The sequence below is a fragment of the Larus michahellis genome, chromosome 21 (genome assembly GCF_964199755.1).
Source record: "Larus michahellis chromosome 21, bLarMic1.1, whole genome shotgun sequence".
NCBI classification, from domain to species: Eukaryota; Metazoa; Chordata; class Aves; order Charadriiformes; family Laridae; genus Larus; species Larus michahellis.
In genome coordinates this window covers 5,413,218-5,549,689 of record NC_133916.1, presented here as the reverse complement: position 1 = coordinate 5,549,689, position 136,472 = coordinate 5,413,218, and the positions used below count along the sequence as shown (strand labels likewise).

The following is a 136,472-nucleotide window of genomic DNA, read 5'->3' as shown; positions in this document are numbered from 1 at the left end:
CTGCCACCAAACCCACTGCTGTCATCCAAAGGGCCGGATCATAGAATGGCCTGGGCTGGAAGGGACCTTTCAGGTCATCGAGTCCAACCATTAACCAAACTCTGACAAAAACCATCACTGAACCCTATCTCTAAGCACTGTGTCTACCCGTCTTTTAAATTCCTCCAGGGATGGTGCCTCAACCACTTCCCTGGGCAGCCTGTTCCGATGCTTAATAGCCCTTCCAGCGTACAAATTTTGCAAAATGCTTGCAAAGCTGAAGCTGCATCTGCAGCTCACACCAGGAGAGTCTGGTCCCCTGGGTCACAGTCAGAACAGACCTGGGGCAGCATCTTCTTCAGCATGCAGAGCTGAAGGACACGTGCTCTCCAGACATGCTCTCCATGTCCGAGACCTCCACCCCACCAATTCCCACCACAGCAGGGATCGTCAGAGCACAGTAACGACCAACGCATTGCCAAACAAAGCCAGCATCCCGGTGTTACAGCTCCATCAACGCTACAAGGATCTTCTGCCCACAGCCATTTAATTAGGAGAAGCAGGCGGCATATTTAGAGCACAGCTTTCTGCTTCGTTTGCAGGAACCGCAGCACAGGGAGGAGGCAGACCATTAGAGCTATGTTTCCTAGGAGATTTTCACACACCAAGATGGGGGGGGAAGAAAAAGACCCACATTTCATGCAAGCTGGAGGCAGCAATTCCACTGGCACCACTGATCCATTATGTCGAGCTAAACTACTAGTGAAACACCAGTAACGTGCTTTAATTGGGTTTATTTTGTCCTATTCTCCACGTACGCAAAAAGGCAGCAAGAAAAGGAAAGAAGTTGCTCAAACAGCTTAAGAGAAGCCACACGACTAATAGTAGTACTTCTGGTGGCCAAGACTGGCCTCTGTGAACTTGTCTTTCAGCATCTTAAAGTCCCTTAGCTTGACAGTCCAAGAGCGTTTGGGGTAACAATGTCAGGGCAGGTAAGAAGTACCCCGTGTTTTAATCGAACGACACAAGCTGACCTCAGCGCTGGTCCCTCGCTGCGAAGCGGTCCCACCGACGCAGCTGCACAATCCCAGCCGCATTTCCCTGGATTTGGGCACAACCTGGGCCTGGCTATCAAATAGGCGAGAACAACCTTTAATCATGAAGCCTTGAACTTTGCTTTAGCAGGGAGAGTACAGATCGCTGCAGACATTTTCCCTATGATTCATCATTTTCTAATATATTGTCCTGAAGCAGCTGCTCCTCTCCTTTCATAATCCTGATTGATGCCTCTCCTACCTGGGAGGCAATGGGTTCTGAATAACTGCAGCATCTCCAGCAGGCAAGGAGGGAACAGTAGACAAAGCAGATCTGAGGTCACGGAAAGGTTCTTGTTCGCTTCCCGCCCACCGAGTATTGAGATTTTCAATTAAATGTATCTTAAATCCTGTGCTCTCCTTGGTCTGCACCGAAGGGGAGGGAGGAGGGCGAAGGCAGCAGCTCCCTTCCCGCTCCGGAGCGTGGGGAGCCTCCATCATCCCCGGGACACTACTGCAGCCCCAACGTCAGCTGCAGCCGCTGGAGGGGGATGTGGGCTGAAGCGGCTGTAGATCACAGACTCGCAAAATAGTGGGGTTGGCAGGGCCCTCTGGAGATCATCCCCTCCAGCCCCCTGCCAGAGCAGGGTCACCCAGAGCAGGTGGCACAGGAACGCGTCCAGGCGGGGTTGGGATGTCTCCAGAGACGGAGACTCCCCCACCTCTCTGGGCAGCCTGTGCCAGGGCTCTGCCACCCTCACAGCAAAGAAGTTCCTCCTCGTGTTGAGATGGAACTTCCCATGGTCAAGTTTGTGCCCGTTACGCCTTGTCCTGTCCCTGGGCACCACTGAGAAGAGCCTGGCCCCATCCTCCTGACACCCCCCCTTGAAGTATTTACCAGCGTTGATAAGATCCCCCCCCAGTCATCTTTTTTCCAGACTGAAGAGACCCAAATCCCTCAGCCTTTCTTCATTAGAGAGGTGTTCTAGTCTCCTCATCACCTTCATAGCCCTTTGCTGTCCCCTCTCCAGCAGATGCCGATGCCCGAAGCAGCCCAAGCACCCCCGTGGCCATAAGCTGCCTGGGGAGCCAGCTCTGCCAGCCCCACACGGGACCGGAGCGTGGGAGTCACCCATGCAACCACTGCGCGGGTCCTAGCAAGGTGCTTATTGTAAATAACACAAAACACTTCATCTCTAGAGGCTGTAGGGCCTGAAAACCCCACGTGCAGATCAAACCTCCACTGCAGACAGCAAAATACAGCACCTAAAGCAAGTGCCGCGGTGTGACCGCTGCCGTGGTGGGACTCCTGACCCGCGCAGCCGTGGCCCGGCTTGTCTGTCTGTCCGCTCCGGAGCCAACAGACATAGATATTTTCCCTACAGCAGCCTGTCAGAAGACGACAAGAAAAAGCCATTTGTTTCCAGCCTTGAAATGTAATTTTGCGTTTGTTTTTTTTTTTATTGTTATTGATTTTAAGGCTGTAAATGCTCTGGCTGTGTCTGGTTTTTAAACGCTAATGATTATAACAGCAAAAGGAGATGAGGGAGCGGGGAAGGAAATGGAAGCATTTCACAGCTACTAAAGGCTTTAGACATCCCTGGCTATACAAGGAAACCAACAGGGAGAACGTAAGGATGATAAACAAGTAATTTGCCATCTCGACGATGCCTGTAGCTTCAATTTTTCCCTCTGGCAGTCGCCTCTATTTATGCAGACTGTTTCCACACACGTGGGTCAAATGAAAAGACGCAGCAAAACAACACAGAAAAAGTAAACTGTAACAGAGTTATCAGCTGCGGTAACACCCCAGGATTGGATTTATTTCATCCCGCAGAAGTCCCCTGGTGCTCTTCCCCAGCCTGCAAAGGCGCTTCAGGCTCACCTTGCAGACCGTGCCAGGGAGGGAGCCTGGTCCGACCCCCCCGGTGCAGGCTGGCTCGTCCCCGCGGGGCTTGGGGGGCCCAGGTGCTTCTGGGCACAGTTTGGGGACACTCGGAGGGTGGGGGTTGGGGAGGTCAGGGCTGTCCCCTGGGTCACCGGGAGCCATGTGGAGGACGAAGGGAGCGATGCTCCGAGGCAAACTGGGCTGAGACGCAGCCACAGCACCCCCAGGGACGGCAGCTCGGCCCCCCCCTCCCAGTCCCTCTTCAAGGCAATGTTTTTAAGCACTGACACTTTAAAATTTAGCTCTTTAATGCAACGCTGTCAGCTTTTGTTATTCCGCTTGCCAATTTTTACGGCTTCGTGTGGATTTTCCATTAAAATCAAAACTGCTTGTTCTGCCTGGCAGTGGCCCGACGAGGCAGCGCTTTGGGGCATTTGCCATGTGTTCAGCATATTTATTTATGCACCCCGACAAGCTCTCTAATATTAAGCAGGATCAGAGGTTTTAATTAAATGGAAAAAAACCAAACCTGAATGAGGGAAAGAGGGGGAGGAAGAGGGGAGACTGACTGACACATCTGGCTTATAATTACCTTAAAATTACAGAAGCTCCTGCCTTCGTTTCCCAGAGCCGTACGACAGGTGATTACACCCCAGTTTTCTCCCTATGGAGCGCAATAGGAGTCACAGTGCAAGTGTTGAGCCAGGTGCCCATTTAGAGATAGTTTAGTATTTTGGGGCATTCCACGTGGTTTCAGGACAGACCAGGGCTGTGCTAAATCCCTCAGCACTCGCAGGAACGGCTGCGATCGCATCCTCCACTCGATGACCAGGCTGTGGGGAAACGCGTTTCCCTGCTCAGACAGACACCACCAGGTCACTGTTCTGAGAACTCTTCACAAACGGTGCAAGCAGCTAAAAAAACCCCAAATTATATCCAGTTTTCTGCTTCCAAACTCCTCAAGTCTCAAAGAAACGAAGGACAGCCCGACATGGCGTTAGGTCAGTGGCACGAGCGAGCTCGGCTTTTAAAGTTCTTGAAGTCTTTAAGAACTGGAAAGTCTCAGCAGTTTACACTTTTGGGAGGTGGAAGTCACTGCTGGCTTAATTTTGACAGAGAGTTGGCGTTAAAAGTAGCATTAGACACCGGGAACTCCCAGCCCTCATCCCTGCCCTCAGCCTTTCCAAGGAGATGATCCCAAGCCGCTCTGAAGCGGTTGCAACACCATTAATTTTACAGCAGCTGAACCAGCGGGACGTGACCAGGACTCGCTTCTTCCTGACCTGGACCACAAGAGCCACTTCAGTGATTAAACGCTAAAGACAGGCCGAGGATGCCTTGTGCTGTCAGCAATAGAAGTTTAACACCATCACACGCCACAAATAAAATATTGGTGCTGCAAAGTGAGCCAAAGCAGCATATAAACCCCAAGCCAACAAATTGCATTTATTTATGTAAGCAGTAAGCTACCCACAAAGCAAAGTAACCAGCTAACGTGCCAAGCGATTTAGCAATCGCAAAACCTCTACCTCTGCGCTCTCCAGTACGAGAGCACGGGATGCTGGTGAGAGAAACAGCATTTTGTGTGCGATGCTCTACGGTGTATTGGTGCTACCAGCTGCCAGAAATCATCGCTAATACAGCATCACCGCAACAAACCGCATGTTAAGAGCTTAGAAATCCAGTTATACGTCCCACACCTCAGTATTGCACCCAGAGGGAAGGAAAGAAACAGGGACCGTGTGATAGCAACGTTTCAGGGCTCAGGTCACACTGCGGCACCAATAAGCAGCTGGCAGAGCCCTAAGGGTGACCCTGTGTGCGCACCCTCCCTGTGCCGGGCACACGAACCACCCGAGCGCAGAAAGATCAGAGAGTCACAGAATGGTTTGGGTTGGAAGGGGCCTTAAAGGCCACCCAGTGCCACCCCCTGCCCTGGGCAGGGACACCTCCCACCAGCCCCATTGCTCCAAGGTTGGAGCAGGTTGCTCCAGGTTGCTCCAAGCCCCGTCCAACCTGGCCTTGAACCCCTCCAGGGATGGGGCAGCCACAGCTTCTCTGGGCAACCTGGGCCAGGGGCTCACCGCCCTCACAGCCAAGAATTTCTTCCTGAGATTTCATTCTATCTCCCCTCTTTCAGTGTAAAACCCTTCCCCCTCGCCCCATGGCTCCCCTCCCTGATCCCGAGTCCCTCCCCAGCTTTCCTGGAGCCCCTTTAGGGACTGGCAGGGGCTGGAAGGTCTCCCCGGAGCCTTCTCTTCTCCAGGCTGAACCCCCCCAGCTCTCTCAGCCTGTCCCACAGCAGAGGGGCTCCAGCCCTCCCAGCATCTCCAGGGCCCTCCAGATGCGTTACCAGAAACCAGCAGCACTTTCCTCATCCTGCAACACCCCCAGACGCTGCTCCCCGGGGCCAGGCTTGGGGGAAACAGCCTGAACAGCTGCAGCTGGGTGGGGCTGGGTGGGGCTGGGATAGGGTGGGTGGGGCGGGGCATGGCAGGGTGGGGCTGGTCCAGGAAGGGCTGGTCCAGGAAGGGCGGGGCCGGGCTGGATGGGGCTGGGATGGGTTGGGTGGGGCAAGGCAGGGCTGGTCTGGGATGGATGGGGCTGGGCTGGGATGGGTGGGGCTGGGATGGGTGGGGCCGGGATGGGTAGGACAGGGCTGGGTGGGGCGGGGCGGGGCTGGGCCGCCCAGGCACAGCTGGGCACAGCTGGACCATTCCCTCTCAGGGGCTCCCAGAGCACCAACCAAACCCGCAGCATCCTCGGCGAGCAATTCCCCAGTTGCCGAGTGGGAGAGCCCAGCCCTGGCCGTGCGGAAGCCCGTACAGCCTGGCAGCACTAGCCATGTGTCAAAATGCCCGGAAAACCAGCAAAAGAAGAGGGGTTTATTTTTTAATCCGTCTGCTTGAAAAATTTCTTCGCCGTGATAATCTCTCTCTCTCCAAAGAAAACGAATTTCTATGTTGCAAGGATCATTTTTTCTTTCGGGAATTAACTTCACTTTCCTCTAAGCGCCTTTGCAGAAGTATTCTCCCCGCAACTGAACTTAGGTAAACGTGGAGTAAAAGCTCTAACTCTGAGGGAATTGCTCCCAAATCAAACTGGTGCCAGCGAAAGCCGAGTCTGTCCTCAAAACCCTTTAAATGTTTCTTTCTCTCTGCAGACTCTGCCCTTCCATCTCTGCCTTCATCTTAGCTTTTCATCGCTTTGTAGGGTTTTTTTTGCACTGCCCTCTATTAATCTTCCAGAAAATCAGCTGTCTGATCACAAACATAGAAAATTACACTATTCACTGAAACACCTTCCTATCTCTAACACCGGCACCTCGGCCAGGCTCTTCCCTGGGATGGGTACTTTATATCCACGGGGTCGCTTATAAGGATGAATGTCTTTTAATTAGATACAAACTGTGCTCGTTTATGGTTATTAGAGGTGAGCTGCAAATCTTTATTCAGCAAATAACAGCCTTCTTGCAGGCAAGGTAATTGTAATATCACAGCCAGCGAGCCCGAGCAGGCTCTGGGAGCGGCAAAGCCCGCGCCAAGCAGACAAGTGCTGGGAAGAAGCCGTGTCGGTGCCTTTCTGTTGTTTGCTGCTGTCGTCTTTCCCCAGTAGAGAAAGGAAAAAACCACTGGAAATAGATGGGTGGCTTTATTTCTTATTGACAGAATTCAATAGCCGGTAGGGGAAAAACAAAGCCTTCACGTTGCAAAACAAAAGCGAAATTGTGTATATACACACAAACACACCTGTATTTGTATACGTATGCGAAGAAAATATTTTGCAATCGCACATCATGTGGGAAAACACATCGAAGGCTCAGAAAAGAGTGGGAAGGGAAGATCAGGAGAAGAGGCAGCGAGGAGGTGCCCGAGCTCCCGGCCCCGTGCTCGGCCCCGGCTCTGCCGAGGCAGGGGGGACGCGGGAGCGTTTCAGCTGTAGCCTCATCTGTGTTTTCAGCCCCTTTGACTGCGGGTACTTCTGTTGCCCGTCACCGTCCCTCTGGCTCACACCTTTGCATAAAGCCTGCAGCCTCTGGGGCCTCTCCAGCTCGCTTCTCCCCACCAGCTTTTCCTTTCCCATGCGTTTTTTCCAGGCTCTGCCGCAGATGGGAGATGGGGCAAATATTGACGAGCAGAGGCAGGCGAACAGGATCCCGCTCCCTGCCTTTGGGGTGGATTTCTGTCGGGTGGAGTAAAACGACAGCATTTAGCTGGGGACTAAGGAGGCAGAGTCAGGCTTTTGCCATGTCTCGGGCACAAACTCTGTCCCCCACACAGGAGGAAAGGGACAGCAGATCAAAACAGGCAGCCCCAGGATGTGGTGCCAGTGAATGATGTTTCCACTGACTTTGCTGTGGGGCTGAGACCCAGCTGCACAAAGCCGAGGGATGTCTGACTCCTGCTGCTCTGGGGGACCCGCACCCCCTCATCCCCCCGTGCCCAGGCTCTCGGGACAGAGGTTTCTCCTGCTGGGCCAGGAGAAGCCAAAGGCAGAGGTCTGGGGGGGTCTGATGAGCAGGGACAGAGCAGATGGGGGGCAGAGCATCCCTGCTGCAGAAGAGGGGTTGCAGGGAACAAGGGTGGAAGTGCAGGAGGATTCCCAGCCTTTGGCTCTTGCCCAGAAATCGCATTTGGTAAAAGCCCCCAGCAAAGCCCAGGGATCACAGCTCCCGAGAGAGCGGCAGGAGGGGAGCTGGGTCCCCGCTGCCGTGTCCAGCAGCGCTCGGCACAGCGGCAGAGCCGGCACGGTGGAGCCTGGAGGCTGGGGCCAGCCAGGGAGGGGAGCTGCCAGGCTATAAATCCCAGACCCGGGCAGGCGGCGTGCACACACACAGCGACCGAGAGCCACCGCCGGCAGACAGCTGCCCCGCTTCCCGCGGAGACGCGGACGCTCGGACACCACTCACCTGACTTCGACTGTTCTTGGAATGAAATGGCCAAAGCGATGCAGCCTCTGTAGCGTTTTCTGTTGCTTTTGCTGCACTGGAAAAAAGCAACAAAGAGGATTCCCCTTCCTCCTTCAATTTACCAGCGCAGGGGGCAGAGGGGACGCACAAGATGAGCACTGCAGGGAGAAACAGGGATTTGGGAATGTTTAGTGCAGACGAGAGAAAGATCAAGGACTGAACCAGGGGCTCTTTTGCATGGAGCTGCCCAGCCAGAGAGGGGAGTTGCAGCCGCTCAGCACAGGCTTAGAGTGATGTTGAGGAGCACAAGGGTGGGGAGGTGACAACCTGCAGCGGTGGTGGGGACTGCAGGATGTCCAGATCCCCCGGCCGGGGGCAGAGGAGCTGGTGCAGCGGTGCTCAGGGGCAGCACTGACCCACAGAGCTCAAGCCTGGGGAGGCAGGGAAGAGTTTAACAAGGCATCAGAGAGGAGCGTTGCAGCTGCCTGTGCTCCTGCAGAACTTCCCGCAGGGATGGAGCCAGGCTGGGACTGGAACAGCACTCATCGCAGCCAGCCTGGGCACGGCCAGGGGCTGCTGAGCCCCAAGCCCCTGGCAGGGGACCCCAAGCTGGCCCTCTTGCACAGCCGGGACGAGGCACTGGCCAAGGCGGAGATCGGGGTGCTGGCCACCATCCTGGCTGTAGCGACCATAGGCAACGTGGGGGTGCTGCTGGCGATGTACCGCCTGAGGAAGAAGATGAGCCGGATGCATCTCTTCATCTTGCACCTGGGGCTGACCGACCTGGGCGTTGCGCTCTTCCAGGTGCTGCCGCAGATGATCTGGGAGGTGACGTACCGCTTCTTGGGGCCAGACCCGCTCTGCAGGGCAGTCAAGTACCTGCAGGTGCTGAGCATGTTCGCCTCCACCTACATGCTCATCGTGATGACGCTGGACCGCTACATGGCCGTGTGCCACCCGCTGCGCACCCTGCAGCAGCCCAGCCGCCAGGCCTACGTGATGATCGGGGCTACGTGGCTGCTCAGCTGCCTGCTCAGCCTGCCCCAGGTCTTCATCTTCTCCCTGCGGGAGGTGCGCCAGGGCTCGGGGGTGCTGGACTGCTGGGCAGACTTCAGGTACCCGTGGGGAGCCCGAGCCTACATCACCTGGACCACACTGTGCATCTTCATCCTGCCCGTCGGCATCCTCACCGTCTGCTACAGCCTCATCTGCCACGAGATCTGCAAGAACCTCAAGGGCAAGACCCAGAGCGGTGCCACCAGCATGGGGGGACCCACAGCGGCTGTCCCTGCTGCTCCCTGCTCCTCCGAGAAGAGCGGGCAATGCCCCAGCGGGCAGCCCTCGCGGGTGAGCAGCGTGCGGACCATCTCCCGTGCCAAGATCCGCACGGTGAAGATGACCTTTGTCATCGTGGTGGCCTACGTTGCCTGCTGGGCACCCTTTTTCAGCGTGCAGATGTGGTCGGTGTGGGACGAGGATGCTCCTGATGATGGTGAGTAGTGGTGGGGATGCCGGGCTGCAGCCGAGAGCAGGCACACAGCATGCCCATTGCATTTTTAACAAGAGCTGTCTGTTATTTTGTCATTTTAAAAATCATGGGCGAGGCTACAGATTTGCTCCCCAGTAATATTTATAGAAAACAGTTTGCAGAGTCAAATCATTGCTTTCACCAGAAGTGCCACTGAAAAGCAATGGCTTCACATCACCTGTAGGGATGTGTAAAGATGTCATGGGAATATCTTTGCCATGTGTGTCTTTTGCCTCACATGGGAATTTGCTTCAGGAGCTCCTGTGTTTGGTATGTGAGTGCAGGGAGGGTCTTCACTGCGCCAGCTGCTCCCATCCTCTGCCGGGACGGCCTCTCCGTGCTGCTGGAGCCGCTCCTTCGCACGGAGCATCGAGTGGCCCTAAGGCTTTTGCTGAGCCAGCTGCCGAGGTTTCAGAAGTGGATTTCTGATTTCATAGAATGACTTTTTCTGGAAATTTTCTGTAGCTCTCCTAGCCTGCTCGTGGGTAGAAGGAACTTTATCTGAGATTGAAAGGCCTCTGGGAGAAGCTTTGACCAGCAAACAGGGTGAAGGTAGGTCCAAAAGCTGCTGGGTCTCACCTCCCAGCACTGTCCCTGAGATGTGCCCCGGCACATCCCCATCACAGCACATCACCCACCTGCAAAACAGCAGTCTCCTGCTGCAGTCTCCTACCCAAATAAATGCCAGTCAGATGGGATGGGAATGGGACACAGGATGCACGCCTGAGCCAAAAAGAGCCCCCGAGGTCCTACCCATTGCGCAGTGGGACCCTGCCCAGCCTGATGGATGTTCAGCTCTCTCCCTTGCCTTCCCAGAGTCCACCAACGTGGCTTTCACCATCACCATGCTGCTGGCCAGCCTCAGCAGCTGCTGCAACCCCTGGATTTACATGTTCTTCAGCGGGCACCTGCTGCAGGACGCGGCTCGCTGCCTGTCCTGCTGGGGCGGCCCCCGGCCCGGGCTGCGGAGACAGGCCTCCACCGGGAGCCTCTGCAGCAGGAAAACCACCATCCTGAGCCACAGCCACCACACCGGCCCCGCCGGCCTCCCCCTGCACGGGGGCTTCTGCCCACCCTGCGAGGAGGTGGTGACCGAGTCGGGCACGCTCTAGGCTGTGGCACATCCCTCCACTGGGACAACTGCCACCAGATGTGACACCACGAACGTTGTCACTGCAGAGGTGCGCCTCTCCCCACCCGGCAGCATCTCATTTTGCAGAAAGCTGGGTGCCCAACCCAGAAAGCATCGCCGTCCATCTTGCCCTTGTGTGCCCGCTGCTGTGCACGCTGCATCTGCGGTGAGCATCGGGGCAGACAGACAGAGCCCCATCAGCATCCACCCCCCCTCGGAGGTTAGGAAGCCTCTCACCACCTGGCTGCTCTCCCTCTTCCAGGAACACCTCACAGCCCAGCTATCCGCCAGGGATGCTGCACCAGGGTGTCTTCCCGGAGGGACTCGAGCTCTGGGTGTTCAGCAGAAGCCAGCAAAGCAGGCCGAGCACAGCAGGAGGCAACGGGGCTACATCTGCTCCAGAGCTGCCTGCGAGCAAGATCCTCACCTCCCATCCTCAGGGCTTTGCTGGCAGAGCAGACAAGGCAGACACAGCTTTCCCGTGCCCCAGGGCACAGCACAGGCTCCCCCCTTCTCTCCCCGCCATTGCCCTCCGCAGACAGGCAGCTCTGGGGCCGGACCCCTGCCCACCTCCCCGGGGACAGGGACGGGGCTGGAGCAAAAGCCACAGGGCAGAAATGTCCCCTCCTGTCGTGCACAGCCGTCCTGCAACCGCACAGCGGCATCGCGCCACGCTGGTGAGAGCATCTGAGATGCAGCACTGGCACCACCACCCAGCTGCTCGCAGTAGCCCTGGCCCAGCTCCAGCTTGCCCGGGCAGACCGTGCCTCCCTCCATGCCCCGTCACTCTCCATCAGGTTTCCTCGCAGCCCCCCCGCCGCTGCTCAACAGCTGCTGCATCCCATTAAAGAGCTGCTCTCAAATTGCTGCTGCTTTTGTCTTATTTAGCAGAGATCAGAGCGCTGAAGCCACCCAGGGCTCGGGGATGGCTTCGGGGAGCTTGGGAGCACAGAAGAGTGGCCGGCAGCAAACCACGGCCCTGCAGCCCCATCCTGGCCCCTGCCCCTCTCCCTGCGTGTCGTGGGTCTCCCAGAAGCTGTTTTGTTTAAGACGAAAGCAGGAGGGAGACAGGCGAGAGCATCCCTTTGCTCTGGGAGTCGAGCTCAAAAGCTGCTGATGGGGGGTGTACGAGTGCCCAGCGAGCACCGAAGGTACCCAATTCCCCGCAAGCAAGGTGCATTATTCCCTCTATTATCACAGGCTAAAATCTGTAAAAATAAGACATTAAGAGTAAAGTTTTTTGAAATCTTAAGTTATTTTCACTTTTTAATCATCAAGCATTTAAATCAGTATTTCCAGAAACGCCCACGAGCTGGTTTTGGCCTCATCTCCAAAAACACACCTCTCCTGGCCTTTAGCAATGTTTCCCGGAGATTGTTTGGGGTTTTGCACATTTTCCTTCACGTGCCCTTCAAGTTGGGCCAGATCTGCACAACAAGGTCGTAAAACCAGGAGTGCCTGACCCCCCCGCCCCCCCCCCCCCCCCCCCGGGATCGATACGGAATCAATCGTCTCACAACCTTTCATTAAAGCACATCACTGCTGAGCCCATCGGAGACGCGCTTGGGGCGGCTCCATCCCTGATGGAGGGAGGCTGTGCTGGGAAGCAGCAGCTCCGTCCCCCCCCGACGGAGCTCCCAGCTATTGCGCAGCTCCCCTTCCCCGGCACTTTGAAAGTTTATTTCTTGTAATAACAAAGTGCAGAGCGATGGGAAGGACCCGGCTCCGTTTGCAGCAGCGATTTGCTGCAGATGGCGAGCCCCCGCCGCCGGGCACTGGCTCTCCTGGACCTCAGGAGCATGAAGGTGACCTGGCAGATGTAATCACCGACAGGCAGGGGACGCAGCACCTCGGAGAAAATAACAGCCTTCGAGCACATCCCATTCACAATCCCAAGCTTATCTCCACAAGCTGGAGAGCCCCCAGTTGCGTTTTATTAGAGAAAATGTCAGTGCTGTACTTTGAGTCCCCTGGAAATTAAACCAATACTTAAGGAAAAATGTGCAACCTGGTGCCAGATCAGAGGGGGGGCAGCGGCGTGTGCCCCAGCCCAGGGCACTGACCCCCCCCCCCCCCCATCCCCTGCAGCTCTGCTGGGGAGATCCCAACCCCTGCACCCACGGCATTCGGTGCAGGGACAAAGCAGGAAAAGCAAAAGGTGGGAGACGGAATACCATCCCTCCCCGCGAGACACAGAGGGATTTGACTTGCCTACACTCACATGGAGACCTGTGGTCCAGTCCCGTGTCCCCCACAGCCCAGAGGCACCAGCAGCCAGCCCAGGTCCTCCAGCTGAGGAGGGGGGATATAAATCCCCTGGGAAGCCCCCGGCCCTTTGCCAGCTGGGCTGATGCCTACGGCTTTCAGCTGGGGAGGAAGCTCCCTGTCAGGGCCCCCTCCTTCCCCAGCCCTGGCATCCCCCCGATGCCACATCAAGCCGCCCACGTGGCCACCCCAGCCCCAGCGACAGCTCTGAGGGCGACGGGGACATGGAAAGATTTTGAGCATCAAAGGAAAAGGGGTGCAGGGGAGGGCAATGAACCAGGGCTTGTCAGGCAGTGAGGGCAAAGCTGGTGGAGAAACTGTATTTAAAAGTATTTTATGACGGCGATCAGCAAAGAAAGCATCATTCAGAGGAGATGCCAGCCACTTTGGGCGGATATTTGGAAGACCACTGCATTTCCCTCCTTGAGCTACATCCCATTTTGAAGGGCAGGGCGAGATGTTTCACTTGCTTTCATGAAATGAGGAAAAGGGCCACCACACAGAACCAGAGGGCACGTTTCAGCCTGGGCAGGAGGAATGCTTCCCTGCGCCATCCCACGCTCAGCAGCCTTCGGGGAACAGTGATGCATTTAAGTAAAATACCAAGGAAATTGTATTGGCGGGCTCGAGTGTTACAAGGAATAAAAGCCAGCGGGCGTCAGGCAGTGCCAGGCGCCGACCGAGGCGAGGGGAAGGGGAAGCCCCTGTCCCACAGCTGCCGGGGGCTCCGGGCATCTCCCTGTACCGGTGGTGGTCTGAGCCCAAACCCCGCCAGCAGCATCCCAGGAGTCACAGCTTCACCTCGGTGTACTCGATGGACTTGGATGCCACGGGGCTGGAGCAGGGCCAGAAATCCGCTTTCCTCTTCTTCGGGTCCACATTGACGTAGTCCACCCCGGTCTTCATGTTCTCGTAGTCTCCGGCGGAGGCTGGCCCACGGCCTTTCCCCGGGAAGACCAGCGACGTGTAATTGAGGTTTTCTTGTGAGCAAGGGCCCTGGAGAAGCAGACACGAACCCCAGGTCAAGCACCAGCATCCACCCGGGGTGGCTTTGCCCTTGAACCCACCATTCAAGGTGCCCGGGTTGTGCCCAGGGATGTCCCTGACCCCACGGGGACATTTCCCTCTAAATGAGGAATGCTGCGTATGGCAGGTGACAACCACCACCCCAGCTCATTGAACCGCACTGAAGTACCTCACTGCTGGTATTTCGATGCGGTTTCATGCATTTGCCCCACCCCGTTGCTGCTCTGTGGGTCTCGAGCTGGGCAGGAGCCGTGGGGACACGGCGCTGGCACCGGCACTGCCGGCGCTGCGGCTGGGGTTGGTTTTGGCAAAGGCTCTGCCTGCGGCCGTACCTGCGGGTTGGACGGGCTGCTGTCCGAGTCCTCCGAGGTCTCCGAAGACGTGTCACTGCTCCCTTAAAAAGAGGAAATGTTACCACTGCCATGGCTACTTGGGGGAGTTAAAGGAAAAAAAAATAATAGAAAGATCAGGGAGAAAAAGTGAAACAGCACTCGAGAGTGAAAATCGGAAATCCAAAAGGCACCAGTGCGATCCCTCCCCTCGTCACCCGCCTGCCCGCGGGGAGCGGGGCAGGGAAAGCCCAAGGGGAGCAGGAGGATGCTGGAATTGCCCGTTGCCTTCGCCCGGCTGCTCGCTGCCTCTTCCTCCCCGAGACCGGGGGGTGAGGCTCTTCACAGCGGGTTAAGGCGGCAGGTATGGCACACACGCAGTACCGCACCTTTGTATTCGTGTGCCAGGACAAACCCCCGTTGCCGAAGGATCCCCCCTTACCCGCGTAGGTCGGTCTCTGCGCCCCTTCCCCTGCCGCCGGGGAGGTGGGCAGCTGCTGGGGCTGTGCCGGGGGGCTGCTGCCGGCCCGCTCGCCGCAGGAATGGCTGGCTGCAACCGAGAGGACAGTTAGAGCCTTGCTCCAGCCCCAGACACCGGCTGTGTCCCACCCACCCCATATGGACACCCCCCTGCCGCCGGCTCCCCAAGCCCCAGCAGCGCCCCACAGCAAAGCCAGTTCAGCACCGCAATAATTATTATTATGTTTTGGAGCAAGCAAATATCCATCAATTCAATTACGGAGATGATTAAGCGCGTGCCCTGCTCTCCCACAGCGAAAGACTCCAGTGTTAAATCACGCCACCGGGGCCTCTTCCCGCGCAAGTTCGGAATGAGTTTGACCCGCGGGGCCAAGCAGAGCTGGGTTATGTACAAACGTGGGCAGCAGTTTTGGGTAAAAGATTTTCCTGCTGGTAACTGTAGCTTCATCTGAATTAATATTTTGCAAATGGATTCGGATGGGATTTTTCCACCGCTCTACTAACCAGAGCAATAAAAGAAAATGGTTTTGAAGCCACAATAGGCTGTGTAACCCTGGCCGATGCTGCCCACACCACACACAGCGGCTCTCGGGGCACCGTCCCCCGGCACAGCGCAGCGATGCTGGTGTCAGTCCCTGCCCCGACACGTCCCCGTCCCCGTCCCAGTCCCACCCGGTCCCCAGCCCGCCTGGGGGTCTGGCAGGTCCCTGGGGCGCCCCGACCCCCGCCCCCGTGGGCTCCACAGCAGCGCCAGTCGCTCCCCGAGAGCCAGCCCCAGATGAAGGACTTGGTTGTGCTTTACAAAACCCAAAGCTTTGGGCAAATGACTTTCGTTCTCTGAACTGGACGCTTGCGAGCGAGATGAGGAACATGAGACAGTAAAATACCTATTTTCCTGCTGAGCATGATGTATAGTGTCAGCAAGAGGAGAGCGTACAGGATCAAGGTGACAGCCGAGATGACAACAAGCACCCACCTGAACAGGAGAAAAATATATTGTCAAAGTTGAAAGAAAAGACCAAATTATTTTAAATCTTTCAGACACTGTTTGGCCGCCACTGCTTCAAAGTCTGGCTGGTTTGCTGGTACAGTCTTTGGTTTTGCTTTTTGTCTTTAAGGCGACATGTCCCGAAATCTGGGGCTTCGTTTTCAAGAATGACTAGTGCTCCTTTCCTTGCACTTCGCTTTTGGGTGCCCGTCTCAGGCAGGGTTTTCGAAAGCCTCATCGCCGGCGGGGGGTTGCGCAGCGCTTGCTGGAAGGGAGAAGTTACAAATATGGCTCCTGCCAAAATCACAAGCCGTTTCTGTGGCTCGCGCCTGCGTGTCTGCCAGGCACGGCCATCCAGTGACCACGCGCTCTTGTCCCCCAGCGCAGCACAAAGCAGGCGCGGTGTCACCAGCGACGGGGGCTGCAGCATCCCCCAAGCGAGGAGCCGCATCTCCCAAGCGAGGAGCAGCATCCCCGGCCAAGCAAGGAGCGAGAAGCTGAGCAGAAAGATGGCCGGAGCAGGGTTATCCTTCCACCTTAGAGCGTTCCCCCCGCTGCAGGGGGGCCACAAAGGGCTACCGGCAGTTCTTTAGCCCGGGACGCTGTACTCACCACTCGCAAGTGCTCATCCTCCCTGCCAGGCGTCTCGGTGGCCGGTGTGACGCCCAGCGAAGCACGGGAGGTCTCGGCCGGCGGGGGGGACACAGAGAGAGGCAGCCAGCCCTGGTAGCAATCAACCAAAATGGTCCCATTGAGCTGCACGCTGATCCGCGTCAACTAGAGACGGGGCTCGCCGCTTGCGAGCAGTGGTCTGACATCGCAGGCGTAAAATGAAGGCAGCCAGCCCTCCCCACCTCGCGCACGCACCCCTCACCCAGCCCCAGACCCTCCCCGCCATTATCACTGGGCTTCATGGTTTTATTCACTGCCGTCTCCGTCATATCTGACACTTGACTGGGCTCCACCGCGGCGCTGATAGTTACAAGAACTGAAATTTATTCTTCTTGCTTTAATCCGCTCTTGGGTTTCTTTTTTCTTTTTTTTTTAAATCCACCAAAAATATTTGATAACTACAATCCGGAAAAAAAAAGACTCGTAGATGAAAGTCACCAAAAGGTGGCCACGGGTTTGGCGTTGGGCTCTTGCTTCGGTCAAGATCCAGCCAGAAAGGTCAGCGGCCCTTCAACACCTCTACATTCAAAATGCCTCGGATTTAATTTTAGGTGAGCGCTTAAATCCTGTTGAAGTTAAGGGGACTTAAGGCACATAATTAAAAAACACATACGCCTGAACCGGACCCCTCGGCTTGGGACTTTTGGCCATAATATTCAAGAGATTTATAATAAAGGACATCAATCAGGGGCATTAATTTTGTGATTCGTCACTTACGGAAAAGCACTTTAAATTTTCATTTGATGCCTATATACTTACTGTTTATAAATGGCTAACACAGGGAGCTTATCTTCAACTAAAGCTTCAATACAGTGATTAAAGGAGCCATAATAATAATAACATGATTGATAGACTGATAGATAGATCGGTAGTTAGAGCAAAGGCATTATCCATCCTATGGATCAGATGCTATAATTTCCCCTATGACACGGTTCTAAGCGTAATTCATCAAAAGCTTTTCCAATAGCCTCGCCAATCTCCTGCGAAATTCCACTTACCCAAACAGTTTGGCAACTGCCAAGCTAAAAGTCCATTTCTTGCCGGAATTTTTCCCCTCCCTTATTGAATTGATCTGTCCTCAAATATCCTTCTCAAATGGCTGTGATTCTTAAATGGCTCATTTCCTATGGTGGGGCAGGAGGTGCTGCTGCAGCAGATAACAATCTGAAAAATGAGCTGTTTCAAAAGGAAATTGCAAAATAAGACCCAAATCCAAACATCAGTAGCAGGCAGCTTCTTTGCTGAGATGGGGTATGGCGAGATTGAAGAGTTGATACGCATATGTGTATTGAAATGTCTATTTTGAAGATAACAGCTAGTAAGACGCTGGCAGCACACGTACTTTTTTGGTGTATTAAGTAACCTGCTGTGAGCCTCCCCCCTCCAGCCCCCAGGGTATTAACCCTTTCTCAAGCCAGATGCCCCATTGAGATCAAGGCTTGTAGAAAGCTCCTACTTGGCTGGTTAGCGAATTCAAGTTGTCTACGCTCAACCTAAAGGTAAGCAAAATCACGGGAATTGATTTAATTATTTGGTAATTTTAGTCCCCTTTGCGTCAGGCCTGGCCGCCCCAGGTAAAGCTCAGGCTGACAGCGTCGCACGCCCGCGGGCATCCCTCGGATGGAGACACCAAACCCAGCTCTCGTCCCGACATACGACCCCTCTGCTTTCCCAGGCGTCGCGTGCGACGGCCGGTGGAGACCGATATCCAACGGGATTTTACCTGGGGGACCAGAGCGTTCCGTACCTTCCCTTTCCCGTAGGACCTGGGCAGCTGGGGCCGTGGAAAGAGCAGGAATTAAGGGCGTTTTGGCAGCGTTTTTGGGTTCCAGCAGTGCCGTGCAGAAGCCTCACCGGGTCGGTGCCGGATGCGGTCTCACTCTACCCCCATGGCGATGGCAGGAACGAGCCCACAAGAGGTTCCATGACACTTCCCCTCTGTCACCCGGCTCATTTAAATATATTTGGGTGTTTCTCTGCTGTTCTGCAGCCGCTTCTGCTCTGGGGCTGGGGACACTGTATCCCTCCGGGTGGTTCTCCTTGGAGGTGTCCCCCCTCTTGCTCCATCTTCCAGCAGGTTTGTGCTAAAATGCGGCTGAGCTTCGCTGGAGCAAAGGGGTCCCCGCGGGGAAGGACCTCAGACACAAGTAATTCAGTTGCCCCCCAAAAAGTGCTCTGGGTGCTTCCAAGTAAAAGTCTTCTATAGGGGTAAAACATTCTAAATCATAAGGGACGTGGTCCCAGAGCCTGGCACGGCTTGGTGTCTGCTGGGGGTGAATCAATGGGCCTCCACCTGCCCATTTTCTGCAAAAATTTCCTAGTCGGTGGTAACTTGCTACATCACTTAAAAATGGCAGGGTGCAAACGGCAGAGTCGTCTCGTCGATTCGCAGCAGATTTGGGGAGCGCTGGGGGGGCCGCTCGTAGGAGCTGCCTTTGCAGCTCTGGCGCCGAAGCAGCATTTTGGTGCTGGAGACGCCCTGCAGCAGCCCGACGTCTCCTCTGCTTCTTCCCCGGCAGGAGATGGGCAGGGAGCGAGAGACCCCCCTTCTCGCGGGGTCCCCCACTCCTGGGGATGGTGCCCGCCGGCGTTTAAACATCTCCATCAGCCCCACGCTCCCATCGCAGTGCTCTCCCGGGGAGAGAACATCCCAGCATCCCAGAGAGTCCCCAGGGACTTTCTGCAGGCAAAAAGAAACCCGTGTCGAGAAACTCTACGTACCCCCCCGCTGCCGGGTTCGCCCCCAGGAGCTGCATCGCAAGCTGGGGTCCCCTGCCAGGTCCCCACCAGTTGCTGCCCACGTCCCCCCCACCCCCTGGGACTGCCGACCATCAGCTCCATCACGGGGGCATTCTGTCCTGCTTCACCCACAGCTTCTGTGCCACGGGTAAATGTTTAACTCAAGATTGCTTGGGTTTATTTATTTATTTATTTTAAAGTGTTTGCTATTGCAGGGTTTTTTACTCTTTCAAGTGCTCAGTGATGTATAAGCAGATTAACAGGTGGAAGAAGCATTTGATAAACAGAATAAAAAAAAAAAAAAGGCTTTTCAGAAAACGCTACTTGGGTGCGATTTGAATCAGTCAGAGCTAATAGTGGAAGTGGCTAAACTAAAGGAAATATGAAAAAAAAAAAAAAGAACTGAGATAACATATTTTTAGCCTGAAAGCAGGTTTCTTAAAATGAGTAAAGCGCCGTACGGCGAGCGGGTGAGAGGCGTGTTTCCCACAGAAGGTGCATAACCTATTTCTAACGTATCTGAGGGCAAACATGTAAAGCTGGATGGGGCAAGATACGCTTTACGACAGCTCCTGCCTGGAAGTAATCCGGGACTATACACAGGCTGTATATTGCTTATAGACCCGGCATGTTCCAGTAGCTGGCAGCCACGTTTCATTACATTTCTGCTGAACATAAGCGCCTTTTCTGCTGTTTTATTAACAAGGCGGATTCAAAGGCCCTCGGTCTTATAAATAATTCCGCATGTTTTGGTCTGTCGCCTTGGGCTCCCGCCGCCACATCAGGAGGTTCCGTAAAGGCATATGAAGCAAAAACCTTTTTTCCCGGTTTTCTGGATAAACATGTCTGAGTCTTGCATTGGCTCCCAAAAGAAAGAGAAAAGAAATGTTTCGTTAGACTTGAAATAAAATCTTTATTTGTCTTTAAGAGTTTAGGTTTAAAACTACTTAAAGAATAACTACATAAAAGTAGAAATAGATTTGCTTAGCTTCAAAAATTTCTAAATTAAAGGTTTGGCCTCTCTATTTCTTTAATCTTCGTATTTTAACTCTGAATCTACTGTCATGAGTTTGCAGATTATTATGATCCAATTAGAGAGCTTTTCCAGTAAATAAACTATTTCGCTTAAAGTATTCAGCTCATCTGTGCTACAGCTCACGCTCGCGTTTATCTCAGGAGCACAATGACCCTTCAGGCTGGATTTTCCTACAGAATTTTTGGGTTATAAACCGTGTCCGTAACAATCGACTTTGCTGCTTTCAGCTGATCTGGCACTTGCTGCAACTGGTTTTGGTTTAGGATGTTTGGTTTTTTAAATCCCTTCTATGAATACATGATTAGGATGAATAGGGAGGCCGGTACGTTAAACTGCATCTCAAAAGGGAAATAATAATTTTGTATAAAAGTTACTCAGTAAAAAACACTGCAGCTGCGAACCTGGGCAGGGGGAAGTGCAGGGAATTTGCACTTGACTTGGAAAAAACGTCTGGATCCACCATCAACACAGACTCTGCCGAGCCCCGCGTCTCTGCGCTCACGCCGAAGAAACTTTTGATGGGATTTTTTTAAGCTTAAACTCATTTTAAGCCATGGAAGGAGGAGCCCGGCAGCGGCTCCCAGGGACGGAGGGACAAAACCCCCCAAAGAGGAGACAGGAGGCTCTTTCTCGGCCGTGCCCCGGTAGCCCCGTTGGGCACACAGCCCCACCGGTACCTGTGCCTCACGGGCAGGGACTTTAATTTCCCGGGGCGAGGACTTTAATTAGATAAAATGGCCTAACCGCGATAAATGGAAATTTGATTAGAACAGCGCTAAGGGTAGAAACCCTGTTAATTACACGAACACTACTTACCGGGTAAAACACCCCCCCTTTGTGCCACCCATCGCTGGTTATTGGAGTGCCGTAAACATGGAAAACAAGCACAAGGACGACACGGCGTCCGTGTCTGAGAGACGGTGGCAGCAAGAAAAGCCTCGCCTCCCCCCACTCGTCTCCCCTCTGTATCTGAAGGCTTTATTTATTCGTTAGCATTTTTTTATTTGCATTCACAGAGGCTTAATGAGACGGCCATCCCATGTTAAACAAAAATCAGCCACCGAGGAAGAGCCCATTAGTGGCTGTAAGGCAACACGTAACTGTCTCCCGTGCAAAGCTGCTTCTTCCCGACTGTGCTTTGATGACGCTGACTGCTATTTAAAAGGGAAAGTTGCAGATTCCTGAGCAATCCATCACTGCTAATTAGTCTTTGCCTTTTAAAGTTTGTTCAGCAGCTGCCCGATGCTATGAACACACGCCTTTCCTGCACCCCCCTGACACCCCATGGCCGCGGGCAGGTCCCCGGGGGGTTGTGGGGCAGTGGAAAGGGGAAATGCTCCCCCGGAGCATTTTGGGGGCCTTCCATCGGTTTAGCTGGGCCGTGTGATTTCCACTGGATAAGGAACTGGTGCCGGGATGGAGACCCCATTCTGCTCCTGCTGTGGGACCTTCGCTGCCCCTAAAAGCGTGTGACACCCCCCTGCCCAGCGCCCGGCACGTCCCCATGCACCGTCCTGCCCGGCCGCTGCCAGCCCCTCGCCCACAAGAACAAACTTGGCCCCGGGGCACCGGCTCTGCCTTGCCTGGGACGTGGCCAGTGATTCATTCCCACCGCCAAAGCCCCGTGTTGACATTGAAAGGGGTGTTATCGCGGGCGCTGGTACACCGGGGCGAGGGTGTACCTGTCGGTATAAGAACGCCGCCGCGGCGCTGCCTGCACCCGCAGAGCCTGGCCGAGGCCAGCACCGCCGCCGACATGAAGCGCCTCCTCCTCCTCACCATGCTCTGCCTCTCCCTGGCCAGTGGCTTGAAAAGGTAAGGGGGTCCCCAGGGTGCCCCCCACTCCCTGGGCTCTCAGAGGGGCTTCGCTGCCGGGGTGCAGCCAGTGCCGAGCACGGCGGTGAGGAGCTCCCCCGGCACCAACACCCTGTGGCTACACGGGATCGCGGGGACCATGCAGGGACCACGCAGAGACCACTCAGGGCTTTGCTGGTTTGCTCCCATCAGACCATCGGCTCCCTGGCCGGCTCCGTCCCCCTGGATGGACCCTGCCAGCAGCAGTGGGCTGCGGGGAGGTCTGCGGGATGAGCTGCCGGCTCCAGCCCAGAGCTGTGCCAGCAGACGGGGCAGAAAACACGGGTACAAAGTCCCCTCTCCCAGCCTGAGGGTCCTTTTCCATCAGTCCTGTCAAGATACTGCCCGACCCATCGTTGCAAGCAGGCTTGTGGGCTCTCCCGCTGTCTTTGTCCTTGATTTGCTGCCTCCTAAAACAGCTCGGGTCCCCCATTTCGCTGTGCCCCAGCTAGAAAGCATCACCATGGGGGATGCAGGGAAACAGGCTCTGGACCTGCATCCTGGTGGCACCGGGACTCAGGGCGGAGGTGGGGACTACAGGGCATCGGCAGCATTGGTGGCCCAGGGCGAGTGACCAGGACCCTTGCTCCCCCAGGGTGACCCTGAGGCGGCACCGCTCCCTGCGGAAGTCTCTGCGGGACCGTGGGCAGCTCTCCCACTTCTGGAAAGCCCACAGGCTCGACATGGTCCAGTACAGCGAGGACTGCGCTGCCTTCACGGACACCAGCGAGCCCCTCATCAACTACCTGGACGTAAGCGTGGCGGCACCGAGGGCTGGGGGGTGCCGAGTCCCAGCAGACACCCTGAAAGGACATTAGTTTGCATGAGCTGTCCCCAATGCCCAAAGACTTCCCCTAAAGCCCACGTCTGCTAACGGAGCACGCCTGCAGCCGCTGCCCCGGCGTGCCAGGGCTCGCTGCCTGCCTGCTCCTGCCTGGGCCTTTGTTCCCGGGAAAGTGACGATGAGAGGGGACAAGGGACCGCATTCATGGCAGGCACTGCCAGCCCTCCCCCTGCCTGCTGCCCTCCCCCAGCCCGCCGTGCTCTTGGGCACACAGCAGGGAGACAAATTTCCTCCAAAACACAAACACACGTCGCACGCAGCAGAGAAGACCCCACCGCAAAGGACCCAGAGCCAGCGGTGGAGGGTGTTCCCCAGGTCACCCCGTTCCCGCAGTGTGAGGGTCCTGTCCCCATAGCCTCTGCCACTGTCTGCATCCCGCTGATGAGTGTCCCCTCGGGGTCCGGCCTTCCCACCGAATCCAGCGGGAAGAGGGTGGCGCCCGCACCCATCCTGCCTTTTGTTCTGGGCTTGCCTTGTTGTTCCTTAAATATTTGGCTCCTTTATTTCACCTGGCACAGTGTGGCCGTGAGAGATGAAACGCTGCCCCGGTGCCAGCCATCCCCCACACCGAACCCCATCAGTTCTCTGCAGCCCCCCCCCAGCACAGGCTCCCCTTTCCCGGGATTTCTTGGCGTGCTGATGGCTGACGGGGGTGTCTGCTCCGCTCTTTGCTAGATGGAGTATTTTGGGCAGATTTCCATCGGGACCCCCCCCCAGAACTTCACCGTGGTATTCGACACGGGCTCCTCCAACCTCTGGGTGCCGTCCGTCTACTGCGTCAGCAAAGCCTGCGGTGAGTGGGGGCTCCCCGACCGCCCACCCCCCCCAGCCGGCAGCGGTGGGACCCTGGGTGACACCCCCAGGGTGGCCCCAGAGAGGCTGTTGTGTCACCAGCACACACAGCCCAGGGACCTTGGTGGGGACCCCCCCCACCTAGCTGAGCCCTCCAAGGCACGCAGGGATAACAGAAATCGGGGGGGGCCTCATCGGGTTTGTTTGCTCAGGCGCAGGCGGCAGTCACACCACCAGCACCATCAGCCGCGGGAGATATGGGACGTGCTCTTTAGGCCATTCTTATGGGAGAGCCTTTAAACAAACAGGCGAGGATGATAGCACTTAATACAGCTTGTCACCACGGGGCTGGGCGGCAGGAACAAGGCGGGCGCAGAGACCATGGTGTGGCTCCGGCCTGGCTGCCCGGGGGCTCGCCGGGTGGCAAACACGGGGCTTGTTGGGGCCGCGGGGCTGCTTCTGTCTGTAAAACAGGCTCAGCAGCGCCGATCAGAGACGCGCTGGCTGCCCCATCCCTGGAGGGGTTCAAGGCCAGGTTGGACGGGGCTTGGAGCAACCTGGGCTGGTGGGAGGTGTCCCTGCCCAGGGCAGGGGGTGGCACTGGATGATCTTCAAGGTCCCTCCCAACCCAAACCATGCTGCGATTCTATGATCTCCAGGTCTCATAAAAGTCTTGCACAAGCTAATCCCGCTCCCCTTAAACCTCACCCCTTTCAGGCAGATTGGAATGGGGTAATTTTTATTCCTCCTCCAAACATCGCCAACATACCCCGTTGTCCCATGAGCAGCTCTTTCCCTCGGCAGCATGCCCGTGACACAGGCATTTTGGCAATGCCACGTTGCCCCATTCGTTTGCTCCGAGGCCAGTCCCTGCTGCCGGCCATGGCAGGGGCTCCCGGCCTCCATGGCCACGCAGATAAAAGGTGTTTCTGGTGATAGCTCCCGTCTCCTTCCCCAGCTGCGCACACCAAGTTTCAACCATCGCAGTCCAGCACGTACCAGGCGGTAGGGACCCCCTTCTCCATCCAGTACGGGACCGGCAGCTTGACGGGGGTCATCGGATCTGACCAAGTAGCCGTGAGTCATCTTTGGTTTCTCCTGCCCTGGACAACGTGCCTGGCACTTGCCTACAGACTGAGCATCACCATCGAGCCTCCTCCTCCTCCTCCCCACAGGTCGAGGGTCTCACCGTGAGCAACCAGCAGTTTGCAGAGAGCGTCAGCGAGCCGGGAAAAGCCTTCCTGGATGCCGAGTTTGATGGGATCCTGGGGCTGGCTTACCCCTCCCTGGCTGTGGACGGGGTCACCCCCGTCTTCGACAACATGATGGCACAAAATCTGGTGGAGCTGCCCATGTTCTCCGTCTACATGAGCACGTACGGACAGAGCTTTGCTGCAGGCTGTTGCTTAGACTCAGTCGTTGGTTTTATGGGGAGGGGGATACTAAAATAAGGGTGTTTTACGGACATAGTAAAGGGGTTTTTTGGGACCATGACAAGTATCGCAGACCTGAGGCCTTACAGGAATAAGTGACTAAGCATAAGGAAGAGAGTGGGTATAAATCCACCCGTTTAAAATGATGTGCAAAGTAAAAGGGAGAAGATCCCTCACGTTTCCTCCTCCTCCCACCAGGAATCCCGAATCCTCCCTGGGAGGAGAGCTGCTCTTTGGTGGCTTTGACCCCTCCCGCTTCACGGGGACCTTGAACTGGGTGCCGGTCACCCAGCAAGGCTACTGGCAGATCCAGCTGGACAAGTGAGTGGTGCTGGGCAGGGGTGGAAGGGCTGGGCTGGGGCAGGGCAGCAGGACGAGTCCCTCCTGGTCCTTCTCTCCTTCCTCCTCCAGCATCCAGGTGGGTGGGACAGTGGCTTTCTGCGCGAACAGCTGCCAGGCCATCGTGGACACCGGGACGTCGCTCATCACAGGTCCCACCAAGGATATAAAAGAACTGCAAAGCTCCATTGGTGCCATACCTGTGGATGGAGAGGTGAGAGTGAGGGTGGGGAGAGGAGGGGACAAAGCCCTGGGACCCCCACCCCGGCGGGAGGGACGTCCCGTGGAGCAGCACCGCTGAGCTGCCCGGCTCTGCCGCAGTACGCCGTGGAGTGCAGCAACCTCAACGTGATGCCCGACGTGACCTTCACCATCAACGGGCTCCCCTACACGCTCGGCGCCCAGGCCTACACCCTCATGGTACGGCTGTGGCCATCGGTGCCACCACCCCCAATTCCCATCTGCTGGGTTCGAAAAGCGGCTCCGGAGACAAAGGTGGCCCAGAGCCACCCTGAGAGCTGAGCCGCGTGTCCTGGCAGGTGACGAGCCCCACTGCTTCGAAGTGCACGGGACCTGCGGACATCGTTCCTGCGTGTTTCCATGTGCACGAGGCTCTCGGGTTCGTCCCCAGCTTTGCGCTTCTCCTTCTGCAGGAGTACAGCGACGGCATGGCCTTCTGCACCAGCGGCTTCCAGGGGCTGGACATCACCCCGCCCGCCGGACCCCTCTGGATTTTGGGCGACGTTTTCATCCGTCAGTTTTACTCCGTCTTTGATCGTGGAAATAACAGGGTGGGGTTGGCCCCCGCCGTCCCTTAGGGCCGCAGCATCCCATCGATCTGGAAGGGAGCCACCGGGCTGCTGCCCTCAGGCAGGGCAGGGGACGTCACTTCATCGGTGTCCCTGGAGGTGATGAAGACACCCGGGGACCGTGGCTGAAGAGCCCAGCAGAGGTTCGGTCCATGCCAGGAAGCCGTTTCGTAGTGAATATAAAAATGTCTTGAGCAGTTCTGCGATCTGCTTTGCAGGTTTGCTTTTTTGTAAACACGGGTCAATAAAAGCTTTAATAAAACAAGACCGGCCACGCTCATGTCGATGCACAGCAGCAACGCCGCAGATCTCGGCTGGGATGCACAGGAGCATTAAATCCTCCCTCCCAGACCCTGCCCTCCTCCCAGGCGAGCGAAAAGCCTCGGTGCACCCACGGCACTGCTGCAGGCTCCGTCTTACCCTCGGTGTTACCGGAGCCTTGGCAGTGCAGGAGACGCTGGATCTGAAAGATCGGCCTCTGTGGTCCTTAGCTGGGATTTCCACATGGGCAGAAGAGGACACTTTGCCCACGTGGAGCAGAAAGTCCCCGGAGGTGGCTGTGGGGACCCCCACGCTCCCCACCAAGGGCAGGGGCTGGGGAAGGAGCGAGTTCACTGGGAAAACATGTCACTTCATCTGAGGTGACGCTGGGAAACAAAAGGGTTACAAGGAGACTGGGGAGACCCTGGGGCTCTTTCTGTGCCACAAAACTCCTGGTAAAACCGGTGATTTCCAGGGAGATTTGCTTTGATTCCCCGGGCACTTGCAAAAGACAACATGGTTGTGGGTGCTCGAAGCGAGAGAGGGTAAACCAGCGGCGTGCTGCCAAGCTTGGGCTGGGCTGGCTCAGAGGGCTGGGGGGCTGGGGGGTCTTGGGGGCCCAGGGGGCTGCAGGGCTCCCCGTGAGTCACTGCAGCGCGTGGGACCTGCTGACGGTGCAAGGGATGCGGGAGGAAGCGTGAGCAATCGTGGCTCATGCATGATGCGTCCCGAGACACGCAGGGAAGGCAGCGAGAAAGGGAAGCAGAGAGAAGGGTTATTTTTACCCCTGCCTTTGCTGGGTTTGCAAAGCCCCGCAGCCCCCGCGGTGCCGGGGTTCCTTCCCTCAGCGGGGGCCAGGCTTCGCAGCTGCTGTATCTTTCCCAGAGCGGAGCAAACTTCAGGGTTGGGCCTGAGAGCACTGGAAAATTCAGATCTGGTTGTAAACTTTGCGGCTTGGGCTCGTCATTTGCAATAAAAGAAAATATCTGCCTTACTCAGAAACATTGATTGTGCCACTGACCAACATATGGTTTCTGTAACCGGTTCCTGTATTGACTTCACCTCAGCTGTGCTTTCCGCAGGCACAGCGCAGATAAGGTGCGGGGGCAGCTGGACTAAGGTCTCCTCTCCCTCTTCCAGCTTAACTCTTAGCACGCCCAGGTGCCGCCGGGCACCAGCCCATCACCGCGGCCATAGGCGCTGGGGGAGCATCCAGCTTCCCCAGCACAATGAGGGACCACCTGGTGCCCCCGACCACTGGCCAGCAGCGAGAGGTGGCCCAGCCTGGACTCGACCGGGACTGCTCCGGTGCTGTGTGCTCTGGGGATCCCAGAGCATCCCACGTCCTCTTGGTGGGTCTCAGGGGGTCTCCAGCCCTCCTCCCCTCACACAGAGGATGCTCCAGCAAACTCTGAGCATCCCAATAGGGAGCTCCCGCTGTCCCCCGGGGAGCAGAGGTGGCCGAACAGCCATAGGGAACAGTTTAGTCACTTGGACGCCTTTTGCTTTCTTCCGCTTCCCTCACTCTCGCTGCCCCGCGAGCCGTGCCGCAGGGAACGGCATGTCCCCTCCTTGTCCACACCAGCCTTTCCTCTGGACGTGGCAGTCGCCAGCCTGGGTTTCATCGTCTCCTAGCTGCAAGACCTTCCTCATAGTCACAGGGCACAAACCCCACGCTTTTTTCCTCAGAATTGCTGACTTGGTGAACCAACGAGGACAGGACCGTAGCTGTGGTTGCAGGAGCTGCTGAACAACGTCTTGGCCGTTGCCTCCTCTACACCGCCGCTCCCACCGCCTTCATCCGGGGCCAAGCTCGCACGACTGCACCAGGAGAGGTAAGGAGAGCAGGAGCTTTGGGAAAATCCCTTTTCTTGTGAAATCAAACAAAAGATGGAGCCTGGGCTGGGTGCCCTGATGGATACGGTCCCTCCTGCCCAAAAGCAGAAGTGGCTGCGGGGCATCGGCTGTAGGAACGTGACCACAAACCCCATCTCCAGCGTCGTGGAGAGGCATCGATCATCTGACTGGGTGAGCAACCTCCATCCCGCCAGGCTTGGAGGGACACGCGGGGAGGAACCAGGGCAGAAGTAGGCAGGAGGGAAGTCTGGACAACAAAGTCTCGCTGCAAGGGCAAAGGTGAAGCAGCAGCGACAAAAATAGGCTGAATACAGGGATTAGGAGAGACCTGCCCCGGGAAAACCATCAGCCGTTTACCCACCACCGGTGGGAACTGGCTCAGGTGCTTCTCCTGCTCCTCCCCGCACTTGTCCCGTAGTGGCGGTGGGGGGGAAAAACAGATTTTTCTGGCCAGACAGGTCCCAAAATTACACCTGGGAAGGAGGAGGAGGAGGGTTTCTCCTGCTGAGTGCAGCGATCTTCCCTGAGATCCCATAAGGGGTGTCTACAGGGGGGGAAAAAACCTACAAAAACAAGGGCAACCAGTGGAAAAGCAAAAGCTGGTGGCCTCGGAGGGACCCTGCGCCCGGGGACACGGAGGGACCTAAGGTCCCTCCGTGTCCCCGGGCGCAGGGTCCCTCCGAGGCCACCGGCGGTTGCTGTTCAGGGTGAGGGGGTGCAAACCCCATATCCCATCGGATGCTTGGCAAAGGCTCAGGACCTGCCCTTGCGCACCGAGGGAGGCACAGCTCTGCCTTTTGCAGCCACGGCCAAGTGGGTTTTCCCACGGCAAAAAGCCTCTGGCCACCAGCCTGATGCTCGGAGAGGTAGCCAGAGGCTTCCTCGGTTCCTGTCGCCGTCCTCCCATTGTCCCTGGGCTCCCGAAGCTTCTTTTCCTGCCCCGCGCTATCAGGGCTGCCTGAGCAAAGTCCGGTGTGGCTCCAGCGGGCTCCGGGGATGCTACCGGTAGCCCCGCGGCGCTTTTGTTCTCAGCCCTAAATAATCCCCTGGCAGGAATGCAGATAAGGGGTCCCAAGGAGGTGGGTAAAAGGTACCGGGGGATCCTGAGCAAGAGAAGAGGCCAAAAGTCAATCCCAAACCCCAGCAGACAAAGGGGACCTTGGTCCCTTCCCCCTATCAGACTCTGAGCTGGGGAGCGCCCAGCAGAGCTCCAGAGCTGAGGGAAATGCTGTGACATCCCGGCACCCGCCCGCGGCTCCTCCGCCAGCTCCGGCAGGATCTCAGCCCCTTTCTGCTGATGTCACGGCGTGGGGCCCCGCAGCCGCCTTCCCTGGGCGGCGGGCAGGCAGGAATCAGCGCCGGGGACGGCCACCCTTTCCTGGATCCTCCTCTCCTGCCTCTTCCCTCCGCAGGACGCCGGCTGGAACGGAGCCCAGAGCCTCGGCCGTCCGGCAGACGGATGCCCCGGCAGGTGAGTGCGCTGCAGCCGAGCCCACGGCTGAGCAGGAGACCCCCGGAGCATCAGCCAGTGGGCAAAAAGGTTGGGAAACTCCATTTTGAGTTTAAAACTGCCTGGCCTCTGAGAAAGCTGTCTGGTGCTGGCAAAAGGGCTGGAAAGTTTGTGCACGCTGAGACATGAGGCTCTGCCTGTGCCAAGGATGCTGCCCGCGGCGGGGCTGGGGTGGCAGAGGGGGTGCGGGAGAGCCTGGACCCCACGGCTGAGAGCCGCCCTGGCAGGGGCCATGTGCCAAGGGGGAACGGTGCAGGGTCGGCCAGCGCATCGGGGAAAAATGCAGAGAAGAGGCTGTCAGTAAGTGTTTCCATCTGCGCCTTGGCCGGTGCCATGCGGCCGGGGCTGCTGAGGCCGCCGGAGGATGCTCGTCCCCGCCTGGGGAGGGGGTTTGCTGGAGGCGCTCGGGGCTCCTGCCTGGGGATGGCCACACACAGCGCACATGGGGAGACCAGGACACGTTGGGGACGCAGCCTGCAGGGAGCCTTTTGGGGTGCTCCTGGGCTGGGTGGCATCCCTGGGCTATGCTTGGGGCACCCAGAAAAGTCCAGCCAGCCGCGGTCTTCTTTAGTAAATGTAATTTTCCCCAGAACCCTGCTGTGTGCCAGGTTTAGGGGGAGGGATTGCACTTTAGAGGGAAAGGGAGAGGCAGGGAAGTTGCTCACAAGCAGCTTTTAGCGCTGCAGCACACTGGCGTGTCTGGACGCGCATCGACACCGTGGGAGCCGGTCCCGGGCGGTGACGTGGGCCGGGCTCGTCACGGGGGTTTCTGCCCCCACCACTGCCGGGACGCCGGCGCAGCAGGGTGCTGGCACGGCACGGACACATGGTGAGGACACAGCAGCGTCCGGGGCGCTGGAATGGCCGGGGTGGGAGCGGGGAGAGGCTGTGGGGAGCAGCAGCTGCTCCCACACCTCTGCCACCGCCGCAGGGCTCACTAGGAACCGGTCCCATCCCTGCAGCCGGGTGACCCCCTCTCGTCCCGCAGGGCTTGTCCATGGATGCCAGCAAGAAGGTGGATCTGAAGATAATTATCATAGGAGCTCTGGGGTAAGGAGCGGCGCTGGCGATGGGAGGGAAGCCCCACGTGTGCGCTGGCCCGGGGGCCTGTGGGTGACAGCCCCTGTCCTTGCTGAAATCGACCCCCTGAGCCCAGCTTTGCGGGGCAAATCCTCACCCACGTCCCTTCCCTCTGACAGCGTGGGCAAAACCTCCCTCCTGCACCAGTACGTGCACAAGAGGTTTTACGAAGACTACCGCACCACGCTGGGCGCCAGCATCCTGACCAAAGTCCTCGCGGTGGACAACACCCCCCTGAAACTGCAGGTGAGCGGGGCTGGGACTGCACGGGGGGCCCGTCCCGGTCCCATGGGCACGTGTCCCACCATGTCCTGCTGTCCCCAAATGCCTATTGGTGTCATGAGGTGTGGGGCTCGCGTCATGTGTCTGTACCCATGTCCTTCTCTGCCCTATAGATCTGGGACACGGGGGGACAGGAGAGATTCCGGTCCATGGTGTCGACCTTTTACAAAGGCTCGGACGGCTGCATGCTGGCCTTTGACGTGACGGACAGGGAGTCCTTTGAGTCCCTGGACAACTGGAGAGATGACTTCCTGGAGAAGGTCATTCCGAGGGAGCAAGATTTCCCCATGGTTGTGCTGGGGAACAAAATAGACATCTGCGACCGGCAGGTGAGTGTGGAGGAGCTGGGGTGGGTGCATTGGGATGCCTTAGTGCCCCAACAGCTTATAAGTGCAGCTCCTTCGCCTGCAGAACCAGCCTTCTGCCGATGCTCACGGGGAAACCAGGGCTCCTGGGCTAGGAGCTGCCTCCTCCATGCCTTTTGCAGGGCAGAAGCAGCACACCACCACCCCCGTCCCTTCGCAGCTGAGATTGTCCCCACTGAAGGCAGCAGGAATTAAGCATAGAATAGAACCATAGAATGGCCTGGGTTGGAAGGGACCTTTCAGATCATCGAGTCCAACCATCAACCCAACTCTGACAAAACCATCACTGAACCATATCTCTAAGCACTGTGTCTACCCGTCCTCTAAATTCCTCCAGGGATGGTGCCTCAACCGCTTCCCGGGGCAGCCTGTTCCGATGCTTAATAACCCTTTCAGGGTACAAATTTTTCCTAATATCCAGCCTAAACCTCCCCTGGCGCAACTAGAGGCCGTTTCCTCTTGTCCTATCGTCTGTTTCTTGGGAGAAGAGTCCGACCCCCACCTCTTTACACCCTCCTTTCAGGCAGTTGTAGAGAGTGACGAGGTCTCCCCTCCACCTCCTTTTCTCTAGGCGGAACACCCCCAGCTCCCTCAGCTGCTCCTCATAGGGCTTATTCTCCAGACCCCTCACCAGCTCCACTGCCCTTCCCTGGACACGCTCCAGCCCCTCAATGTCTTTTTTGTGGTGAGGGGCCCAAAACTGGACACATCTCCAAGAGCTGCCTGCACTGCCAACACCCTGCCCCCAGCAGCGCCTGGATGGGCCAGGAGGGTCCCCTCCGCCACCCCCCTGGCAGCCGCGGGCAGCCCTGTGTGGGGCTGTGCTGTGGCTCCATCCTCCTTCCCCGCAGGTACCCAAGGAGATCGCCTCAGCCTGGTGCAAGGAGAAAGACATCCCATATTTTGAAGTCAGCGCCAAGAACAACATCAACGTTGCAGAGGCTTTCGAGACCCTCGCAAAGCAGGCGTTAGCAACGGTGAGCATCGCTCCCACGCCGGCAGCAGGGAATCGGGTGGGAGCCGGACTCAGCCGCCGGCCAGAGCCGATCTGACAGACCCCTTCCGATGCAGAACATCTTCTGTTTGTAACGTGTAGGACAGCCCCAGGAAAGGGAAATGCATCAGTGCTTGATTTCTTAAAATAGATCCAAAACAAGTTAGAAAAGAATAAGGATTGCTCTTTCTCTTTGCCCGTGGTGACAGGAACAGGGCGCCCGGCACCGCACAGCGTGCCAGCACTGTCCTCTAGCGGCCATCCCATGGGGACACCTGTGTCCCCACGCCACACAAGCCCGGTGGCCCCGCTCCTTAGCTGAGCCTGGCGGCTTTTCCCTGGATTTTGTCTTTAATCGGGACTGAACCTGTGCTCCCCGGTCCTTTGGCCAGCCCAGGCTGGCTCTGAACTGACATCACTCACCCTTTCTCTTCTCTTTTTTTTCCAGTATAAAGGGATTTTTGAGAGTTATTTAACCGACTCCATCAAACTCACTCCCAACGACAAGCCCAAGAAGAGCTGCTGCTGACCCTGGCCACACACCGCGCTCCGGGCTGCGCTGCAGGAGCATGGCCCCGGCGTGCCGGACCCCACGCTGCCCACGGCTGGAGCCCTGCTTGGGTGTCCGTGGCCCCCGCCCGCCCCAGCCCTACCATAGAGGATGGCCAAGCCAGGACGCAGGATGGCCACCACTCAACATGCCGGGGCCAGCTGGCTGCACATCCCGGGGCTTGCTCCTTCCCACGTCCCCAGAGCTGCTCTCCCAAACCAGCAGCCTCCCAAATCACTGCTGCGTCACGGTGGCCCCATACCCCCTCGATCCCCAGCCATCTGGCACCCGAGCGGGCGACCCCCCTGCGGTGATGGTGCCAGGGAGCCGGGCAGTGCTGCTGATGCCTTTCCAGAGACCATGACTTGGCCCCACGGGTGACCCTTCCCAGCACGCGAACTGGTGGCTCTGCATCGCTCACAGGGCTCACGGTGCGTATGGGCTGTCCTGGGGGAGGCGTGGGGCTGGTGGCCACGGCGCAGGTCTGAGAGCAGCCGGGTCCCCCCGCCCGGGCTCAGCTGCTGCGGATGTAACCATTCCGTGCCTCAGTTTCCCCTGCTCTCATGCACACCCCCTGTCAAACACCCTCCACCTCCCGCCTCACTGGCGAGGATCCTCAGTAAAGCACTTTGTCAGGAATTCTTTTTTTTAAAAAAAGGAAATTAAATATTTTTTATTTATACACCTGTGTGGCAAAACACTCCTGTGGTCCAGCAGCAGGAGGACGGGGTGGGGGCTCCGGGCTCTTGTGCTGTCCCGTGGACTTTCCTCCAGCAAGGCCAGCAGCTCTGAGCCTGTGCCAGCTTCTTGGGGCAGGAAGATGCATTTTGGGTCTGGATTGTTTTTTCCAGCGCAAATTTTGTGTCAGGGGAAAGAGGAGGTGTCCGGGGCATCGTGCAAAGCGGGTGCGCAGTGGTGGCGCGGGGGCCTGGCCAGGGCGGCTGTCGGCAGAGGGAGCCTGATGAGAGCCGAGCCGAGCGGCCGCCTCCCTTCCTGCATCCATCCAACTCTGGCTCTGGCACCTCCGACAACCTGCACCCAGGCACAGGCTGGGGCTGGCCAGAGAGGTGGCCGTGGCCACCCTGTGTCACCTTCCCCGCTGCCTTCGGAGCCGCATCCCTGGGGCTGCAGCACCCTGCTTGCTGCAGAGCCATAGGGCTGGATGGACCCGGGAGACCCCCATCTGGGCACCCTGCCCCATGGCTGCCTGGGCAGGTCTCCACGGGACCTCCTGCCCCCTCGCCACCCTTCCCCAGACCCATCCACACTGACCCCAGTGGTTCCACAAAGCTCCCCAGGGGCCATGGGGGCTCTGCCCTGGCATCACCCGGACCTTTCCATGAGCAACAGCCCCATCGTGGCTGTTCCCCACCCAGGACCACCGAGCCGTGACACAAGCTGGGGACAGCACCCATGTGTGGCAGTGGCAGGGCCCAGGGCCAGCGGGTGTGAGCAGACAGGGCGAAACCTGAGCGAGAGCTCGGCGCGGGGGGCGCGGGGGCTGCAGTGCCGTAATTAGCCCGCCAGCCTCCGGAGAGGCACGTAGAGATCTTCCCACCCTCCTCCTTACACAACGCTCAGCCTGTTTATTTGGGCACCACGCCGTGGGAGAGGATTTGTCTCTTGATATTGGGAGGAGAGGGGCATTAACTATTTCGTCCCCGAGCTCCGCGCTCCCTTTCCCCCTGTATCCCCGAGGCAGCTGGACAAGCCAGAGCCCACTTTGTGCCCGGCGTTGCCCGCAGGATGCAGCCCCCGTCCCAGCGCAGTCGGGCTGAGCATCAGCCAGCGTGTCCGGCCCAGTCTGTCTGGACGGCGGGTGTTGAGCACTATCCGTGTCAATAGTGATATTGTTTCTAATTACACACTTTCTCCAGCAGCTCTCAGTGCTGGAGGCGGATGCAAACTCGATCCGTTTAATTCCAGCAAGCAGCAATTTGGACACCCAGAGCTGAGCTGGTCAAACAAATGCACCCAGTGGAGCGGGTGCTCCCTCGGCCGGGGCTGAGCCCAGGGCTACCGCGGGTGCCGAAGCCCATGAGCAGGAGCCGGAGCCAGGCGGGAGCTGCAGGCTTGGCTCGGGGTCCTGCCCCGGGCTGCCCCGGCAAGGCATGGCCAGCAGCGTGTCACAGCACCCAGTCAAGCTGGGGTCAGACCTTCGACTGCGGGCACAGCTTGCTCCAGAGACTTTGTTCAGACTCTGAGACGCTGGGCTCAAACTGAGAGGGATGGAGAATAGCAGGACCCGAGCACTTGTGTGGCCATGGAGCATCATTCCAGACACAGAAGATAAGAGATTGCAACCTTGGGAGCTGGCAGGATCTCTAGTGGCATCACCACCCCATAGAGACCCCAGCTAACGCACCTTGCAGATGTGCAGCACCATGCTGGAGCCACCCACAGCCATCCAGCTTTTCTTCTCCCTCCACAGAATCATAGAATCACAGAATGTGTTGGGTTGGAAGGGACCTCTAAAGGCCATCTAGTCCAAGCCCCCTGCAGTGAGCAGGGACATCTTCAACTAGATCAGGTCGCTCAGACCCTCATCCAGCCTGGCCTTGAATGTCTCCAGGGATGGGGCCTCCATCACCTCTCTGGGCAACCTGTTCCTAGAGGCTTCCCTCCCGGGTAGGAGCACCAGTGTGGTCCTGCTTGTCCGGCAGCCCCGGGATGGTCGGGGTCAGCTCAGGAATCCTCCCTCCAGGAGGACCGGGAGAGTGGAGGGGGTGGCACCGCGCCAGGCAGGATGCTGGCAGGAGCGGCCAGAGGTGCTACGCTGGTAACATTATCCCCCGGCCGAAAGGTGATAAAGGACAAGGGGGAGGTTTGCAACGCGTAGGATTAACAAGGTCAGCTCGAGATTTTCTCAGAGTGAAAATCAAAGGGGAAAATATTTGCCTTTGTGTGACTCAGTGAGTTCCTGTGCAGCCAGCGGTACCAGCTCACCCCGGCGGGGGCCTGGCCCACGGAGACACTCAAGAAGCCAAACCAACCTGAGCTCTCGCCCTCCCGCTGTCCTACCCCACACGGCCGTATTTAACAAGTCGAAGCTCATTTCCAGCCGTGATGCTGGGCTCTGCGCTTCCCTCAGCCGGGCCAGCACAGCCAGACTGCACCTCTGCCTTCACAGGTTTTCATTCCCTGATCGAAACTAAGCACAAAAATCGGTAAAACCCCAGCCTGAGGACGCTGAGCACCGAATGGAGACCATCCCTATCCTGCCGGCACCGACAGAGGAGCATGCTGCCCTCGGTATCTACAGATTTAGTGCCTGACACTCACTCCACGTCCTTGACTGCAGTTCGCTTCAGCGCTTCTGAGGTTTAATTACTCCTAACAGCTCTTCCACCCTCCGCCATCCCATGTGCTCCAAAAATGCAGCGTGCGCTCCATTTTATCTCGTGCAACCAGACCGGCTGAGTTCTGGCTGGCTGCAGGGGTGGGAGTTCGGTTAGAGCCCGGGGATTTGCATTGCAAACTGCCTCTCGGCAGGGCTGACCGAGAGCGGCTCCTCCGCAGACACCTCCCAGCACCCCGGGGACAGGCACCACGGTGCGTCCGCCCCAGCCTGCGGCGCCTGGAGCCGGCCGGAATTAAATTCTCTTACTCAGCTTGTGAACGTTAAAATAAAGTGGCTTAAAAAATGAAGTTTTCCTGTTCCAAAGGAGAAGCCCCGTTAACCTGGAGCTGGGATTGAAAGTAACGCACCAAACAGGATAAACCCCAGAGGTTCAAAGTTACAGGGAACCTCTCAAGAGCTACAACCGTGAAAAATAAAACCACGGTGTCAAGCAAAGCCTTACCTCTGCCCTCTGGTGCCAGCGGGCAGCAGGTGTGCAACTGCCTGGAGAGCGTGCCAGCGCCCGTTTTTGCAGGAGACACGTGCCGCGCTTGGCTGTGCTCGGTCCCTCTGGCGTGCAGCAGCCCCAGCCCTGTGCCGGGTCCCGCTGCTCATTAACGAAGGGTTTGGCATCGTGGCGTGGCACGTGGTGGGGCACGGAGCGATGCCGGAGCATCCCGCGGCACGCTGGCACCCTTTGTTCTGCCATACACGAGCACTGCTGATGCTATTAATTATTTGAATGACTATTCTTTGTTTCCTCGATCATTGCCCCGTTATTCCACCTCGACTCATCAGCACTGAGCCTGTTGCGGGTGACACTAATGGGATTTGTGTCACTGTCCCCCCCCGACTGCCAGGGACACACAATTAGCCCCCGCTTGGAGCGGAGTCAGGCAGGAGCAGACGCCGTCCCCTCGCCCGCTGCTTCACTGTCCACTTATGGCAAATACCGATGCTTCTCCTTCACACCCACCACACGGGAGCTTTTGTCACCGCGTCCCAGCTGCGGCAAGTGTCCCCATGCAGGGTCGTGCGGGGCCGCGGGGCTCTGCCCGGCCTCGGGGGCTGCGAGCGGCGGGGCCGGGGGACGCGGCAGGTCTGCGAGCCGGCACGTAGAGAGGATTAGGGGCTGTGGCCAGTCCCCCAGTCAGCTGAGGTACATGCTGAAGTCAGCAGCCAGCCGGAGCCCCAGGCGTCCCCCCAGCCGTGTGCGGGACAGCAGCAAAGCGCAGTCTGTTGGGACGGGGGCTTTGCTCCGGCCAGCCTGGCACGGGGGGCACCACGGTCCCGTGGGGCACTAGCTAGGGCAGCGCTCTGCTTGGAGGGTTTTCCACCCCTCGCCGCAGCCGATGCGCACTATGCAAAGCCCTCCAGAAATGCTGAGAGCTGCGGCGAGGGTCCCAAGCACGGGCCAGACCCATGGGCAGGAGTGACAGCAGCAAAAGCAATGCGGAGAAATCCGGGAAGGATGGATTTCGCCAGGATGGGATGGCTCCCTGGGCAAAGGGCCAGCCCAGGGCCAGGCACGGGCAGTGGGCAGCTCGGCCGTGACCCAGGCAGGGCCAAGCCATGGTGCCCCCATGGATGTGGCCCTTTGCACAGGGGTGGACATTGTCTTCACTAGGGAGTTGCAGTGCTATCTGCACCTGGAGAGCAGGAGCAGCCTCAGCCTCCCGCTGATGCATTCCAGCTGCCCGATGAGGAGCTCATCACCCCCAAATCCCCTTGCTTTTGGCTTGAAATGGGCCGGACTCTGTCCTGCATGAACGAGCAGCTCCTTAGAGCATGGACAGATGTGAACCATGGTCACTTGCAACCTTTCCCTTGCACTGACCGAGGGGAAAGTGCAGACATGCTGCTTCTTGCTGTCCTGGCTGAGCACCCTTGGGTTTTGCAAAGCATGAGGCCACCAGCATCCCTGGGGATGTGGCCACACCGGACCTGGACCTGGACCTGGACCTGGACCTGGACCTGGACCTGGACCAGGAGGCAGGAGCTGTGGACCACAGCTGTGCACCAGGATGGCAGCCTCCCTCCGGGCCCCGGGCGAGGCGCAGGGCAGGGAATCTCCCACCAGATTCCACCCAGGCATTGCATCCCTCTGGCCTGAAACGATTTATTCAGCTTTAAATACCCGCAGCTCGCCAACTCTTTCGAGGCAGACTGGCAGCCCGAGCTGGCTCCTGGCCTCGTGCCACCGGCTCCTGGCCATCGGTGCAGCATGGCAACACCCTGCCTAAAACTTTTGAAAAAGGACAAGTGGGCTGCCGGCACTTTCATCTAAAACCTGGATCCTGATCTCTCTGACCAGGGGTGACAGGACCTCCATCGCAGCCATCCTCACTTTAAACACCCGAGTACTTCTGAAGATATTGACCTCAGAGCCCTGAACAATGAGATGTTTTATTTTGCCGCTTATCTCCCATCACTGAGGTTTGTGCATTTTGGCCTTAATGAGTTGCCCAAGGCCACATAGCAGTGACGTACCAGCGCGATGGCTCTTGCTCTGCTGGGACCACGTTCGCTTTTTGCCCCCAGCCCCCCTGCTCCTGCAAATTCCCCAGCTTTTCACCACTGCACAAAAGCTGCATCAAGGAGGGAAAATCACAGAATCACAGCATGGTTTGGGTTGGAAGGGACCTTAAAGCCCACCCAGTGGCACCCCCTGCCCTGGGCAGGGACACCTCCCACCAGCCCAGGTTGCTCCAAGCCCCGTCCAACCTGGCCTTGAACCCCTCCAGGGATGGGGCAGCCACAGCTTCTCTGGGCAACCTGGGCCAGGGGCTCACCGCCCTCACAGCAAACAATTTCTTCCAAACTTCTCATCTCAATCTCCCCTCTTCCAGTTTCAAACCCTTCCCCCTCGTCCTATCGCTCCACTCCCTCATAAAGAGCTGCATGTTGCTGAGCTTCTCCTAAACCCCTCCACACACCTTCCCACACTTTTGGGGGGAAAGATTCCTGTTTTTTTTAAAAAAACCTCCCTTGACTGGAATTCAATTGTTTGTGTGAAAAAACCCTCATTTTGGTTGACTCTCCTAATTCACAGAGTGGGCAGAAAGCCTGGAGGGGGGAAGCAATGAGTGGTGGGGGGAGGCAGAGCCCGGAGCCAGCCCCGAGCCAGCATTCCAGGCGAGCGGGATGCTCGCAGGGCAGCCTGCGGGCCGGGGGCGATGCCGGGGGGCCCCCACTACCCCCAGCTGCCGCGACGCCAGGCATTTTTGGCTGCAGGTGTGGGCCGGGGCTGCTCCCACCCTTGCCCCGCCGCCGGGCGCTGCTCCTCGGGCAGACCTTGCCGAGCACCCGTGTGCTCCCCGGGAGAAGGCAGCTATCTTGCACCTATTTTACAAATAAGATAACAGCCCTTGCTCAAGGTCAGCGGAGGCAGCACTGGGAAGAGGGCTGTCAGGAGAGCACCGGCCAGCCTCAGCACTTTGCCAAGGACAAAAACAGCCCAGTGTCTGCCGCACACAGCCCCCGCCTGCTCCACGCTGCTCCCCCGGGGCTGCCCCTGCGCTGGGCAGGGTCTTCTCAGGGGTGATGCTTGCTCTGGAGACCCTTGCTGTGCTCCAGAGGGAGATCAGAATCTGTGCGGTTGACTCTAACAAGCAGAACGCACTCTGCTCCCCAAGCCAGAACTCCTTACACTGCAAAGCCTTCCATCTGGGGATGCACCTGCACGGTGGGCTCGTGCCAGCCCCACTGTTGTGGCCCAGGGCTCTCCACGAAGAGGTCATCCTCTGAAGACAAGGGCCAGCACCAATGTGATAGGGCTTGTTCAACAGACACGTGCAGGGGACACTGTCTCATGAGGAGGCCACCCCTTCCCTTGCCTTTGGAGATGTTCCTGCAGGGGTAAGGCAGGTTGTAAAGGCCATGAGCAGATGGACTCGGCAATTCCCTCTGGTAGATAACCAGAAAGCTCTAGTGCCTCTCCCCAGCTTTAAGTTCACACCACGAAATAAACTGCATGAAACGTCCACATGGTGCTGAGCCATAGGGGCAGCTTTGAACCTCCCGACGCCTTTCTGCATTCCACCCTTTATTTTGGTGCTGTAAATAATCCTGCTGTCTCCCTCTAGGACATTGCGTTCCTCATTCCTCCCCGGATAAAGCCGTTGACCCCTGTGCCAGCTGCTGAGACCAACCGCATGTCCCAGAAGCGAAGGGGGAAGCCTGGGAAGTGTTAAAAGTTGGCGGTTCCCTTTCAAACAAGACCTGTGTCTCCATCGCCTGGCACCGTGGAGCCGGCGGCTCGGCCACGGCTGCCAGTGAGAGCGTGGCGTCCGGCCCGGGCCCAAGAGCTGCATTCCTGGGCGAGAAGGAAACGATGATAACCAGCCCTGGGAATCTCACCGCTCCAGCCAGGCTCTGTGCGGTGACACGTGGCCCCCGTGGGTGACACTGCTCGTGACGCTGCAGGTACCCAGAGGGTACCAGACCCCGCAGCCAGCAGACCAGAGCATCCCACAGCACTGGGCACATCCAACGCTCCAGGAACGGCCACCTCATTCCTGTAGGAATCTGGCAGCCCAAATCTCCGCTTTCCCCTCTGGCTGGGGTACACTATGGATTCCAAAAGCTCATGAAGGGACCAACACGGAAGCACGACACCCCCCCTAATTTCAGGTGTCCCCTGTGCAGGTGTCACAGCCTGAACAACACATCAGCCACATGGACCAACAGCCCCTCAGGACCTCCCAGATCCACCTGGAAGCACCAGTGTGTCTCCACTGGCCATAAAGGCTGCCCCGCTCCACCTGCAGCCTCCCCATCCCAGACCCCGGCTCCCACCTGCCCCTGGGGCTGCACAAGCCCTGTTTCCTTGGCAAAACTGTCTGAAAGCAAGAAGCAGCTCCAGCCGCAGGTCCGAGGGAGGGTGGGGGGGGTGGGACAGGCTCCCTGCAGGTCCCACCACCAGCAGATCCCCCAGGGACCAGCGCCCTCCGCCCCCGCGGGCCGCGCTGCCTTTCCCCGCTGACTCTAACCTCGGGGCTCCAAGCAAGATTTCTCATAACTTCCAGCAGTAAATTACCACTGAATTATTACCCTCATTAACTGCAATATAGCTGCTAATATTAATCATCTGCAAATAAATCCACACATTCCAGCACTTGGTATGCTGTTATCGGACCAGAAGATAAACAGCTCAGCAGTCCGTGCACCCAGGGCTCCATGTTTGACTCAGGGAAATCCCTGTGGTGTCTTTCCATCTCCCAGTGCCTCCCAGATTTCTGGGCAGCCTCGGTGCTCCCTGGACACCCGTCTGTGCCCTGCTCATCGTCCTGACCGGTCTGTTGGTGGACACATCCCAGCAGAGCAGCTTGGGCCACACACGGCGAGTTTGGCCAAAGCAGAAAGATGCAGAATCAGAGTTTTATTTATAGTTACTGAAAGTGGAATTTGACCAGGACTGCACCTCCTGTTGCAAGAAATGCCAAAGGACCATCAGTGGCTGTATGGGGCTGGTTTCTCCACAGGGCAAGACCTTGCAGTTCCCTGATCACACCCACCGGGACTTTGGAATGGCAGCTCCTGTAGCGGGGAGCTGCTCGCCCTCCCCACAAGCTCGCCCATCCCCGCACAGCGGGAGCTGGTGGTGACCCTGCCCGTGCAGGAGGGACATCTGGATTTGAAGGGGACAGAGCAAGCCTGAAGGTCTTGTGTAAGTCATCCCCTGTGAGCAAAATCACCTTGCACAGGACTGAGAACTTCTTGGGTTTTGACAACGCTGGGTGGGCAGGAAACCCAGCCAGTCGGGCTTCTGCCCTGCCAATGTCCCAGCACAAGCCCCAGACAACTGCACCACTGGGTGTCTTTGGCCGGTTTGGTTCTGCATCCCAGTGTACTGTCTGTCTGACAGGCAGACATTCCCTCGGACCTGGCATCCCCACTGCTGACCTTGCTGGGTCCTGCACGACGTGCCAGGGCCTGGTGCACCGAGCAGACAGCTCGGAGGACGAGGAGCACCAGCAGCCTGGAGCTGGAGCTGTTCCCGTCTCCCTCACTGCAGTCTGGCAGCTTTGGGATTCTACTTTTCGTACCAGCTGGATTGAAGTGAAGCTGACGTTGTTCCCAGAGCTCAGAGCTGGGCTGGTCCCCGAGGTGGGACCCGTCCCCTCTGTGTGTGCCAGCCTCGCTGGAGCTCTGGCTGCACTGACTGGCCACACAAGCCTCTCTGCTTGGCAGCTTCTCCTTTTCAAAGGCAGATGGCTGTGAGTAGAGTGGAAGCTTAAATTCAGGACTCTCTGGTCCCATTCCAAGCCCAGATACCGATCTCAAACACATTTACCCCCCCCTTCCCCGTGCCCCTGGCCACTTCTCCTGCTCCACAGCTCTGCCCACGCCGGGATGACAGTTTAGGAAAGTGAAGGGAAAAGAATCTTTCATTGGTGGAGCTCTTCTAGGAAAAGTGACAGTTCAATGATGGCAAAGAAGTTCCTTCTAGCATTGGTTTATCGTCCAGCCAGTTTGGCAATGCCAGCATCGCCTCTGGAGCAGAGATGCTGTTTCTTCTCTCTCTGTGGTGCCTTGCGAGCAGGACTCCTGTGGCTGGGACCTTTGGGTGCTGGTGCTCCAGGTTGCCTGGATCTGCTCCGTGGGCAGGGACCCCTGTGCACACGTGTGGGCTGGGCTGGTCCTCCTGCCGTGTCACACAGTTCCGTTTCAAAGGGCTCCACGCATATCAGGCTGCCCTTTAAAAAAAACACTTGATATGGGTTATTAATATTTACAGGATAACTGCTTGGCAATTATTACCTCTGTCTGTCAGATGGCAATGAATCAGCCCCCTTCCCTCTGGTACACGCCGGCAGGGTGTTCCTTTGGCATGCTCTGGACACAATGATCGATCTCCATAAGATGAGGTCTCTTGGCAAGAAACGTTGATGCCCTGTGCATGCACAAGGTACTGGAGATTTTTACTCTGACAGCCTCCGGGAGCGAGCAAAGGCCACATCATCAGCTTCTCCCTTCCTCCCACCCCACCCCAGCCATGCCTCCCTCCTTCCCCCCTCTCTCGGTGCCCTGCCTTCTCTCTCCCCTCTCCCTTTTCCCGTCATTTTCCCCATACTCAGGCCAAGTGCTCAGAGGTGGCAGCACATCCCACTTGCCCTGCATCTGCACTTTGGGACTGAGCCCGGAGCAGGGAGGGCAGCAGAGCCGACCCCTATAAACAGCTTGTGCCTAGCTGTCCTTGGGGACAATGGGAACACGAAAGATCAGTTCCTTCCACAGTAAATAACCCCCTACAGCTTCCTTCTCGTGACCTATTCCTTCTGTGGTGTTCCCTGCTGATGTCCCTATCCATCTCATAATCTCTGACATCCTGACTGGTACCTGGCTCCTGCATCCTTGGATCCCTCTGGAAGGAGACAGACCACGAGCCTGGACACAGCTCGGCACAGTGCTGCCAGCGCAGGTTGGGGACACAGTGACAGGAGAGGATGATCTCTTTCCCCTAGTCCCAGCTGCCTGCTCCCTGCCAACATGCATGTCACACCAGTGCCTTTTTCAGCTCAAAACGCTGCATTTCCCAAAACATCGGCGAATTCCCGGGGCAGGAGGTTGACTGATACCTTTGGAGGGTGGCCCCCAAGTCTGCAGCTCCCGGACGGCCCATCCCGGCACCTCCCCGCTCCATCCCTGTCCACTGCCAGGGGCATCTGAAGAACTTGTCAAACTCTCCTCCGGAGGAGCACGTGGCGCAGGTGTGGCTCCTGCCCGGGGACCGTGACTGCAAGGCTGATGACAGATCACCCAGACTGATCCGCACCGACACATCCCTGCGCTGCGGAGGGCTTCCACCTCTTCCCAACGCAGGGGAACGCAGCCCGCACCCTCTCTCCCGGGCAGGTGGCGGGGGCTTCGCCTCTCTTTCCCACGCCTCTCATCCCTTTGAACCTGGAAATAAGAAAGAAACTGCTTTCCCCTGCCAAGCCCATCTTCCAAGCCCGAGTGGCGGGGTCCGGCGCTGGCACAAAGCGCACCATTGTCCCTTCCGGAGGCGGGGAGTCGGCCAGAGCACAAAAGCCGGGGAGACACTACCCACCACGCCAGGAAGCTCACCCAGGCCAACAAAAGCATCTTCTCTCGCCCCGAGTCCGAAGCAGGTGAAGGAGGGGCCCGGGGTGACGGTGAATATGAGCTATTGTCACTGAGAGCCCGGAGCACGGAGGGACCTGCAAAGGTGATCAAACGGCCCAAGCCTTAGCGGGAAGGGGTGGGGTGAGAGGAGACATCCAAAAAAGCCCTTGTCCCTCTTCAGATCTCTCCTTATCTCCCCGGGCTATCTCCTGGGCTTAGCCTGGGTGTACTCGCTTGCAATTACCTCCTCCAAGCCAATCAGGCGCCAAGCACAGCCCTCGGTCCCCTTGACTGAGGTGATTTATAAATGACTCACTGGCTTATTTGAGCACAGACCTCTGCACACCTCCTTGGGAGCACCTCTCTGCCGGGGCTTTCTTGCCACATCTGCAGCTCCCCTCGCAGAATCGGCCCTTTCTCCGCCCGGCGAGGCGCAGGTAACCCAGCTCCAACAATCGTGCTCTTTGTCTGGGTGGGCGTGGGGGATTTACACTCCGGTTGCACAGCCACTGGGTGTGAGTTTCAGTATTTGGAGAACTGGTACTTCTTTTTATTCCCCCCCCGCCCCCCTTTCGCTTTTTCTCCCTCCTTTTGCAAAGGGGATTTACAGCAGCAGATTTACTCAGGAATTAGGAACACCAACGATCCAAGAGCTTGATTTATGAAGAGAGGCTGGAAGAGCCAAATATGTGAATTAATTATTACTAGAATAAATCCTGCCATCTTATCCTGGCTGGCTCCTGCTGAGATCTGTGGGGGGATTTCCCTGCTATAGGAGAGGCAATACCGTTGAGAGACCCTCAATTTCTGGATCCTTGTTGTGATCAGAACTTTCTGTGCTATGTAAAGTGGCCCTGCCCCGAGGATGTAGCAGCCCAAATTAGACTTTGCACACACAGGCACAGTGAGAAAGGACGTGGAGCCCAGTGCCTGGCAGGGGAGCACTGGTGGTGCGCAGGGATCTCACCTCGGCAAGGGATTTTTGCTGCGAGGGACATCCTGGTGCATGGATGCACAGCTGCGGGCACGCAATCAGATTAGGAGGGAATTTTAAAGCTGGGAATGAGAAGTGCTTCCAGACTGAGACCTGTCAGACTGGGTGCGGGATCTCCAGCTCCTCCCAGTGCCATTTCATGGGATGTTTAGGTCCAGTTTGAGCAGGCTCCCTCAAGAGAAAATATCCCCATGAGCCGCCTCCATTGCAGTAAACTGCTGTTCACGCAGCTAGGATGCTTTCTGCTCTGTCCTGATAAAATTTGTCCGCACCTTATTTGTAAGCAAGCCGAAAACTTAAGCTAGGGACCTGGCCTTCCTTCCCTCGAAGATAAGTCCTTGAAGTGACATTAGTTGCTGGCCACACAGTCTTTCTGCCCCAGGTCAGAGGTTTCCAGTAGAGAAATGCTCTCCCATCCTCTGCCTCTGGCGGAGGATGGACTGGGTGACCCCAAAGGTGTTTTTCGTTCTCCAAGAATGAATCCACCAGGGCAGGGAGTGTGTGCAGGAGCGAGCTCTCAGCAGGCACCCTGGATAAGCGTTCGCAGGCTGTGCAGGAATGCTGCAGTCTGCAAACTTTTTAATTCCTTGGGATTTGCATTGCCCACCTGCTCTTCAAAGGCGGAGGGCAAGCTCTGTGTCAGAGGCATGTGGAGAGCAGAGACTCACGGCAGCGAGGGATGCTGAAGTTTGACTTCTCCTTCTCTTAAGTGCACTTCCCAACCTTCCCTCCTCCCACCCCAACAGCTCCGTATGCCGAGGGAGCAGCAAGGGGATGGGGAGGATGGAGAGAATGGAGACACCACTTCCCAGGGGACAGACTTGGATGCCATTACGGTCAGGCGCTGCTCTCTGCCTGCCCAGGAGCTGGCAGCCTGGTCCCAGCACCGCTGGGACACTCAGCAAGGTGACACCCCCAGGGGACTGCAGGGCAGGGGAGCTGGTGGCTTTCAGAGGGTGATGATGGGGCCAATTCTGCATCCCCAGGCCATGTGCCCGCTGCCTCCCCCAGCCCAGCCCTCCCTCGGCCAGGGACGGCACTGGCTGTGGCTGCGAGAGTCATAGAGTGAGGGTGGGGTTGAGAAAAAGGGGGTTAATCAAACAAATCACAGAGACAGAGGGCCAAATCTGGGCTCATTTACCCCAGTGCCAGTGCAGAACAGATCCTCTGTACCCACTTTGCCGCATTTCCAACAGCATTAAAAAGAGCAGAAGCCGAGCTGCTGAATATAAGCATTTTACTTAATAAACACCCTTTGCGCCAAACACTTTGGCTTCACCTTCAGTAGCTGGCAGATGTCTGCAGATCTTATTATTCTGGTTACCAAGCGCAGAGCTAGTTTGGTTAGAAACTCGTGTGAAGTGGTACATCAAACATTGGCACCGGCCCAGCGACGGCAGAACAAGAGCCCAGGGCAGCGCTCCTGCCCAGTGCCTGCACTGGGCTGGGTGGCTTCAAACAAGAAAAGGGCCATCTGCCTTATGGAAATCACCTATTTAACACTCCAAATATTTAATCTAAACAAAAAGAAAACATTGATTGAATGCCTGGCTGCCCCGTGGCAAAAGTGCAGGGGTGGAGGAACGGGAGGGCTGCTCCCGAAGGGGACGTTAAAGCCGAGGCTGCGGCAGGGAGCAGCGGGATGGAAGGTGGGAGCTGGAGGGAAGCAGAGATGTCTCCTCCCTGCCCCTGCCCGGCTCCCTCTGCCCCACACCATGGCCAGGCAGCACCTCCCGACACCTTCTCCCTCTCTCTCTGGCTTTTACTCCACCAGCCATCATTATGGTTCCCATTCATGGAAAAAGCTGACTGAAACAGCCAAGTTTTGTCTGAACTTTACGGACTCTGGCATTTTGCCTTTTCTGAGGCTAAAAGCCGGTTTTGGGATAAGGTATTTTTCATAACTGAGCTATATGCTCTCCTAGCATCAGCCTCTTCTATTTCCAAAGGGAAAAGGTTAAGAAAAAGTTAAATCCCATGGCCAAATGCCGTGTGTATTCAATGCGTGGCACCGTGCATGCAGCCAACTGCTCAGCCCCCTGAAACACAACCACCGCTTCCCTGCTTCTGCCCTTCCCCTGCCCCAGAGCACCAGGAAAGATGTTTTTACCGATGTGCTTGTGCCAGAAACGTGGGGCTAGAGATCTGGCTTTACCACCACATGGTGCCTTCTTCCTCAATCGGTTCATTTGTAGACGAACCCTGTGGCAATTCAGAGCCAAAGGCAAAACAAAACTAAAGTGGATCAAAGCGATTTTAACTGTGAACAAAAAGGTCTGCCCTGTCAAACGGCCCAGCTGAAGACACTAACCTGTCCTTGGTGACAAGCTCCTGGTGTGGCCCATCAGCTGGACTCGGTCCTGGCCCGTCCCTGATGCCAGGAGGTCAGAGAGAGTGAACAGCCCCGGAGCGCAGGGGCGGATCGCTGGGCTGATCAGCGCCTGACAGCGGAGCTGAATTATACAACATCCTTTTAAAATACCTGAACTGACTGACAGCAGAAACCTCCTTTTCCTCCTGCCCATGTGCTTTGCCAGCCCAGCTCGACACCAGAGGCACGAAAGGGAGAGGGAAGCGGGTGTGCGGCAGGAGGGTGAGGCAGAGTTCAGTCTGGGCAGCACCTGGCACTGCGGCACCCAACACTGTGGCATCCAGCACTGCAGAGCCTGGCACTGCGGCGTCCAGCACTGCGGCACCTGGCACTGCAGAGCCTGGCACTGCAGCATCCAGCACTGCGGCATCTGGCACTGAAGCATCTGCCACTGCAGCATCCAGCACTGCGGCATCTGGGACTGCAGACCCTGGTACTGCAGCACCAGGCACTGCAGAGCTGCACACTGATGCATCCAGCACTGCAACATCCAGCACTGCAGCATCCGTCACTGCAGCATCCCTCAGTGCAGCATCTGGCACCGCAGACCCTGGTACTGCAGCATCTGGCACTGCAGAGCTGGGCACTGATGCATCCAGTACTGCAGCATCCAGCACTGCAGCGTCCCGCACTGCATCCGCCCTGTCCTCCCCCGTGCCATGCCTCGGCGAGGAAGCACAGCGCAGGTTTCAGGGGAGGAGGTGATGGTTGTCTCGCTTGACCTTGCGAGACTTGGGCCCTTTCACCACGTTGCCCCAGGGCTTCCATGGCACCTGCAGCCAGTGCCGGGAGCGGGAGGCTGGGAGTTGGGGCGGACACGCTGCTGAAAGCACTGATTCCGGGGAACAGGAGTCAAGACCTTGTCCTGGTGTTGCAACAAAACCCTTGCACCTGCGCTTGCCCTCCCCAGGCAGACCTTGCCTCCTGGGGTAGGGGGGAGCTGCTTTTTACAGCCCTTTCTTGGGCAATGGAGTTGGGAGAGAGATGTTTCTAATATAGATTCACCCAGGATTTGGAAGGGACGAGACCTCTGAGCTCCATCTGCTGAGAAGCAATCAGGGAGGACATCTGCATGTGCATTGCCTTGTGCAAGGAGAAGCGGGGACGGAGAGGGGGCAGTCAAAGGAGGAAACAGTATTTCCAGAGCACTGGATTTTTCTCCCTAAAATGTAGCAGAGACATTCCCTGAATGTCCAGCTTTTGCACTGGGATCAATTTGGGCCCTTATATTATGCCTAAGGCAGAGATAAGATTGCTTTACCACTGAATTTTGACTCACACTCTTTGGACGTGAGTCCCTTTTCTGTGCCTGTGCCAGCACAGGAAAGTGGCTTTACGCCAATGGCTCCTATCAACACTAGCCAGAAACCTCAATGTGACTTTCCTCTTCCCAAACACAGCTATCACCAGCACAGGGACAGAAGATAAGTGCTTAGTAAGTGCATTTGCAAGATGAACACCGGGAAAAAAGGTCTGTGGCTGGCACGCACAGGCTGGTGCGAGACTGGCATGGCAGGGATCAGCTGGGTATGAACCGATGGGTCCCTTAGCTGATGACCTGCCGGGACAATATCTTTCACCCACATCATATGCTTGGAGCGAAGCTGTTCTGCCTTCATTTGTTGCTTGCTCCAAGCATCACATTGCAGGTACGTACTCCGTGTGTCACAATTCCTCCAAGACCCCAGGCTCGGTGGACTTAGTGAGGCCAAACTTCACATTTCTCAGCATCACCCACTCTAGCCAACACACGGGAGGAGCGGGCTTCCTGAAAAGCTTGAATCAGGGGCTCTGCACTTGGAGCTCTTCCCCCAGACCTTGTCCTTTAATTCCATGCCCATACTGGAACCGAGCTCTTGAAAGACCTGGTCCCTGCAATGCAGCAACGTACTGGCACTCTGTTTTTCTCTCCACACACATTGCATCGCTTCAGTGTCTTGCCCCAGCCCTGCAGCTTGCCGTGGTGTTATTCCATCACCACCAGGACAGCTGGTTTTGCCTTTTGTTCAAGGAGCAGTCACACAGCTCGTTCTCTTTCATTCCGAAATCTCAAAGGTTTAACCTGCTGTTTGATCTAGGGCAAGGCCAGTGATAAGCCAAGTCAAGAACTTGACTCTGTCCGAGACGCTGACATCATTAGCCTGTTTGTTTAAGATGGAATTTAATCATGGGGATATTTTTCCCTCTATACTTGCCTTGTTTATTATTTTTCCTGATTGCCAGCACTTTCGCTCAGCGGGGGAAATTCATTAAAGAGCTGTGATATAATTGGCTGATTCAGTCTGTCTGATGGCAGGCACGCTGCTTGGCAAATGGTGGAGCCGAGAAATAAAGCTGAGAGAGACTTCTTGCACCAGAAGCTCGGGTGGGTTTATCCCCCTTAGTAGCATGTTGCTGAGCCTGGACCTGGGCTACAAGATATTGAGAGGGAGAACTGGAAATCTAGAGCAGAGCTGTGGGGCTGGGACCTGGAGAAAGGCTGGGAACTTGCTCAGCAACAGGACCTGGAAGCAGGGACATGACTTGCGCAGACTGACGTAGGAAAACTAGGGAATGACTGTTTATCAGATGGGCTTCTGGCATGAGCGTAGGGACTGGGAAAGAGCCTAGGACACTGTGTAGGCCTGCACCAAGCCTCCAAAAGGTAAAGCTTGTCATTGCTCTTGGAAGGGCATCTCTAGCGGCCAAGGGGCACAGGGATGCCAGTGTGTGCATGCCTGCAGAGGGCATTGGATTAACCGCCCGGCCGTGCAGGAAGGGGGGCACATCTCTTTTGGCTAGCTGGCACCCAGCCCGCCCTCCAAAGACACAGGCTGGGGTCCCCCCTGAGTCAGCGTGGGTGCAGATCAGAGCCTGGAACCAGAAACACACCATTGCTGGAGCTGTTTTCCAGCAAACTGCCCTTGATTGCCCCTGTGATCACTAAAGTATCCACCGCAGGAGTGGGGTTGATGACCTCCCTTTCTAAATCCATCAGCTTCTATTTGCATAATGATTCTGTTGACCTAAATTCTCCCAAAAGTTTCGGCTGCCTGCATCATACTTTCCTTCCTGCCCTGGACTGCTGGGCCACTCTGCTCCGTGTTACTCACGTCTTCCAGCCCCCACTCCGAGGTAGCTGCTTATCAGTGAGCACTGACACTAGTCCTACAGGTGGACATTTTGCTCATCCTGGTTCCGCTGAACTCGGTGTCAAGGTGTGCGCTGACTTCAGCGGTACCCACAGTGCCGAGAGAGGAGAGAGGAGGATGTGGTACATTCAAAGGACTCTGTAAGTGCTCAGCAACCTGGATGTTGTTTCTTGATGCGTTCTTCTGCCTGAATCACCAGTTTTTTCCACCCCCTCTTCTACTCCTGTGTTGGGCAATGACCCACTTAGATACACGCCATACCACAAATAATTACCAAGATCCTTGTTTTATATCTGACCACTTCCTCCCTCCACCTCCAGCCTCTCCAGTCCACAATGATTCTCCCCTCTTCCCAGGCATCGCTGGTCATAGTAAAATAAGGGCTCTCTGAAGTTCATCATCTCCCTTTGGTAAGACCCAGATACTGGGCAGGACTAGTCCATCAGGATGTTTTGGCATCTTCATCACTGCAATGAATTAGAAACGGTTATCTTTCTGCACATCGCTTCCTAGAATAAACCCAGGATTTGCCCACAGCCTCTCGTGGCAAGCGAGAAATGGGAAGGCTGCTGGATGCAAATGACAGCGCTCAGCAGTGTAGCAGGAAAATCTCGGAGGGAAACTGCCTTTAATCACGGTGCCAGTATCTACCATTGCAAACTGTGTCAGAGTGCCCAGCCTTGCGAAGTCTTGCCAACCCTACCGGCAGATGGTGAAACTGAGGCACGAGAAAGGTCAAGTGACTTGCCCGAGGCAAAAAGGCAGACACTGGCAGAGCCAGGATTAACACCCATGCTCATCTGCCAGGCAATCCAGGATGCGCTCCGGTCCCTTCACACGGCATCGCTCATTAGCATCACCTCAAAATAGCTGGTAAAAACTCCCTGTGCTGGGGAGCAGCAGCCCCCGGTGCTGGGTGAAGCCACTCCCAGGACCTGCCTCTGCGCCACGGGGAAACTATTTAGGGTGGAGATGTTCGGGGAGGGCTCCCAGACGCTGGAGGTGTCCGGTCTGTTATACTGCAGGTGGGGCCAGCTCCAGTCACATTCTTGGCTTTGCTTTTTCTTTTTTCTGGGAAAAATTTAAATGATCCAGAGATGAACCACGCCAGGCCTCGCTATGTCATCGTACGTCCTGCATATTCCGTCAGCCTCTTCGATGAAGAGTTTGAGAAGAAAAGGAGAAGCTACCCCATTGGAGAAAAATTGAAAAATCTTTTCAGGTAACATAGAATGCTATAGCTGGGGCAAACGTGAACATATTTGGTCTGAAATTGGGATATAATTCAGACCTCAGGATATAGTTCCCATTTTTCTCCTGGGAAACCTTCTCCATGATCTTCAGGGCTTTGATGGATGAAAGGCACAGGAGAAATGCAAATTGTACTGAAGCAAGTGAAACTGGTTACTCTTTTCACTGCCTCAGCTATTATGCTGTAAGGCAAGTAAGCGGAACACTTTGCATTAAGTGCATTTGGGACTTGGGTTTCTGTTCTTCAAACTTTTTTAATAATGAAAAAGGTATAATTGGTGATGTAGGTATGAGTGTGTGGATTATTTCTTTAAGCTTTCCAGCTGGGATTGCCTTTTATCAGTTTTCTTATTAAAAACAGTACTAGATTTCCTTAAAAAAGATGATTAACCCTGCTGTTTTCTGTCTTGGAAATCTTTCTCCATATCTTGGAAAAATGAAGGCAGTAATACAGGGAAGAGACCACATACATGTTAGCTGGCAGAGATGTGAGATGTTGCATGGGCCAACCCAAAAGCAATCTTCTTTCAGACACACTCAGGGTTTTTTGACCAAAGACCTGAAAAAGTTTATCTTTGGCTTGGTGCAGCTGCCCCAGGAATCCCTGAGCTGCTTCCTCTCTACAGCTCACCTGTTCCCTACCCGAAGGGTATCAAGATATCGGGGAGCTAAATCCTTCACTCTGTGCAGGTTCTCCTTCCAGCTGTGGCAGCACCAGGGACTTCCCACCAAGTCAGGAACATCCCCACATTAATCCTTCATGGAATGTCCAGCCAGTTAACTGCAAGAGCCTTGCACTCACAGGGAAGGGCTGTGCACCAAAAACCTGGCTCAGGTTTTGATGTGGGAGAAAGGCTGACACTCATACAAATATCCTTCCTTGCTTGCTCCCTTCCCAGCTTGCTTGCTTCCTTCCTTCTTTACTTATTTGCATATTTTTTTTTGGTCTCCTCTAGATGTTCAGCTTCCAGATTCAAACTCACCCTCTTTAGCCTGTTCCCAATACTTGTGTGGCTTCCCAAGTATAAAATTAAGGACTACATTTTGCCTGATGTTCTCGGCGGGCTCAGTGCGGGGACGATTCAAGTGCCTCAAGGTGAGACGCAATGACTCTCTTGGTCACCAAGAAGGGATAGCACTTTGCCAGTTCAAGTAAAGGTCTGCAGATGGCAGCTGATGTCCAGCCTTGGGGGGTTTAGCTACCTTTACTGCTGACGTGTATAAATCCAAGCTCTGCCTCCTACCTGGTTGTCCCTATATTTCTCTTGGTGCCTTCCCTGCCCTCTTGGGCACCTCTTGCCACAGCACCCTCTTGGAGCTGATGTGTGAGCAGGGCACAGACCTGTGTGACCTGCCCATTTCCCTTGTGTTTTCCAGGGATGGCCTTCGCGCTGCTGGCCAATCTGCCTCCCGTCAATGGGCTCTACTCCTCCTTCTTCCCCTTGGTAACATACCTCTTCCTCGGCGGTATCCATCAGATGGTCCCAGGTAAGAGTCTGCAGAGCAATTGTCTGCACAAGGCAATTAAACATTGGCTGGAAATACTCAATGTGCCCCAGAATAGAGATGTTTGGCTACATTTGGTCTGTCAGGTGTTTACGGGATCCCTGATTCTGGCTGCACAGCAGGATCTCACCCCAATGAACCACTGCCACATCCCACCGCGGGGCTGTCTGCGGTGATGGGCTGGGTGTCTCTAGACAGCCTAACCTGCCCGAGTGCCTTTCAGGACAGGATGCTCTCTAGAGAAAACTACTGACATCACTGTGTTGTGCTGTAGGTACTTTTGCAGTCATCAGCATTATTGTTGGCAACGTCTGCAATGAGCTGGCTCCAGAGTCAGACTTCCAGTACTTCAACCATACTACCAATGAGACCAGCGTGAATACCACGGCCCTGGAAGCGGCCAGGCTGGAGATCTCTGCCACGTTAGCCTGTCTGACAGCCATCATACAAGTAAGGACTCGCTGCAGCACCTGTGCTGTGTCCTCTGGCCAGCGCTGACCCACACGGAGTCAGCCGGGCTCTCTCCCTGGAGCGGGGATGCTAGAAGAGGCCCCACTTCTAAGTGGATGCTGCCTCAGCATAGAGGCTTTGGGGGGATTCTCGGTGCGAAATTCTCCGAAGGGACTAGCCAAGGGTGAGGCCAGCCCCTGGGGCAGGATCGCAGCCAGCAATGACTCCCCAGCATCCTGCAGCTCTCCTCTCCCCATCCCTGCTCGGGGCCAGCCGCTCAGCCCAGCCTCTGCCATGGCTGCATGGGCGGGAGGCATCCTCACTCCCGATGGAGCAGCCGGCCCGGCACGGGCACGCTCCGGCTCCGCACCTCGCCCTCCCAGCCTGGCAAGCTTCTAATAACGCCTTGTCTGTCCTACCCTAGCTCTGCCTGGGATTCGTGCAGTTTGGCTTTGTTGCTATCTACCTCTCAGAGTCTTTCATCAGGGGCTTCATGACAGCAGCAGGGCTGCAGATCCTCATCTCCGTGCTCAAGTACGTCTTCGGCCTGACAGTTCCATCTTACACCGGGCCCTTAGCTATCGTCTATGTAAGTGGGTGATCTGGACAGGGGCTTTCCCTGCACCTCCTCCCCCAGTGACCACCACACCGCAGGCATCACTGCCCGCCATGGAAGGGAAAGGGGGGCTCGGAGAGAAGGAAAGGGTGGAGGCGGGGGCATAGGGCTGTCTGCACCACTCCCAGCCCAGCACACCTACGCTACTGCCATTGTATTTCCTACACAGTATTATCTGAGCTCTTGTCGACTAGTTTCTAATTAGAAATAATTAAATGGGTCTGGGATTTGGGGAGAATGTGAACCGTATCACTTTACAGCAGGAGTCTTGCACAATTGTTAGCAACAGAAGCTTTTCCAATAGGTAGGTTTATCCATTCCTGGGCTTTCCTGCATCTTCCATGGATGCACCCCCCACTGATGCAGCTAGAACTGCATTTAACCAGACAGCACAGACCCAGGACTGGTTCCTGATCTCTCAGCAGTGGGGTTTCTAGCACTTCTCTCACCCTCGTCACATCTCAGGGTGTTTGCAGTTGATTATGGTAACAAGTGTTCTCCATTGTGCTGTCCACATTGTCCAGAGTCTCTGGTCCCCCACGACACCTTCTCCTCTTTTCTCCCCTTTAGACATTCATTGATATTTGTAAAGGGCTGCCCCAAACCAACGTGGCCTCCTTGGTCTATGCCTTGGTCAGTGCTGTGCTCCTGATCATCGTCAAGGAGCTCAACCTAAAGTACATGAAAAAGATCCGGATGCCCATCCCTATGGAGATCATCATCGTAAGTGACGCACGAGCTGTCCCTGGGACCCTCCAGGAGACAGTCCCTCCCCTCACCTTATAGCCCTGGAACACCCACTTCTGCTCATCATGTAGAGATCTACACAGTGAAAATGATGTGCCCCCCACACGGCTTGGGGTCAGAAATCGGGCTGTCCTCATGGAGGATACCTCTGACCCCCAGCTCATCCCTGTTAGACTGCACCTGCATCCTGGTGATGCTGGGGATGAGGAATATAACTCATTTTGGGGAGCTTTTCTCCTTTTCTAGCCCAAATTTGGTGCTAATTTTTTACTGCCAACCCCAGGAGCACAGCAAGCTTCGTGCTTCTGAGAGAGCTCATGCTCTGTGTGCTAACTGTTCTTGTATTCTCTGTGCTTTCAGGTAATAGTCGCAACTGCAATCTCTGGCAGCTTTAACATGCCCGAGAAGTACAGCATGCCAATAGTTGGGAAGATCAGCTTGGGGTAAGTGCATGTGCAGGTCTGACACAACTTCCAGACAATTTTCCTTCCTCCTCCTCCCCCTGCAGTCTGGAAAACACCTCACTCTTCCCTGCTGTATGACAGTCCCCTTCCAGGACTGTCAGGCAGCGCTGCTGCGCCCTGTTACACAACTGCCACCATCCACTCAAGCTGTCCACAGTGTAGACGTGGATTATGTCATTCCTGAACACACAAGCTCCTCACGCACTTCACCGGCCTCCGGACACCAGTGTCACAACTGCTTCTCGCCTCCGCTCTGAGTGCAGGTTCCCAGCGCCAACCCTGCCCCTGGTGAACAAGTGGAAAGACATGATCGGCACAGCTTTCTCGCTCGCCATCGTGGGCTACGTGATCAACTTAGCCATGGGGAGAACGCTGGCAGCCAAGCATGGCTATGACGTGGACCCCAACCAGGTAACGCTCGGTCCGGAAGGACGCTGGCAAGGACCGCTCCCCTTGCTCTCAGGCGTGAAAAGAAAAACTCGCTGCGTGAATGGGGAGCTTTCAAAAGTGCTGTGCTTAAAACAGAGGTGCTGCTCCCATGCACGTGGGCTCACGTGGCAGCTTGCCATGTGGGGGTCAAAAGGACAGGGCAGATCCCTCTCCCGTGGACCGGAGAGAGCCTGCAAAAGGGGAGAAAGCCTTAGGTTGAGCTCTCTGCTTTGCTCTGCCTCCAGACCTGAGGCTTGAGCCCCAAGTGCTGGCACTGATGGCATTTTTGCAGGTTGTTGGAGCACAACGAGGCACATGTGTTTCTCACTGAGCAGAGAAAGACCTGGATTCTTGGTGTGTCACCTAGATACTGTGAGAGGCAGGACATTAAATAATCCTCTTTTGTCATCACTGGCACAGTGGCAGCTTTCAATAACAGCCACGCATACCACATGAAGCCCTGCCCTTAGTGTGTCAACAGATGACAACGTGTTTATGTGGAACTGTGCTTCCAGGTTTCCCTGCTATACCAGAGCCTGTCCCAGCTCCTACTGGAAGGAAAGGGTCTGGGACACACTGCAGGGAACCCAGGTCCCTTCCCTGGCCACATAAACCCCAGACTCGGGCACCTGCACTCCTGCCTGGCAGCTGACAGGCGTTGGCAGGGCAGGACAGGCAGTTGTCCCTTCTGATGACCGTGTTCTCCCATCTCCACAGGAAATGCTGGCCCTGGGCTGCAGCAACTTCTTTGGATCCTTCTTCAAAATCCACGTGATCTGCTGTGCTCTCTCCGTCACTCTGGCCGTCGATGGGGCAGGAGGGAAATCACAAGTTAGTACCTCCTTCTCCTCTCTTCCCTACGTGACCCTACTTGACCACAAACCCCTGTAGCTACTGCGTGCTTCCAGCCTGACATCACTGCTGCAGGTCTGGAGAAGCTCCATACACGAGTGCTTCACGTTGCTGTTGTTAAAAGCAGAATTTCCTCCCTCCCCAACCCCATTTTGTTCCCTGGATGGTTCTTTGGATTGGTCACAGACGTAGGGCTGTAAATCTGCATTCCCAGGCTGGCTCCCCCAATTGAGCAGAGCTACCAAGTGAGGGAAGTTTGGGATTATCTATGACATCTGCAAAATCCTAGCCCATTGCTCAGATGCAATCGTCTGCTCACATAAAACACTGCGGTGACCAGTTGTGCTGTTGGTGGAAGCAGCAAGAGGGGAAAGACTCAGAGGGGGTTTAGGAAGACCCTGATGTTTGCTGAAGTGATTTCTTTCTTTTTTTGCAGGTGGCAGCTTTCTTTGTGGCCCTGGTGGTTATGGTGACCATGCTGGCTCTGGGGGTCTACCTCGAACCTCTTCCAAAGGTAACACAAACATCTCTGCAAACCACACAGCAATTGCGTCACATTCTCCACACACCCAAGCAAAGGCACAGCCTTGCTCCAAAACCCCCTGATGCACAGCACGATTTGTTCCTGGCCTGAGGTCCCGCCTGCACCGAGTCTCTGGAAGCAAAAATAGTCTAAATTATCATGCTCAGATCCAAATGAGATCTTTGGGGGTGTCACGTTTTCCCATTCCCTTGTGGTAACTGGACCAAGGAGGGCAGACCTGCAGAAAGCATCTCCGGCAAAATGCGGCGCATCCACCCTGCACACCCACACCCAGCTGATACGATCCTCTCTCCTCCCCAGTCTGTCCTGGGAGCCCTCATCGCGGTGAACCTGAAAAACTCCCTCAAGCAGCTGGCTGATCCCTTCTACCTGTGGAAGAAGAGCAAGCTGGACTGCGTGAGTGCCAGGGGACGGGTGGGAGGCAACTGCCTGCCTACGCTGGCAGCTCAGCCCCCAGCTCTGCGAGGCAGATGCCGGGCGAGCAGCCCCCGGCAGGCTTTTGGGGGCAGGAGGGTGGTACGAGTCCCCTATAGGAGGTGGGTTTCGCTCTCTCGGTGCGGTTGTGCTTCCATCCCCTTGCCAATGAGGTCCCGAGCAGCAGCGGAGCCTGTCCTGCCCAGCTGAGCACTCTCACACTTAGTGCACGTATCGGAGAGGCCTGAACTATTACCTGCTCTGTTTAAATGCCAATCAACTGCAGGAGCCTGTTTGCCCAGAACTAGCCAAACCGGCCCTGCTCAATATCTAGGAGTCATGACTTAAAAACTCACACAATAGCCCTCCAGGGTGAGGAGAGCCCTTCACAGCGATAAGGACTCCAGGCACTGGTTGATGTATAAACCCAGGCAGGGGGTGCGGGGGAGTGAGAACGGAATTTGGAAATGTCTGACATAAAAAGAGAGTGTTTGAACAGGACTCCCACGGCTGAGTGGTGTGTGGGGACACTGAGCCAATATCCTGTCAGGTCCCTACAAACCACCTTATCGGAGAAATCAGGAGTCCAAAGGGGCTGACCTGAGTCATCAACAGCTTTCCCAAAATACTGTTCAAACAGGTGCTGGAGAAGAGATGGGTTAGCAGTCCCGGCAGAGATTTCACAGGGGTGTGATCATGAGGTGAAGGCACACTCCAGCACAGGGCATGAGCTACTAAAACTGGTCCACGCTTAGGATTGAGCCCAGCAGACTGACCGGACCAGGGATGTGCAAGGTCTGAGCTGATGCAGTTCAGACAAGAACTGTCAGAGAGGGAAACTTACTGATGGGAAGATGCGATTCTCTGTTGGGAATCATTTATGGCAACTCAAGCAGATCTCTGAAAGGGTTCTGCTGGTGCCTGGTGGGTAGGATGGAAGGTCTGGGTTGGCTCTGGCTGTTCATGGGAGGGCAGGTGAAATTACTGCCCTTTATCAGAGCTGGCAGAAGGGAGCACAGACCGACCCTGTGGGGTCCACAGCCCCCAGCCCAAAGTCCGGGCAGACACCCAAGCAGCCGGCGGACTGAGCAGAGATGTGTGGTGCTGCCTGGGAACAGCAGAGGTGAGCGGCTGTCAGACACCTCTTTGGTTTGCCCCTGTGAATCATCTGTCCGTGGCACAGCCAGACCCATTGCCTCAGCTGTGCTGTGTTTCCACTGAGCTGCCGGAACAACGCTCTTGCTACCAGCAACCACAAAGCGCCTACAGGTGCAGGGGAGCGTGGGGACCAGGCAGATACCAATGGAGTGAACTGCATTCCCCTGACCTTAATCTCCCTGGAATTTGAACTAGATTCAGTGTCCTGTCCCAAAATGGGGAACACCGTTTCTGGGTGATGTCAGACCATGGGTGTTCATGACCTCAAGGCCAGTTGTGTTTCAGCGCTAACTGCAGGGATCACTCCACAGATACAGCCCAGTGTGAAGTCTGGATGGAGGGAAGCCCTCACTCGCCATTTACACGCACCATGCATAGAAACAAAGATGCTGAAGTCATCAAAGTTATGCTGATTTGTCTAAGGTCAAAGTTACGTTTCATCAGTCTTGAGGATGGGATTATAATAACCCAATAATGATTCTCAGAGGGCATGTTTATACGCTTAGGCAGGACTAATTTCATATGGAGGGAGATGCCCAAGTACTCATATATAAAAATGACAAATGACTGAGCTCTGAGCTGTGAGGTGGAGCAGGTTTTGGTATGCTCTGTCATACTTTGTCATCGAATCTGTTCTGTGTTCAGGTCATTTATAGTAGGTGCTCAGATGGTTTTCAGATAGATGCTCATTCCTTATGAAATGCTCTGACTGACAGCAGGAGCTTCCTTGGGGCTGGGAGCAGTTACCGAGCAGCAGATGGTCTGATCTGCAGGAGCCCTTTCTTGACTAGTTAGGCTGATACTCTTTGAACTGAATGAGCGGTGCGGGCGTTCGTGCAGCTGTGAAGAAACGCACTGGCTGCTTTTACGGATGAAAAACTGGGGCTTCTGGCAAGCTTCCCGGCAATGATGTTTCACACGAAAGCATGCAATAAACTGTATCATTAGAATAGCTGCAGAATTCAGGCCTTGGCTTTTTGATCCTCAGCTGTGTAGTTCTTTGGGTCCAGAATATGAGCATGAAGCTGTTTTCCATCCATCACTGTGCTCCAGTCCGTGGTAGAGTAAAATGATCTTACATGCTCTTCTCTGTCTGCAGTTGGTCTGGCTGGTGAGCTTCCTATCCGCTTTTTTCCTGAGCCTTCCCTACGGAGTCGCTGTGGGTGTGGGATTTTCTGCGCTGGTTGTGGTTTTCCATACCCAGTTGTAAGTATTGGGGTAGCTAGAAAAAAACAAAAGAGAAAGAAAATCTCCCAGTTGCAGAATAAATGACAGATTATTTTTATAACTGACCTCTGGCCCGTGTTTCGAAGGAACGTGTGGCAGGAGCCTGGGGGAGTGCAGGTGTCCTCCCCGGCCCCTGGAATGTGCAAACAGGAATGGCAGGCGCTAATTTACTGCCTGCATTCCCACTCCCGCGCACGGTTAGTGATGTGCACATCCCAAGGCAGGGGGAAGTCTGAAGGTATTTACTTCAGCACGAAAAGCTACCTGCATAGTTCCCAGCAGAAAATCCTGCTCATAAAAAAAGCGAGCCCCGTGTATGTGCAGAGACTGGTGTGAAGTTTATACACCATTTTTAATCCATCAAGCCCCCTATTAATATTTCCCAGCCTGGGATTTCAAAATGCTGACTCTTTTTTTTGCCCTGTAGACCCTGCAGGGATGAAATCTAAGTATTTTCATAAAGCAAATTTTCAAATCCCAGTATGGAATGTGAAGTGAAGTGGTTTTCTTCTCCTGCAATATTTAGTCTAATTCTGGTCCCCTCTTTTCTCCTAGCCGTAACGGCTCTGCCCTGGGCCAAGTAACTTCCACTGACATCTACAAGAACCCTAAAGCCTACAACAAGGTAAGCAGAAGCTAAAGCATTCTCACAGAGCAGGCTGTTCTTTGCCACTGGTACCCAATGTGATCAGGAAACTCCAGTCCATGGCTCTGTCTTGGCGAGGTTGTTTGCTTGTTCCGGGGGTAGCAGGAGAGCTGCCATTCCCTTTGACCTTCCCAGTTATCTGCTGCTCAAATTCCCAGCCATCCTGCACCCCCCACACAACCTGTCAGGTCTGCTTTGAGCTCTCATCTCTGTTGCAGGTACATGAACTTAACGGGATTAAAATTGTGACCTACTGCTCACCACTGTATTTTGCCAACTCAGAGATATTCCGCGAGAAGATTATAGCCAAGGTGAGCAATGCCCTAAGAAATTTCTGCTTGCAGTCAATCCCAAATGGTCCTTGCTCTCTCCTGTATTGCTATGTGGGGACAATTAAGCCTAGAATGATCACAAAAGATGGTTACATCCATCCTCTCCTCTTCCATATTTTTCTCCCTGATCTTCAGGACTGTTTGTAGACCTCATTTTAGAGGTTACGCCTGAATCCTGGCAGGTAACCTCCTCCAAGCTCTGCCAAAAGCAGTCATCCTGCTACTGCAATCTCTCCTCCCTGCATGTGCAGATACCCTGAGTTGCTGAAGATGTTGTTTGGTTGCCATCAGGATCACCTCGCTCCGGTGTACAGCTGGTGCTGTCCTCCTCTGCCACGTGCCGCAGGCTGGGAAAGAGCAGGAAAGAAACAGCAGCCCCTGACTACAGGACTGAACAGACTTTTTCAAAGAAAACTCTCTCTCTTTTCCACAGACTGGGGTGGATCCTGGTAAAGTGTACTTAGCCAGGAAGAAATATGTGAAACGGCAGGAGAAGGGGACAGCACAACCACCAACAAAGCTACCAAAATTCTTATTGAGGCAGAACAAGGTAATTCAGTTTGGGTTCTTGTGTGGATGAACAAGACCCTAAGTTCCCATCAAACCACTTCTCTTGACATAGGATTTTCTGCACCGTCCTCCTAGCCACACTTACCACCTCTTACCTCCTTTCCTTCCCACCCACAGCTCCATTCCTCCCAAGAGCCAAAACCTTAACATGCAGGAGAACTGGAAATGGCTGGGAGCACAAAAGCCACAGAGATGGCTAAAATGGAAACATGGTGAACAATTTCCCAGAAACTGGGCTTGCCCTCTCTTTCTAAGGATGCATCTATGTCAGCATTTCAGTTCAAAAGTGCACTTTTGGAGCACATTTCCCAGTCACCCCAGCTTCATTTGGTTTGCATTGCTGAGCAGTCTTGAAGCATGTGAACAGGAATCATTTAAAATTAACCTAACATGTTCCAACACCAAGGGACATTTAGTCTAGCACCAGGCTGGAATTAGTCCAGACTAAACCACCGCATGCCACTGAATACTTTAGGTGCATTCCTGAGTCAGGATCTCGGCTTGTGCCCTGCCCTGACTGTACATTTCTGCTTTGCTGTAGACCTTGTCTTTGCAAGAGCTCCAGAAAGACTTTGAAAGCACCTCTCCAACTGATACCAATAACAACCAGACGACTGCTAACGGTGCCAGCGTCTCCTACGTCACGTTCCATCCACCTGCCAATGGTGCTGGGCAAGCGCACACCTCCAGCGAGCTGGGCAGCACCACTACTCTGCAAGGAAGCACTTTCAGTGTCCTGCCTACAGCAGACGTTGACCCTATGATGACAGCACCGCCCTATATCAGCTTTCACACCATCATCCTGGACATGAGTGGAGTCTGTTTTGTTGACCTCATGGGCACAAAAGCACTGGGCAAGGTTAGTTCTGTACTACAAACACAAACAAGCAACGTATCACCCAGGTACTTTCTGCTTTCTTGGGCAGCTCAGATAAAGATGTTTACCCTCCTTAATAGAAGGTTTGTGTGCCTTTCGCCTACAGCATCCGCAGGACACGTGTCCTGGATAAGAGACTTTATGTATAAACACAAAGCTGGAGCAGCAGTGTTATTAATCCTCTCTCTCCCTTCTCATCCCTTATAGTTGTGTTCCAGTTATCAGAAGATTGGGATTAAAGTGTTCTTGGCAAACGTGCATGGTAAGAATCCACGAAGAACAGATTTCCATGTGATTTTCCCCCATTTATGTCCTCTTGACAGGAGATCGTTTTGTCTTCTATATGCAAACTGTGCGAGCTGTCAGCCTTTTGTTAGACCAAGCCAGAACAGATGAAAGAACAGAAGAAAGGAAGGAGAAACGCTGTTCTCTGTGTGTGAAATGGGCCCTTTCATTTGGGAAGTGTTATGACTGGAACATCTCCACATTCAGCACGTAGAGAAATAGATCCCTACACTCTCATTTCCGCAGCAAACCTTATTCTTCCCTATGCATCCCAGCCTTGCTTTATCTCAGAGGACTAACATCAGCCATGTGCACTTTCAAAGGCTTCCTTCTTTGGTTTCCTTCTTGTTCATGTGCTTTTCTTTTCTCCAGCCCAGGTGTACGATGACATTAGCACAGGTGGAGTCTTTGAGGAAGGAGGCCTGGACCGAAATCACATCTTCTTGACGATCCACGATGCTGTTTTGTTTGCACTGGCAAACAACAAAGAAGTTGTCCACCCACCCATCCTAGAAGAGGTAAATTTGCTCCCCAGTCTTTCTCCAGTTCACAGTATGGTATTATTAGATTTACATGCTGCGTCAGCACAAAGGAAGAACAACAACTCAATAGTGCACCTAATAAAGTTTCTTGTTTATCTCAAGTGGTAAAGGTCTAAATCCAACAAAATCTTTCATCTTCTACTTCTCACGTATGGGCCAAGTGCCTACTGATTGACTTCATTTCAATGGGAATTCAGAAGAGTAAACGTCTTCTGCAAACCCCTACGTGGCAGATGGATGTTGTCCCAGCCTGGAGAAGCCGAAAGAGCTGTTCCAGCACTATGGCCTCAGACTGGTGTTGACTGGGACATGCAGCTGCACACAAAGGCAGAATTTGGCCCTCAGAAATGAAGGCAAAGCACATGCCCCTGTCCTTGATCAGCCCTGGCATCCATGAATGCTTCCCTTGGTGGGAGGAGAAAAGGCCGAGGCAGGAATGTGGCACATGCTGACAACACAGGGTGAGACAGGCTATTTCCCCAAATATGGGTTATTTATTGCATGATAATTGGAGTTGGAACCAGGGCAGTATTAGCCAGTTATCTCATAAGAAATAAGTTACGGTATCTTATATCTTGGCAGAGAGATATGTAAATGCCAGCTCAGTCAGAGGAGATAAACAATCAAAATAGGATTCGTTCTGTGCCCCTTCTTCCTGTGCATTTCCCTTTGAGAATGTGTAATGTTCTAAGCTTGGGTTAGTCATTTTTTCCTGTCCTTTCAACCCTGCACTCTGCTAATTTGTGGATTTGATTCTTTCCTGCACAGAGGCCAAATCAGACAGAGCTCTCCATTTACGAGTCTGTGGACGAAATCAGTGCAGAGTACAAGAACTTGGAGGAGGTCAGTCCTAGTGCCAGGGGTCACGTCTGCAGCTGTGGACGTTAAGGTGGAAATCAGTAGTTGTGGTTGGGATTGGTTAGATGGGGAGGCCCCTGTGCCACTGCCAGGCAAACTGCTAGCAACGGTAACACTTTGAAAATTTAGCTGCAAAAATAATTTAAAATCCCTTCTCTGAGGAGCTCTGGCAGGTACCCGGATGAAGGAGCAGCTAGGCTAGCCCCACGGGGGAGTCCCTTCATCCATGCTGGGCCACAGAGCTCAGGTTCACAGTCAGACCCATGGCTTCCACACACTGGGATGGACTTGGACAACCAGGTTTAGCTCCAGCCCAAAATAAGGGTCAGCAGTCAAGTTTTCAGCACAGACTTTGTTAATGCTGAAGTGATCTGCACCCACTGAACCCAGGTCCCTGGGAGGTGATACCTTCCAGTGCTGACCCACCCCATGCTATCCATGTACAGCTGGAAGCTGAGCACCCACCCCACTGCCAGCTTTCCCTTGTGGAGGAGGGCTGGGAAGGGTTGGGGTTTCTGGTGGCTTTTCTCTGTGTGACCGAGCGCTGAGCGGGGTTTGTACCACGGCATCACCCCTAACCCAGCGTGCCTTGTGTGCCCTTTAGGAGATGTTTGGAAGCATGTTCCGCTCAGAGACACAGACAGCTCTGTGAGCGCACAGGGAGCCTCAGCATGCGGGCAAACCCTCCTGAACAGACTGCTCTCTCCCATCCCTTCGTGAAGAGCTGCACTTCCACCTGGGGATACAATAAGTTTGCAAAGCAAGAGGCCGTCACACCTCTTGAACTGTTAAATTCCTCCCTCCTTCCTGCTCTGCTTCTGGTATTCAGAGCAATGGACTCTGGAGCGGGCAACAGAAATTGATGGAAGCAGGAACTCAGGAAATGCCATCTCATTAATTACAGAAGAGAAGCAAGTTTATTTGAAGGCAGGTGCCTTAACACATGGGACGATTAGTCATTATTGCCAAGTGCTCTCCTTTGTCTCCCATATAGGCATGACGTAATTTGGGCATCCCCCTTCTTGCCTTTCCCTCTCCCTCTTTTCCTGACAAAGTGAAACACAAACAAACATTAAGAGCCTTTCACGGCTTTGATTCACGACCAAAAACAACTCTTGCAAGGTGCGGTGACGCAGCTTTGTAAGGTAATGCTGTTCTAAAACATGCACTGCCTTGCGGGGTGTCTGCACAGTAAGTGCAAACCCCGAGTTTCCCCGCGTGTTCCCTGCCTCTCCCATGGCCCCTCTTCTCGGACCCCTCCACCAACCACTCCCTCGGTGACCCACCGTCCCCTGAACCACTGCCTCGAACCTGTGCCCTATTTCTGATCCCCCAAAGACCTCGGTACTCTATCTCATCTCAGTGGGGCTACTTTCTGGATTACTTTTTTTTTTTTTTCTTACGAATAGGGTGAGTTTGTAATCAGAAATAAGGATTCCTTGTTACTGTGTGTTACACGCACACCTTGTCCTGCCTGCCCAGTGGGTTGAGTACGTTTTCAAAACACCCACGGTCCAGTTCAAATCCCCTCTGAAGTTTTTTAGGGATCCTTCTACTGACTGAACGGCATTTCAGATAAGGCTCCTAGACTGTGAACGGCATGAAAGCATTCATCCCAAGGGTGTTCTGACTCTTCCCATCCTCTTCTTGACTGGAACAACTAAAAGATTTAGTCCAGAACATGGATGAGTGCTTTGGGGAGATATCTTTTTCCCAAACCATTTTGATCACAAGCAGCAAATTCAGGGACAGGGAAGGAAGCCCCTTCTGCGCACTTTTCATAATGTGATCGATACAGAGCAGTAAAACTGAAATTTGAGCGCATTTTATGCCTGCAACTAGGGAAGAGCCCAAGTGACACCCTGTGCTATGCGGGGCTTCTAGTGGCAAGCTCTCAAACGGTCACTTGTGCAGCAAGAGACAACTCTTGTACAGTATGTGATATTTCCATAACAATTCTCTACTATGTGTTTGATGATTTTCATTAAAATTCACCACAGACTGATGCTACCAGGACCATCTACCTCTCAGGCACACAAGCCTCCCTCACTAACCCAGAGACAGACAGCTGAGATCTTAATCATTTCTAAGAAATCTGACATTCTTTTATATTTGAGTGAAGCTAATAACAACTGCTATTTTAGTTTCCCTCGCTGATGCCTTCCCTTCTTACCTAGTGCTGATGTTGTGACAGTAATGACAAGATGACAGCATAAAGCCTGAAAAATCTAAGCATAAGCCTAGGGTTAGAGACCCTTCTTCAGTGCATTTCAACCACAAATATGGCTTTTATGAAAATAAGGTTATAAAAAATTTAAGATAAAGACACATACTGGTATGTCTTCGACTGCAATGAAAACAATTTCTTTTGTTTGAATTTCAAGTCTTCCTACAAGATATTTCCAGCACTGGGATAAAAGGCAAGAGTCAACAAGAAAAAGTGAATAGTAATGGAAGTAAAACTGGACAGTCTGTTATATTTCCATGAATGCGAAAAATAAAGAGTGGCCTTAACAATGAAAGTAAATTATATTTTTAAAGGTTATTTCTATTTTACTACTCTAAGATATTAAAAATATTAACGAGCTTTAATGTACAGTTTTGAAATACATATGCATTATTGAGCTGATTCACTATCAGATTGCTAGAAGGCTTTGTGAGGAGAGAAAGTGGGGCTTTCCTACAGCTCCCAGATGTCTCATTTTTAAGGAAAATCGAGCTTCATGAACCATCATAGCTAGACAGCCATTAAAGGAAACATCAGGACCCTGCCAGTTTGGTTTTATGTAACACCTCATTAACTAAGTCACCATTTCTCTACCTCAGTTTCTGATTATGTGGTGCAGGAGAGAGTAATAAAACCAAAGGAGGTTAGTTTCCAAAAGGAAAACCCCACTACCTAATGATTATTACTTATTTTAATCTTAGACAGCAGTGATTTTTCCAGAACTGTGTATAGCTTGTTCTATAAGGTGAAATTAAGAGATTCATTCTCTTAAATTATCTTTGAGGGTGATTACTCACGGTCTTTTGTTACTGCCTGAGTCCTCCTTTTACTTGCTTGTTTGAAAAAAAGCAACAAAGAAATTGGTGCAATGGAACAAGACACTCTCCTACAGTCGCTAATCAATATTTCTGCATCTCTGAGGTGGCATCACGTTAAATGAGGAAAATTCCAATTTCCAGTTCTTCATTCAAGGTTAATTACAGGAGGCTGATTTCACAGTCTCAGGGCCTGACAGGCCAAACGCGGGAAGCCTCAGAGCAGCAGACCATGTATAAAAAATGGATTGTATTTCTTGAAGTTCCTACAAGAATAATGGATGGGATGGTCAAGAGAGACGGCTTGAAAGGAGCTGCACTGACTCTGCTCTGCGATTCTGATGAGCTAGGAAGAAGGATACCTCATTTCTGTAGCCACGGGCCAATTCTGACAATAAATGTAACGTCAGTGGGCAAATGGCATTGCTGGAGGCCAGTTCAAAGTCTTAATTTCCAAGTCCCTGGGCAAGAGAATTAGGGAAGCTCAAATTCATGCTGGAGTAGAAAAATTGTGGTTTCCAGTGTCCTTTTATTGCGCTTAAAGTAACAGTGATGTGGATGTGTAATGGCTCTGAAGCCTTACTTGGCAAATGCATGACGTATAACCAGCTCAGAAATGTTTGTAATTTATTTAATTTAATATTGGTTTCATTCTTTTTTGATAATAAAGAATGTGTGAACAATCATCTGCCTCTTCTGCTGGTTTGAGGGCAGGCTTTCGATCGCAGCTTCCATGCAGTATTAAGCATCTCAGGACAGTTTACGCCATGGAAAGGTAGGATAAATCATCAAATTCAGTACAAGACAGACGTAAAGAAAAGAACAACAATTTTTCCATTGTGCTCCGTGGTGAAACCAGGCAAGAAGTAATGTGTTTTGAAAACCTGGCAGGTTTAAACCCTGTCAGGAGTGGGGCTGCCACAGGCCAGGGCACGCCACCGTGCCGGACTCAGGCCCATTCCTCAGCCTGGTCCTCACCGGTGTCCCCCTGCCAATTTGTGGCCCCGCTGTGGCCACCACCACGGGGTGGTTATTCCCCATGGTCACCCGTTTTTCCCCCCAAGCAGCCCATCATTTTGGGAGCAGCATCCTGAGCCCCAGCACCTCGGCCTGCAGTGGGCTCCAGGCACAGCCCAAGCCAGGGTGAGGGGCCATTCCCATTATTGCTTGCTGCTGTGTGCCGGGAGCCCCTGATGGGTGCCAGACACCGTTCCCCACGGCTCCTAAACGTTCCCTCGGGATAAGAAACATGAGATTTCAGGGAGGAGAGAGACAACGTAACCACCCGTTCCACCCGCCCGCCATTTCAACTCTGTCGCGACGCAGAACTACAACTCCCAGGAGCCCTCGCGGAGGGGGGGGGCCCAACCCGGGGGCGGGCCCAACCCGCCCATTGGTCATTCCCTCGGGCGGGTGCGCGTCCATTGGCGTTCGGGCACGCCCATCCGCGCCTCAGCGGGGCGGCGGCGGCGGCCAGAGTCCGTCGGGAATGGCAGGCGGGTGCGGGCGGCGGCGGGCGGCGGCCTGGGCCGTGGGCTTGGGTCTGGGCGCGGGGCTGCTGGCGCTGGTGGCCGCTGTGCTGCTCCGCGCCTACCTCCTGCGCGCCCCGGCCATCCCCCGGCTGTGGGCGCGGCGCGGCGGCACCGCCGCATTCAGTGCCGGCGAGAGGCTGGAGCTCAAGGAGGCGCTGCGAGGTGAGGGGGCCCGGCGGGCCGCCCTGGCTGGCCCCGCTCTGCCGGCGCACCGGGCCTCCCCCGGGGGCTGCAGCCTTTGTGCCCTCCCTTCCACTCCCGGGTCGGGGGTTGTTTCCCCGGCGTGGCGGCTGCGGCGTCCCGAGCTCGCCCTGGGGCCGCCGCGGCCTTCTCCGTGGGGAGAGAGGTCGGCAGCAAGGGCCGGCCGTCGGTACGGGAGGGAACGGGGCAGCAGTGAAGGAGAACACTTCCTCAGGCGCTTTCCCCTTGGAGGAAACCGGTTGTCTATTCTCTTGAAGCCACTTTTCTTCCCGTGTTGATGTTCTTTAGTGTTTCCCTCTCCTACATGCAGAATGCTCCACACATCCCGTGACTGCATTACTAGCTATATCTCTGTCTGCTGGATAAGTCACTGTTGGGTTTTTTTCCTTTCTTGCTGGCTGAAATCTTGCACACCGCCTTGCTGCAGGCAGACTACCCATAACAAGTCATGGTGTGTTTGTGCTCCCTGACGCAGTCTTCTGCAGAAAACTTTGAGGGTATTTAGATCTCATGAGGGTTGGCATTTTGCAGGAAATCACACTCTGGCATGAAGCAATGGTCCTTGACTGTTCAAGTAGGGGCTGGGTTCTGGAAATCTCATGTTGGTTTGGAAGATTTATTGCCTAGCAAATTCTGTTGACATACGTTTTAATGGGAAAATGCAGGATGCAGGAGATGCTTATTTCCGTGATTCTTCTTGAATAACACACGACCTTTAAAAGAATCTGTAACCTCACTTGACAGATGCTCTTAGGCAGCTGTGATTGGGCCTAAGTCATACCTGTCTTTTGCATGGCAGTGACTCGATGTTGGGGAGCAGCCTTGTCTGACCCTGTTTAAATGACAGAGCAGATTAGAAGGAGCAATAAAAGACCTGTCTATTTGTATATCTTTAAGAGTTGGAGCATAATGAAAAAAGGTGCTGTAACAGTCTTGCCATCACAACCTGACTTACTATTGAAAAAGAACCTTGAAATGACAACTAAGCTGCCTGCTTAGCTGCCATAATAGTTTATGACTGCAAGGAATCCGTTCAGCATAGCAAAATGCAGCTGCTTCTGAACAATAGCATTTCTAATAACATCCTTCATCACTTTAGGATGAAAAACGGAATTGAAGTATCTAGAAAAATACTTTGGCTGAAACTGGAAGGAAATACCAGTGTGCTGCATGTGCACGGCTCAGCTGAAGTATGACAGTCTTTTTTGATAGTGGCAGCTCTTAGTATCCTTTGAAATAGTCTTTAAAGTCTGAAAGATATTCAGGAACATAAATATTACTTTTCCTTTTGAAATGCAGTTCAAGTATTATTAGACTGATTTCTGTGCCAAATGATTTCTATTCTGTATTTCATTGAAGGTGCTATTAAAATCCCAACTGTTTCCATATCTCCAGAGGACTTGAATACAACTGCCATGGCAGAATTTGGGAATTACATTCAGGAAGGTACTAAACTTTCATTCTTAGCAATCTCTGCTGCTTGATTTCATTTTCGTAAACGAATTGAAGAGAGTATGGTTCTTGAAGATAATGGAACAGATTTTTATTTTGTTTTTCCTCAAGAAAGGACTGGCAAAAATGGCATGCATAGGTCACCTCTGCAGCAGTGTACTTTGGTGTAGCAGTGGCCAAAGCTAGAACGTAGAACGTTCAAATGTCCTTTCGCAATGGTGGGGTTTGGTCCTTGAGATGGTTAAATGACCTTGCCATTAAAAAAAAAAAAAGGAAGGCTACCCCTGTTTCAGCCTGCTTTTTCGCAGTCCCATCATTGCTACCTGGAACACAGCTGCAGCACTGATGAGCAACAGTTCCTGGTTTTGCTTAGGAAAGTCTTAAATACAAAGTGAGATGGATTGGTAGAAGTGTGAGAACGAAGCTGCACATCTGCTTCCTGAAGCAAATTTGTTGTGGTCCGTCTTATTTACAGTGTTCTCCTTGAGGCTAAATAGATGACTACTCTATGGAGTGTATAATGATAAAATTGGGCATTATTGTTAATTTTTCTTTTTCATATGTTTTTAATTTTTTTCTTAACAGTCTTCCCGGCTGTATTTTCTTCAAAGTTCATTCAACATGAAATTGTTGGGAAATACAGCCATCTCTTTACTGTTCAGGGTTCTAACCCTGAACTGATGCCCTATATGCTGCTTGCACACATGGATGTTGTGCCTGCTCCCCCAGAGGGCTGGGATTTCCCTCCTTTCTCAGCTGCTGAGCATGAAGGTTTCATCTATGGACGAGGAACGCTGGATAACAAAAACTCTGCCATAGTACGTCGTCTTGGTAATACAATTTCAGAGAGATACAAAGTCTGAAAAGACAGATTGGTGGAATCTGTTCTCTTGAGATCTACGATATTGTCTCTCTTGCCCCTCCTTAAATGTAGGATGTGATTAATTCCTAAGCCCTGCAGTTTTCTCCCAACTTTTCCTAGTGATGAAGTGGAATGGTCTTTTGTTACTGAAGAAAGCAGAGTTAAAGCTCTTAGAAGATACAGAAAAACATATTCACAGCTGCAGATGTATTTGGTTAAATACTGTGTTTGAATTTTATGTCAAATGCTGTGTTTGAAATCAGGGATAGACTTTTTACTGTTTCCCAGGTGTCATATGGGTATTCAAAGCAAAACTTGGCCCTTTGAGAAGGCTTGAGTTTCAAAATAAACAATGTTTATTTATTATTACAGTCAAATAACCGTATATCTTTTGTTATCTAGTCTGTGGCAAAGCTGTTGTACTAAGTATATTTGGGAGGAATAAAGTAAAAAAAAAAAAAGATTGATCTGTGAAGGATTTCTCATTTGGGAAAAAGTTGATGGAAAAATTAGGAAGGAAAATAGTCCTTTGTGACTTGCAGGTATTACTTCCATGACAGCCCAGTATTTAAATTTAAACAGATGTTCAGCAAACCAGTGTCACAGATGCTGTGGCTGCTTATTGCGGCACAGGCCATACTGCTAGAAAGTTTGAGTTGTTTAATTATCAGTTTCAAAGCCTTGCAACTTAAAACTTTGTTTTGGTGCTTCCTTCTACTGTGAACTGCACAATTAACTCCACAAACGGACAATAAAAATCAACAATTTCAGTGAACAAGACAAAATGGGTGCTGACAAGGTAGAGGCAACATAATTTCTGCTGAAATATAGAAAATTTTAACTAGCTTAAACTGGAAAAAAAAGGTGAGATGAAAAAATACAACAAGTGGTAGATTTCATTTCTCATTCTTCATATTAAGTTTCTTGTTCTTCTGTTTCTGTCGTCTTAGCATTTTTTGTACAAAACATACCGCTTATTAAAATAAATGGATTTGGTAGCTCAAGTCAGAGCCAAACTGGGTGTAGGATAGCCAGTTTAAAGGAACAGTGAATTCCTTGGATAATTAGAACACTGTCGTGCTTCCTGTGCAATTTGTCACTGATGACTTCAGTACCAAGAACAAGCCTACACTGTGTTTTGTGTATGTACACTGACACTGTGTAGCACACTAAGTCTTAAGCATTATTGATCAAAAATATTGCAGTGCATTTTCCAGAGAATATGAATATCATCAGTAGGAGTTGTAGAAATAAAAGCTCAACTGTGAACAGGACAAAGTGTCCTTAAGGGCCTTGAGTGTATTATGTAGTTTTTACACTGCATTGCATTCTTTTACATTTATTCTCCTTACTAACACACGGGAATAGTACAATACATTCTGCTTTTTTTTCTCTGCAGGGTATTCTGCAAGCTCTAGAATTTTTGCTGAGAAGAAATTACAGACCCCGCAGATCTTTCTATGTTGGCATTGGACATGATGAAGAGGTATTTTCTTTCATTTCATCAGAACAACTAGTTTGTGTTGTTCATGTGTGTAACAAGGCTTAAACAGAAAGCTTAGCTAGAAAGTCTTTCCTGTTTTTCTTGGTTGTGAGAGTAGATACTGTGTCAGGCACGTGGTCATAGTTACATATTGATTCTTTGGCTTTAAGTGTCATTGACAAAGGGTTTGGTGTGATGAGCAAAGGGAAAAGAACACAGCAGAGTGTTATTTCACATTCTTTTCTGCGTGGAAGGTGCAGCAGGAGTCACATTTTGGACTATACATAGTATATGAAAGAATGGCTTAAGATTTACATGGTTGTTCCAAATGATCAGTAAACAATACAAAGAGACAGATGAGGTGGTTTTGTTTATTCATTTCCAAAATATACCTCTTTAAAATGACTAATTAATCTGTGGAGCTTATAGCTCTGAGATATCATTGTGTCCAAGAACTAGTAGCATTCAAAGCAACATTTGGTGGCTCGTGAATGGGAGCATCCCTCAGGGGATATAAATTCATCTGCTACTAAGCCTTTAAACAGTCTCCAATGAATTTTGCTAGGAAGAATCTTGTATTGACTGGTTGCTCTAGAGCTGTTCGCTAGTGGATTTCTTGCATTCTTTGCATTGTAGCACTGGTCACTCTTAACAGCAAGATGTTTTCCAGTATTCTTCCCAATGGCGTGGTTTAATCTGACCAGTTCCTCTGACTGGATTCTCACAGGTGTCTGGTTGGAAGGGAGCAGTGAAGATTGCAGCTCTCTTGGAAGCGAGAGGAGTGAAACTCTCCTTCTTACTAGATGAGGGAAGTGCAATACTAGATGGCATCATTGCCGGAGTGAATAAGCCAGTAGCTGTGTAAGTAAAAGAGAACACACTTCACTCTGATGGAAGTGATCCATTTTCTATAATTAATTTATGAGAAATGATCTTACTAATGTCAATAAAATATGTTTTCAAGGCAAGTGTCAGTCTTGAGGTTGCTAAAGCTACAGCAGTGGCACAAAGTGCACGCAAAGGACCTCCAGAGTTGCTTGCTGTCCATCACAGCCGTGCTGACAAAAGCAGAATGTTCCACTTAGCTAGTGCAAGCGTGTTAATTGTATGCTGCGGAGTGTGCTCACTGCCAAAGCAGCCAAAGACATCAGTCCTCCAAACACTTAAAGATTGTGTTGAGGATTTGTTGTTGCTGCTTCTTTGGTGGTTTTTATGATACTAAAAATATGGAGAGTTGTTCTTTTCACCTATAGTCTGTGCATGTGTATTTGGAGTTGCATTAATCATTTATTTATTTATCGTTGACCAGAATTGGTATCACAGAAAAGGGTTCAATGACACTGAACTTCACTGTGGAAAAAGAGCCAGGACATTCATCCTTTCCCCCTAAGGAGACAAGTATTGGCATTCTTGCAGCAGCGATGTCCAGGTGAGAGCTTCCCTGTCGTCTAATGCAGAAGACAGTCAAGCAGACTCTTAAGTCACTGATGCGTGACTTTCCTTTTTAATATTTGTATTTAGAGTATTTTGTAAATTCCCCTTATATGTTTGAAATTGAAGTTTGTAGCTCACTTTGAAGGGCAGAAATGCAATCCCCAGCAAAGGGACAATTGCCAAATGTCTGGAGTGTCTTTTCACTTCACCTGCTCTAATGTCAGTTGTTTTCTTGAAACCAAGACAATTGGTGCATCATGATGTCTATCATAATGTACTCCGTAGCGATAGAGATTGCTTTGTTTGGGCTGCAGAATTTCTCTGGCATTTATTCTTGCACATACCTGCTACATCTAGCTGATAATTATCCAAGCCAGTAAACATGGTGTAAAGTCAGAAAGTAACTGGGTAAATCATCTCATTACATGTCTGTGTAGATATCAAATTTGCTAATAAATACATTTTAGGAAAACTTAATATGCACAGATATGATAGTATTTGGCGTGATATTTTTGTAGGTTTCCATGTATTCTTTATCAGAGTCAGGATTTCGGATTTTTTCAGCTTTCTGATTCAGAAAGATTCAGAAAATCTTTGCGTGTGACTGGAATGCTCAGAAATCTGACGCAGAGCTGTGCTTGCAGATTTACTTACCAGGAGAGGAAAGTGGGGTTGCGTCTCAAATACATGGATACATCTCACAAATCAAATTCCTGTCAACCTTCTGGAGCAATAATAGCCAGAGATTTTTTAAGTTTCAAATGTTGATTTGCTTTGCCATAGACTGGAGCAGAATCCCTTGCGCAATCTGTTTGGCCATGGGCCAGAACTCATGACAATGGAGCACCTTGCATCAGAGGTGAGGAAAGAACTATAATTTCATTCTCAGATTTTCATATTAATAAGTAAAGAGTAAGACAGCATATGAATTTAGAGCTAAATTACATAGCTCCTGGAAAGGAGAAGACTTAAGCTGGCCTTTCTCCTGGAGAATTCTTTCTGCTGGAATTATTTCAGCCATAGCCAAGTGACTACCCTGTCTTCTTGAAAACTAGAAACTTTCTGATTTGTGGTTTTATTTCTTCCACTTAGTTCGCATTTCCTCTCAATCTCATCATGAGCAATCTATGGCTGTTTTCACCTATTGTCAGCAGGTAAGAAAAAATATCCTTGATGACCATTCACAGCCTCTCACCCTTAAAAGATGAAGATCACTAGCTATTTCTAATCTTGTAGTTTAAACAGTCTCAGGGCTTTAGCGTTCATAACCACATTCTTAATTGAATAGGCCATCATTCAGCTTATTGCCTTTGTAATTGTGCTTATGTTTTATTGATATTAAACTTCCTTGAAAAATGTTTATTTGGGGTTTTCTTCCTTTTTTGTAAGAGTTCTTGCCTGGAAGCCTTCTACCAATGCCTTGATTCGAACTACAACAGCAGTCACGATGTTTAATGCAGGAATCAAGGTAGCTTCATTTTGATTTTTCTCCATGTAGTACAATGAGACAATTAGGACATTTGGTTTCTACCTGTTTATATCCAGTTGTAAGATCAGTACTGGTCCTGGTCTTGGACCCTGTGTGGTGTCACCGCCAGTCTCATTTTTACTTTAGATGTGGCTTGGATTTAGCTACAGTTGAAAATACCTTCCTTCCAGAAGTGTCTGATCTCTGTCACAGAAAGGTCTCTGTAATAAACACTTCCCTAGCCCGGATGAGGTCTTGTGTTTGTGAGCACAGGTCTGGCATTTACCTTCATGTGAGTAGGGTTAGTGTGCACCTTGGACTGAAAGGTAACAGGTTCTGGCTGATAAAGCCGGATCTTGCCCTGATAAGGAGGTGTAGCTATCCAAAAATACTGTAGCCCTGGAAAATAAACAGGCTGTTTGGTGTGTCCCTGAAAAAATCTGTTACTGGAAAGCGTCACTGGACAAGAAAACAAAATACAGTGGCTGAACAGTGACACTGAGTGGCCAGGAAAGAAGTGACACCCTGGTTTCTTGTTTTTTTTTTTTTTCTAAAGACTATGCCTTTTTTGTTTAACAAAACTGTAAATACTCATTCTGTAGAAAAGAAGAGTTATGTGTCTTCAGTGAGATGATTTGTTAAGCAATTTACATGTCTCATACTTGGGGAAAAGTAATATGACAATGAGGTAAAAATACTGCTTAAAAAACCCAACGTAAACTTTCAGAATTTCTCAATATAAAGTTTCTGAAGGGAGAGGTCTTATCTCAAGAGGAAAACTTCTCTATAACAGTTACCTTCATTTTTGTTGAACCGAACGTTTCTTTGTGTAATTGTCTGCATTATAGATGAGATTTTCAGGATTTTAACACAGGGTGCAAAAAGAGATACCATGTTTAATGTTAGTGAAAACAGTGAAGCATTCATTACTCTGAGGCCTGGAGTTGCTTGAGCAATTTCTTAGTTTGCAGTTGGCATTTCAATCAGTTTTAAATTTCCTTTTAAGTGTTCGTCCTTCATTTTTTTTCTAGGTAAATGTCATCCCATCTTCTGCAAAAGCAACCGTGAACTTCCGGATCCACTCTGCAGAGAAGGCCGCTGAGGTACTCGCTGTACCCCCAGGTGCGGGGTGTTCTCCATCCCTTTCTGAGCAGAGCAACACTTGGCCATTTGTGGCAGCAGATCTGTTCTCTAAGAATACTCTTTTCATCTCTCCCTGTATTCATAGAAGCAGTAGAAAGGGAAAGTTTGGGAATTGCTCCATGGTGGAGACTGTCAGAAACACAGCTTATCTAATGTCTTTTCTGCTCCTTTGAGATGTGCCTTATTTACTATGGCTTCTGGATGTGGGGCAGAGCAAGAGGCAGACCGAACTTGGAAGTGTGCCTTGCAGTTGATCGAGCAGGTTTCAGAAGTATTTTTGTTCCAAAGAGCACATGGATCATATGTGATTATGGAATGGAAATGTTAAGGTTTCTGACCTGTGAGAATATGTCAGTGTTGTACACTTCAGTAGGCATGACTTGCCTGTCCAGCCAAGGACAGCTGTGAGACATTGTTAGTAAATAGTATCTTCCCTTGCCAAGCCTTTGCTGAAAGTTCACCTCTCCGGAACCTTTTTCTGGATTATTTACTCAGATGACCTAACTACCAAGTAGAAGCAGGTTGACCACCTGCCTTTCAGGACTGAAGCAGTTCAGGAATACCTTGAGACAGTGACGTGCATCTGATTGTGCTGGGGTTGAAAAAATTAGCTTAAGTAACAGCTATACAGTGAGGAAGAGAGGCTGCCACACAGTTTCAGTCCTGACTATGCACCTGTATTTGCAGCCACAATTGGCAGTTCATGGACAAATGTTTTCTGGAAAGTGGAATATTTGCTGACAGGTAGCAGGGATGCTCTCTCCTTTCTTTTGCTTATTTAATCTCCGTGTTTTACCCATAGGTGCTGGAGGCAGTTAGAAACACTGTTGCTGATGACAGAGTGAAGATTGGTGTAGTAGATGCCTTTGACCCGCTCCCCGTCAGTCCTTGGGATGACCAGACATTTGGAGTCCATATTTTTCAAAGAACCATTCTGGATACTTTCCCAGATGTTGACAGCGTAGTCCCAGGTAACAGCAAACACATGATGATTATTGTTTCCTCTCCAGCTTCCACCCTGTTTTTCTCTCTCTCATCCTCCAGTATTGACTTGTTTCCATTTTCTGTGTACTTCTCCACCCCGGCTGTTAACTACTGGAAACAGCTGGTTTTTCCTCTTTTTATTCCATTCCCTCTTTATGTTTTAGAAGTTTTAATGTTGTTTTTTAGTAGTGGAAGTAAAAAAGCAAACAGGAAGCTGACAGAAACAATGAGCCTTGAATTTGACTCTTTGTGCATACAAAGGAATCTCTTCAGGGAAGAAAGGAATTGTGAGGGAGAGTTAGGAGGTCTTCTTGCTTGAGGTCTTCTTTTATTATTTTCATAGGTGGGAAAGCCATTCCTGCTTTTCTGTATTGTTCCTTATGATCCCAGCCCCTTCCCTTTCTCGCAGCTCCTTCCTACTCCTGTATGGTTTGTTGGACTGCAGTTTGAAGCTCAAACTTTTGTGGAGGCTGAGTATCATGACTGTTCTTAGAATGATTGAATTGTATGTTCAGTTCCTCCTGTTCATGAAGGAGAGACTGTTCTTCCAGGATGTACCAGTAAACTGTTTCCAGTGATTTTACTTTTGGTGTAGTTAGGGGTTATGTAGAACTGTTATTAGATGCCTTTCCTTTCTCCTGGGAAAAGTGTCGGTCATTAAAATTGCTGGTTTCATGCAAAGTAAACCTGAGGTTTGTTTTCCAGGCACATGTATTGGAAACACAGACAGCAGGCATTTCGCTAACGTCACAAATGCCATTTATCGATTTAACCCGCTGCCCTTGAAATCAGATGATCTTCCCAGGTACTGTATTCTGTCGGCATGTGGGCAGCTGTTTGGGGTGGGGACTAGTGAAAGAGAAAATCGATATGTGTTAGGCAGAAGAAGGAAACCCAGCCTTGTATACCTTGGCGTGGTGGTGGTGTTGCCTCACATTCTGTTAGGCCACCCGTTTCCTGCAGATTTGGGTGCTGCAAAAATAGGGGATGGTAATTACACTGAGAGAGTATTAGGCTTTACTCTTCTTCACTTCAAGTGCAGACAAGACCTCATTAGGTGTCCCATTCAGTAGTACAGCAATGCTGTGAAGCCGACTGGATGCTTTAAATAGTGCAGCAATGTGAAAGGTGTTGTCCTGGTCATTGGCCTTGTTTCAGAGATTTATCTGTGTGTGTGGACGCGTGCCACTCTGAATTTATTTGCTCCTTAAAGCTGGAGGTTAGATTTCCTGGAGCAAAGTGATAACAAAGAATGTCATCATGAAGACATTGTTTGTTTAGCATGTATTAGATTTGGCATTTTATTGAGGTGCAGATGATACCGGAGTAGAGTGTTCTCGTAGCTGTACAGGACAGTGACACAAATGACCAAGAAACAGGCAGGGAGCTGGAATACTGTTTTTTTTCTTTTCCACATACACTGTGGACTTGGTTGTTGTGCTCTGAGCCGTAGAATCAGTAAATTTGGCTGACCTGAGGAACAGACATTGCCAACAGGGCAGTATTTGGTGTACATTGTTGTATTTTTATGTTGTGCATTGCTTTATGAAGTGAACAGGCAAGTAGGGTGCTAGGTGTATGCAGGTGGGTCACAAATGCACACTGGCATGACAAACATTCTTCTCTTTCTCCCAGGATCCATGGGTTGAATGAGAGAATCTCAGTTGAGAATTATGAGAAACAGGTTGAATTCCTCTTCCAGCTGATTAAGAACTGTGATACTGACAAGCTGCCGGAGCCTCACGCAAACTCCCACGAGCTGTGAGAAACACACCTGAAAAGAGCAGCTACTCAGGTGGACTCTGGGATGGCAGGGGTCTGGGCCATAAGACGCAGTTGTGCGTTGCGTATTGAGCTACGTCTGGAATTTGGGTTTTATAATTGTGGTTTACATACAGATGGAAAAATTGATGGTTGCTGCTTTAGGCGAATGTATGGTTTGCTGGAAAGTGAGAAGAACCTGGACAAAACACAACAAATAACCCTGATTTCTGTTTCTCCCTGGTCTGACATGCAGCCGTTAGTCTGATGGTATTAATTTTTTCAGCACTTTCTTTAAGCCTCTGAAACTTGTAGTCACTTAAAAATCTAAGCTATAATCAGCAGTCACTTGCCTATCAGTAAAAGAGGTGAATCTTCCTGTGTGTGCTTTTGACAAGCTCATTTTTTACAGGTGATTTTTTATAAATGATGTGTCTGTCAAAAGCTCACGTGAAACGTTTGTGGCATGGTGTAGTTTCATGTGATTGGTAAAATTACACTAAGAGATTGTGGCACTGCTGCTTGGTCTGGGCTTCTTCCCCAGGTGATGGTCTCAACCAGTGTCAGTGTTGACTTGATACTGCTAAGTTCTTCCATACATGCACTGATTTCTGACTCTCTTAAAATACTGAGCTCCAGAAGTTCTAGCTGTGTTGTTTTGACTGATGTTCCCCTGAGCTCAGAGGTGCTGAAAACTTTTCTTCCTGTCTTTTCAATGACCTCTCTCTCACTCTTTGCTATGGCCCAGGGTATTTTGTGCAGCTGGGTGTCAGAATAAGTCATTGCAGTTTTAAATAAGAAACCAAATCTGTGTTGTCTACTCATACGTATTCTCTTTTCACTGAATCGGTTTCTGTAGTGTATGTTTCTCTTTTGCTTCTCTGAAAACTTGATTATGAAAGATGGTGAAGTCCTTCAGTTTCTTCCAGTTCAGTGGGAGCGGAGAGTCATTGTGCCTTCGCTGCCTGTGCAAGCAAGTTTCACTTTACTGCAGCACTTCTCTTGACTCAGCTCTTTGGGAATCCTAGTGCAAACAGGCCGTTGATGTTGACTCTGTTTCATCTTGCACTAGCGTGCCTATCTTTGTTAGCACTAAAGGGTTAAGCATTCTTTTGGCCTTGATAGTCTCTTTAGCTGGAGTTACAAAGACAAAGTAAAGACTGGGTGAAAAGTGCTTCATTGTACTGACACGCAGGCTCTGTGCTGCAGGTACTAGTGCAATTCCTCCTCTTGCACTGTTGCAGAGATGTATGTCTCTTTTTCAGAGTTTGAATTGTACACTGGAATGGGTGGTTGTTCTGCTCTAAATCATATTGTAAAATGCACTGGAATGTACAGGAAATACCCTGAAACATATTCTGAAAAACAGTGATGGAACTGGGATTCCTATTCTTTCCGTTCACCGTTCTCTATTTATTTGCAGTCTGATCTTATCAGTATTACCAATGGAGTAAAACTGTGTCAATCTACTAAATAATTGAAACCAGATCGGCATTTTCATCTAATAAAACAAGGAATGCAGATTCTTTTCTGATAATTATTTATTCTTTTTATGTAACTGTATAATTGCAATGAAGTCATTTCCACACCTGATTCTACACTAGATCAAGTCATAAAGTTTCCATCAAAACAAATCCACATATTTTCCAGGCTGCATTAATCTTTGCACCCTCCCTGGTACTCCCCTTTCTGTACAAAATTAGCTAACTCTGGTTATGCATTATTAGGTAGTAAATAGCTTGCATCTTTTACAGTTTATTGCATTTTGTCTGTGTGCCCTAACGTCATTAATTTGTTTAGCCGCATGTCTATGGCTCTTTTGTGAAGGTGTCATTCCTCTTGCAAACACAGCAAAAGTGATGTGTCAGGATACAGCACAGAATAAAACACAGCCCCGGGAGTGGGAGGTAGGGGAAAGTTATTAGGGTTGTTTTTTTTTTCCTCTGGCAAGTCTCTATAAAGACAACTGAGTCTAAAGCCTTCACTTTGACTATGGCAGTATGGGGTCAATATCGTTTAACATCTTCATTAATGACCTGGGCGATGGGACAGTGCATCCTCAGCAAGTTTGCAGATGATGCGAAACTGGGAGGAATGGTTGACTCACCTGATGGTTGTGCTGCCATTCAGAGGGACCTCGACAGGCTGGAGAAATGGGAAAACAGGAATCTCATGAAGTTCAGCAAAGGGAAATGCAAAGTCCTGCACCTGGGGAGGAATAACCCCATGCTGGGGACTGGCTGGCTGGAAAGCAGCTTTGCAGAGAAGGGCATGGGGTCCAGGTGGACAGGGTGAACATTAGCCAGTAATGTGCTCTGGAGGCCAAGGAGGCCAACAGCATCCTGGGAGTGAAAATTAGATGATGCACCAAGGTGCCTTCCAATCTCAACAGTTCTGTGATTCTGTTGTAGGGCACGGGTTGCAAAAATCCTAACTTTGGTCATGCTGTTGTGCAATGAAGGCTGTGTCGTGGTGGTAAAGGGGGGATTTGTTGCCTGTTGTAATAGCAAATGGGTCCTAAAGACATAAAGCATCCTCTGTATTTTGTAGTCTCCTGTCCCCAACCAAAAATCACTCATCTCTGTGTTTTGGTGAGGATTGTTTCTTTAGAGAACATTCATCTGAAGATTCATTTTGCTGCTGAAGGAAAAGTGAAGGGCAAACAGCTCTGGGAAGGCAGGGTTGTTTTTGGCAGGTACTGTGCAAATGTGTGCCATGAGGTTTTGCTAATGCAGCTTGTTGAGAGCCTCATTAAGTGCTGCTCATCAACCAGTGCTGAAATCACGCAGTGCCTCTGCATTGAGGAAATGTTCAATACAGCTTTGCTGCAACCTGAAGGCACTAAACTGAAGTGCTTGAAACAGACCTATCTTGCAGGATCCAATGGTGAAAAAGCACATTCCCCACCTCTGCCCATTTTTTCCAGTCACTTCTGATAATCGTCTTTTATGTGCTTTTATCCACACAGGAGCTTTCCCCTTTGTATTCTTAAGTCTCCTTATTTTATCACATTAGCTGCCATGTCATGCTTATCTGGCACAATTCGGAAGGGTGACTCAATGATTTGGTATCTGCACACCTCTCCTGACAGAACAGCTTGCTTTCCACCCCGTTTTACTGCTCCCGTGATACGTTTTCAGAGAATGTCTCTCATCTTGAGTGGTATTTGAAATCTTGGTGTCATCACGTAAATAATAGCGTCGGGATGATGCGCTGGCCTTTTCTGCTAAGATCATGTACAACTTTGCGTTGTGTGAGTAGTTACTTGATAATGCCAAGTACATCATGAAAACACAGATTAATAGCTCTGTGAGCTATTCCTCTTTTTTTTTTAATGAGTCACTGTGCTTTGAGCATATAGAACAACTACCTTTGATTCATCAGAGAAGGAAAAGCCTGATTTTCTGCTCTGAAGACACATAACTTGGTGTCTTACCTTATGGTGTTTCGAACACTGTTTGTGTTAGTCCAATTCCAGTGTGTTAATGTGTTCCTGTGTTATATCCATAGCAACTTCCTCTTTTCCTCCTTCTTTGCAGGCAAGTGTACAAAGCTGCCGTTCTTCTGACAACAGTTACTCAAAGTAACATGTCTGTAGTTGTCCAGCCTTAGCAGCCAGCTAGCTAGCAGACCAGCTGATTTGGGGTCATACGGGCCTGCTGCACGATGGAGAAAAGGTCGCATTCCACACCTGCATTTTCTAAAGAAAGCTCTGTTGCTGGCCTCTATTTAAAAGGACTTGGTTTATTTTCAGCCCCAAGTGACCATGGGGAGTTCAGGCACAGAGCTGGAGAAGAATGCAGGAACAAGGTGTTTACAGAGTTGTTTCCTCCAGCTTTGCATTTGACACTTGCATTCTTGGCTGCTCTTTTGCCATTTTGTTTGATATTTTATGGTGCTGTTGAAATCCATTTTCTCAAGCAGGTGCTGTGAAAGCTTCCCCACTCAGCCCAGCCTATGCCACCAAGCCCTAGTCTTATCAGTGCTGTAGAGCAAGACATCCACTGAGGAATTTGGAGGCTGCTCAGTCATAGTCTGCAGTATCCTTTGCCATTGTAGGGAAGCAGTCCTCCCCTCTAGCCCAGCCTGTGACCCTTAATCCTGACCTTCAGCGGTCTTCAGTACTGCCTGCTGCTGCCAGGTTGAACCCTGCATAGATTCTTGCCAAAGCATTCAGTCCTCATCCGCAGCTCCTGTGCAGAGCTTGCTAGCAATCTGAAACTTTTACGGACATATTTGTCATTTTAGTCCCCAAATTCAGGCTGTCGCAATAACCCTTTAGAGAAACTATGCTGCTGTGATCTGTGAGGTCTCTAGTACAGCACTGATAGTTGCATGCCAGCATCTCTCAGTGCCCTTAGCAAGGCCTAGAGGCATGCAGAAGTGCTGCCCAGGGAATTATTTTCCTTAACTGAACCACACAGTGAGGGCTGTGTGTCATCTGAGTTGCTGTGCAGGGGGCCTGGCTCTGCTTTCCGGTTCCACAGCTTCCTGGGGCAGCAGGAGCGGCAGAGATAAAGAGCTCAGCATGGTGGGGAAGGGAGTGACCTGCTTCGCTCAGTAGAGATCGCTCTGGCTGATTTAAGAGCTGTGATGGTGGGCCCCAGAGGAAGCTGCAGTCACTTCTCAGCAGGAAGGAAAATGACCACATGGAAGGGTGGTTAATGCAGGGGGTAAGGGACAAAGGGTAAATGTTCTTTGTCACTGATGGATTTACCTATGAGTTGGTCACAGCCTGGGCAGTGGGGTATGAGAAGCAACATGCAAGTCATGTAGCATATCCCAGGGGGCTTTTCACACATCTTTTAACTTATATTTTTAATCCAACACAATTGTGTGGTTTATTGTAGCCCTGTAAATACTCGGATCGCTTGAACACTGTGCCTGATCTTGCACTAGAAAGGCAGACACGTGGAGGGGCCTGGCTGCAGTTCAGTTATTTAACCAAGTGACCAAAAAGCTCCTTCTAGTTCATGGCAGTAACCCTCTGCTCGGTGACCGTGCTGACTGTATGTCAGTGCTGAGGCTCTGTACGTGCTCTCTGTCCAGTTTCCACAGCTACAATAGGTTATTTTCATGTTTTCTGTATGGCGATGTCGATTAGAGAAAGGTAGCGGTGGATTATCATCACAGATTGATCCAATGGCCTGAGTAAGGGATATGAACTCCTCCAGAAAGCCCACAGGACAAAACCTGAATGTTGTTTTTCCAGATTCTAACCATACTGCAGCCACTACATCTAGCGTATGCATGTCTAAACTACCTTTAAACTTATTAGCTCACCTACTCAGCTTAGTCTAGCTTCAGCATAGGTCTGAGTTCTGACAAGCTGTGTAAGTACTCAGGAATAATAATTATTATTATTAGCCCTGGAGCACTTTTATCCTTCCAAGTCCACTTGAATTTTTAAACATTGCTACTACAGTACTGCCTAGTAGAACGTAGACATCAGAAAAGGTTAATCCAATGTTCTCTTTGGGATTTTGGGAAGTGAGAGGGTCTTTATGGAGTAGGAAATGGGGGAGTTAAGAGGTGTTTTTCATTTATGCTTTTTTTAATATCAGTCTCTGCTCTGATCAGCCTTTTGGTGTTAGTGCTTTCTTCGGCCTAATTTCTGAATGTAAATGAATTTGCATCTTATATCCGGAGCAAAGCAGAAATGTGAGGCATGTCCTCCGTCCCTCTGTTACAGGTGTCCATGCTATCGCTGGGTCATCAGCAGCTGACACAGGAACTGCTGGCCTCGTGGAACGCAGGAAGCGAGGACCTTTCAGCTCCTCTCTGCCAGATGCTCTCACCTGGCAGAAAGCCCTAGGCACGTACCTGACTGAGGTTGACCTGTGTTTGTCGCAGCAGGCACAGCACGTGGGTCACATGTGAACACCGTTGGGAGCAGTAGTCGTTTGGACCTTGGAAAAAGGATGGTGACAGTTTTGTTTGCTTCCAGGCTGGTAAAACAGAACTTCCATGGTCTGCATTTCTTCTCCCAGATCCGGACCAGATTAGGGTCAGCTGCTAATGTTGCCTGCCCTCATGAACTGCTTGTGCTCCAGACTGACACCTGTAGGGGTAAGTCGTTATCCATAACCTATGCAGTCTTTGACTTTTTCTGTTGAGATTCCTGGTTACAAGAAATTAAGAATGAGATTTCCTCAGAATCCTTGGTCAAAGGCAGCTGGGACTCCATTCAGATCAGTGTTCAGATGTGACAGACAGTGGTGGAGCTAGAACAGGGAGCAAAGGTTTGACAGGACACTGTCAAACTCTATGTTAGGTGGAGTTTTTGCATGACTTTGGCTGAACCCCACTTTATTTTGCTGGATTCTTCTGTGAAAAGGGAAAAATCTTCCTACATGTGCTGTGGCCTGCTGGGCCATCACCGAGAGCGTGCCGAGAGCTGGACAGCTTGGTAGTGCTAAAGTCACATGGCTGCTGTGACTTCACGGGCACGACATTCCATGATCTCCTGTAGCTCAATGGTAAAACTCTTTCCTTTCCAAGCATTTTGCTGCCTTTGGTACCTGCCACCCTGCAATTGGAACCCCATTTCCTGCCCTTTCATCCTCTGCCTTTCTGATCTCTGCGCGTCAGCATCGCTGGTGGGGGATTTTATCTATTTCTGTTTTCTTGTCTCAGGCGGCTTTTGTCTCCGTGCTTCCACTTCCTGAGCGTGCAGCTGGCTGGGCTGTTAATCAACAAGGTCACATTTTGGTGTGCGTTGTTTTTAGGGGGGTGGGGGAAGAATGGTTGCTCTGGGGAAGATACAGATTTTCCAAGTCAGGAAGGAAAGATGAAGGTGGAAAGAGTGCCCTACAGACCAGGTTTATTTGGACAAAGGAAAACAGAGGGTAGGGTTGGAGGCAAGATTTGGAACTCCATGGCCAGCCTGAGTGTGGAACTGTGCTATGGCTTTGCTTAAGACATCATCTCTGAATGTCTTGAGTTTTCCCTGATGTCTCTTTGCTGGTGTCACAGCAGAAGGTCCTGAGAATTAGTGAAATGACTGCAGATGCTTGTCACCCGTTGAAATACGGGGTTCAACTGCTGTGTAGCAGAAGTTAGGTATAAACCCCAGTGCACTTTGACAGTTACTTTACCGCAGTGAAAGCAGCACTCTGCTCACCTGCTCCAGAAATTCAGCTTTCTTTTAAGAAACACATCTGCAAAGGTTTTTGGGCCTGGGGAAGTTAGAAGACCTAAGTGGGTTTGTCTGAGTGATCTTGCTGCTTTACATAATTATGTATCCTGCTCTGCTTCAAGTGTGGTGGTCACCCTTTTCTTCCAAAGCGAAAAATATTTCAGGAAAGAAAGCTCAATTTTAAGATGAGCAGAAAGAAATGAAGTAGCCCAGCCCACAACTTCAAAGGCATCTCGATCACAATGGTTTTCTTGCTGCTATTGATGGCGACTGCCTTCGTTTCCTTATTTTAAGAGATGAAGTCACCAGCTCTGATCACACTTGCCTCGGTGTATCCGTGGGGGAGCGCAGTCCCAGCACGCACCCCCGCGTCCTGGCCGCTGCCATTGGCTCGGTAGCCGTCTCCAAGGTATGGAGCTGGGGATCACGTAATCACTCCGGGTAATGACTTGCTGTTGACTGTTTCCTGGGAGGAAAGGCAAGGCAGGAAGGAAAAACAACAACTGGTCAAAAGTTCCACTCTTGCAAAAAAAAAAAAAAAAAGGTAACTAAAAGGAAAAGATGAATCAGAAGAGCTGGTTTCATTCAAGAACGCAGGGTTCTACAGAGCAACGAGGCACTGACGTCTGTAGCAGCAGTTACTGCTTTTCATGTGTGTGTTTGTGGGACAGTTTGGTGAAAGCAGAGCGAGTACGTGACCATATTCCCCGTTTTCTTTGCTGAATGATGTCAGCGAAGCCCCTGTGCCCAGCACCGGGGGCTGACAGCCAGTGCCTACCCCCCATACTGCCTTGGTGCTGCTGGGCCTCGGTCCGGAATGCGGGGCCGCCTGCCAAAGTTGAGCTTAATTTACAGCGGTTTAATCACGATTCCTGTTTCACGCTCATTTTAAGCTGAGCCGGCTCCATGTGGGCTCGGCGGCACGTGATCCGCCAGGCCCCGCCCCCGCGCCGCTAAGGGGGCGTGGCCTCTCGTCGCACCCCCTCCTCCCGCTGCGTGGGCTGCGCGCTGCGGGGGTGGGGCCAGGCGTGACGCCACGCCCGGTCGGCCAATGGTTGGGCCGCGCGGCGCGCTGGGGCAGGGCCACCATTGGCGGGCGGTGATGTCAGGGCGGTGCGGGGCAGCCCGCGGAGCCGAGCGGAGGCAGCGCGGCGGTGAGATGCGCGGCGCGGCGGGGCCGGGGGCCGGGGCCAGGGCCAGGGCCCCAGCACGGTTAGCGAGGGGTTCGCGGCGGCACCGTGCCGCAGGGAGGGGGCCGCTCGGTCGGTCCGGCGGACGGCTCGGTGTTCCGCTGCGCCCGGGGCAGCCCTTCCCCGGGGCCGCTGTCCCCGCCGGCTGGGCTGGGCCTCGGCCGCTTGAGAGGTGGTGGCTTGCGGGGCTCTGCGGCACCCGGAGAGGGGGGAGAGCCCCGCGCTCCTTCCGCAGGCCTCCTGCGGCCCCGCGCTGGGCTGACGGGAGGCAGCGCCAGCCACCTCTGTTGTGCCCGGGGGCTCCGCGCGGGGCTTTGCCCTCCGGGTGGGGTGCCCGTGTCCTGCGGCACCCTACTGGGGGCTCCCTTTTGGGGCAGGGAGCTGCTCTTCGCCCTAGGTCCCCTGACACAGCCCCCCTGAAGTGTGCAGAAGGGCTGTGAAATGCTTAAAGCGTCAAGGGGACAGCACAGCTAATGGCTGTACCTTCAACATATATTGGAGGAAAATATTGTTGAATGAATGAGCCGTTATGCTGGCTGCCATGAGACCCAATTGAATGTCTGTTTTCCTCCCATATATTTCAGGTGAAAGACGAGTTCTTGGGGAGTGACGTTAAATCTGTCCAAATGCCAGCTCCCACCCGGCAGCCTGCTCAGCTCAGTGAGTAACCTTAGCTGGGAACTTGCTGTTACTTTAAATAAGAACTCTCGTTGCCTCGTGCTGTAAGGTGAGAAATTCTTCTGGAAGAGGAGGACGACAGTGACACTTGTAGCTTGCTGGTATTGCTGGCCATTTTGTGAGGCAACAAAAAACTGGCTGAAACAGAGCAAAAGCCTACAGGAGCCTTCAGATCTAATTCTGCAAAGGGACACTGCCACTGGAGAAAGTGACAAAGCCCTGGTAGTAAGAAGAGCTTTTCTGGATTGTATCATTTCTAAAAGCCAATTCCTCTCCTATCGGCTCTCTGCTTCTTCGTCCCTTTAAGCTTCTGCGTTATTTGGTGGTCTTCATCTGTTTTTCTCTCTGCGTTGTGTGCCCCACCATAGCAGTCGTGCTGCTGGAAGAAGAACTGGAGAAAGATGCACTAAACTGTCATACATCAAAGAGGAAAAGCTTGGATCCTGTCCTGGTGGCTGCTGTGCCGCACAGCGTTTGAGAGGAGGAGAACTAGAGTGAGCTTGCTGTAGTTCCCGGTTCCTGCAGTGTTCCCTGCTAGCTCAGTGGTTGGTGTCCTCCATTCCTGGACTTTGCTTGATGGGGATCTCTGCTGCAGGAGCAGTCTCTGCGCTCAAAGGCAGGCAAGCAGGGATAGGAGAGGTCGGCTCTAGATGCCGGAAAGGCCATTTGTATAAGCTCCTGGCAGAAGATCTCTTCTGGAACAGCCGCTGGCTGTAGGCCCACCAAGCCAAGGGTCGGGATAGCCTCTCTGCAGCATGTCTTCCAAGCCAGAGCAGAAAGAGACCCACCAGGCCAATGGGGCTGTGCTCCCCATTGTGCCCATGGACTGTCTCACCAGTCCGGACCGGGGGCAGCTGGTGGAGCCCTCAGATTTCCTGGGACCTGATGGTGATGGGGTTGAAGTGGTGGTGTTGGAGTCCCGTGCCAATGCTAAAGGGGTGCGAGAAGAAGATGCCCTGCTGGAAAATGGCAGCCAGAGCAATGAAAGCGATGACACCAGCACAGACCGAGGTCCTGAGCCAGCCTCACCCCTCAAGGAGACCTCCTTTTCCATCGGGCTGCAAGTCCTCTTTCCGTTCCTTCTGGCAGGCTTTGGGACAGTTGCTGCTGGAATGGTGCTGGATATCGTGCAGGTAGGACTGATGCTTCCCTGGCATGGCACTGGGCTCTGAATCCTGTCTCTGTAGACCATGGCTTGACCCCAAGCCAGGAAGGACTGGAATGCCAAGGCTTGTTCAGCAGATAGCAACTGTGAGGGGAGGAGACCTGTCACCTCGCGTGCCGGCTGGGGTAGGGGGAGACAAGGGGAGGCCTCGGTGATGTCTGGAGTGAGGGGAGGAGAGGCTGCAGGCACCCCTGCACTGCAGCTGCCCTGCTCTGGCTGGGAGGAGGAGGTTGGAGCTGGCACATGTGCAGCCAAAGCACCTCAGTGGGAACTGAGACCACTCTGTGTGTTATGGCTTGAACTGAGCACTCCCCTGATGGTGGCTGTGGGCATCCCAGCTCCAGTCACTAGTTCTGTGCACCTTTTTCCATCTTTGATGTTTGCAGCACGCCGGGCTCGTGCCAGCCAGGTTAGTGATTCGCCTGTCGCAGCACGTATGGGGCACTTGCATGGTGGCTTGCTCCGAAGGTCGAAGCCTGGCTGAGTGGCCTTTACGCTGCCTTCTCACGATCTTGAAGTGGCCAGGGGCAACTGGGCTAACAGGGTGGAGGGGATCCTTAGGAAGGGCCAGCCAGAGAGCTGGCTGTCACCTGTGGATGAAAACTGGTGTGTTACTAGACATGCTCTCTCATTAGGTCTCTCGTGACAGGTGACACTGACAACCTGACAGCCATGCAGCTTGCTTGGGTTTTATGTGGAAAATGTGACTTCATGGACCGTGGCTCCTGCGCCGGTCTCAAGTACAGGTTTTCCAAGCGTGTGTGTCTCTGGCAGCGGATCAGCTGCTTAACCTTTTCTCCGGTGCTCTGAAAGACAGGCTGTACGGAGTTATCTTGATGCCCAGCCCAAAATGATGACTGAGGCACAAAATTCCATCATCCGTGCAATGTAGGTTTATGAAGCTATTTGTATGGAGGCGGCAGCCATTTTGGAGCTGTGGTCAACCAAAAATGCTCTGCTTGAAGCTCCTCTGTTTCCTTAAGTGGGGTAAACAAGCTCTCTCAGTGTTGGCATAGAAAGACTGGAATGTCAGTCTCTTGTCTGTATTGCTGGCAGTTACGATCGTCTCCACCCAAGCTGTGTGCCAGAAGGGTAAGTCAGGCTTTTTTGTATCTGTGGGTGGTCAAGCAGACACTTCTCTTGCTTTCTTGCCCCTAATGCCTGTTTCCCTGCATGCCTTTGCACGCTGGTCATCCTTACGGTTTCTCTTGATGCAACCTGTTGAGAGAGCTGTGAAGTGACTCAAAACAGGAAAGGCTGTCTGCGCTATATTAAGCCTTGAGAGATTTACCGGAATCATTTTCTTAAAAAGAAAGACATTTTTAAGCATGTTTCCCTTTGCAATGTCCCTGTAAACTCATGTGTGGCTCTTCTGGCCATTTCCCAGAGCCAGGGATTTGAATGCAACCAAAAGCCTTTCCTGCAGAAGGAGCACCTCTTCTGGCCAGGCGGGAGCAGGGCAGGGATGGGATACTGCGGCATAATGCTGTGTTCTCCTGCCTTTTTTTTTATGGCCATTAGAAATAAAGCTTCGTAATTCCTCTGTCCCACAGCAGCTCAGCATGTGGCTATGCAGTTTTTCCTGCCAACTCCTCTAACTCCCTTCAGCCTTGGGATTAAATGAGGCATCTAAATGCCACAGGGGGGGAAAGGGGGATGGGAAGCATGTCTTCTTGGCTTGCTCGCCTGCAGGATCTGGGGAGCTGATCTTGATAACTGGCTTCCCAGAGAGTCAAAGCCTTGGATGAAAGGAGGGAGGCATGTGGAGCAGGTAGCTGAGGCACTGGAGCGGACTGGAGTCCCATTGCTTTGGATGCAGCCATGGTTTGCAATGGATGGAGGGCTCCATACACTCAATTTCCTCTGTTTTGGATAAACGGACTAATCAGCCAGCTGTAATTGGTCTCCCCACTGTGAAAACAAGCAGCCCTGGCCTTTGGCCATGCTGTCCCATTAATGTGTCCCTGTGAATTTGCCTCTCAGGTGGAGAATTTGCCTCCGCTCCTTTTGGGATTGGAGAGACCTTTGGACCAGGTGACATGTGAACACACCAGCTGCTTTTCTGTGTACGGTAGAGGACTGTTGGCACAGTCCCCTCTCCCAGCAGAGCCACGATTGTTGTTTTCCAGACTTGTCTGCACCCTGGAGATTCTTTGGATGGGATGGACAGTATTTCATAGGGAGGAGGGAGTCTGCTCCTTTCCCCTGCTTGACCACCTCTGGTGTTAGCATCCCTTTGGGGTGGGTCTTACTGGGGCCAGTGGGGAGTGCCAGCCCTGCAGCCGGAGCTCTGCCGTTAAGGCCGCTTGTTTCTTGGTGCTTTGGAGGGAGAGCGCTGGGAGCAGTGCACTGTGCGAAGCAGCCGCACCACGGCAGTCATTGCTCCATCCTGCAGCACATCCCTCCACTCTGAGCTGTCATGAATCACCACCCTGCTATAATCCAAGTGAAACCACGCTCTTACTCATGACTCTTGTAAGCCTTAACTTTGTACGCGGTGACTAAAAATGACAGCAGCTGAGAGGCAGCTGTTACCCGGGAAGTATCTGCTGTCTGCAGGTGCAAAGCTTCGGAAAGGCAGTGAGCCCGGAGGAAACTGCAAAACACCACCTGAGGTTTGATGTTTCTTCCAGAATCTCTGGCAGGATGGGGTCCGATCTCACTCCTCCAGTGCTGTGTCGGAGAGACCAGGCTCTGGTATCTGGGTAGATTTATGTTCAAAGGGACCAGAGGCTTAGTAGAGAATGAAGCTGCAATAAGTTAAACCTAGAGTGCTTATAGTCTCTCTGCTCCCCCTCCCCAGAGGGCAGGGAGGAGATGCTGGAGATGAAGTGCCTCTCCCTGTAATTCTCTTCCGCAGCTCTGCTGAAAGCCGGCCGGGAGCTCCCTTGCTGCCCAGTGTGGTGTGTTTGCCTTTGCAAGGAGCAAACTGGAAGATCTTGGAGGATCTTGTGTGCTGTGTTAGCCTCCCTCCTCCCTCCTGAAAAGAGCTTACTTCTGTGTTTCTTGGAGGGGCTGTTATAGGGGGGAAAGGGATTTTAACAGCTCAATCTCCTGGGCTCATATTTCCTCTTCCTTTTTTGTCTTCCCCAACCAGTCTGTCTCTGGTTCTCCCCTTGTAGCCCCATCACGGGCACACATCTCTGCAGGGAGTGGTGTTCTCTGCAGGAGCCAGGGAGGCCTTCGAGACGCACTAAATGCCCGTAGACCAGTGTTGTATAACATCTTATATTAAGAAAGTTGGCAAGAGCCCATGGGTCCTGCTCTTTGCAGCCAGCAAGCTGCTGAGGTCTGCAGAAATTTCCTTGTTTTCCTTCCCTGAAGATGGCTTTTATTCCGTTCTCCAGGAACACCCCTGTCTTGCTCAGGGAGCTGCTTTTGCAGGCTCCAGTTACAGCAGCTTCTGGCACCAGCTTGCGGTGCAGCCTCCTTTAAAGGTTAATTTAGAAAGCCAGGGTTGGGACGAGGTGAGGGAGGGCTGCAAACTTGTGCTAGCTATTGCCTGATTCTGCCTCTATGATCTCTGGAGGCAGAAAGAGCCAGGAAACTTTTGCACAGCGCTTCCAGCCTGCGGTCTGCCTAATGACGATGTTCCTTTCATTAAGTGATTCTGGTGACACCCAGCTCGTCCTGCTGGGAAGTGGGAGTGCATTGCTTGCTGATTGAATTCTAGATACTGCTAAGGGAAGTCATAGCAAAGGATTCACCAGCACAACAAGCAGCAAAATAATCATAATCACAGAATGGTTAGAGTTGGAAGGGACCTTAAAGCCCACCCAGGGCCACCCCCTGCCCTGGGCAGGGACACCTCCCACCAGCCCAGGTTGCTCCAAGCCCCGTCCAACCTGGCCTTGAACCCCTCCAGGGATGGGGCAGCCACAGCTTCTCTGGGCAACCTGGGCCAGGGGCTCACCGCCCTCACAGCAAACAATTTCTTCCAGAGATTTCATCTAAATCTCCCCTCTTCCAGTTTGAAGCCTTTACCCCTCTTCCTGTCACTACATGCCCTTGTAAAAAGATCCTCTCCGGCTTTCTTGTAGGCCCCCTTCAGGTACTGGAAAGCTGCTATAAGGTCTCCCCATAATGCCTGCCTAAAAATAGGCTGAGGACAGCCGAGCTCGCCTGTTCCTAGATGTGACCTTAAAGGAAGCACAGCCTGATGTGCCGCTGTGTCGGGTGAAGTATTTCAGACTGATTCTCCCTCAGTTGAGGGCACTGAGCTCGACCGTCCCCCTGCTTGGGGAGCCGTGCAGAGCCATACCCTTCCAGAACCCCTCTGGCTGTGGTGGGAAGGTCTCCCAAGTCGGATTAGCTGGGTGTGTGGTGGTTGGAGCCGGGGCTGCAGGGACCGCGGTGGTTTCCTTAGGCACTGCCCATCGTAGTGCCTGGGAAAGGGCTGTTCATTGCATCAGGAGAGTCTGGAACCTGGGTATCCTCAGGAGCCTTGTCCTTGAGCAGAGAGAGGGTTGTGGCTGTGCCTGAAATAGCTGAGCAGCTTCCATCCGTGCACCTGGGAGCTGGCGAGCATGGTTAGCTTGTCTTACCAAGCTGCCAGAAATGTTAAGGGGATTTTTATTCACTAGAAAACAGTTTTTTCCCTTTGAGGAAAAATGGTCCCAGTTCACCCATCTCGAGCATTTACCTGCCTCCTGTGATCACACTTTTCTCTTAAATGGTTTTTCAAGTGAGTGCAGCTTGAGTGTGGTGTTGCAAAGGACCTGGAAGGAAACTGGAATTTGTTGGGTCAGTGGTGAAGGCAAGCAGCACAAAGGATGGAAAAATAAACAAAAATAACTGAAGTCCTTCTGCACAGGAAGGTATTAGTTATGCAGGTAGAGTGACTTGTATTTGCTGTAAGGTGTTGGCCGATAGCGTTCTTTGTCCTAGAAAGAAGCATGTGTCTTGTTGGCTGGTGAGCCTGATGGTCTGATGCTGCCATGGAGAGCACTGCGAGAGATGGAGCCTGTGGCAGGTAACGTTTGCAGGAGGAAAGCTGTGAGTGCCGCGGCAGTTACCGTGTTCAGCGCAGCATCCAGCCACTGCGAGCGTGATTCCAGCCGTGCTCCGTCTCCTTTAAGGGGTATGGCAGTCAGGCAATGCGGGAAGCGGGAGTTATTTTGGACACAGGGCCTGCTTGCAAAACATTCGTGAAAATAAAGAATTGGGTGATGAGGCTTTTGTAGCTTGCAGGGTGTTTTTTTTAAAATGTGAGGTTTTTCGGGATGGTTTTGTGTTTTCATGGAAGCCAGCTGCTCTCCTCTAAGACTGCTTACCCTGCAATTACTCTTCTTTTTTTCCTAAATAACCATGGCAGCCTGTTCTCCCTCATGCCCAAGGGAGCAGGCTTGTCTATAGAGCCAGAGTAGTTAGTAAATAACTGAGTAAATGCAGGTGCCAGGTGAGGTAAGGGGAACGGAGACCGCGGTGGGCTGCTCTTCGGAGCTGGCAGGATCAGGGAGCAGCAGTGCCTTGCTCAAAAATGCATTTGTAAGACATACGTGTAGGGAATGGCACTCAACTGATGTGGGCCGAACTTCGGTACTCGATTCTGCCAAAAACTGCAAGTATTGGACAAAATCTCTTCATCTTTCCCTATTTTGGCCTCTCTGTGCGTAAATATTTTGTCAGTGGTTAATCTTTGGGGGATTTTTAACTAAAAGTTGCAGGCTGAGATCCGGTGTTTAAGCTCAGCGGGAACGTGTTGTCACTACTACACGAATGTCAAAACCACTAAAATCACTGCAAAAATTCAAAGTGTGGCAACAGAACTGGGCTGTCTGCTCAGGGCCACACGCGGGCAGTGCCAGGTCACAAAGGAGGATGAGTAAGTGACACTCGGTCCAAAGCAAAGGTTTCTAACAGCCACGATTATTTTTAATGGTCTCTTTTTTTTTGTTTGTTTTGTTTTCATTTCGCAGCACTGGGATGTCTTCAAATACGTGACTGAGGTATTTATCTTAGTCCCTGCGTTACTGGGCCTGAAGGGGAACCTGGAGATGACTCTGGCGTCTCGCCTGTCGACAGCTGTGAGTATCCGGGCAGTCGAGGGAGGGAGCAGGACACCTGGGGTGGGAAGGGGTGGGAAGCCATACACGTGCGTGGTGGCTGGGCAGACAAAAATCTCTCTGTCAGCAACCACAGAAACCAGAGCCTGGAGTTTAGCAGGCTGGGAAGGTGTCTTCATCCCACTGGACTGATGAGCTTTGCTGACAGTTCACTTCCTCGTTGTGGCTTCTCATGGGCCTGGGGGCACAGTGTGCGAGCTGGCTTTGGCGGTTTAATGTCTGGAGTGCTTGGATCCAGCTCTCTTGGTGAGGAAGCTGTGTGCAGGCATGTTGTCACGCAGGCTAAAACAAGCTGGGTTCAGGAGGGTGAGGAGATGAGAGAGCCTGGAGAGAATTGTACGCCAAAGGCTAGAATGGAGGAGACCTTGCAGTGAGAGCTAGCAGGTGGATTGACAGCCTCTTGAAGTTGATGGAGCAGCATGGCTGGGCATTTCTCTTGCTAGAATTCAGTCCGATTCCTGTGAAACAGTGAGCTCCCTGTGAGAGATGGGGGCAGGCTCTGTTAGCTCCTCAGAATACTGTGTTAGTCCAGCTGTAAATGAATTGCTTTGTGTTTAAACAATTCTATAACTCAGCAGTCTGTCTCTGTAGCTGAGCGGCGCTGGAGAGAGACTGACATCCTCTCCTAACGGGGACAATAATACTCCTTCCTTCTGCAAAGCATCTTCTGCTTGAGCATGACAGCAAGTGACTGCCTGATGTTTCTGTGTTTCCCGTGATGGGAGTGCGTATAGCTTTGAGTCTTACATCTGCAAGGTGTTAGCTGCCTGCTGCCAAGCTTTTAGCTCTACTGGCTCTGTGCTGTGAATTGCTGGGAGAGGGCCCTCGCAGCAGGCAGCCTGGTCTTGGCCGTGACCATGCGGAGAAGCTGAACCCGCCTTGGCCTGAGAGAGCTGCTGGGGAAGTGCTGGATGAGGTGTGGGGATGGAGAACTGTCTGCCTGGGTGGTGGCAGCAAGCACAGCTAGCAGAGAGCTGCTGCTTAGCCTGCTCCCGGCCTCTCAGCCTCCCCCTTGCTGGGCGCTGCAGGAGAAAGCACAGGAGGGTGTTGAAAAGGTCTCTGTATGTCTGCTCTCCTGTGTCCTCTCTTATTCTTCCATCTTGAGCCATGGGGTGATTCAAGCTGTGATTCTGCTCCTCAGCAGCTTTTTGTTGGCTTCCGAGGCCCAAGGTTTCTAATGTGCTCCTGGATGGCGGCAGAGCCAAAGTTTTGAGCTGCTCATCCAACCTTAGTCACCGGTAGCCCCTCTTGTCCCTTGTGCAGTAGCTCCCTGGACATAGCCTATGGGACACTGCTCTCATCCACTGGACCCAGTGGCACATGAGCATCATATTCTGTAGAGTCCGAGGTTGTCCCTGTAGTCCCTGGGGAGTAGGAAGGCAAACAGCATTTCCCTGGATTAGTCCTTGGCTTGGCCTCTGCCCCCAGGCCCTGACTGCCGATTCCTGCTGACTGCGGGGACCACCTCCTCTTTGGATTTAGCCCTCACTTTTGGTTCTCTGAAGGAGCAAGGCGCTGAGCTACCTGGGGGATGGCCATGCCAGTGTTACCTGGCAAAAGCTGGGCTGTGGCGGCTTCCCTCGGTGCTGGTCTCCTCTCCCCTGGCGCTGCTGGGCAGGACAAAGCTGCTGGGAGACTTCGCACTGCCCCTGGCCCAGCTGTGCCTCAGTGCTGGGGCTGGCAGGAACAGGGGCTGAGCACTGCAGCTTGTGTCCCAGGCAGAGCTTTGTTTGCCCCTTCATCCTGGGAAACAAATCCCTTTGTTTTATTCGCTCTCTATTGTTCGGATCATGTCAGGATCCTTGCTGTCCCAGACACAGGCCGTTCTCCCTCCTGGCCTTGGCCAGCTTGCACTTTCTGAGCATGGGCTTATTGGGGCAAGTGCCTGGCTCCCCTGGGACAAAGGCAGCACGGCGCTTCTCCGTCCTCTTCCCTTATGGGGCTGGCATGGAGCAACATTGGGGCAGGCTTGGCAGGGAAACGAGACTGTGCAGAAAGTCACAGGAATGCAAAACTTTCCCCTATCTGCTCCGGTGGCTGCAGCAGGGTCACGATGAAACTAGTACAGAGAGCAGCCGTCCGAGTGGCTGCTGCCCTTGCACCAGCTTGGTCTCCTGGTGCCTCCTCATGCCCCTGAGCTGATGACTGTGGGGTGGCATTAGCCTCATGGGCCAACACCCCAGGCTTTGTCCTCTGCTTTCCTTTGCCCTGGCAGGAAAGAAGGCTGTGCTGCCTCTACACAAATCGCCTACCCTTGCACTCTTACCTCCTTCTACCTGTGCATGGTGGGATAGGGTGATCTCTTGGGCTTTCCTTTTTTTTTTCCCCCCTTGCCCTGTTCTTCCCCCAGCGTGGGAGATCCACATGCAGGCGTGCGGAGGGGGCTCCCCTCTGACCAGGGCCTCACGATGCGGGTCTCGTGCTCTCCCCACAGGAAAGCAGCCTGGACTGGTTTCTCAGACTGTGAGTTTCTAATTAGTGCTGCATTAAGGCACCTCAGAAATTCCTTTCGCAATTAAGAAGCAAAACTCTCCCATTAGTTAAAGGATTAAAATCCTGTTGCCAGTAACTAGAGCTAGGTTATGTTAATCCCAACCTAATTGCCATGTGGCTGGAATTTTAAGGTCAGGCTTCATATGGAGCTCAAATTCCTATGCTGGATGTGCTCAGTGCCACTCTAGTCAACTTTTTGTTGGTTTTCCCCCACTCCTTCCTCCTCTCCACTAAACTGACAAGAATAATTCACTCCAGAGATGGGCGCATCTCAGTGCTGGTTGAAAAGAGCTGGCACTTCTCTCAAGCACACGCAGGAAGGAGAGCAGAAAGATTAGCTGATCGCTGACTTCTTTTTGTGGAAACAAGCAAGGAAGCCCAAGAGGAGCAAATTGCTGCTGTATTGTTGTGCAGAAGTTTGAGTTTGACGCTGTCAGTAACTCCAACATGCATTTACCACTTCAGGTTGTTTGAGCCTTTCACTTGTTTCCTCTTCATGTTCATCAGCTTCTAATAATACAAAATTGGATATAAGGTAATACCCTCTGCTTATCCATTCTTCCAACTTTCCATAGAGACCTAGAAGGTGCTAGGGAAGAGCACAACCCTTATGCTCTGCAATAGCCAGCAACCTGCAGTGATTCTGCTGGCTTATTTTGGATCGTATGCCAGGGAATTAAAGCAACTTTCTGTCTCTTCTGGTTAGTCTGATTAGCATCTCCCGCAGTTGTAGCGGTGCCAGATGACCCGTGTGCCATGGCTGCTTCCCGCTACTCAGTAGGTCTCCACGTGGCATTACCCTTGTTTACTCAGCTTTTAACTGAAACAGTAATTCTTGCTGCCAGCTTCCTCTGTCCACGTGATGCTACCCTGGCCTTGGTCCGTACCGGAGCTGGGGCACGCAGCGGACCTGGGAGTCGGTGTACCCCTATTCCCCTCCTGGCTGGCTGACCTGACGGGCAGCACGACCCAGCTGGGCCTGAGCCAGGCTTGGCTTGGCCACCAGTGATCACCAGTGGAGTGAATTCAATGAGTAAATAAGCAACAGTGCGTGACTCTGCACGAGGACAAAGTATATCTTGTTGCTTTTGCAAGATTTTCATCAGATGTCCTATTGACGTCGATTCCCCTTTACGCTCCCTTCAAAACCCCCTCTGCAGGGGGTCTGGCTCCGCTCCTGCTGCGTGGGAGAGCGTCAGCCCATTCCTGCAGCTGGGAAGGAGGTGCTGAAACTGGGAACAGCTTCGGTGTTCTGGGGTAAAAGACGGGAGTAACTGCTGGAAGAGGCACTGTAGTTACCCAGGACAAACAGCCCAAGCGACATTCACAGAACTGCATGTCACAGACTGGGGTGTTACTGCAGGGCTGTGCCCCAGCTGTACACACAAACATGCACACATGGACACACACGCCTTTTCCACTGAATTGTTCTCCTGTAAGAGTAAAGGACTTGAGGTCATTGTTCTTTCCTGCTCCTGGCACAAACTTACATAGCTGTAAGGCAAGAATTTGACTGTTAGCAAATACAAAATGCTGTCAGTCTTTGATGATGTTGCGATGTCTTCTTGCAGGCTAATATTGGCCAAATGGATACACCCAAAGAGCTCTGGAAGATGATAACAGGGAACATGGCTCTGATACAGGTAAGGAAAAGGAGAAGAAAGAGGAAATATTGGTAGCTGATGCAAGCCCCAACTATGACGAGTGTCAGAAGGTTTAAATGCCTGGGTTTTGCTATTGACTGTCAATATTGCGTGTGTAATGGGGAGGCAAATGGCACCTTCTTGTCCCACAGTCATCTTACCATAGCGGTTTGCCCTATAGGTTAGACTTGTTTCCCTGGATGCTAATCCTCCTGGAATGGTGCCCTGGGTGGTGTTTCCCTCTTCCCTCACCCCGGGAGCATTTTGCTCTCTACTCCTCTTGGTGACAGTCTAGTTTTTATTTTCAGGTTCAGGCTACTGTGGTTGGCTTCCTGGCCTCGATCGCAGCAGTGATATTTGGATGGATCCCAGACGGGCACTTCAGCATTGACCATGCTGTCCTGCTTTGTGCCAGCAGTGTGGCTACTGCTTTCATTGCTTCCCTTGTTCTGGGTGAGAGACAGACCCTGCACGCCCTCCATGCACCCCTTCCTCAAATGCTGGGCTCCCCTTGGACTCATTCTGTTTTCTTCCTCTTTTTGGCTGTAGGCATGATTATGATTGGGGTCATCATTGGATCTAGGAAGATGGGGATCAATCCTGATAACGTCGCCACACCAATTGCTGCCAGCCTGGGGGATCTCATCACCCTGGCTCTGCTTTCAGGAATCAGCTGGGGCTTGTACAAAGAGCTGGGTGAGGAGCAACAAAAGGCCTTTGTCTCTCCCTGGTCCTTCCACGTGTGCAGCATCTCCCTCGATTCGCCCTCTTCCTTTACCCTTCCTGTTCATGGGGTATGTAGGATGCCTGGCCTGGAAGCTACCTCAGTTAGTGAGACCTAGTCAGAACTGATAAGGGGAGGAAACAGACCTTCTTACTGCCTTGTGGCTGCAGACAGTCTTGGCAGTGATCTGCATACCTCCTTCTCACCAGGTAAAGTGGTAAGGGAGAGATTGTCCCCTTCCAAGTGCCGGGGGCTTGACTGTGCAGTCAAGTGGGAAAAGGCAGCTTTGGATTTCATCTTTTGTACTGTCAGCACCAGCTGGGGATCCTCAGCGCAGAGCTGCAGCTGTAGACTCTAGACTTCCTCCTCCCTCCCCTCCACCTTCCTTCCCCGGCGGCTGGGATGCAGGGGATGTGACTCAGCCAGGTTCAGCCAAAGGTGAAGCAACACTGGGAGGTCTTGCCCAGGAGTGGGAAGTGGTAATGAGCAGTTGAAATTGAAGATATCTCACTTGGATCTGTTGATAAAGCCCTTGAGAGTGCACCAGGAGAAGGAGATGCTGTGTCCTGCAGAGCTGAGGCTGGCCTGGTCTAGTTTGCCTGCCCTTACTGGAGTTTCTTACTCCAGGGGTGACAGCAGCTTGATGAGCTCAGCTGAAGTAGCACCCCGCCTCACTGCAGCAGGATGTGTCCTTGATCTGTTGCCTCTGCTTATTTCCTCCTCAGAGAGCAAAGCCTATGTGAATCCTTTGGTCTGCGCCTTCTTCATAGCTCTGCTGCCCATCTGGATCATCATTGCCAAGAAGAATGCAGCGACTCGGGAGGTGCTGTACTCTGGCTGGGAGCCAGTCATTATTGCAATGGCTATTAGCAGGTAGGAAGGCGTGGAAGTTCCTCTACCCCAAACACAGACAGACAACGCACCCTTTCCCCCAGCCGTTTCGACCTCTTGGCCCTTGGTAGATACCAGACCAAGAGAGAACCAAACAACTTCTGCTTCCAGTCCAGACTGCCAGGAAACTGGAGGTCACTTTGTGGTATAGACAAAGACACACGGTTCTAGGTCCCGAGGCACGGGAGTGATTAAGCACCCGACTGCTGGAATCCAGGGCCTTACCAATGTCCCAGCTGCTGCACAGGGAGACCCTGGCATGGCCATAGAGCAAACACAGATCCCGTTTAGCAGCCTTCCGCACAAGAGCCCTCTCTGCCCTCTGAAAGGCAGGATTGCTTTGTGTTGCAGTAAACCGTGTGTTAAGGGATTTGGTCTTTGATGGGTTTTGGCAGCAATGAGAAAAGATCCTGCTAAAACTGTCCTTTCTTATCAAATATTGAGGCTTAAAATCATGTGCAACAACTGCAACTGTAGGTGCATGTTAATAGGTGTATCTGTCGCCCTCGAGTGCACGCACTGCAGCAGAGAGAACCCTTGGTGCTCTGTGTGAGTATTTCCTAATGAGCTTTCAGCACTGACCTCTTCAATCTTCCCTCCGCAGTGTTGGGGGTTTAATTTTGGACAGAACAGTCTCAGATCCAAACTTTGCTGGGATGGCTGTCTTTACACCAGTTATTAATGGTGAGTTTTTTTCCACTCTGGTATTGCAGCTCTTGGCAGACAGTGGAATTGTCCCGTGTGTGTTATTTCAGGCAGATTAAGGAGATTAAGTCCCTTTTAAATGCCAGTGATACATGGTGGTTAGATCCAGGCTTCACAGCAGTGTGGCTCCCTCTGGTGCCAGCCTTTCACCAGAGGGTGACTGGTCTGGGAGGCTGTTGCCTAAAAGACACGTTTTCCAGGGGCCCAACAAAAACTGTCTTGGTTTCCTGATTCCTCCTGGCTGGTGGAAGGCCCCCATCTTCCAAGATATGGGCCTTGTGGCACCTGATGACATGAAGATTTGGATTTGCAACTCAGAATTGGGAAATTTAGTTGCTTCTGGTATGAAGCTTTGACCTCCTTTCTGCCTAACGAACCAGGGAAACTCCGTTGTTTATTACTTTTTTGCTATAAATGGAGTTAATTCTGCGCCAGTGCATCTTGTGCTAGTGGGTTCCACAGTGTCATTATGCCTTATGCACAAAATAGTAGCTTTAAACTTCCTGTGTCTGTTTTGGTGGCTGACTCGTCACTTTTTTTGTTTTGTGTATTTCTTGCAGCCAAAGCTGTAGTAATAGAATTGCATCTGTTTCACTAAGGGGCCTAAGGGGAAACCGTAGAACAGTGTGCTTTGTCTCAGCTCTTTACATCCTGCAAAAGTGGAATTTGGGTCAAAAATAGACTGTCCTACATTATTTCAGTACCTGGCAATTCCAGATCCGCTGGCTGTTGAAAGTAGCTCTTTCTCTTTAAAGCGTTTGAGAGACATCATCTTACTGCTCTCTCCTTATCTGCAGGTGTGGGTGGCAACCTGGTGGCAGTGCAGGCCAGTCGCATCTCCACGTACCTGCACATGAGTGGGATGCCTGGAGAGAGCTCCGAAACAGCCCCTCGCAAGTGCCCCAGCCCTTGCAGCACTTTCTTCAGCCCAGGTATCCAAGTCGGGTGTTGAAATATATTGACTCCTGCCAGCAGGAGTTGCAGCAGTCGGATGGCTGAACTGGTCTGTGGCAGTCGCTGGAGCGCTGTCATGGGCAACGGTGGCTCAAGTCTGCTCAGGGATGTGGCTGCTCCTCTGGCCTGGCCTGGCCTGCCCTCTAGAGACCATCGGACCTTCAGCAAAGCCGCTCTGCAAGAGGACATAGCCCTGCTGGGGCTGGAAGTCCCATGCCCTGACTTGTCTAATACTGTAAATCCTCCACCCTCTAAATCTTTTCCAGATGTGTCCAGGATACTGAAACCTGCCTTGAGGCTGCTCAAGTGTTGCAGCTCTGCTGGGCTTACGGAGCCGCAGTTAGAGAAAGCTTCTCGCTTAGGAAGGCTTCCTCGCAGCTCTCATGTTTGTGGCAGAGCACAGCCCAAACTTGCATTTCCAGCACAGAGTGCGGGCAGAGGTTGTTGCTCTCCAAACTTCCTAGAGAGGCTTGATAGCCTGCACCCTGGGTCCTGGCCTTCTGGGCCAAGGCTGGCCTTGAAGAGCAAGGAGGGGCAAGAGGTCTCCAATGGGGTGGTGATCTGTTAGAAAACTGATCACCAGAGAACTCTGAGGAAATTCAGTGTTCATGGTAAATTCTTGACTGCCGTGTACTGAGCACTGTCAGAGGTGGGACGTGAGTCCTTTTGGCAGCTGAGGTCTGAGAGCAGCTCTTGCTCTCGGGACAGAATTAAAGTCTCCTACTGAGCTTGGCGCAGAGAGTCCTTGGGTGTCCCGGCAGTTGGGTCACCATTCGGCATGCTGCCTTCCAGCCGAAATCTGCAGTGGGGGGATGAGGGTCCAGTGTGCTGGTCCCTACTTCTGATTTGACCATAGTTGTGCTGCCTTGTCCCCTGGAACCCAAGGAGGCTGCAGAGTCGCTGTGTGTTCAAGCCCATCTGAAGCCTGAACTCCATCTTTGTTTCCTTGCAGATGTGAATTCCCGCTCTGCTCGTGTGCTCTTTCTTCTGGTGGTGCCTGGACACTTGGTTTTCCTGTACACCATCAGCTCCATGCAAGGTGGACACACTACGCTCACCCTGATTTTCATAGTCTTCTACATGACAGCTGCGCTTCTCCAGGTAAGCTCAGCCTCTCCGGGGGCTGTAACCAAGGGGTCGTTGCCGTGTCATCTGCAGTGGGGACCTGTTCAGCCAGTTAAGTTGTAGATACACTGCTGAAGGCACAGCTATATACCCTACCCCTAGATAAGAGATTTATGAGCTTCGGAGAGGTATGCCGAGTAGATTGTATTTCTCAAATAAGCTGGTATCAAACTGAATAAATCCTTCTTTGTTGATACCTGTACACACAATTTTTCCTTCCTACCATTCTTGGCAAGTTTTGAATCTGTCTTTTGTCTCTTTTAAGTCCTGATAGCAGAACTGTTTACCTCTTGTGTGTTAATCTGTCATGTAAGGTCCTTTAGCAATTTTAAATCTGCTGGTGAAGAAAACAGGATGTGGAATTTGCAGGGACCTCATGCCTTGTGTGGCTTCTCCTGCCCTTTCCCTGCCTTCCCTGCAGGGTAGAGACGTGCCGGCTCTGCAGCGCAGGGCTCCCGGTCTCCTCGCAGGAGCTGTGTGAGCCCATAGCGATGGCTGTTCCGAGGGATGTGCACAGACCGGGGTATTCAAGCTGCAGAAATCCAGCAGACACTTGCAGGAGTGTGGCTGCCTGTGTAGGAGAGCAGGGAGAGACGCTCTGGTTAGGGAGTTTCCTACTAAGCCCAGCTACGTTCCCCCCTGCTCCCCGCCTCCGCCCGTGGAGGCTGTGCCTGGTTTCAGTGTCCCCTAAAATCAACAGCTGAGGCCAGTGTGAGGAAATGAGTCAGAGCATCCATCAGAGGCAAGAGCAGAGAGCTGTCATCCCGGAGGCTAAATTTAGGTTGTGAACTCCTGCTGGGTGCTTGGGTGCTTGGAGGGGGCTTCCGCTCGCAGCCGCTCTCGGAGCCCCCGCTGGGGGCAGCCTGTGGGACTGGCAGCACTGGAGGTACCACTGTGTGCTGCCTGCTGTGGTCCTCAGCTCTGCCATGTCCTCAGTGAGACCCTCCCAGCCCCAGAGACACCAGAGGCATTAGCAGACGGGGGAGAACATCACACTCTGGTAGTTTCAGCTGCTGGGCAGTTGCTCTTTTATTTCTGGAAGCCAGACCTTACTGTCCCTTCCTGCATGATTTCAAGTCCCCACGTCTCTTCAAGCTTATTCTGGTTAGATCTGAAAACTGAGATGCAAAATTTTGACTTTATGGTGTTTGGGTGCCAGCGTTCTCCCTTCTGAGCCTAAATTTGATGGTGGCATGTGAAGCTGAAGAAGGACAGGACAGAGGCGGTTAAGGACACAGGGGATTTGGATGCCCAGGGGGACAGTGAAACTCGCCGAGTTCCTCTTTGTGCTGAGTTTGTTGTTTTGGGGACGCAGCCTGCGTTACGTGCAGGTGGTTCTGAGCTCCAACAGCTCTGCTCCTCGGGCTGCGGTTGTGCCCTGGGGCTGAGCCCAGCCAGCCCGGCTGGAGTTGCCCCAGCTGATGCTCCATGAAGACTGGGATTGCAGCAGTTGGGATTTGTGGCTGATGTGGCTGTTTTGTTCCTGCCTCCCAGGTTCTCATTCTTCTGTACATTGCTGACTGGATGGTGCACTGGATGTGGGGCAGGGACCTCGATCCTGACAACTTCTCCATCCCATACTTGACGGCGCTGGGGGACCTGATTGGAACAGGTCTCCTTGCTCTCAGCTTTCACATCCTCTGGCTCATCGGTGACCGGGACACTGATGTGGGAGACTAGCTCTCCCTGCTGCCCCCCCTTCTCACAGCTCTGCTCCTCCTTTCATTTTGTTGTTGTTTCTTTTCCTCCACCCTTACTCTCCTTTGCTTCCTCCCCCCACCCTGTCTCTCTTGAGACTTCGTCTTTGATACTGGATTCTCATTATTTTCAATGGGAATTTTATGTGGTTTATATTTCAAGCCAAGTTTGTACAGAAAATAAATCTAGTTTTAGGAAGGACAAAAAAAAAAGTGTAACGAGACAATCACCAAGTGCAATTTCGTAGGAGTTATGTCTGAACCAAGGTTACAGTGAAGATACTGATCAGTCAGATCACGCAGGGAGCCCACCTGTCCCTGTCACTAGAGGTGAAGGGCTGCTTTTTTTTCGCTTCATAAGCGTTTTAAATACTGGGGGTAAGGTTCAGATTTATTTTACTGAACAGGCACCTTCTAGCAAAGTACAACCTCATGGAGGAGGGCATGGGGTGTCTCCTGTCTTCTCTGCCCTGTCGCCCTCCTCTCTCGTGTTCGCTCTCTGAATCCCCCTCCTGCGCCAGCATCCAAAGCACGAGAGTCTCTGGTAGAAGGATTACCGAGGATGGCGAGGAAGGGTCCTCTATGCCGAAACACCCATTCCTGTGTGCGCACGAGGAAAGCGCGGGGTCTCGGGTTTGAGGACTGCAGAGCCCTGAAGCCTGGCTGTGAGCAGGCTGGTCTCTGCTGACAGATTTAGGCTCCCTTTTGCCAACCATCCGGCAGCGCCTCAGACTGCAGACAACTTGTTCTGCCTCCCATTGTGAGCAGAGGTCGGTTACTGCTGCCTGCAAAGGGATGTGCTCTGCGCTTTGTCTGTGAGCTCTCCCCGTCCGTCCTTCTCCCCTTCTGCCTCCCAGTGCTCTGCTGGAGGATCTGCTGGAGCCATCATGGAACGCTGTGTGTCTCCCCTTCGTGCTGCTGGGGGCACAGCACTGCTTTCCCGGCAGCCTGCTCAGTTCAGTTGACTTTCCTGGAGGCGAGGGTGGAAAAATAGATCCTATTTTGTGTGTTAAGATTTTCTTTCAGTTGCTGAGTGCGGCTGATGGGCCCATTGCAGCCTGGAAGAAGCCTCTCTGGTTGAGCCTAAGACATTTCAAATTTGGGAGCATCAGGCTCTTGGTGTCCGTTAGAAAAGGACATCCATGTTCAGCCGCTGGATTTCTCTCTGTGCAGGCGCCAGCTGGAAAACAGGTCAGCGGGCACAGTCGGATTTCTGAAGTCCTGGTCCTTCGTGCAGCTTTCTGTAGGGGACTGCAGCGAAGGAGCCCACTTGCCCTTGAGCAGGCGTGTAAAATCGGGCATCAGGGTTAGAGCCCACCTCGCAAGCGCTGACCGAGCCCTGCGAGCGCAGTTTTCCCTGCTCTGATCCTTTCCCCGCTGCTTTTTGCGCTGCTGGGCTCGGTGGTGGCTGAGACGCCTTCCCTTCTGCTGCTCCCATGCAGTCTGCAGCCGCCTAACGAGGGAAAACCTGTTCTGGCTGCGTGACTAAGGCATTTGTAAATGATCTTCGGCACTCCACGCTCTTTAGTTTTCCCATTTGGATATAAATCAATTCAGTAAACTGAGTGCAGTTTCATGTAAGCAGGTCTTATCGACTTGGGAACTTCACCTGGTTACACCGAGTTTAAATGATGTGCTGGAGCTGACAGCGCTATTAAACATGCTCTAATGCGTGAATATAAATGGAATGTGTAAGTGCGCTTGGGGGAAAGCTCTTAACACCTGTCAAGGGGGGAGAAAATACAGTCTATCCCATGGAGCCTAATTTCAGTGCTGCACTGCCCGAAGCTTGGGGAGCTGCCAGTATCTTCCCAAACGCTGGGGGATGCCTAGAGTGTTCGGCGCAGCAACACCTTGTATCCTGGGCCTGAAATTACAGCAAAGCTCTCATGTTCGTTAGCTGTGCAGGCCCGGAGTGCTGTCCCTGCTCTGGACACTACCTGTCCTACTTATTTGCAGCTCCAGAACACCTGAACGCTGCTGGATTTGTGGTTGGCTGCTTTTCCTCTTGCTTTAAGCGTGTTCCTCGCAGCGGAACACGACCATCCTCGATTGGCCTGGTTTCCTCCTTTAGGCTGACTTCTGTCTTTCTCATACAAACCAACGCTTGTCTTCTCCTTTTGGCTCTGTGTCCCAGCAGCGCTGGGCAGCTCTGCTCAGCTGCAAAATGGTGCGATGTGGTGCTGGGAACGTCCATCTTGATGTGAAATAAGGCCAGGTTGGAAGCTCTCTTTGTCACCCTGGCCAACGCCAGAACTAGCTGAGCTCCACAAAGCCCTGCCGCGGTGCAGACAGTTTTGCTTTCTAGGCAAGGGGCGATTCATCAGGAACGATTCCTGCACCCCTTAAGGTCCAAGTCAAGACCAAAGTTAGTCTGGGATCGGGCAGTCCCAGCCCAGAGATCTGCTTGCAGAGCTGGTCCGTACTCTGGGGACGAGGAAGGCCAGGATCAGTGAGTGGGAAGCCAGCTCTGGAAAGCCACAGGAGCAGCTGTTTCCAAACCAAACAGAGCCGGGCTCTTGCCGGCTCAAGGACCTCTCTGAAGCTGTAGAAGAATCCTTTCCTGCTCCCATGGGCGTTCGCTGAGCCCTCCTTCTCCTGCCAAAGCTGTTCACAGTGCTCAGGAGGCGGAGGTGGGATCCTTGCTCTGTCGGGCTGCTCGCTCTCAGACCCTCAGAAGAGCAGGTGATAGATTTTTGAGACGACTTTCCCCTTTCTACTTTGCTAGTGTAACGTCAGGCTTGCTTTCCCCTTCCTCATCTTTGCAAGCTGTCCATTGTGGCAGCAGCTCTGAACCTCGTACCCTCCACCCTGGTGACGTGACTTCTCACACATCTCCTTTGGCCAAAGCTTTGTTCAAAAACAAAAAAAAAAAAACAAAACAAAAAAAAAAAAACACAACACAACCCAAAAAAACCCAACAAAACCCAAGAAACCAACTCTCGGAGTCTGCTGTACTGAAGTCTCACCCGGGGACTTCTGGAATATTCTCTGCTGCTCACCTGATTTCTCTGCCTAACGTTGAGGAATAGATATGAGACTTCCTTCCATTAACACTTAATCTTTTAGATAGATAGATAGATAGATGAGAAACTTTCCTGGTCTTTTAGGTGTCACATCACTATTTAGTTCCCCAAGAAATGATTCCCTTGGAGGAAGAACGTACCGTTTGTGGTCTCCTGTGAAATGAAGAGACCCGGCGGTGAGGGAGAGCTGCCACGCTGCCGGGCTGGTGGCATCCGTACGTTTATATAAGGTCTAAGCTGCACACGGGGAATAGGTCAGGGAAGAATCTAATTTAAAATTGAAGAATTTTGATGGTCAAAAACTTTTCCCACCAGTTGCACTCAAATGCATGCCTACTATACAGCTGACTGCAAATGAAAAATACTGGTTTACTCTTTTTATTAAAGGAAAAAGACTGTCTTAATTATTTATAGTTCCTATAACTGAATTGACAGATGTCAACTTAACTGATAAATTATATTTGGTTAAATAAAGATGACATTTATTTATGTGGACTGTGGTGTCTTTCCTTCACACGCTTCTCCCTCTCTACGTGGTTAAAGGCCTCTCTCACATTTGGCAGCTTATTTTAGCTTACGCTGAAACTCTTTTGATACGCGGTGGAATGAGAGTTAAGAAAATCAAATAAATTACTGTGCACGAAGCAAACTGTGATTAGTGTAAATGGCAGATCACCAGCCCGGCTTCGGCCGTGCCCCGGGTGGATGCAGGTCCCTGCGGGAGCGGCGGGTGTTTGCTCTCAGCCCTGGCTGTGTACAGAAGCCCTGCCCTGGCCTCTCCGCCTGTGACTGCTGGTTAAGGTATGTGGGACAAAAGGGTTCTGTGCGTTTTGGTGGGTCAGGCTAAGCAGCCCCTCAATTTGCAGGAATTTGTGGCGGTGGAATGACTCCCATCCTCCCCAGATGTGGGATTTGCTGTTGGGGGCTGTTTTCCTGCAGGGATGTGTCTCCCGGCAGCTCACCCAAACAAGGAGGGTGTCAGAGAGCCCTAAACCAAAGCCCCAGAGCACCAGGGGCTGGGGAGCAGCCACCGAGGCCTCGCTGGCTCTGGACCTGCCGCCCTGGGCTGCAAGGTCACCTCCCACAGCCAGCAAAGACGAGGGTGCTGAGGCACAGGATGGGTCCTTTGGGATGCTGGTCTCCTGGGGATGCAGGAGAGTTGTGTTTTCCTTTCCTGGTCGGGGTGTGGGGAGTGATGGGGGAAGCTACTGAACACGTGTTACAGAGAGAAACGTTTTGGCATTAAGACCTTGAAGGAATCCCGACGATGGCGTAGCACTGCTTTAAAAACATACATGTGTGTGTTGTGGGTTCTTTTTAGTTGTCTGCTGGTTGCGCAGAGGCTGGGGATGCAGGGGGCAGAGCCTGAGGGTGCGGGGATGCATAGAGGAGGGTCTGGGGGTGCATGGGGCAGAGCCTGGGGGTGCAGGGGTGCAGAGGGCAGGGTCCAGGGCTTGCAGAAGGCAGGGTCTGGGGGTACAGGGGACAAGGTCTGGGGGTGCAGTGATGCAGGGGGCAGGGTCTGGGGGTACAGGGGTGCAGAGGGCAGAGCCTGAGGTTATGGGGATGCATAGAAGAGGGTCTGGGGGTGCATGGGGCAGAGCCTGGGGGTGCGGGGGTGCAGAGGGCAGGGTCCGGGGGTGCAGGGGGCAGAGCCTGGGGGTGCAGGGGGCCAGGTCGAGGGGTGCGGGAGGCAGAGCCTGGGGGTGCAGGGGTGCAGAGGGCAGGGTCCGGGGGTGCATGGGGCAGAGCCTGGGGGTGCAGGGGTGCAGAGGGCAGGGTCCAGGGCTTGCAGAAGGCAGGGTCTGGGGGTACAGGGGACAAGGTCTGGGGGTGCAGTGATGCAGGGGGCAGGGTCTGGGGGTACAGGGGTGCAGAGGGCAGAGCCTGAGGTTGCGGGGATGCATAGAAGAGGGTCTGGGGGTGCATGGGGCAGAGCCTGGGGGTGCAGGGGTGCAGAGGGCAGGGTCCGGGGGTGCATGGGGCAGAGCCTGGGGGTGCAGGGGTGCAGAGGGCAGGGTCCGGGGGTGCATGGGGCAGAGCCTGGGGGTGCAGGGGTGCAGAGGGCAGGGTCCGGGGGTGCATGGGGCAGAGCCTGGGGGTGCAGGGGTGCAGAGGGCAGGGTCCGGGGGTGCATGGGGCAGAGCCTGGGGGTGCAGGGGTGCAGAGGGCAGGGTCCGGGGGTGCATGGGGCAGAGCCTGGGGGTGCAGGGGTGCAGAGGGCAGGGTCCGGGGGTGCATGGGGCAGAGCCTGGGGGTGCAGGGGTGCAGAGGGCAGGGTCCGGGGGTGCATGGGGCAGAGCCTGGGGGTGCAGGGGTGCAGAGGGCAGGGTCCGGGGGTGCATGGGGCAGAGCCTGGGGGTGCAGGGGGCCAGGTCGAGGGGTGCGGGAGGCAGAGCCTGGGGGTGCAGGGGTGCAGAGGGCAGGGTCCGGGGGTGCATGGGGCAGAGCCTGGGGGTGCAGGGGGCCAGGTCGAGGGGTGCGGGAGGCAGAGCCTGGGGGTGCAGGGGTGCAGGGGGCCGGGTCCGGGGGTGCAGGGGTTGCAGAAGGCAGCGTCTGGGGGTGCAGGGGGCATGGTCTGGGGGTGCAGGAGCAGAGCCCGGGGGTGCGGGGCAGGGCGGACTACAGGTCCCGGCAGCCCCGTTGCCCGCAGCGGTTCCGCCGCTGCCTCCACCTGACCCTCACATGACCGGGCCGGGGCCGGGGCCGGGGCCGGGGCCGGGGCCGGGGCCGGGATGGGGCAGCGCGATCGAATGTTCAAGGTGCTGGTGGTCGGGGACGCCACGGTGGGCAAGACGTCGCTGGTGCAGCGCTACGCCAACGACAGCTTCAACCGGCACTACAAGTCCACGGTGGGCGGTGAGTCCGGCCCCGCGGCGCCGCCGGGGCTCAGAAGGGCCGGGAGCTCCTGCGGTTATCGCGGTGAAACTCCCCCCCGCTCGGGGGTCCTCGTGGGAGCTCGCCCCCCTCCTCCCCTCCGGACAGGGAAGGAAGAATTTGTGAAAGCTGCTGCGTTTGGCGGCTCCTGCTGCGCTCGCAGCCCCTCCTCGGTGACACCCCGGTGGCTTCTGTCCCTCCCGGCGACAGGCTCGGGGTGCCCCATCCCTCCTCCCCCGGGAACAGCCGCCCCCCGGAGCTTTAACCCGAAGAGTTGGAGGTTACAGCCCCAGCTCTCCCTGGCAAAGCCAAGAGCAGCGCTCTTTCCACATTTAACAGCACGAAACTACCGCTGAAGTCTCGGCAGGGCCCTGGAAAGATGATGGGGGAAACAACAGCTTTGTAACAAGGAGGCCGGGAACAAGATTACGCGGGATGGGTTATTCTTTGTTTAACATCAGTGTAAATGAATAACTACGAGGAGCGGGAGGTGCCAAGGCTTTACTCAGTAAATCTCCCAGAGGACCCAAACTAGTGGGGGCAGAGCACGGCCGCTTAAATCTTCTTATTCGTGAATGGAGAGGGGATGAACGTCAAAAATCCACATCCCACGGGGCAGAGTGCTTGGGCTGTGCCCGCGCTGTGGCTCCCAGCAGTAAGAGCTGCAGATGGTTTTCTTTTTTCACTTTTTTTTTTTTTTTTTTAATTCATTCTTGGCGTCGGTAAGTTCCAGCCCCGCTGAGCACGGCCGGCCGCGTGGCTGGACGGTTTTCCCCCTGCAGTGAAAACCTGACGCGTCGTAATCTGGGGAAAAGGCAGCGGTTTCCTTTCTGCTCCTGGGTTCAGCTGGGATGTGGCATGTGGAAAGCGCTGGGTGCGAGGGGGACACGGGGCTCCGTGGAGCTGAAGGGCTCAAGCAGCGCAGAGCAGAGACGGGCAACAGCAGCAAATCCAGCATTTTACTGGATTTAGAGTTGGGGTCTCCAAGCAATAAGGTTTCCAGTATCCGTTTGTTTGCCTGTGGTTGTTCAGGGTTACGTGCAAGAGGAATTCTTACTCCGGACTGTTTTAATTTCTGCTTCCTTAGCTCTCAGTTGGTGTCACTAGTGCGGGTGTTCCAGCTCCAGGGATCAGAAGGGGCGTCCCATCTCACTGCTGCAAGCGGGCAGCAGTTACAGACCCTGCTGGGATTTTGAAAAGCCCCGCGATTTGGGGGAGCAGGGTCCAGCCAGCGCTGCCCTGGCTGGAAAAATTCCACCTTAAAATTCCACCTTGCCACCCTCCTTCCCAAGGAACTGCAGAGCAGCATCTCTGCCGCCGCTCGGGAGGCCTTCAGCAGCCTGGGACGGGCGTTGTGAGACGGGGAGGATCGCTGCGCCGTTCGTTGTGTTAATTAACTCTCTAATCTGAAGTTGAGGAAGGGACAAGCCCAGCGCCACATCCCGGGGAGGGACGAGATGCTGAAGCCTGCGCTGGGAAACGGTGAGAGGCTGCTGAGGAACAAGCCCCACGGTGCAGAATGCCACTAATGAGGTTTCCTTTCTTTTTTTGTGGAATTCTCTAGTGGATTTTGCTCTGAAGGTGGTCCAGTGGTCGGAATCGGAGACAGTACGACTTCAGCTCTGGGACATCGCAGGTATGGTCACACGCAGCTGCTCAGGAGCAGAATCTAAAGCTCTCAGTGGCTTGGCCCTTTTTCTTTTTTTTTTCCTTTCTTTCTTTCAGTAGGAGTCTGCTACAAAAATAAATCCTCAAAGCCTGTGGATCCAAGGGGCAGGACTGCTCTGGTTTGCAGTGCTGTCTCCAGTCTGCAGTACTAATTTCAATATTGAATCAAAAGCCCATCTGCAAAGAACACAGCGGCGCAGATGATAAACCCTATTGAGCCTTTCTTTGCGATTCCAAAGCCAGAACAGAGCGAACGGGGAAACAGGCTGGTTTGTAGCTGGATGTGGGACTTCTCAGCTCCGAGCTTTCCTCTTAAAATCCTGATTTCTGGCCTGATCCTTGTGTCTGAGGCTGGAGCAGCTCCGCTGACCTCACGCTGCTGGGATCGGGAATGGGGCTGGGGAGTTGTGACCTGGCTGTCGGGATTGGGAATTGTGACCCGGCTGCTGGGTGCCCTGTGCAAGCGGAGCTGGCGGATCCCTCGGGAGCCCTTGTGGGCAGAGGAGGCCGTGGGTGCCCCCGGGGTGGCCGGGAGCGGGGCACGCTCCGGGGGACAGCGTTAGGTGGGGTGAAGGGGAGCGGGAAGCACCCGCTCCCACGGAGAAATGGGGTTCCTGTGTGTCCCCGTCAGCAGAAGACCGAGGACAGGCCGGAGCGGTAGCGTCTCTAAAATGGCACCTCTGGATCTAAAGGGGTGAGGAAAACAGGGCTGTGGTTTCCTCCGGTTTCACTGCTCAGAGGCGTGTGTCTGGGATCCTTAAAAAGAGAACAGGAAGGAGAAGTTTGCAGCAAGAGGATTGCAGCAAGAGACTGATTTCAGTTTCGGCCCCGAAAAGGCATTTAAGATCTGGAAAGTGGAGGGGCCACGTTGCCCACGGTGCTCTTGCCGTGCCCCGAGCAGCGGGGGTTGCAGGCACCGACAGTCCCCGGAGGGCTGCGGAGATGGCCGGGAGCTTTGAGGTGACTCAAGCTGCTCAGATCTCGATGGCTTCAGGGCGAAAGCCTGGTGACCGGCTCCGGGGCTGCAGGGGAGCCCACGGTGAAATCTCTGCGGTGTCAGAAAAGCTGTTTTTCACCCTGCTGCGGACCCGTGGGATGCGGTGAGAACACTCCGTGGTGTGTCCCGGTGAGGACACTCCGTGGTGTGTCCCTGTCTACACGACCACCATCAAACCACGCAGCTGGATAGTGGCTGCAGTTTTTGGTAGTGGAGGCAGGCCGTGAGCTGTAAGCAGTAATAACAGTGTGTGTGAGTTGTGATGGTTTCTCTTAGTATCGATTTTTGCTCCCTGGAGAGCCTGGGCTGGAACGCTGCAGCACGAGGCCATGCTGGTGGCACGGTCCCTCTGGAGCTGGTGGTGGCCAGGCCACCCTGCTGCTGGTGGGACTCTGCTCGGCGGGGAGTGAAAGTGTGATCGGGGACGCTCAATTTCAATGGTGACACCGGGAGAAACGCAAATATTTCTGGGACATCTGGGTGTCTGGGTCAGGATTAAGAGCTGCCCAGTTTGTTCCAGGTCTGTGGCTGCATCCCGAGGTACCCCGGGCGGGACGCAGCTCAGTGCCCGTATTTCCTCATGATTTAGGTGGGGGTTGTTCGTGTCAGCTGAGAAAATGATGTACGTGTTACTCGCATGAACAAATCTAAGAATGGTAACTCTGGGGTGGTGGATTTTCTTTTTTTCCCTTTTGGTCCTGCAGGGCAGGAACGCTTCACGTCCATGACCCGGCTGTACTACCGGGAGGCGTCAGCCTGCGTCATCATGTTCGATGTCACCAACGTCAGCACGTTCAGCAACAGCCAGAAGTGGAAGCAGGACCTGGACAGCAAACTCATGCTGCCCGACGGGAGCCCCGTGCCTTGCCTGCTGCTGGCCAACAAGGTGAGCAGCTCTAGAGGGGCTCCGTGTGTCCGTGTGTCCGTACGGGAGTGCAAACTGGAAGGAGACCCCTTTAGCACTAAGCCTTGCCCAGAGCTGTCCCGTAGCCTGTGGCCTTTTTAAGGCCTTTCGTTAACTCTTGAATTTTCTTTCTCTAGCAAGGATTCTCCTTAGCCAGGACACTGGTAGGACTCGACGCCTGGGTGGCACCAAGGAGGCGTTAACAGCTGCCCTTCCCTCGGACTGCAGTGCCTTCTGCCGTACCGTCGGAGCTCGAGCTCTGTAGCTCCAAGATTATAAAGTTTTTCTTTTCCTATTTTGGCCTCTAACTTGCAGCAGCCTGGGCAGGTTGGGGATGACGCTGCAGGTGAAGTTTCTGTTCGGAGCTGCCGGAGGGAGTTACTTTTCATTTGGACGCAGTGTCGGGTTCCACCGTGTAGATTGGTTGCTGTCTTTTAATGACCTATTTTTCTTTCATTTACAAACTACCTTTATGTTCTTCACGTGCCAGCGTTGGCTCAGCAGCCCCTTCCAGGTTCAGTTTGAGACTTGCCCAGTTTGAGAGAGCCTAAAACCGGAGATGACTCAAAAGCGTGATGGGTGGGCAGGAGAGCGGCTTTTCTTCTCCAGTTCTCCGCCAGTAATGCTTTACCTCAGTAGCTGTTTTAAGGTGTCGGTTTTGCCGGCATTAGGGGAATCTGTGTGAGTGTACGCGCTGGTACAAGCTGTTGTGGGACAGCTTCTGTCACTGCCTCGTCCTGCGTCCCCTGGGCATCAGCGCGGCCGCCACGGTGCCACCGCACCGGGAACGCTCCCGAGCTGCGGGAGGCCGGGCAGATTTTGGATGGGCGACAAGGGTTTCTTGTCCCGTGCAGGATGAACCTCCATTCCACGCGTGCTTGGCTGAGGTGTGGCGGTATCTCAGATGAGATAAACGTACTGCTGCTTGCAACATCCCATTGAGAACCTTGCCCGGAGACCTCTATCAGCTCCCCATCTGGGAGACGCGAAGGGCTGAGCTGCGTCCTGCCTGCCTGCTGCCTGCCTCCTGCCTGCACACAGGCAGTAAATGGCCGAGGGGGGGTGGAATTCCCCTCCCAGCTTAAAAATTAAAAGGCTAGACTTAAAACGACCAATTCTTGCTTTACAGTGCGACCTTTCCCCGTGGGCAGTGACAAGAGACGAAGTGGATCGGTTCAGCAAAGAAAATGGCTTTTCTGGCTGGGTGGAGACGTCTGTCAAGGAAAACAAGAATATTAACGAGTCCATGAGGTAGGCACGGTGACGGGTGACACATCTGGGAGCTAACTCCCTCTTTCAGACGTCTTTGAGGTGAGGGGCGATGCTGTCAGTTAAGTAACAAATAGCAGCAATAATGTGCAAGTAAATCTCCCGAAGGGAAACTGCATTCTGAAAGGTCACAACTTTTCCTCTCCTTGGTTAAGCTCTGACATGCTTTTGGAAACAGAAATTCCTTGAACGATACCAGGGATGCTTTTTCTGGCCTCTACCAGCAGGATGAGATTTCTTCTGCAAAGATATTAGGAATTCTTTTGTGATGCACCGGTCCTTTGACGGAGAATTTGGCCTTTTCTGAAAGGTCTCAGGCTGGGTATTCACAGCCGGTGGCGAGGCTGGGCAGCCGGGTGCTGTGTCCCAGTCCTAAACTGGACCGAGGGGAGGTGGTTGCGGTAGGTTGGTAATTATCCGCTCTCTGCAGAGTCCCCTGATGCTGCCGGGTAGTGGCAGTGCTGCTCTTGGCAGGGCTCTGGGGTTCCTTAACCTGACTGTTTGGTCCTTAAAGTTGCAGAGTTTTGTGTCCTTCTAGAATGAACTGCGATTTCTTCTTTGTACCGCTGAGAAACTGTGTGGCCCAATGCTGCTGGTTTAAAAAACAAAAACAAAACCAAAAAAAACCCCCAAGCAAACTCACATATGTTTGTCTTCCAGAGTCCTGATCGAAAAGATGATGTCCTCGTCCACTGGCGATGGAAGTTCCTCTGCTGCCGGGAGCGGGGATTACATTCACATAAAAGAGACGTCCCCGCCAGGCTGGGCTTGCTGTTAGATGCACTGACTACACCTTCCGCAGCAATGTCCTTTATTATTATCATCACTTTTTTCCTAAACTGGCTGTTACTGGTTTTTGGTTTGTTTTTTTTTTTTACACGATCATGAACTGTCTTCTGTTTAGTGCCTGCTCGTTCTCAGCAGAGCGTTGCTGCAATGACTTGGAGTGAGGATCGGAAAGAAGAGAGGAGTGAGAAGATTCCTCTTCCTTCCAGCGTAGCAGCAACTGGAAGCTCCGCTGCCAGTGACGTAGCACGGCCCGTGTTCAAGCACGTGGCTTGGATTCATTTTTTTTTTAAATTTTGAGCACTTCACCTTCTGACATGTGATGGCCTGTTTCAGGCAGGGCAAAGGATGTCGAAGGTATATTTTTGGTATTGTTGCACATTTATTCCCCGCCGCCTGCACCCACCGTACGCAGCGGCCCCAGCCCGAAGCGGTGACTTCCCAAGCGGTCGGTCTCTCTGCGCCTGCGGATTCCCACCGTGGGATTGCAGCAAAGTCCTTCCTTCGTGCTCTGGAGCTCCGTACCTCTGCTTACGCGTCCTGGAGAGACCAGCACATCTCCTCGTTGCCACTCGCTGTCCTTACGATGTAAAGCCGGCTGCGGATCAGCACGGTGTCCCACGTGCCCAGACCTGTAGCATTCCCAGCGTGAATTTGAGACGTGGTGTGGCGCGGCCCTGGCTTTCCTGTGCACTGACTGTGGGGCTTAACAGCAGAGACCTCAATTTTTGGCCAAGAATTGCCCAGTTGCCTTCTGTTTGTTCCTCCTCGCTCTTCCTCTGGCTAGCACAATCCTGTCTGTTCTTGCTGCCACGTTATTAGGGCACCGAGAGCCGAGTGAGGAATAGGTTGTAAACTCCTTTGTACGACAGAACAACGGTCCTTTTCACTTTTAGAACACCCTGTATCCTCCCATCTCCAACAGCTTTGCAATTGCCGCTGAATTGCCTTCCCACAATGATCCCGTAGCGATGGGTGAATTTGGGAGCGGGGATGGTGCAGGCAGGCAGGGCTGTGAAAGCCCACCCGCGGGTTTTAGTGATGCCGGGGGGACGCAGAAGAGAGGGGTTTGCAGGATGAAAGGAAATGAAAAGAACCACTGCCTGCGGGCCTTTCGATGCCCGCTTTCCCCCGCGTATCCCCAGGTACTGCTTGTTGAGAACGGGTCGTGCCAACAACAACAACAAAAAATGGGCAAAAGCACACGAGATGATAATTCTCTCAGCAGAGTTCACAGGAAGCTCACTCTCTAGGGCTGGAGTTACATAGCGTTGTGTGCATTTGATATAAGCCTGCCATGCTGTAGAACCAGCTTGCCCGTCTTTTAGGATTTGAACGAGTGGTCTTCAGGGACATTTTTCCCTTCTGGAGTAGTTTAATTTGAAAACAGGGCTGTAAATTGGTTTGTCCTGATTCCTACTGAATTAGGACTGCTTTTCTCTGTGTCCCTTCTGTCTGCCTTTTCTTACTTTATACAATCTGTGGAGGGAGAAGGTGGTAAGAACAGGAACTGATTGCCTTCACTAAGCACAGAAAATTCTGAGTTTTCATTCTCTGGAGTTGAAAAGGATCGATAAGTAAACAGTAAGGGCTATGAAATTTAGAACAAGTGTTGTGTTCCACTATTTTAATTAAAAGCTAAAATGTCTGGGCTAGGATTCTGTTGTGCAAATATTGCCAAATTTGGTTTTGTAGGTGCTTAGATATACCCTTTTCTGTGCCATTGGATCCACTGTAGAAGCTCGTGAAATGCGTAGAACTGGTTAGCAGGAAAATGGAACCGTCTTGTTGAATTTTACTTCCTAAATATTGTGTTAAAGAAAAAGAAAAAAAAATATTTTTTTTTAATCCTGTAACTATTTCTAGTTCTTTATGGAGCGTGGGGAGAAGGGTCTAATTTTTTTAAGGATCTGTCACGCAACCGTTAAGATTCATGTGTTATTTATTGATTTCTGTATGTGCCCCTCAAAGCCTTTCAGCAAAGAGCTCCTTATGGATGGAGAAGCCGAGGCAGGCGGTGAAAACCTCTGCCCAGGACCAACAAATGACTCCAGTCCGTAAGAGCTCGGCACTGAAAGGACAATGTCTAATTCCTCTTTCGCTGCTGGGCCACGCATCTGGCGGGAAAGCATCTTCCTACCTTTTGCATGTCCCAGTGCCCCTTTGGCGTCTGGACCTCTTCATCCAGACCTCTTTTTTTCATAAGTGCCTCTCAGAAACAAGCAAAAAGCCAAAGGAAGATCTTTGGAGTTTTTTCTTCTATTACACATAATTTCTGTTCTGCCCAGTGGTTTCCGGTACCGGTGTATGCCCTGGGGAGGTTTTTTCCACACTGCTTACTGCTTGTTAACATCTTAGTAGACACAGGAGACGCGTGTCAAAAACCCGAGCCTGAGTCGTTGCTTGAGATCGGTAGAAAAACCCAACCAGACAGGAAAACGACCTCCCTCCGCAGATGTGTGTGTTTTTTTTTCTGAGCTTGCTCTGTGGCACACAAGATGCTTAAAAAAGCAAAACAAAATAATAAAAGAACCCCCTTGGTTTAGTCCTGGTAAAACAAACTGATTCAAAAGCCCCGTCCAAACCCGCTCTTTGCTGGGACAGGCCGGGTGTGGAGGGCGGTCGCCTGTGAAATGGATTGTGCCCAGCTCGTGCTAGCTGAAATAATTCCTGTTTTTAAAACAACTGAAAGGGAAAAGGCAACTTGAGTGAAGCAGTTTCGAAGAAATATTTTAAACAAAGAGAAGTCTTGTTCACACAGACCGATGAAAACTAGAATCTTTCACCTGTGAATCAGAAAAGCCTCATCCTTACTGTGATGCTTCACTGGTGCCTTCGTCAGGAATGACCTGGTCTGAAAATGAAGGCGTTTCATCAAATGAAGATTTTCCTTCCTGCAGTGCCTGCTTTGACTTTGTACCTTCTGTGTGACTCTGGGCCAACTGTACCTATTTCACTCTTCCACGTGGTGTTGCTTCTCATTCCTATAATTTTAATTTGTGGTCACGGGACTCAAAACCACACGAAGTTGAATGGTGCATTTTGTATGTTGATGCCAGCGCACTGTGGGGCCACATAGCAGGAAATTTGCACTGCAATAGAATTGGAAATCAGGAAGGCAGACTGTAGTTCAGAAATAAGTCAGCAATATCAAAACTTAGCCTTTTTTTTTTTTTAATTGCTTGCAGTTACGCAGAAGTATTTTAGAGACAGGTTTCTGATTACTGTAAAGTTGCAGTATTATCATGTTACTATAAAGAGAAGAAACTGCTGGGAGGTTTCCTCCGTATCAATCCGTAACTAATGCAGTATTGCAAAAGTTTGCAATAAAAGTTTAACATTGCTTGTGTAGTAGTTGTTGTTGTTGTTTTCCTGTCTCAACAGTCCTAACAACGGGGTTCACAAGTTCAAACTAGAACCAGTCTTGCTGTCGGTAATGGGGTATGTATAAAGCGTACGGCGTGAACTGCCAGCAAAACAGATTAGATCCTTTTCACTGAAACATCTTCCTGTCTCAATTATTGTCGTCTTACTGACCTACAAGCGGGATGTAAGCATGCAAAACTTTCGCAGTCGTAGTGGCTTTTAATCCAATATATCCAGCTAAGAGGAGAAAGAAAAGAATTCCTTGATGTGGTGGTTTGTTAATACGCCTTCCTCCTTATGGCTCATTAATTCACAGAGTGTATTTTGGGGCTGGCTACGCGGGCAGGCGGTCGCTCTGAATGCCCCTCTTTCTTTCCCGATCAGCTTGATTTTCATGAGTATTGACTTGCACGAAGGACGGGGCACATTTGAATTGATCAGAAAAATGGCAGTAATTCCAAAGGAGACAAATTAAGCTCAAGCAAGGCATTAAATGAACTCAAATTACTCCTATAATTAGGTAAAAGCTGACCATATTTGTACTGTCAAACCAGTCTTCTCAGATAAGCCACTATATAAAAAAAAGTGTTTGTAAGTACTGTTTTTAATAAAACTGAGGAATGAGTTGCTCTAAAGATTTAAGTGCAAAGCAAAACTGACTTGCTATTGCAGAAGCTGCCATTTTAATGGACTGTGGAATACATTTTATTTTTCCATGGCAAAAGCAGCTCCTTTTCTAAACAAAATGAGTAATTTGGGGCTTCTAGGGAATCTAAAGTCTAAAGAATCCCAAACCTTCCCTTTTTGTCAGAGTTAGGTTGATGGTTGGACTAGACGATCTGAAAGTCCCTTCCAACATAGGCGATTCTGTGATTCTATGGACTTTGCGTAAGTTGTGCATGTTCTTTATATCTGTTGATTAGTACAGGGAAAAGTGGTGGTGGTAATGAAATCAGTACTGATCATCAGAGAATAGAATCACAGCATGGTTTGGGTTGGAAGGGACCTTAAAGCCCAGCCAGTGCCACCCCCTGCCCTGGGCAGGGACACCTCCCACCAGCCCAGGTTGCTCCAAGCCCCGTCCAACCTGGCCTTGAACCCCTCCAGGGACGGGGCAGCCACAGCTTCTCTGGGCAACCTGGGCCAGGGGCTCACCGCCCTCACAGCCAACAATTTCTTCCTAATATCCAATCTAAATCTCCCCTCTTGCAGTGTAAAACTGTCCCCCCTCGTCCCATGGCTCCCCTCCCTGATCCCGAGTCCCTCCCCAGCTTTCCTGGAGCCCCTTTAGGGACTGGAAGGGGCTGGAAGGTCTCCCCGGAGCCTTCTCTTCTCCAGGCTGAACCCCCCCAGCTCTCTCAGCCTGTCCCCACAGCAGAGGGGCTCCAGCCCTCCCAGCATCTCCGGGGCCTCCTCCGGCCCCGCTCCAACAGCCCCGTGTCTCTCCTGAGCTGAGGGCTCCAGAGCCGGACGCAGAAAAATAATAAAACTAATTAATAAATGGAATTTATTTTCTGCATTTCTTCGTAAGTATTTCACATCGAATCTAGGGCTGATCGGTGTAACAGAAAGCAAGCAATGTGCTGTAAAACTATTAAAAGTGTGTAGATTTATGATAAATCCCATCACACAAGGTGATCTCATCTGTTGGGGGGCTCACGTCAGGGCACTGAGGGGCAGTTTGAGTCCAGGTGTTGGAGCACGAAGGGTTGACGCAGTAAATTCTACAATGATTCCATAAATGCGACGGGGCCGCCGGGACCCGGTGTGACCCCGGCTGTCCCCGCCGGTGGCCGACAGACACCCTGCCCTCCCGGGTTGTGTATTCCTCCCGGGCAGCCCTGCCCTGAATGGCAACACACTTCCATGACAAAGGGGCTGCCGCAGGAGGCGGGGATCACCCGCCCGGGCCCTAACCTCCCTTCCTAAGCCCCGGCAGGCCCGACCCCGCTCCCGCCCCTCACCGGCGGCTCTCCCCTGAGGGGAGCCGGAGGGGCCCTGTAGGCCCCACGCGTGGCCGGGCCCCGAAGCCGCGGGGCAGCGGGGATGGGCACGGCTTGGGGTGCGGGGAGGGCGCCGCGGGGGCCTCGACGCTCCCGCGGGGCCGCTGCGAGGCGGCGCGGCGCTTCCCCGCCTTTTCCCTCCAAAACCACGCCGGGCCCCGCGCGGCGAATCTGCGGGTCGGGCCCCGCCGACCACCCCCCTCTCAGTTCGTGGAGGAAAAAATCCAGGCCGGATCCCAGCGGTGTCGGGACGGTGCCGGCCGGACGGGACGGGGCGGCGGTGGCGCCGGGGGGGGGCCGGGAGAAGGCGGTGGCGAATCTGCCGGCAGCGCGGCGGGCCCGCTCTGCCGCTCACAGCAGCTTGAGCGTGTGGGGCGTCCTCGCCCCCCTCCCCTCCCCGCGGGGAGAGAGTGGGCAGGGTCTGCCCACCGTGATGGTTCGAACGAGCCAATGGGGCGCAGCAGCCCGCCCGCCGCCGCCAATGAGCGGGGGGAGGAGGTGGTGCCAGCGGGGTAGGCTGCACCGCCCCCCGCTCGCATCCTCTCGGCGGTGCGAACGCGACCATTTTGCGGGGGGGATCGGAGAGCGGCGGCGAGCGCGGCGGCGGAGCGGTGACCGGGGGCGGGGGACGCCGCGCGGCCCAGGCAGAGGAGCGGGCGTCTCCCGCGGCGGGGCGCGGGGCCGGCGGCGGAGGCGCCTGAGCGGGGAAAGAGGCGGCTCCGGAGGCGCGGCCTGAGGCGCTGGGCCCAGGGCTCCCGCTCGCTCCGGGGAGGGGACGGGCGACGCCGAGCCCGCACCAGGCGACCGTTGTTTTTTCCCCCCCCTTCCCTTCAGCGCTGGGCGACGTCCCGCGGGCCGGGCCCGAACCGCCGTGGAAAATGTCCAGGCCTGTCAGGTGAGTCCTTGGCGGAGCGCGGAGGCCCCGCTCCCGCCTCTCCTCCCACCCGCCGCGCCAGCGCTGCCTCCTGCCCGCCCTCCTCCCGGGCCCGGCCCCCGGCGGCGGCGGCGGGTCGGCCGTGTAGGCCCTTCCGCAGCAGGCCTCGCCGCAGGGGCAGCCCGAAGCGAGGCGAGGCGGGCCGGGCCCAGCGGAGGGGCGGGAGGAGGGAGCCCGCTCGCCGGAGGGCAGGCCTGCGGCGGGGCTCCCGCGGGGCCCGGGGCGGCTGCGTGGCCGTGGAGAGGAGAGCGGGCGCGACGGAGGGGGTGGGCAGGCCGTATGGGCCGTTTTGTCCCCTATTTAGCTTTTTTTTTTCTTCCAACTTTTTATATTTTTTTATTATTATTTGCAACGCGGCTTGTTGCTGGCCAGGCGCGGGGGGATGCGGGCTACTGGCGCGTTTGGCCGCGCCGCTCCGGGGGTGCGAAGAGGAGAGGCCTTGGGGAGAGGCCGCCGCCGGCCTCCCACGTTTTGTAACGGGGAGGAGGGGGGAAATAAAGTGAACCTTTGCCATCCAGCCTGACCCACTTGGTGCAGGGCGGACGGGCGAGAGGCGGTGGTGGCCAGCAGGCCTCTGTCGCAGCCCCCCGCGCCCCCTTGCAAGAGAAGAGGGGGATTGGGGGGGAAGGGGGGGGGGGGGCAGAGCGAACCACGCTGGCTGGGGGAGGGGACAGGCAGGCGATAAGCCATGACCAGCGAGGGTCTGGGGGAGAGGGGCTGTGCAGAGAGGGGCTGTGCATGCGAGTTAAACCACGTTTAGGGGAGGAGTTCGGAGGAGCCGCCTCCTCTGGTGGGAACAGCATTGAACACACGCCCTTTTCCTCTCGCCTAACTGCTCTCCTCTGCTCGCCTTCCGACTGGTGTTTCCCCCCTTTCCCACCCCCCAAAAGGGCTGGTTTTAGGTGGTGGGGAGGAGGGGGAAAGCGTGGGCGGCTTAGCTAAAAGGGTCTGTGTTTCCCCCAGCAGCAAAGGAGGGAGGTCGTGGTGTTTGTGTCTTTAGTTAAAGAGCGTTGGACCTGCAGTGTGGAGCTGGAGGGGAATCTTACCTACGTTGTTGAATCATGATAACTTGGCAAATCTACGGGATAGAGAACATGACATGTATCCGAGAGTTTACTGGGGGGCGAGGAGTGTATTCTTTTTTTTTACTTTTCTCTGGAAAGTGCTCAGTGAACTTGTAACTTAAGTTGTCTTTATAAAAAAGGTAAGGGGCTTCATAAGGTATTCTTCAAATGCTCTGAAATTTTTTCATTCTCGAGATACTTTAAGTAACTGGTTGTACTTTTATTCCACATCACTGGGGTGTGATTCTTAGGTATTCTGGATATTTTAGAATAATAAATATGACATTAATTGTGACTATAAAAATTACATATATACACTTATAGATGATAGCCTTGGTATTCAAGTAATATCTCTAATACACAAGAGTTTAAAAAATAAATGGGGAGGAACTAGGACAACTTTGCTAAGTAGGGAGGTTTGGCCCAGTGATTAGTGAAACGGTTGTTTTTTCGTAGCTCTCTTTTTGACCAGTAGTGTATTCCTGCATGCAAAGGTAAGGGCAGATAAAGCTCAAAGTTCCAGTTTTAGGGAATTGTCTTGGGTTCAAAAGGTGGATTAGCAGGACTGGGTAAACGCTGCTCTGAAGCATCGGGCTTTGGCCTTCTGCAAGGCAGGATGTTGGACTAGATGGACTAGTGGCCTGATCTTGACTGACAGAGCCTGTGTTCTGAAATACAGTGGTGATGTGACTTTGCTGCTCAGGGTGACACTTCAGGGTACGTTCTGCTGGTGATTTATGTGCCAGCACTGGAGTCTTGCTACAGGTAAGGAAAGTGTTGTATCTTTAAAAGTATAGCTTCTAAGACTGAGCAACTCTGTGAGCAACTGTTTCTAAAAAATAATAATAAAAGAAATCTCTGTAAAATCCTGCAGTATTGTGAAAGATCTGACTTGTCTTACCCTCCGTTGACAGGCGCTGGTCTACAGGAAAATTAAGTGCCAAAGTCCATCAGGCTGTTAGTGGCAGAAAACTTTTTGGCGTGTGTCAGGAATAGATCTAGCATTCTGTTATCTAGCTGTATTTAGTAGTCCTTTCAGGGGAAAAAAAATGTGAATGCTCATTGGCTAGTATATTACATTGCTCTACTAGGTAGTAACTGGAGAACTCTCCTAACAGATTTTAATCCAAAACTTTTTAAATTGTATACATTTTCTTCTGGATATCTCAGCTAGTAATATGGAAGTCTGGTGAAAGGTTCCTCATCAGAATAAGATTTAGTGTTGGAAAATTTTTCTTCTATTCAATGGTCTTTGAATTAATTTATTATGTCTGCTAATTTGTAGTGAATATATATGCACTTAAGACAATGAACATAGTAAAGTCCAACATATATCCCCAGTTTCTGTTCGTTGGTAGAAGACTGCCTTAAGGGTGAGTCTGGTTGTTGAAGTCAGTTTCTTAAAATTGTTAAGAAGTAGTAACAAAGTCCCAGTATTTACAGGCTTCGTGTGCCTGGCACTTAGAGCCAAGTACTTTCTACACAATTAAACTTCTGGGTGGATAACGATAGTATTTGCACTATTGTTAGAAAATGGCAAGAAGTAAAAAGTAAAGGAACATACAGTTATTGAACCTCTGCATGTTGTAGCTAACTCTTCTGGTGTACTGCAAAGAGCATTTGGAGCTAGTGGCTACATTATAGCCCTATCTATTCTGGAATGCAAATGAAATAAAACATTTTGAGCCACGATTTTTATAGACAACATCAATTAATGAGTGTTAAGTAAGAATTTTAACTTTAAACTTGATGGAGCTTGCTTCTGCTTTTCCTTGCTGGTCACTTTCACTTGCTGGTACTCCTCTCCTGCAGGCATTGCAAAATGAAACCGCGTGGGCAAGTATGGAAATCACGGGGGTTTTTTTGTTTGTTCATTTTAAGATTAACATCAGATATTAATTGATCTATCTCAGTGCTTCAAGGCTTTATGTGCTTAGTTTTTCTTTATTAGTAACTCTTGAATCTTCATTGGCACTACAGTGGAAGAGTGTCCTTTGAAATTTTGCTTGCAAGAAAAAATGTATTTATCTATTAAATGTAACTTGTCATGTTGCCAGTGTTGTACCTGGACAATGTAAAGTATAAATATTGTGATTCTGGAAAACTTCCATGGGGTAGCAGGAAAGCAACACTTCCTTGGGGACTGGCGTTTAACTTGAGTAATAATGTGTGGTAGTGTCCAGAGATAAGCTATAGACGCTTTCCAGATAAGTTAAAAGGTCCTTGCTCTGAAAACTTTCAGTCTAAAGAGAAACAGAGAGCAAGGTAGGGGTATAATAAAAATCAAAATACCAGGAACAACACAGGTTGTAGAATTTCTTTTTTTTTTTTCGTTTGTGTGTGTATTGGAGTTTGGTTTTTCCCCCCTGCTCTGCATTGGAACATTTCTATATTGTATTTTAAAATCTTCTAAACTGTAGTTAGGTTCAAATGGAGCATGGGCACAAGACTGCTTAAACTGTTGCTGCATAAATCATTTAATTGCTTTATGGAGTTTCAAGTCATGTGTATCCCTAAAAATTCTGCAGATACCATGAGCAGTGCCTAGTCTTACTGACGTTTGGAGTTACACCAAGTCCAGACCCAAACAATCACCTCTGTAATTGGGAACCTCTAGTCGGTGAGTCTTGTCTGAGTACAGTTGTGCCGATTTTTAAATAGACTAACACCATAGTGACGTGTTTTAGGTACATAACTGTCACTAGGCTTTGATATTTCAACTTGCTGATGCATAATTGTAAATGAATGTTCATTTAAGGCCTAGCACTGTGTATTTGTTTTGCACAACTTTGAAAATACCTATTAAAAATCTGTCCTATCTTTTTTCTATCTGTGTATAAAAAAAGGCACCGAAGGGGTGCTTTCAGTGGTGATATTTATTGATAATGTGTTGTCTTCCAAGTGGGACACCTTTACCAACTGCAATGAGAACCAGAAAGTGAAACTGACCACTCCTTTAACGTGAAGAAAGATCTATAACTTTTATCACAAATGCTTGGTTTGATGGTTATACTGATTAAATGCTGTAGTTGGGGGGGGGCGGGGAGGAAATAAATCTTAGTGACCAGTTAATCTGTCATTCATTTTACTTGCCATATTGTATAAGAAGATCGGTTGTTACTTCTGGTAATCATTTGACCTAAACGTTCCTCCTCAGTGCATGATGAGATCAGTTACTAGCTTTTTGAAGACCCCTTCTGGCATTGCTTTTCAGAAGTATGTGTGGGGTTTTAAAACTTGGTCTTCATCTGTGGATTTTGATGCCTTTGGAAATATCTGGGGACCTAAGCATTCCCTTTAAAAAAAAAAAACAAACCAAAAGCTTTCTAGCTGATTGTTAGTTTTTATTCTGACATGTTGACTTACAAAGACTGAGGGTTTAGGGACCTCACTAGCTGAAGGTGGGGTGTTACGCCAAAATCCTTATTCAGTTGAAGAGGCATTTAGTGATCCTTTTAAATGTTGATATTGCTTTTCATCATTTCCAAATTTGAGTTTGGTAGGCATTGAGTATGGGACATAAGAATTACTGTGCATTTCTGAGTTCTTATGAAATTACTTGAGTATTACTTTGCTAAGTAAGTGCTTCCCGTGTAACGTGTTGATGAGTTACTAGATGAGTTACTCTTTATCCCAGAAATGTTGGACTGACAGCTGTTAGTGAAACCTTAGGCTATCGGGACCTCTTTCTATACCTTTCCTCTCCCAGTTCCTTTTCACGTGCACACTTTAAATGTTAAGCTGAATTAGTAAGTTATCTTAACATTTCAGTGCACATTTTAAACCAGGTTGAACAATATCCATCCCAGATGTCTACTAGACTGTCTTTTTATGCTCAGCCTAACTGAGTTGTACAAATAGTTTATGTTCATGCCTGGTTGGTTGCCTTAGCATCTTCTAGTTTTTGCTAGTGGCAAAGAGATACGCTTCATTGACAAAACCAGCAATGTTTTTTTTATCTGGCTTTCAACTCCAGTGAACTTACCTACTGTATTTTATCACCTTGGTATAATGAAAGATGCATTCTGTCTTTGCAAACTCATAGCTATTAAGCATTGCAGATCAGTGCTGTTGACAGTTCTAAAGAAGAACATAAGTAGATCTAAATGGAGTGAATGATGAGTATAAAGTGAGGAGAATGGCAGCTATGAGAGCAGTTTGTTTGATGGTTCTGCCCTTGTGAGCTTCTGTAGTTCTGTTGGGAAGACTTGCAAGTTTCTATCTTCAGTGATACCAGTGCAGATATTCCTTCAATCCTTCACCCTTCTCCTTGCCCTGCAAAATAGTATAAAGCAAGCCAAAGAGCCTTCTCTCTTGTTTTCTTCTGCCATCATGATTTTTTATTTCCTATTTTATACAACTGTCGCTGCTCCTGTTCACAAGGTAATGAGAGCCCAGCAGGATTTACTTTCTACCTGAAAACAGGGTATGGTGCTTAGGAAGAGGAGGGACATAGACAATGTTTTTCATTAATGTTTTATCTGACTGTGTTACATTTTCAGTTTCTGATTTAGTATGGGTCTCTGACTGAAATAAGCAAGATGAAGCTGTGTATGACCCAACTTCCTACAAGGTGGCGAAATTGCATTTTCTGTCTTGTTTGTTAGAGAAGTGATGTCAGAAACCATTCTTTTACAAAGCTGCTAGAACAGAATATGTGGCAATTCTACTTTCCCCCCTGTTTACGCTTTCAGAGGAAAAAACCCTAATATCTGATACTTAGACCAAATCAAGTATCTTAGTTACTTTATTATTATTCAGATGCTCACCAGAATAAAATTTAGTGTTTTCACTTGTGAGATGGATCAGGAGGCAATCTTCAGGAAGGCTGCCTGTTGGAACAGGAGTTTGAGTCCCTGGATGGTACACCATAACAAGCCTTGCCAGTAGTTGTATTCCTAAATTGGTATTTTACCATTTTTGGACCATGAGTGAGCAGCAGGGCTGTGTAGCACGTTGCTGTTGTACTTTGTTCCACTCATGCGTACTCTGAATCTTGGATGAGATTCAACCTGTAGAAATCTAATGATTGGTCTTGCTTTCTTTTTGTTTGCTTGTTTGTTTTTTGTTTTGTTGATGGGTTGGTGGTTCTGTTGGGTTTTTTTTTTTTTTTTGAGTTTTAGAGGCTTGGTGTAGAGTTGAAATCAAACAATCATGCTCCTTCATGTTTTGAAGGCTACTGCTGTAAGGCATGAATAGAGGTACTTGTACAGAAGGGTGACTTATAATTGATTCAAATGGATCAACAGCCAGAACACAACAATGACTTCTGGAGTATCTTTCAACTGAACAGTCCTACCAGCAATGCATGTTGTTAATCACAAAGTGCAGTTCAGTTATGGGAACCAAATGTGAAATTCCAGAGTCATGCTCTGCAGTGCCGGAGAGGGGAAGAGCATTGGGGTTTGTGCGCTGGATGGAGCTTGTGTTGGCTTCTCTTTGCAGTGGTCCTCAAGTCTGTGGTGCTGGGGAGGTCACTTAATCTGTCGCTTGCCTGACTTTTCTAGCTGTAGAGGTGAGCTCACGTGGTGCTAACGGCAAAAATCAAGTTTATCATTGGCTTTGAGTCAAAAGGATTGTACAAAGTATGTGTGGAGGGCTTTCTGAATCTCTGGTGCCTTCTTCAGCTGTGCTTCCTCCTCCCATTGCATGTCAGACGTAAGAGGTGGATGTTTGCAGTCTGTCTGAGGTGTTATCAGCTATAACTAAAATATAATTCAATTACACAGCTGTCTTGGTTCCCTTGAGTAGCTGTATTACAGGGCAGTTGTGTCTTGTCAATAAAGTAGTTGGGACAGATGCTGAGAAAACAAGTACTTACATTTTGGTTTTTAGGTTTTGGTAAGTTAGAAAAAATTAGGTAAGTTAGACATTGGTTTCAGTAATAGCTGCCTGTGTAGTTAGTTAATTTTGTCTAGAATTGGCTGTTGCAGTTGCACTGTTAATGATAGCTCATTACCTGTGCTACTTTCAGTTTGATTAGAGAGCAGAGAAGGTGCTGATAAGGTAAAGAAAGTATCGGTCCGTGCTCATTTGCTGTCCAAAAACATAGGTTGGGTGAAATGCATATTTTCTTCCATTGTTGTGCCTAGTGATACAGTTAAGCATTGTAATAGCTCTCTTACATCCTGTTAGAGCATCAAAGTAACTAATTGAGGAAGCTCCTAGAACTCCCTGGTGAAAACTTAAAATGCTTTAGAAACGGGGAACCTGTGGGAAAACAAAAATCTTGAGGAGAAGGTATGAGAGCAAGCATGATTATATTGAGCTGTGAGAAGCAGAAATTCAAAGAAGAGCAGTTAGGAAATGTTTATCTAATTCAGGATAGTATTTGTATACTTGTTTTATACCTGGAATCCTGATCTTCAATATCACAGCTTTGAGACAGGGTGTTAGGGGGAGCTCTGGCTTAAAGTTCAGGCTGATGCATTCTTTAAATACATGTTTAATCTTGAGATGCAGACAGTGCTTTAAAATAGTGCTTTCGGTAGTATAGTGATATATAATATGTATATATAGTTTTAATAATGAAAGAACTATGTAGCATAGGTTAAGACGACTCTTCCTCACTGCAGTGAGGAATAAGTGAGCCATAAGAGAGTGCTACTTACTATACAGCACTTTCAAATTCTGAGAATATAATCCACTCTGTTATAATAGATCCTTAGAAAAATGCTAGAAAATGCTGTGTGTTCATTTCTGACTTCAAAGGTGGAGGTGGCTTATTTATGAGAGTTTTCTTGGGATGTTTTTGGGATACAAATCCTGCACTGGAAGCAAGGATATGGCACTTTCTTCTTACTTGAAGAAAGCTTTTGTGTCTCTCTGAGGTTATGAATTGCTAATTTTATTTTATTTTTTCCCCCTGCTTTTTAACAGGAACAGAAAGGTGGTCGATTACTCCCAGTTTCAGGAATCAGATGATGCTGGTAAATGACTTCTCTTTTATTTTTTTTTTTCCCCCCTAACAATATAATATTTTGGGGCTACAGCAGTTCATTTATTGCTTTGCATATTAATTGTTTTGCTTCTAGTTCATCTTTAACTTAAATTCTAAGGAGTTTCTGCTCTTCACAGCCTCTGAACTGTTAATAAGTATTTGAAAATATAATGATTCTCATATGTTTTGTATTAAACAAACAATGGTGATAGAAATCTTATTATTTAATGCTTGTATTGTTGTAGTGCCCTGAGGCTGTTGGCAGCAACTCTCTTCTTTGGTCTATGTTATGTTCTGTGGCAGAATCTCCCTGATGCCACTTTTTTCTCCAGTAAAATATGTTTTCAATTTATTTTAGTGGACTCTAGTTAATTCCATAAAGGAATTTTTGTGAATTGCATCTAAAAAAAAATAAAAATCTTTATGTTCTCTGTGAATTAACAAAATATTTCTGAAAGCCATATGGACTGTTTTGTGTTCTTAGAAAATAGACATACTGCTACTGTTTGCTAAGTGAGGTTGCACTGATAATTAATGGAAACAAATATGCATAGTTCTTAATTGCAGTCCTGTTATTCATATTGTATAAGGTATTGTGTAATAGTTGTAAAAAGTTATGCTGTAAAATACTATATAATGACATACTTTTTCCCATCAGAGGACAGTTTGCTGTTAAAAGTGTGTAGAAATATGTATGGATGTTAACTTTTAATAGGTTTACATAATACCTCTGTTTTTGACTAGCTGTAAAATGAGATACTGTGTCCTCTTGTGAGGCTTTTTGTGTGTTTCCTAATAGTCCTGTGTCAGACTTGATTTTATGTGGCATTTTTATTGTGCTGTTGGCAGAAAAAAAGGTAAATCACTAGTTTAAGACAGGACTTTGCTTCTATAAAGTTTTGTTTGAAGCTTTGTGATTTTATTTTTTTTTTTGAAGGGCTTCTTTTTGATGTGCATGAAATGGTCAGTTTAAGTTATAGCTGAGGAAGTCAGTTTGCTGGGAACTAGGAGTTTGATTCAAAACCATTTTGTACTGTCCCGTCCAGATGAAGATTATGGAAGAGATTCAGGTCCCCCATCGAAGAAAATCCGTTCGTCTCCCCGGGAGGCTAAAAATAAGAGGCGATCTGGGAAGAATTCTCAGGAGGACAGGTAAAAGAAGCACTTCATCTGTTATGAACATGTCTCCAAACCTTGTCCTGCATGTGGGGAGCAGTATCTTGTAAGAGGGATGATTGTAAGCGGCATTCAAGGCCAGCAGTATAAGATACAGAGCTCTCGATCACAAGGCTTGCACAACCAGCTTGGACATTGAGGTGGTTCTTTCTTATCTGCGTAGACAGAGAAATCATGTGTGAAGTACTTGTCTCTAGTACTTCGTCATTAAAATAGCTTTCAAGAGCTAGACAGTTAGAATGGGAAGGAGTATGATCCGAGTTACAAAAACTGGCAATTAGTACAATTACCTAGGTAAGTTAGTGGCAAGATGCATTTCATTTTCCATGTTTTTTCGGTATGCTCAGAGCATTCCTGTGGTTAAAGATTAAATGGGATGGTAAAGTGGCAGTTAGGAGTACGGGCCATTTGTTAGCTCTGTGGTTCTTTGTTTCCCATTTCCTGTTTTGTCTAATTCAGAAACACAGTAACTTGTTTTGATAACTGAGTTGCTCCGGCAGTGTGAAAGGGCTCACTTAGAACTAAGCGAATGATTGTCATAAAACCTACTAAGTCAACTGACTGCTTTTGTGACAGACATCAACTTCAGGGATGGAGGTTCTGCCAGCTGGTTCTTATTCTATAAACCGAAGGTGTCTCTTTATTCTGTCGCACTGTTTGCGGGAATATAGGTAACTTACCAGCAGGCGTGCCTAAGAAGCTTCCTCAGTCATGCTCCTGTTCTATAAGTTAAAAGCGGAATGAAGGCATGGGAGTATTCACGTGGTCCACCTGCTATTGTGAACTGAGAGGGAGAGACTATTTTCACGCTGGCAAATGCCTGTAGCACCTGAAATCAAAGATTTAATGGGCACGATGTATAAAGAAATTGGGCTAGGCAGCTCCCAAAGCAACTAAATAGTTGACTTGATGTTCTACTAGCTTTGGGAATTTTTAAGTATGTAAGAATACTTCTGTGTTTATCACAAACATTGCAGAGGGCTTGCGTGTAAAACAAACTCATGTATTTAAGTGATTGAAATCCACAGCTATCTGTATAAGACTGAAAACATATGGGCCTGAGGGGCTGAAATGTGACAAGTTATCTAAACTATTAGAGTTCTCGAGAAATGTTGTGTGTCAGCTCCCACTGCCAAATTTGAAAGTAGCAACGATTTGATCTATTGTATTTCTTGACCTTGTCAAAGTCTGCAGTTCAGCCATTCCTGAAGCATATGTTGTACATCAGTGGCCTTCAACAGAGTATTCCTGTTTAAAACACTTGTTTATTCTCTGATTGGAGTGCATGTTCTCACATGCTGGAAGGAAGACCCTCTTTGGACAGTGGTAATGACTAATGATGGGTGTTTGGATAAGAACAGAACATTAGTATCTGCTTGATAGGGATACCCTCTGATGAGGATTGAAACCACTAGAAGGGAGTAGTGAAACTCCATCAGAGATCAGATCGTTTGGGAGATTGTAGACCAAATATGTTCTGGTTAAGTGCTCTATGGCAGTGCACAGAGAATGAAGCAGTCTAAAGAAAACAATGACAGGAAGACAAGTGATGACTATAAATCTATTGAGAGTAAAACTTTTCCATTTATAGACTCAGACATGCATTAGCATAAAAAATTTCAAAATTCTAACTGTAAAATGGAAGACATCTGGGTTATTGGTAGATTTCAGAGTGAAGTGCATGGTTCATCTCAACCTTATTATTTCCTGGTTGGTTCACTTGATTCCATGTAAGTTTGTATGTGATTCGGAGTTCGAACGTTATCTTTCCAACCATGATAATTACATATACAGCTGAGTAATCCTGAAGTATAACATGATAATGTCCAGGGAAGGTGCATATTGCCATCTTAGAGACCAGTTTGCTCTCTGAAAATTGGTATTTTCCATACAGCAATGACTGAAATAGAGGTTAAAATAGCAGTCAAACTCTGTCTTTCTCTCATTTTCAGTGAGGATTCAGAGGAAAAAGATGTGAAGACTAAAAAAGATGATTCACACTCGGCAGGTAACTACATTGTACTGATGGTGTGTCTTCAAAATAAAGACCAGCTTGTAAGAGTTACAGGAATAAGATTTCACGTAGGAAAGAAATTGTTCTGACTAGCGAAGCATGTGCTTTTCCAATACACTTACCTTGACCTGGATGCTGCCTCTACTCCTGTTACTTCCAGCCCTGATTTGGGGTAACATACTTTTTTTGGGTAATATGATGCTGAGATAAAGTTTTTCTTTACAGGTAGATAGATGCATATTAATCTTCCCTGTAGTTCTCAACCATATTTCAGAATGATACAAGAAACTTCATATTTGTACTTTCTCCTTCCAGATGAAGATTTTGGCAGTGAAGATGATGACTTAGGAGCAGATGATGGCAAAGCTGACAGTGACTATGAGAGCTCTCAAAAAAGCAAAAAAGGAAAAAAGGCTAAACCAGAAAAGAATAAGAGAGCAGCCTCCAAATCCAGGAAAAGGCCTGCAGGTAAAAAAAAAAAAAAAGGGTTGCTAGTCTTTGCAGGGAAAGATACTGCACAATATCTTTGTTGGGTGACTACAGAAAAGTGCTTATTAGGTTGAATGTGACCGCGTTCTCCTCACTGCTCAGTTATTCGGTGAGCATCTTGATTAACTTTCTCATGAACGGTTTGACCTTTGCCTTGCCCATGTGCTACCTGAAGACAGTTACGTGGTCTGTGTTCTGTATCTTCATTGTAACTTGGTGACTTTTGCTGCAGAGGACAGTGAGGATGAGAAAGAAGACCACAAAAATGTGCGTCAGCAACGACAGGCAGCATCCAAAGCAGCTTCTAAACAACGAGAGATGCTTATGGATGATGTGGGTAGTGAGGAGGAAGAACAAGAGGATGATGAGGCACAGTTCCAGGAGAGTGAGTAAATGGGATTGTAAAAAGTTAAAATAAAATTTGTTATTTGACTGCGACAGTGAAGACTAAAGTTTTTCGTC

At 51.8% G+C, this 136,472-nt stretch overlaps 9 protein-coding genes across 16 annotated transcripts in view; 8 read left to right on the top strand and 1 right to left on the bottom strand.

Annotated features, from left to right (window-relative positions):
- Positions 1-6,893: 6,893 nt before the first annotated feature.
- On the bottom strand, positions 6,894-17,328 carry RHEX (regulator of hemoglobinization and erythroid cell expansion). The gene is made up of 8 exons (XM_074564111.1): positions 17,229-17,328; positions 16,171-16,281; positions 15,458-15,546; positions 14,533-14,640; positions 14,094-14,155; positions 12,692-13,731; positions 7,811-7,968; positions 6,894-7,083 (listed from the first exon to the last, which is right to left on the bottom strand). The coding sequence occupies exons 2-6, from the start codon at positions 16,185-16,187 to the stop codon at positions 13,525-13,527; spliced, it is 483 nt and encodes a 160-aa protein (XP_074420212.1). The 5' UTR covers positions 16,188-16,281; positions 17,229-17,328; the 3' UTR covers positions 6,894-7,083; positions 7,811-7,968; positions 12,692-13,524.
- Positions 8,324-10,450, top strand: AVPR1B (arginine vasopressin receptor 1B). Its single transcript, XM_074564374.1, has 2 exons — positions 8,324-9,302; positions 10,155-10,450. Exons 1-2 carry the CDS (start codon positions 8,324-8,326, stop codon positions 10,448-10,450), a joined length of 1,275 nt encoding a protein of 424 aa, XP_074420475.1.
- Positions 17,329-23,378: 6,050 nt separating the features above from the next.
- Positions 23,379-26,085, top strand: CTSE (cathepsin E). The gene is made up of 7 exons (XM_074564110.1): positions 23,379-23,496; positions 24,454-24,572; positions 24,671-24,870; positions 25,127-25,249; positions 25,340-25,481; positions 25,589-25,687; positions 25,921-26,085. Exons 1-7 carry the CDS (start codon positions 23,379-23,381, stop codon positions 26,083-26,085), a joined length of 966 nt encoding a protein of 321 aa, XP_074420211.1.
- Positions 26,086-28,044: 1,959 nt separating this feature from the next.
- RAB7B (RAB7B, member RAS oncogene family) lies at positions 28,045-33,657 on the top strand. Of its 2 annotated transcripts, XM_074564268.1 has the most exons (7): positions 28,045-28,172; positions 29,607-29,665; positions 30,693-30,754; positions 30,904-31,030; positions 31,180-31,395; positions 32,283-32,408; positions 32,874-33,657. In XM_074564268.1, exons 2-7 carry the CDS (start codon positions 29,654-29,656, stop codon positions 32,952-32,954), a joined length of 624 nt encoding a protein of 207 aa, XP_074420369.1. In that variant the 5' UTR covers positions 28,045-28,172; positions 29,607-29,653; the 3' UTR covers positions 32,955-33,657. The 2 variants fall into 2 exon arrangements, with proteins under 2 accessions (XP_074420369.1, XP_074420368.1); XM_074564267.1 differs by lacking the exon at positions 28,045-28,172 and having other exon boundaries at positions 29,492-29,665.
- An 18,339-nt stretch (positions 33,658-51,996) lies between these two features.
- On the top strand, positions 51,997-65,319 carry SLC26A9 (solute carrier family 26 member 9). Its single transcript, XM_074564337.1, has 20 exons — positions 51,997-52,121; positions 53,107-53,246; positions 53,528-53,638; positions 53,931-54,106; positions 54,531-54,695; positions 55,293-55,445; positions 55,830-55,912; positions 56,197-56,344; positions 57,080-57,193; positions 57,651-57,728; positions 58,059-58,154; positions 60,430-60,536; positions 61,113-61,182; positions 61,422-61,514; positions 61,969-62,085; positions 62,647-62,964; positions 63,190-63,244; positions 63,640-63,785; positions 64,578-64,652; positions 65,272-65,319. Exons 1-20 carry the CDS (start codon positions 51,997-51,999, stop codon positions 65,317-65,319), a joined length of 2,418 nt encoding a protein of 805 aa, XP_074420438.1.
- Positions 65,320-69,152: 3,833 nt separating this feature from the next.
- Positions 69,153-81,566, top strand: PM20D1 (peptidase M20 domain containing 1). 2 transcript variants are annotated; one of them, XM_074563981.1, is made up of 13 exons: positions 69,153-69,403; positions 70,802-70,888; positions 71,480-71,712; positions 73,156-73,242; positions 73,967-74,100; positions 74,549-74,668; positions 75,457-75,532; positions 75,766-75,827; positions 76,063-76,141; positions 77,173-77,244; positions 78,087-78,255; positions 78,974-79,073; positions 79,904-81,566. In XM_074563981.1, the coding sequence occupies exons 1-13, from the start codon at positions 69,199-69,201 to the stop codon at positions 80,031-80,033; spliced, it is 1,554 nt and encodes a 517-aa protein (XP_074420082.1). In that variant the 5' UTR covers positions 69,153-69,198; the 3' UTR covers positions 80,034-81,566. The 2 variants fall into 2 exon arrangements, with proteins under 2 accessions (XP_074420082.1, XP_074420083.1); XM_074563982.1 differs by lacking the exon at positions 70,802-70,888 and having other exon boundaries at positions 69,165-69,403.
- A 6,691-nt stretch (positions 81,567-88,257) lies between these two features.
- SLC41A1 (solute carrier family 41 member 1) lies at positions 88,258-109,355 on the top strand. Of its 3 annotated transcripts, none has more exons than XM_074563979.1 (11): positions 88,258-88,321; positions 88,942-90,168; positions 96,119-96,226; positions 100,330-100,401; positions 100,710-100,854; positions 100,951-101,097; positions 101,851-101,998; positions 102,621-102,700; positions 103,519-103,653; positions 104,628-104,776; positions 106,295-109,355. In XM_074563979.1, exons 2-11 carry the CDS (start codon positions 89,791-89,793, stop codon positions 106,478-106,480), a joined length of 1,548 nt encoding a protein of 515 aa, XP_074420080.1. In that variant the 5' UTR covers positions 88,258-88,321; positions 88,942-89,790; the 3' UTR covers positions 106,481-109,355. The 3 variants fall into 3 exon arrangements, with proteins under 3 accessions (XP_074420080.1, XP_074420081.1, XP_074420078.1); XM_074563980.1 differs by having other exon boundaries at positions 88,942-90,609; XM_074563977.1 differs by having other exon boundaries at positions 88,278-88,379.
- A 2,889-nt stretch (positions 109,356-112,244) lies between these two features.
- On the top strand, positions 112,245-121,375 carry RAB29 (RAB29, member RAS oncogene family). The gene is made up of 5 exons (XM_074564431.1): positions 112,245-112,382; positions 113,965-114,036; positions 115,770-115,951; positions 117,099-117,220; positions 117,899-121,375. The coding sequence occupies exons 1-5, from the start codon at positions 112,259-112,261 to the stop codon at positions 118,014-118,016; spliced, it is 618 nt and encodes a 205-aa protein (XP_074420532.1). The 5' UTR covers positions 112,245-112,258; the 3' UTR covers positions 118,017-121,375.
- A 2,549-nt stretch (positions 121,376-123,924) lies between these two features.
- The window catches only part of NUCKS1 (nuclear casein kinase and cyclin dependent kinase substrate 1), a 19,882-nt gene continuing 7,334 nt past the window's right edge, over positions 123,925-136,472 (top strand). For 3 of the 4 annotated variants that reach the window (XR_012584341.1, XR_012584342.1, XM_074564083.1), the window contains exons 1-6: positions 123,925-124,288; positions 132,271-132,320; positions 133,378-133,483; positions 135,460-135,515; positions 135,837-135,989; positions 136,243-136,395. Coding sequence is in view for 2 of the 4 variants with exons in the window: in XM_074564083.1 (XP_074420184.1) it covers positions 124,272-124,288; positions 132,271-132,320; positions 133,378-133,483; positions 135,460-135,515; positions 135,837-135,989; positions 136,243-136,395 (535 nt within the window). In the remaining 2 variants the exon portion in view is untranslated. The remainder of the gene's footprint in view (positions 124,289-132,270; positions 132,321-133,377; positions 133,484-135,459; positions 135,516-135,836; positions 135,990-136,242; positions 136,396-136,472) is intronic. The other variant, XM_074564084.1, reaches the window with a different exon arrangement.

What these genes read in the sequence shown, in the direction of transcription:
- AVPR1B (XM_074564374.1), top strand. Translation starts at nt 8,324, where the DNA reads ATGGAGCCAGGCTGGGACTGGAACAGCACTCATCGCAGCCAGCCTGGG. An exon ending in CGAGGATGCTCCTGATGATG is followed by an intron (nt 9,303 to 10,154) that starts GTGAGTAGTGGT and finishes TTGCCTTCCCAG; the next exon opens with AGTCCACCAACGTGGCTTTC.
- RHEX (XM_074564111.1), bottom strand. An exon ending in CATGCTCAGCAGGAAAATAG is followed by an intron (nt 14,641 to 15,457) that starts GTATTTTACTGT and finishes TCTCGGTTGCAG; the next exon opens with CCAGCCATTCCTGCGGCGAG. An exon ending in GCAGCCCGTCCAACCCGCAG is followed by an intron (nt 13,732 to 14,093) that starts GTACGGCCGCAG and finishes CTGCTTCTCCAG; the next exon opens with GGCCCTTGCTCACAAGAAAA.
- CTSE (XM_074564110.1), top strand. Translation starts at nt 23,379, where the DNA reads ATGGAGTATTTTGGGCAGATTTCCATCGGGACCCCCCCCCAGAACTTC. An exon ending in CTGCGTCAGCAAAGCCTGCG is followed by an intron (nt 23,497 to 24,453) that starts GTGAGTGGGGGC and finishes CTCCTTCCCCAG; the next exon opens with CTGCGCACACCAAGTTTCAA. An exon ending in TTCTCCGTCTACATGAGCAC is followed by an intron (nt 24,871 to 25,126) that starts GTACGGACAGAG and finishes TCCTCCCACCAG; the next exon opens with GAATCCCGAATCCTCCCTGG.
- RAB7B (XM_074564267.1), top strand. Translation starts at nt 29,492, where the DNA reads ATGTCACGGCGTGGGGCCCCGCAGCCGCCTTCCCTGGGCGGCGGGCAG. An exon ending in ATTATCATAGGAGCTCTGGG is followed by an intron (nt 30,755 to 30,903) that starts GTAAGGAGCGGC and finishes TCCCTCTGACAG; the next exon opens with CGTGGGCAAAACCTCCCTCC. An exon ending in CAAAGCAGGCGTTAGCAACG is followed by an intron (nt 32,409 to 32,873) that starts GTGAGCATCGCT and finishes TTTTTTTTCCAG; the next exon opens with TATAAAGGGATTTTTGAGAG.
- SLC26A9 (XM_074564337.1), top strand. Translation starts at nt 51,997, where the DNA reads ATGAACCACGCCAGGCCTCGCTATGTCATCGTACGTCCTGCATATTCC. An exon ending in GGCCCTTAGCTATCGTCTAT is followed by an intron (nt 54,696 to 55,292) that starts GTAAGTGGGTGA and finishes TCTCCCCTTTAG; the next exon opens with ACATTCATTGATATTTGTAA. An exon ending in TCTTATTGAGGCAGAACAAG is followed by an intron (nt 62,086 to 62,646) that starts GTAATTCAGTTT and finishes GCTTTGCTGTAG; the next exon opens with ACCTTGTCTTTGCAAGAGCT.
- PM20D1 (XM_074563981.1), top strand. Translation starts at nt 69,199, where the DNA reads ATGGCAGGCGGGTGCGGGCGGCGGCGGGCGGCGGCCTGGGCCGTGGGC. An exon ending in TTTTCACCTATTGTCAGCAG is followed by an intron (nt 75,828 to 76,062) that starts GTAAGAAAAAAT and finishes CTTTTTTGTAAG; the next exon opens with AGTTCTTGCCTGGAAGCCTT. An exon ending in TGTTGACAGCGTAGTCCCAG is followed by an intron (nt 78,256 to 78,973) that starts GTAACAGCAAAC and finishes TTTGTTTTCCAG; the next exon opens with GCACATGTATTGGAAACACA.
- SLC41A1 (XM_074563979.1), top strand. Translation starts at nt 89,791, where the DNA reads ATGTCTTCCAAGCCAGAGCAGAAAGAGACCCACCAGGCCAATGGGGCT. An exon ending in CGTCTCGCCTGTCGACAGCT is followed by an intron (nt 96,227 to 100,329) that starts GTGAGTATCCGG and finishes GTCTTCTTGCAG; the next exon opens with GCTAATATTGGCCAAATGGA. An exon ending in GGAACATGGCTCTGATACAG is followed by an intron (nt 100,402 to 100,709) that starts GTAAGGAAAAGG and finishes TTTTATTTTCAG; the next exon opens with GTTCAGGCTACTGTGGTTGG.
- RAB29 (XM_074564431.1), top strand. Translation starts at nt 112,259, where the DNA reads ATGGGGCAGCGCGATCGAATGTTCAAGGTGCTGGTGGTCGGGGACGCC. An exon ending in GCCTGCTGCTGGCCAACAAG is followed by an intron (nt 115,952 to 117,098) that starts GTGAGCAGCTCT and finishes CTTGCTTTACAG; the next exon opens with TGCGACCTTTCCCCGTGGGC. An exon ending in AATATTAACGAGTCCATGAG is followed by an intron (nt 117,221 to 117,898) that starts GTAGGCACGGTG and finishes TTTGTCTTCCAG; the next exon opens with AGTCCTGATCGAAAAGATGA.